Source organism: Phytophthora cinnamomi, assembly GCF_018691715.1.
Source record: "Phytophthora cinnamomi strain GKB4 chromosome Unknown Contig42, whole genome shotgun sequence".
NCBI lineage: Eukaryota > Oomycota > Peronosporomycetes > Peronosporales > Peronosporaceae > Phytophthora > Phytophthora cinnamomi.
The window spans coordinates 368,382-502,062 of NW_027150975.1; the positions used below are offsets into that span (position 1 = coordinate 368,382).

The following is a 133,681-nucleotide window of genomic DNA, read 5'->3' on the forward strand; positions in this document are numbered from 1 at the left end:
TTAAAGTAGCGTCATCGTACCTTGGTCACCGTGACGGCGGATGCGCGGCACAGCCTTGGCTCCCGCCTGCTGTTCCTGCTCCTGGCCCTGTTCCTGACGCTGTGCGAGAGCTTGACGGTCTTCTTGACTCATAAACACGAACGGGGAGCGCGGAGAGCCCAGCGCGTCTAACGAAAGCGAGCCCGGCACAATCGCGTTGCGCCGCCGAGCAGCCAGCGACTGTTGGAAGCCTTCGCGCAGTCCAGCTCTCGACGGCGCCAACGTCGGCTCCGACTGCGTGGCCGCGTCGCTGTGTCCACGCGGCGAGTCCTGGATGCTGAAACCCATGCTTGAGCTTGTCAAAGACGCCACCTAGAGCGTGGTGTTGGGTATTTCACACTCGAGCGATGGCCGCGTGCGAAATCGGGGAGTGACCGACAGCACCAAAGGCTACCAACTCTCTCGCTGGTCGAAAGAGGCGCCGCTCGGAAGAGGCCAACACATTTCTATCCGCGCATGCATGTACAGCGTTTGATTGACAACGGGCTGCGAGACACTTCAACCGATCTTATCCCAGGCTACGTCACCACACCACCAAAACCCGTCTAATCCGATCATCTGTACCCATATCAACCTGAACGTATCCGTTCAGCAGGCAAACTTCCGTCAACCATGGCTCCCCGAGGCGGCGGAGCGCTGGACGCCCGCAAGGCGATCCTGTTGGGCATGGGGCTGCTGTTCGTGGCCTACTTCGTGGTGGTGAACGTGTTCTTCGATCTGTCGGCGCAGAGCCCGCACTTGGCGCAGCAGCGGGACGAGCCCAAGGAGTTCGCGGCCGCAGAGCCGCAGGAGGACAAGACGCTCGAGCAGAAGACGGCCGTTCCCGAGCCCACGCGGGCCTGGGAGCCCAAGCCAAACCGCAAGTACGTGTGGCTGGATGTGGCCATTGACGAAGTCTACGTGGGGCGCGTCACCGCCGAGCTCTACGCCGACGTCGTGCCCAAAACGGCGGAGAACTTCCGCGCGCTGACCACGGGCGAGAAGGGCCCCGACTACTCGTTCAAGGGCAGCACGTGCCACCGCATCCTCAAGGGCTTCATCGTGCAGTGCGGAGACTATACGAAGGGCAATGGCACAGGTGGGCGCAGCATCTACGGCGGCAAATTCGACGACGAGCCCAATGGACTGCGACTCACGCACTCGAAGAGGTACATCTTGCAGATGGCAAATGCGGGCCCCAACACCAACGGCAGCCAATTCTGCTTTATGCTGGGTGCTGCGCCTCACCTGAACGGCAAGCATGTGGTGTTTGGGGAGGTCGTGGAAGGCTTCGACGTCGTGGACAAGATAGAGGAGCAAGCAGGAGTGGAGAGAGATGGCATCCCTCTGCAGCACAAGGTCAGCTTCACGGATGGAGGCGAGATTGTTTTCTAGGTGAAAGAAGAAGGATCACGGAACGAGACAAGTGAGAAGGGAAGCAAGTGAGGAACGCGCAGGTGCATATACTCTATTGCAGTTTGAAAGAAATTGGACGTGTGCTCGTGATGCTGTGTACGTGTAGTAGTTGTTAACCTATGATAGATGCCCCATAGCCTCCGCGAACTCGATGTAGTCACGCATGGATTCCTTGGATGACACCGGTGTAATGCCACAGCGCGCGTCTTCAAAATGCCGTTTGCACACCTTTTCGGCGTCCAGAGACTCGCGCAAAGCAAGCAACGCAGCCTCGCGGCAAAGGTTCTACGGTCAACAACAATACGCGCTCAGGTTAGAAAGTAATAAACCATCTCAAAACACGCAGGTGGTCGCCGTACCTCAAGTTCAGCTCCACTGAAAAATGGTGTGCGCTTTGCCAAATCCACCAAGTCGACATCGTCGTGAAGTTGCATAGGACGCGAGTGAATTCGTAAAATGTCAACACGGTCGGGTGCGGCGGGTAGATCTACGAACTGGATACGATCAAAACGCCCAGGCCGCATGAGTGCTGCATCGATACAATCTGGTCGATTAGTTGCACCGATGACCAAAAGCCCTTCGGCTGACTCGACACCGTCCATTTCATTGAGCATCGTTGAGAGCACGCGCATGGCGGTGGAGGAACCACCCTCACCACCGCCTGACCCATCAAACTCACGCTTCGCAACCATGACATCAATTTCGTCAAAAAAGATGATCGCAGGAAGAGCCGCGCGTGCATCGCGGAAAACTTGACGCACCGCAGCCTCAGCATCACCGAAATACGGTGAAAACACTTGGGCAGCAGATAGCGACAGGAATGTAGCGCCACTGGAGTGGGCTGCTGCGCGCACAATCGAACTCTTACTGCAGCCGGGTGGACCGTATAACAATACACCACGGGGTGGCTTGACTCCTAGCCGCGCAAATGTTTCCGGGAATTTAATGGGCCACTCGAGTGCCTGTTGTAATGCCAACTTGGTTTCTGCTTGACCGCCGATACTGTCCCAACCCTGTCGCTCAAAGTCCTTCCTGCAAAGCGTATTGGCAGCGAACCAAAAACAGTGTCATCACCTCAGATATCTGTAACTACTAGGATGTTGAAAGTAAAAGGTACGTACGTAAATCCGCTGGCGCCTCGAAGAGCTGACGGTACGATGGTCTGCATAGCTTGCTCAAAGTCTGACATTGTCACTTCGAATGTTTGAGTCGTTTTCTCAACGTCCTCGTGGTGGTCGATGCGAAAGAAGCTGCGTTTTTCATCGATCCCTAGTAGAAAACCGAAATATTGCAGATCTGACTGCCGTTGACTCGAGCTATCTTCACTGGCAGGCTGGTTGCTTTGCTTGGCCAGAAACCACAAGGGGATAATTGCAGTTGGATTGGCGTGCCAAGCGTGGCCAGCGACTACAGCACCCAACGTGGATGAAGCATTCTGAAGACTACTAAGAGGTTGTACTCGACGTTTCCAGTCTGCCCACCACTGTTCCAGCTCACGATCCCGCGAAAAGGCCACAAGCTGCCGTGTCGATGCCACCATTGCGGCTTCGCGGCACAGAGCGGCGATATCAGCACCAACATATCCGACAGCTTTTGCAGCTAGTCTGTTAAGAAAGGCATCACGTCGAACCTCAGCATCACCCGGAGACTCGCTGCTCAAAGCGTAGGGTGTTCTGTTCAGATGAACCTGGAAAATCTTTTTTCGCAATTCTGTGTTCGGTGGAGCCACAAAGATTTCGCGGTCGAACCGCCCCGGGCGACGAAGTGCTGGATCAATGGAGTTTGGTAGGTTCGTGGCAGCGACAACGACAACATTCTCACGCGAAATACCACCTTCCACACCATCCAATAGTGTCAACAGTTGAGCAACAATGCGGCTGTGAGCGGACGAGGCACCTCCTCCAGCTGCTTCGCGCTTTGGGCAAAGCGCATCCAGTTCGTCGATAAAAATTACGCTAGCAGCATGGCGGGCACTGCGTGCGTGAACCACCGCTGTCTCGACTGTTGCCCGTAGAGCTTGTTCTGCATCTCCCCGCCCACTAGTCATAATTTCAGACCCGTTAATCACCTGCAGATTCAGATCCAAGGTCGCTCCAGACGCAACCTGCACTTGACGACACTCGTGCACCACTGAACGAACAAGCAGCGTCTTGCCCACACCTGGTGGTCCACAAAGTAGCACGCCTTTAGGGAACTCCACACCCAACTCTGACCGCAGCCGTGGATGGGCAACCGGCAGCAAAATCAGTTCACGCAGTGCAGCACGCTCGTCCTCCATGCCTCCCACATTCACTCCCTTTGTCTGGTGTTCCTCCGATTCTGTCACCGTCAAGTCACTCCCACCCTCTCCTCCAGCTTCATTCGGGTCTGTTAACGTCACACGAGTGGCAGCGGTCACGCGCGCAAACCCTCCAGCGGGATACGTCGACACCACACGGAACTTCATGCTCTGCTCCTGTCCTTCTCCTTCTAAGCCTCTGCTCTCCGCCACAAGGCCGTTCAGCGTCGGGAGCCTCACTCTGGCCCCACCACATAGCACAAAGTTGCGCTGCAGTGTCTGCCGCAGCAAAGAGCGAGTGTCCGGGTCGCGCAGCCGTTGGTGTTCGAGCTGAGACTTGGACGACGGAATCAGCTCCAGCGTCACGGCCACAGCTGTGCGTACGGCTGCACGCGAGATCCACTGCAACTCACTGTCATCTCCAGTATTGTCACCGGTTGCATCGTTGCTGCGGGCAAGTAGAAATGCCTGTAGCTCCTTGAAAGCCCGCGAGTCTCGTCGGAGCGTCACGGATGCGTCCGCCTGGGGCTCTACGGAGGCGGATGATGAGCTCAGCGCAACGCGGCAGACGGCGAAAAGATCCTCGCCAATGCGGCAGAGCGCGTATTGACCAGATCCGCGTGGGCGCGAGCGCAGAAGCGTCGGGGAGACACGACAGCGGCCCGTGAAGCGATCGCCTGTGGCAGCATCTGCCCCACCGCCATCGATTGGCATATTTGGTCGATGGATACAGAAAATACGACGGCCCAAATTTTGGATCGACGGCAAGAATCGATACATTGTCGAATCGGATCGGCATCCGAAATTAGCCATTCGGCTTTGGCTTGGTTTCGGAACTTGATAGTCGTCGAAACCGCATTGAGTGACGTGCGGAATCCGCCGAATTGGGCACAATACGCCAAATTCCAAATTGGACACATTTTTGGTGCCCAATCCACCAAATTTATTTTCGGACCCATTGCAGGAATCGATACATCGTCGAATCGAATGGCGCAACCGAATTTAACGAACAACAAATGGCTCGGCTCGCGGAACTTGATAGTCGTCGAAACCGCAACGGGCGCCCGAGATTAGTAATTAGCAAATGGCTCGGTTTCGAAACTCGAAACTTAAATTCCCGAAAATCAGAAATCCGAAATTTGACCGGGATGAACCCATCCTGCAAGAACGCATACCCAGTCTCTCAAACAGGCGGACTCAAGGCCTCGCCATAGATCCTTATGGATCCGGGAGAAACTGTTCCGCATACTCCCGCCCATATACAAGTTGGTGCGTAGTGAATTTAGCATCTGAGTAGTACATTTGGCCCCGGCACTTGTGAATTTCGAACTTCGATTGCTCGGGCGGGCGTTCACTGGCCGGGCGGGAAGTCACGATCGGGAGGGACCTCGCGGCGAGCGAGAGGCAGCAGCGGAGCAACACAGGCCGCGGAAATACCTTCTTACTTACTTCCAACAATTCGGGAGACAATTTTGATTTACTAAACTGGTTAAAATTACTAATTGGGTGCGTGAAAAATGTAGCATTAGTGAATATAGTTACTAACAGTAAAACCAAATCGCTAAAACGCCATTGCCAAAGATTCCACTCGCATTTCCTCATCCGCTCCATCTCTACGTCGTTATGATGAAGCATTGGCTAGCGCTGGGCTCCCTCATTGCTCGTGCGTGTGCGGAGAGGGCTCAATACAAACGAATCTGCGAGATGCTCGGTCGCACTCGCAGCACTTCGTCTATGTGGAACAGGTAGTAGCGAGATGGTCACACGTGACCGAGCGTCGAGTAGTAGAAACAAGTGTGCAATTCGAGAGAAAACAGATTGTGTTATTGCTGTTTAAGTGTTGTTGTAGGGGAAAGCACCTCGAGCAACACCCCCCCCCGTTGACTACTCTTGACTACACCGGCCGCAGCCTTAGAAGAAGTCTGCACGCATGCAGAAGCAGTTCCCAGAAACCCTCAGGTCTTATCCGGCAGAACACTCTTAATTCTCTCATAGTCACAGGCATCATGGTCAAAGACCTCAACCACCACTCTCTACTTCAACAAGTACACTAGTCGGTACTCAACCAACTTCACCTTTCAAACATGCTGTAGTAACCAAAGTGACCACGGAACGCACTCAACGTCTCGCAAAAAAAAAACTTCTTCAGCATCCGCTCAATGTATGCAGTCTGATATATACACAGAGTCTTGCCGGGCACATAATTTCCATACCAAGTAGATGCTTCACTCGGCCTAAATTCTTCAGCTTAAATTTCTTCCCAAGAACTTCCACCACTTTCTTCTCGTCTCTCGGATCTGCCGCGATCACAGTATCATCGACGTACACTGTTAAGAAAATATTATTATGATATACCATCTTGTAGTACACGCCGGCATCAAATGGGCACTTCTTGAACTCCATGTCTGCTAAATGGGTATGCAGTGTGTTGTTCCACATTCGGGAGGCTTGCTTCAAGCCATACAAGCCTTTCAACAATTTGCAAACCCTCCCAGTTCCGTCGCTGTAGCCCTCGGGCTGCTCCATGTAAATTTCAACACTTTGCAGTACACCGTTCAAGAAGGCTGTCACAAAATCTATGTGCTGACAGTCCAGGCCTAGCAACAACGCTAGAAGCAGGACTAGTCGGACTGACTCGATTCGCACGACTGGAGAATAAGTTTCCCAGTATACTTTTGTCGACAGGCCCATAAACATTTTATCGTCACTATGGGTACTAGCACTAAAACGGAATGAAAGAGGAGAAATTGAGAGGCACAAAGCAAGACTGGTAATCACGGGCATTCGACAAAAGTATACTTGGAAACTTATTCTCCAGTCGTGCGAATCGAGTCAGTCCGACTAGTCCTGCTTCTAGCGTTGTTGTTAGGCCTGGACTGTCAGCACATAGATTTTGTGACAGCCTTCTTGAACGGTGTACTGCAAGGTGTTGAAATTTACATGGAGCAGCCCGAGGGCTACAGCGACGGAACTGGGAGGGTTTGCAAATTGTTGAAAGGCTTGTATGGCTTGAAACAAGCCTCCCAGATGTGGAACAACAACACTTAAACAACAATAACACAATCAGTCTTCTCTCGAATTGCACACTTGTTTCTACTACTCGACGCTCGGTCACGTGTGACCATCTCGCTACTTTCTGTTCCACATAGACGAAGTGCTGCGAGTGCGACCGAGCATCTCGCAGGTTATGATCTGTCGAAAAGACTTTTGAAAAGTTGTTGAGGAGCAACGGGCGTCCCGATCTCGGGAGGGTTTGCTATCAGCCGGAATCCCAACACCAAATTTATGACTCGCTTTTGCTTGAGGACGGTTGTCAAATTCCGTGAGAGTAGCTTCATCCACCTCCGTAGCTTGACTCGACACAGATATCCTTGACTGCTCTCACCGTCCGGTTGATCTTTATTCCTGAAGGTTAGAACGCACCCAGGACTGCAAAAGCTACGCCTAGAGGTGGCCGCGTTAGATGCTAGCAAACTATGGACCCTAGTAGTGCTAGCCGTGCCGTTTGGAAAGATCGGGTTCACCCCAGAGTTCATTGCTGCAGATATGATGAACTGGATGACCGCAGATGCAACCCGGCGCCGTTTTCGTCATATCAGGCAAACAGCAATCGGCCTTGGAGCACCTAATCGGACCCGGTTACGATCTTCATGGAGGAAACGCACAATGAGCGGGAGAATACGACATAACAGCTCGGCAACCGCCCGTTTGCTACCCATGGCGCGCGTCATTGAAGATATTGACCTTGAACTTCATCCTGGATTTTTTTTATTTAGTAGGATGTTTATTTTCTGATCCAAATTTTAAAACGTGACCGGGTTTCTATTTTGTGAAGGGTTTGTAATCGGTGAAATCCGTTAGTACTATCGACATCATATTACGTTACTATTACTACAATTTTAGTACTAGTATCGTCTACTGATTTGAGGCGGCCAAATACAATTATCACCATCTTAAAAAATATCTCGGTGCTGAAGGTTGATTTATGGAAATTCCTCCTCAAGTACATGAATTGAGGCCAGGCAGCAGACATCCGCCCCGCTAAAACAGACGCACTACAAGTAGATCAATGCCGTTCACAGTTGGAACAATTCTACAGTTCCATGCTCCCTAACTGATGTTCGATCATGATCTCCCGTAAACCCGTAGCTGCAAGTAGGCGTCTCCGGGCTCAGCTATTTTTTGCCAGGTCCCAGCAACGCCTCGCCAAAAACCCGCTATACTACCCATGTTTTCTTGCCAGATCCCAACGACGCCAGAATTGCGTAGGTGTGAGCAGGAATTATAAATTTCGGCCACTGATGCCAATTGTCGTTTCGACTTCCGCTAGTCCCATTTTCTATTGCCACAGTACTATGATCGAAGCACTCAACTCCAACTAGCAAAGCGACAAATGCCAAGGGCTCACGGTTGCTATCGGTCCTTTGCGCCATCCAACGCGTCCTAATTCACAAAAGACGTCATTTTATGCCGCGGTGACCCGAGTTAAAAGGCGATGAAAAGAACTGTTTAACCCTTGTCCCCCCAGGAATTTCCAAGAGACCATATGTGGTCTATTCATTTTTAACCAATCACATCACAACCTATCCTGTTTTCCACTGTACTCCTGGCCGCCCTCTCGCAGAACAGAAACAGCAGAAGAGAAAAGAAGTATGGACTACTGCAAATGGTGCCGCAGCGAGGTGTGCGATCGCGACCGCTTTGGCGAAAGGCTCGTTGAAGATCGCGAGGCTATGCATCGTCTTAATCCTCGTTCTCAAGACCCTGACCTCGACAAGGCGCTCTACCAGATCTATTTCTACTTGAGAAATGGTCATTTCCAGAAGAAACCAACTTTCCTGTTTCCTTGGTGTCTCCGCGAGTACCTTCGCGGTGATAAGCCTGCACGTCATCAAGAGGAAACATTTCTTGGAAGGGAAAGTGATTCCTGTCCGTCAAGCCCGGTGTGTGTGGACGCAGTAGTTCCACCTGAAACTAGTTCTATTGCGGATCATCCCAGGACGTTGAGATTGGCTGGTTCCTCTAAAACAAGAGAGTCGCAAAAGAAAAGGAGCCGTAGTGAAGACTCCCTTGAGCAAAGGAGAAAAAAACTAGACATGCAGAAACCACAACGAAAGGCACCAAGAGATCCCGTTGTCGCCAGCTCAGCTATTTCCACTCAGGCAATGCACGTCAACCTACACGTCGCGATGAATCCAGTCCCAAGCAACCCGCTGACAAAAACCTGTCCCAAATGGAGCAGTCATAGCAGCCGTATATCGATGCAGCCGGACGAGGTCAAGACGTATGGCGCGTGGAAGATCGGTAGGCACGGAGACGTTCTGCATCTTGAAGACGTGTGCAAGATGAGGTATGGCGAGTTGGCTGCGCTGCAAGCGGTGCTGGTGCAACGTTACGACTGGTGCTGATGCTGCTCTGCGCTGCTCTGTGCTGGAGCTTTCAGTGGATGCTGTCGGGTGTTGGTTTGGTGCTCGGTGGTGCTGGCACATGTTGTGTGCGGTATGAGCAGTCCGGCTGTGGTAGTGCGTGTGGACGGAGAGGTTCTGCAGCTTGAACGTGTACCAGTGGTGCTGTAGGGTGCAGCAGGTGGGGGAGGACAGTTGGTTGTGTTGAAACTGTGAGGGTATGCTACATTGATGAACATTTGAGAACCGACTGGTTCGCGCTGTTCAGAAGTATTGGAGAGAAGTCGAGAATGGCTAAAGATGATGCTATTTAGCGTTACGACAGCCTCGCTAACCTTTGGAGCTAGATGAAGTTGGGACTAGTCGGTATCGGAAGCTACGTCTTGGGTCGGCAGTATAACGGAGTTCAAGGGGGTTATTGAAGCGTTTAGACGCTTTCGGGTTTTGTAAGCCGAGGTACCTGCCAAGTCCAAAGCGAGGATCCGGATGGCATCTTTGGTCGATTCATTTTCAGGATCCATTCCGGTGGCGGCTGTGATAGACGGCGAAGCAGTTGATGTGAAACCCGAGTTGGCAAGCAGTACATCCACTTGCAGCCTTGATTTTTATACCCCGCATGGAACACAGGCGGCAGAGTAGCCTGCCTTTGTTGACATTTTCTGTAAGAACGTGGTTTGAGAGATTTGTTCCCACAACTGATACGGTGTTCTGGGCTGGACGCTTTGCCTTGCGTCGGCTTGACATTCTTTTTTATCGTGCTGGAGTGATCAAAGAGTCAATTACCTTGAGCTTGAAGTCCCGCAAAGTGCACCCTTTGTCTTGCTTTAAATGTCGTAGCAGCGCAAACGCGTTGTTCAGACACATGTCTAGTGACCACGTGAACAACGTCATTGGAAGGCGGGATTCTTTTCGACGAGTTGGGTTAGTGCTTCGTAGTTGGTCGATGCGGTCAACGGCGTTCATAAATTTGTTGTATCCAGCAATAAACATGGGTACGTTGAAAAAGACGGATCTATGCATTGACTCGTTGCCAGTCCACCTGTTGATAGGGTGTAGACCATGGACGCAACGGACAGCTTCGTCCGAGTCTGACTTGAGGACAGTTTTCGTCATCGTTGCAGCCAAATCGTTCGTGTAAAAAATCACGGTTTTTGAGTCTTTGAAAACTACATATCCAGCGTGAGCAGCAATTGTTACTGGTCCCATGCACGGAGCTCGTTCACCTTTGGTTTTTTGTCTTGTTGTTTTCTGTGCTTCTTTTCGCGTTCTTTCCAACCTTTTGTAGGATCAACAGCATCAACCAATTCCCAATAGCCTCGAGACAATTTTTCTGATCGCTCTTTAGCCTTTTCAAGGTTCACTTTATTCCAACGATCGACTAGATTTAGCCGTACATTTCCAAGCATGCGGATATCTCCATCAGTAAAAATGTCAAGAGCTCTGGCAAGGACATGGCGTGTAGTGGGTCTAACTTGACTCACTACTTTAGCTTACACGTTGCGCAACGTGTATGAGGAAGCGTAAGTACTTAGTAATTACTTAGGTTAATTATATTTGAATACACAAATATAAGTTAACTTAGACAAGACTCCAAGTAGCTAGTTTAAGGTAAAATGAGAACTGTATTGTTTGTAAATTGATCTTCCTCTAAAATCTGCTAAAAACTGTTTATCATCTATGAAAGGGTTGGCAGCGGCTGGCTGTCAGAGCCCCGCTAATATGCATGTCCCTGATTGGTAGAAAGATGCTGCTTTCTACCAATAGGATCTTTGGGTATGTGTGGACCACTCACTGTGGTGGTCCACTTCAATCTATCCATCGGTGTGTCTTACACCAATGTGAGGAAGTATCCAAAACGTTTAACAGATAACCTATCTGTTAAATTCACAAGTGGCTTGCAGCCACTTGTACGTAACCGTTACACCACCCCCATAAGGTTAGACGCGCGGGGTCCCCGCACGTCAATTTTGGAATTGACCATTCGTCAATTCTCCGCGTTTGGAGAAGAAATCCGCGCTCATTCAACGATGAGCGCGCCTCAGAAGAAGTCCGCAAAGTCGATGGGGAGTCATCTCTCCATCGACGACTACTTCGAACGCCAGAAGGCGAAGTACGGTGACGTCGTCGACTTCGACGACGACGATGAAGACATGGAGGGCGAGGAGGACTCGCCCTCAAAGCGTAAAGACTCAGTGTCGAGCGAATCGCTCGACCCTCACGCCAAGAACGTTCGCCCGCGTGAAGGGGACGAATCGGACGCTTCGAGTTCGAAGCGTTCGCGTACTGAGAGCGATACCCCACTCGCTTCCGCTGGGGTTCTCAGTACTCCGCGCGCTGCTGCTGCAACGCGTGATGTTAAAGCTCAAGGCTCTCCGCGCGCTGCGCCTGCAGCGCGCGATCCATGGATGCCGTCCGCGTCCGAGATCGCGGACCGGTTTGGGAACTCGATACCTCCGAATGAGGTGCCGCTGTACGTATGCAGCGCCATCAAAGATGACGCTGTGGCTGCCGAGCTGCACTTTGATGCGGAAACGCATCAAAGGCGCGATTACTACATCGGACTCTTTCATGAGCTCCGATGGTTTCAAAGCAAGAAGACCTCTTCTCGCAGCAAAGTGCCCGAATGGCAGGCACTTTGTCAAAGCTGGAACGCCTTTGTTGAGAACTTCAACAAGAGGCCGAGTGCTACCGTGATCGGATTAAGCAAGCGCGTGATCGCTTCGAGACGTACTCGAAGCGTGGAAAGCTGGAGCAACTTCATGTTGCTGCTGAGGAGGCAAATGTGCCGTGCGCTGTGCCCGAGGGCTTTCAGTGCACGAAGTGCTTTCAGGCGCGGTCCGCTTGAGCGACCGCGACCTGAACGGGTACACGTCGTTCCGTGTGCCCGAGAGTCTCAAGAGCTCCGTGCTAAGTTCTTAGCACGTGAGGGTTCGGGCGCTAGAGATGATCGCAGCGCTCGTGTTACTTCCGCTGCGCCAGCGCGTACTGCTCTTCGTACGCCCTCACCATTTCCGGAACGTCCTCCAGCAAGACGTTCCGCGGCTCTATGTATCTCGATGGGGAGGAAATCCTCTCCAACGAATACGAAAACGAGCCCCTTGAGGGTTCGTTTTCGGGATACTATGGTCGACAATCCGCTCAACAATCCAGCGGGTTGAGCCGCGGGCGTCACGGATCGGCGGTGGCGGGGTGGGAACACGCCCGGGTATGATCAGCCCCGGGCTGATCAGTATGCGCCTCTCCACGACCGGGTGACCGTCGTGGAGCGTCTGAGGCGCTGAGTTCGCCGCCCTGAAACAGGAGCTGGCGAACCAGAAGGCCCAAGTCGCGGCGGTCTCGCAGACCGCCTCGAATATCCAGGTCGAGCTGGGGACCCAGATGAAGGGGTTGCTCCAGCGCGTCCGCGCGCTGGAGGAGAGGTTGCTCGTCGCCGAGGCCAAGTCCTCCGCTTCTGCCTCGGCTCCTGCCGAGGCTTCGGGTCAGCCGAGCTAGATGGCTCGTGCTGCAGGTATGGCTTCAGCCGTCCGACGTAAAAGGTCGGATGGAGGCGCATGCTAGACGGTATGTCTAGCGTGTATGCGTTGCCGTGCCGTGCCAACACAGTGAACGGCCCGATGAAGCGCGGAGCAAGCTTGCTTGCTCCGAAATCCGAAACTGCATGTCTAGGCAGGTTTTGTGTAGCTAACAAACTAATGAACCAACTTTAAATTCATTTGTGTTGCCTCTGCCCGCATTGTCTGCGTTCAGCTTCTGTTGATCAACAGAAGCTGCTATAGTGTCTTGGACAAACCGAATTATGGCTTGTCTTTTGGTGATGAAACTGATTGCATCCGAGCTGAAGTCATTCAGCTCGCTCTCCGCTAGAGGCCCGGCCTCTGCGTGGTTCTTTGCGGTGTCTGCGCCCTGCGCAGACCCGTGGTCGTTGGCCATGTTGTTGGGGGAGTCTGCGCCCTGCGCAGACTTATGTGGTTTGTCCATTGTTGCAGCTGACACTGTGCAAGTGTCAGCGGTTTTCTGCGGCTGCTGTATTGCAGTCGTAGATCCTCCCCCACTTAAAGTGGGAGCCATCACTCCGAGTAAACTCGGTAGACGTGGATGCCGCATGGCATTCACGTAGAACGGTGTATGCCCGGTCGAGGCATGCACTGAGTTGTTGATGGCAAACTCTGCCATCGATAAGCACTCGCTCCAGTATTGGAACGAGTGAGCGTAGCTCTTCAACATATCGACGAGCACGCGATTCACGCGCTCGGTTTGACCGTCCGTCTGCGGATGATCCGCAGTCGACATGGAAAGCTGGCTCCCAAGAAGTGTAAACACTTCTTGCCACAGGTGCGCTGTGAAGCGCGGGTCTCTGTCCGACACGATGTCGGACGGCATGCCATGGTGTTTGAACACCATGTCGACGAGCAGACGGGCCGTCTGCTTCGCGGTCACCTCTGCTGGCACCGCAGCAAGATGTACCATCTTGCTGAAACGGTCTACAAAGACCACAACACCGGTGTTCCCTCCGCTATCCGGGGAAGACCAAAATGAAGTCCAAAGACATGGACTTCCAACACTCGACGGAGTCGGTAGTGATTACAGTGGAGCCTGCGCGAATGGCGCAGGCTTCACGCGTTAGCATACCTCGCAAGCACGGATGTACTTGCGCACCCACTATACTGGTGGTGCCAGTAGAAGTCGCGCGTGAGAAGGACGTAAGTCTTCACGTCCGAGATGTCCCGCAGTCGGGGCATCATGATACTCGTACATGATCCTGAGTCGCAGGTCATGGTCATTTGGCACGACAACGCGATCCGCGTTGTCGTCGACTGCGTTGTAGAGTAGCAGTCCGTCGTGCACACGAAAGCGGTGTGCACGCGCTCGAAGGTGCTTGGGTAGCTTCTGACGGGACTTGTCAGAAGGCGCTGTGCCATAGGCCAGCAAGAGCTTCGCGTCCGCGTCGTGCGCGTACGCGGCCTTCACATCCAACAGAGATGATATGGGTTTGCTCGATCGCATGGCGTCAATGGCATTGACGTCAACAGCTTCTGCATAGTCCGGCCGACGTGATAACGCGTCAACGTTCAATCTTCCGGGTTTGTATTCGACCCGGAAGTTATACTCCGCAAAGAATGAGAGCCATCTCGCCATTCTTTGTGATATGCGTGGCGACTTCACTGCGGTGCGCAGTGAAGCATGGTCGGTGTAGACCACAAATGGTCTACTCCCAAGCAAGTACACTCGGAACTTTGCGAGTGCATACTTCATGGCAAGGAGTTCCTTGTCATGCACCGGATAGTTGCGCTCAGCTGGCTTCAGCTGACGCGATTGGTAGTAGACGACACGATCACGGCCCTCGTGATCGTGCTGCATAACGCGCATCCGATCGCGAAATCGGATGCGTCACACTACGTGAAATGGGCGATCTTGGTCAGCCACTGCCAAGATCGGCGCCTCAGTCAAGCCCCGCTTGACTGCATCGAATGCCTTTTGGCAATCGGGTGTCCAATTCCACACAGCTTCTTTCTTAAGAAGCTGTGACAGCGGGCGGATCTTGCCCGCATAGTCCTCCACGTACTTGTGCAAGTACGTGGATAAGCCAAGGAACTGCCTCAGTTCCTTGACACTTGAAGGCGTTGGCCATTCATTGATCACTCTGACCTTTTCCGGGTCAGGGCGAACACCATTCTTCCCTACGAGACACCCGAGGACGGGTATCTCGCTCGCCCCGAAGATACACTTCTTCAGGTTCGCGTAGAGCTTATGCTTTCGCATAAGCTCAAGTAGCTTCCGGAGATGCACCCTGTGCATCTCTACGTCGGTCTTTCCGTCCACAGCCCGGCTGTGGATGAATACATCATCGAAGTAGCTCGGTGCGAAGTCGCGCACCGAGCGCAACAAGTGCGTCACGCACCTGTTGAAAGTCGCAGGGGCATTCTTAAGCCCCTGTGGCATTCTAGCCATTCCCAGAGCATGCCGCTTGGCGTGCTCACTGCCGTGAGAGGGATATCGCTCTCATGCATTAGGATTTGATAAAATCCATCTCGCAAGTCGAGAGCACTGTAAACGGTGCTTCCGGCCATCGAATCGATGATAACATCTTTTCGCGGTATCGACGTCTGCGCCGGTACCGTCGCATCGATCAGCTTGTTGTAGGCATGAACGATGCGCCATCCGCCCTATGGCTTCTTGACACAGAACGTGGGAGCACTGTGCGGGGACTTTGGTTCCGCATTTGCGACGACTTTCAAAGAAGTCGTCGATCGCCTCCACTTGATCTCGCGGCAGTGGCCACTGCCGCGTAACACAATACTTCGTGCCCGGCACGAGATCAATCTCGTGCTGAATGCCCTTATACTGCGGAAGCTCCGCAGAATGTCTTCCGGAGTACGTCTTTGTACTCCCTCAACAGTTCGTAATAGGGACTCGACTTCAGCTAGTCCCAACCTTATTCCTCGAAGCGCTCTCGCTTCGTCTTCGCACTGAGAGTGTCTTCACTCTCAGTGGTACTTCCCATGAAGAGCTGCCTCATCTCTTCGCTCTCGCTCGCCGTTCTTTCGCTGTCGAGAACGCAGACTGCTCGATGCGTCCATCGTGCAAGTCGCGCTAAGCGCTTCCAGCTCATGGCTGGAAGCGAAGTCAACTCCGACGCCGTCGTCGGAGGACTAGCGAGTTCCATGTCACGATACTGGAATCCAGTATCGGTGCGCGTCAAGACGCTTAGCGTCTTGACATTCGGCGTCACCGCCGCAGTCTGCCCAGCAGACTGCTCTTGTTGCGTCTCGGTCCCGGACCGAGACTTGCGCAGCGTTTTCCGCCTGCGCCGTCTTCTTGTTGTGCGGAGCCCGGCTCCGCACAGTTGTTCTTCTTGTCCAGGCCCGGCCGTGGACAGTCGTTCGCCGGCGGACCCTGTCCGCGGGCGCGCGGTATCAAGCCCGGCTTGACCGCATTTTCCTTCGTGCAGCCCGGCTGCACGGTAATGTGTCCTTCGCCGGCAGACCCTGTCTGCGGGCGCGCGATATCAAGCCCGGCTTGATCGCATAGCGCTTCGTCGTGCAGCCCGGCTGCACGACAGCATGCAAATTGCGTCAGTGCGGTACGTTTGCAACCGTCCGCACTGTTTGCAGCGTCAACTCCGGAGTTGACACGCCTTCGTCACCTCGACGCCATTCATTGGCGGAGCCCTCATGACCGAGGGTGCGTCGGCTCCCGCAGCCGACGCGTCGTTGTCGACCTGACCGCTTCGGGTCAGGGACAGTCCCCACGCTTGAACGTGGGTGTTGGTTCCCGGAACCAACACATCTTTGCTCCGACGTCGGCAGCATTGCCGACGTGGGTCTACTGTGCGCGCCCTCGCGCACTTCTTGACACTCCGGGACAGCAGCATAAAGCGCTGTCTCGACTGGTGAGCCGCGCGCACCTGTTGGTGCGTGCGCTGCGGTAACAGGGCCATCGCTCTCTGTTCCGCTGTCGCGTCCGAAGCGCACGAGCGTGCGCTTCTTCCAGTCTATCACCGGATCATGCCGTGCAAGCCACGGCATGCCCATTACCACGTCGAACTTATCGTCCAGGTCCAGGACGATAAAGTGTTCGACAAACACTTGTTGTTTGTACGAGAAGCGCACGTTCACGACGCGCTTCTCGGTTTTGATGGCACCTGTTGCCAGTCGTACCTCAGAAGACTTCGAGGTGTATCTACCTCCTCGAAGTCAAGTCTCGACAGGCTTCGTAGTCGAACAAAGTTGTTCGACGCGCCTGAATCTACCAAAGCTCGAAGAGAGTCACTCGCTCTCTTCGAGTAAACCTTCAAGATGACTAGGTTCGGCCTGGCATCTTGCTTCTTGCAGTGAGCTGGTCTCACTGGGGCTGCAGTCCTCAGTGTCGCGTGCCCGATGTCGGCACGCGCGACTGCATTACCAGTAGGGCGCCCCGCGCCTACTGGATGTTCGCGTTTTTGTTGGTCCGCGGCGATGCCTAGCATCGCCACGACGGCCACCTCCAGGGGCATAGGAGCTGTGCACTCCGTGCAGTGACCGATCCTTCCGCAACGGAAGCATCGCACGTTACCTCCCTGCTGCTGGTAACCAGCAGTTGTTGCATCGAGAGGTCCATTGGTTCTGGACCTCCGGCCTCGCTACCGGGCGCGGTTGCGGCCTCGGCACGTTCACATGCAGTTTAGCCTGCCGCAGGCTAAACTCTTCTTGCATGGCAAGAGTAATCGCAGCTTCGAGAGTACTCGGGTACTCTCGGAAGAGACAGGTCTTCACAGGCCCATCTCTAAGCCCTTCATGAACGTGACGACCTTGGTCGCCTCGTCAATCGGATTAGTCACGATATTTGATACCAAATATCGTGCGCGCTGCGCGTAAGCATGGACGTCATGCTTACCTGCTGAAGGTCGAGGAACTCCGCCCTCGACCGGAACTCGTTTGCGCGGGCTCAAACGCTTGTTTGAGCTCCTCTTTAACACTTCGTACGTGCTGAAGCACGTAGGATCGGAGAGTCGGCGTCCATACGCCCAACTCCTGCGCGTCCGCCAAGGCAGGACATGGCGAACGCGACCTTCGACAGCGGGTCGACGATGCGTCGAGCCGCTATGGCTGTGTCGAGTTCGACAAGCCATCGGAGAGGCTCTCCCTCTTCCCACGTAATTGCTTACGCTCAACTTTAATGGTTGAGCACGCGGTGTCGTCCCTGACGACGCCGTCACTGAGAAGCAGCGTCACGCTGCCCTTCATGATGAACCCCAGAGCAACACCATGTTGCTCCGTCGGCGATAGCGTACGCAGCATTGTAGCTATCGTCGCTTCTCCAATGACTGTTGACAGTCGTTGGAGGCCTCCACTGGGTCAGACAGGTGGGGCAGTCAGCGCGTGCAACATGCGTTGCAGGCGTGTTGGAGCTCTCCATGGGCACCTCCGTGCTCATGTGGTTCTCGGCTCCGCGTTCGTACACCGCGTACGAACGTCAAGCAGTCGGTCGTTGGACGGACTACAAAGTGCTACCAGGTGTAGTGGGTCTAACTTGACTCACTACTTTAGCTTACACGTTGCGCAACGTGTATGAGGAAGCGTAAGTACTTAGTAATTACTTAGGTTAATTATATTTGAATACACAAATATAAGTTAACTTAGACAAGACTCCAAGTAGCTAGTTTAAGGTAAAATGAGAACTGTATTGTTTGTAAATTGATCTTCCTCTAAAATCTGCTAAAAACTGTTTATCATCTATGAAAGGGTTGGCAGCGGCTGGCTGTCAGAGCCCCGCTAATATGCATGTCCCTGATTGGTAGAAAGATGCTGCTTTCTACCAATAGGATCTTTGGGTATGTGTGGACCACTCACTGTGGTGGTCCACTTCAATCTATCCATCGGTGTGTCTTACACCAATGTGAGGAAGTATCCAAAACGTTTAACAGATAACCTATCTGTTAAATTCACAAGTGGCTTGCAGCCACTTGTACGTGTAACCCCGTTACATGGCGAGTGTAGAAATTATCGCAAACGACGATACGTCTTTGGCCATCAATAGTTTTTACCACCTTAGTCTGGTGCCCTGCCATTGCTACCCACAATGCCGAGGCGGAATGGATATCAAACGGTAAATCCGGTACTTGCCCCAAGCGAATCAAATTTTCGCGTAGCGTTGGAAATAGTTCAGCATACCGTTCTGCCGCTGACAAATCAAACGAAGAACCGGATCCGTTATCTACCAACGTGTGTATGTACAACGAGGACCATCCAGCAATAGCGTAGAACCGTATTACATATTTGTCGGGTTTTATTGGAATGTATGATCGGGCTTTCGTTCGAGCCTTCGTCCGTACGGAGCACTCGTCCAGGGATGACACTCCAGTTGGAACAGCAATATCTGCAAACTTGTTTTGAACATGATTCAGTAGAGCCCTGCAGTGCCACAGAGGATCTTTACTTTTTTCGGCCGGTGATGGTTCTGGACTAGGCGAGAATCGGAGCGCTCCTCGCATGTCTTGGAATCGTGTTCGTGGCATAGTTTCCCCAAACACGGGAACGCCAAGGTAAGGCGACTCACTCCAGTAATCAGAAATTTCATTTAGCCGCACTATACTCATCAAAAACTCCAGCCCTAGATAAGCGTCGAACTCTGTCATGCTGATGTCATCTTTCCCTTTTGCTGTCATAACTGGGTTCGTTCAAAAGAGCAACGTTTTCTTGAACGCCTTCGTGAAAAAAGTGTAAATAGGCCAAACTCTTGCTGTTCATCGTACGCTTTCTCTACTGATTTTGGCCTCAGTAAGTGAAGGTCAGTCTGCATCGCTAGTTGGTCTAGATGCGGGAGATCTTAATCATGCGAGAAAGAGGCCGAAGATCCACTCGCACCACTTCCAACAGTAGTTACTTCATCGTCAACATTTCCCCACAACTTGCTGTTCCAGTCATCATCGTCGGATTTCTCGCTGACGTAGTAGGGATCGAAATCCGAGGTATACTCCAAATCCTCTTCGCTTTCGATGCTGTGTTCGGAGTCTCCACCACCCCGTTCGCCCCCCTTAGTTTCTTCACCTTCCATCTCCACAACGAAAGGAGTCTACCACAGCTGGTTGAGATGTAAGGCCTTCATGATGGTCTCGAAGCAAAAACCAGAATAATCCGAGCCGACGACCGCACTAGCGTCTTGCGCATCTAAACACTTCATCAAAGCATCCCCCATCTTGTGCGCCGTCTGCCAGCACTTGCCAAGAATCTCAAGGATCCTCACATCTCTCAGCTGTCCTTCGTCTCCAGTGGAGACTCCACCACTCTTGGAGTCCGAGTCGGACTTCTCACACCGCCCACAACATGTGCCAGCACCGCCGAGCACCGAACCAACACCCGACAGCATCCACTGAAAGCACCAGCACCAGTCTCAGCGGAGCACCAGCACCAGTCGCATAGCAGCACCAGCACCGCTTTCAGCGCAGCCAACTCGCCACACCTCGTCTTGCACACGTCTTCAAGCTGGAGAACGTCTCCGTGCACACGCACCACCACAGCCGGTCGCATTCTTCTCGAAGGGCTTCCCGCTGCTCAAGACGCAGCAGTACGTGGGGTTGTGACGGCCCGTGGTAGTCAATGCCCTGCCCCCCCAGCACCTGCTAGAGGACCGACGCGAGGTCTACCATGTGCTGCAAGAGCACGGTGTGCCCACGCCCCACCATGTGATCGTGAGCAGGGACGGATACGTGGGCATCGAGCAACCGGAGGTGATCGAGAGCGAGGATTTCATCCACGTGAACGGGGTGCGCATCAACAAGCCTTTTGTGGAGAAGCCGGTGGACGACGAGGACCACAGCATCAGCATCTACTATCCCATGAGCGCCGGCGGAGGCTGCAAGCGACTCTTCCGCAACATCGGAAACCGGTCGAGCGAGTACGACCCGCGAAAGCGGTGCGTCACAGAGGGTCCTTCATCTACGAGGAGTTCCTGTCCACGCAGGGCACAGACGTCAAGGTATACACGGTGGGGCCGCACTACCCACATGCCGAGGCCCGCAAGTCGTCCGTGCTGGATGGACGCGTTGTGCGAGATGCCGATGGCAAGGAAGTGCGCTACCCTGTCACGGAGAAGCATATTGCCTATCGGGTATGCCGAGCGTTCGAGCAGACGATCTGCGGCTTTGACATCTTACGAGTGCGTGACACGTCGTACGTGTGCGATGTGAACGGCTGGAGCTTTGTCAAGAACTCCGAAAAGTACTACGATGACTGCGCGATCCTGCTGACTCGGTATCTGGAGCAGGCGCTAACTGGCGAAAGTCAGGCGAAGCCTTCGGTGCGGACAGCACAGCTTTCGACTCGGGAACCTTCCGCTTTGCACCCGACGCTCCGCCACCAAGTGCTGAGCTCTCCGAGCCTCCAACAGTTCACAGGAAGACCCAGGGTTCGCTCGGAGGGCAGATCTCGTTTGGAGATATGGTGTCAGAGGCAGATGAAGAGGCAAAGGCAAATGGATCGGTCGTAAACACACCGTATCACGAGGAGGAACTTCGCTGTGTGTTGGCTGTTATTCGTCACGGCGACCGTACTCCCAAACAGAAAATGAAGATGAACGTTTGCCACCCTGCCTTTCTCAAATACTACGAGGATCGTCTTCGTCAAGCTGAGCAAGAGAGCGACAAAAGGGACGACAAGGATGGAAAGAAGAAGAAGAAAAAGAAAAAGGTCCTGAAGTTAAAGCTGTGGGCAATCTGGAACGTCTGCTTCAGGTGAGCAACGACCTACTACACAAGTACGACACGCGAGATGAAGCGTTCATGGACTTCTTAGAACAGCGTGAAAACAAATTTGATGAAGACGCTACAGACCGCGTAAAAGGGTATCACACCCTACGTGACGTGCTACAGCGTTGGCAGCTCGTGGGCATTAATCGGAAGGTGCAGTTAAAGCCGAAAGAATTCGTGACAGTGCCAATTGAAGGAGCATTTGATGAAAACGGCGAGCAGCTTGTGACTCGACGGGTGAGTAAGTTGCCACTAATTATCAAGTGGGGAGGAGACTTGACCCACACGGGCGAAGAGCAAGCTGAGCACCTCGGTCAGAAATTCCGATGTACGATGAACCCGGGAGGTGGCGGTGGATTGGCGCGCCTCCACTCGACGTTCCGACATGACTTGAAAATTTACACGAGTGACGAGGGTCGTGTCCACAAAACTGCAGCTTCGTTTGCAAAAGGCTTGCTGGAGCTGGAGGGTGGCATCATCCCAATTCTTGTCGGGGGGCTTGTGCTGAAGTCCAAGGATTCCGACTCGATGCTAGACCAGTCTGGATCATCAGCTCAAGAAATCATCATGTGTGTGAAACAACGACTACACAAGGTTATCCACCGAGAAGATCATCTAACGCGCATGATCCAGGAGAAAGCTCAGTATCGAACAGAGATTGACCGGCGGCAGCAGAAGAAAGCCACCGCTGGACGTCTGCTACCGCTGCCGATGGGACGCTCAGCGAGTGTGAACGAGCTGAGCCAACCTAGAAGCCGCCACGTGCAATCGTACGCTCCTCGAAAAAAGCATATCGAGGGAAGCGGTATCCCGAGTGATGCTGCTAACAGCAGCGTTGGCCTTCAGAAAACACGAGCTCAGGAGCCATTTTCACCAGCTAAAATCAAGTATCTGAAGCCTGTATCGTGACTTCTACGTCAAGAAGCGGGACACGTACGATCTGCCCAAGATTCCAGACATCCACGACTGCATTCGTTACGACGCGGTGCACTACGCGCATCTGAATTTGACGGATGTTCGTGAGCTGCTTGAGATTTCCAGTGCGCTGTCGCATGCCCTTGTGCCGCAGGAGTATGGGATAACGTGGACGAGAAGATCTTCATTGGGTCTGCGATGTGCCGCACGCTGCTGTCCAAGATCAACACAGACTTGGATCTGGGGCGAGACCTGGGTCCTGACGTTCTCAAGCACCACAACACCCATCGGCTGGATGCCTCATACGCCAAGAACGTCAAATCAACGCATCGGTCTGTGCGCTCGCGCCTCTACGTCACAAGCGAGTCTCATCTTCACTCGCTGCTGAACGTACTTCGCTATGGCCGCGAGGAATGCCCGATCAGAAGCCCCATCGGCGAAGAAGCGAAGAAGTGGGAGGAGGATATTCCGGAGCTGTGTTACATGACCCACTTTGCTCTCTGGGTGTTTGAGCGCGTCCGGTTCCCGCTGAATGACCCGCAACGATTCCGAGTCGAGATATCCGTGTCTCTCGGCGCAGACCAAGACCCGCTGACGTCGGATCCAGAGAAGCAGCTCGAAGTCGCGTCGCTCAAGATCATCTCGCGCGAGGGTCTCACCTGAGAAGAGCTGGTGGACTACGTGGCTGACTGCATCGCCTACGCTGAGCAAAACGAAATCAAGGAGATAAGTCGCTCTGTGGTGAGCAGGAGCGGAGGGAGTACCGAGCGGACACCAGCAGATGGCGCCAACGGAAGCGGGTACGTCACGCCGGTGAAGCGCTCGATTTACTCGCTCAGCAACAATAGCAGCGACAGCAACTTCAGTAGAGACAACAACTGAAGGCTTGACGATCATTTTTCCCGTCAATCATAGAGAGAAACTTTATTTTGCATAGGCTGTATCACTCTTGCTGTGTGTTTAGATTTGCGACTGGAGCTGCGTCTATATACGCCGCTGCTTCAGCGTCTGCTTCTGTTGCCTCAGTACTGGCAAACCCGCGCGCTGTACCGGGCGCAGACGGATCGCGTTTGATCGAGGGCGAACTGCTCACACCGCCCACAACATGTGCCAGCACCGCCGAGCACCAAACCATTACCCGAGGACACCCACTGGAAGCAGCAGCAGTATTCGGAACAGGGGACAGTTCTCCTTGCACATTTCGACAAAGTAGCGTACAACAGACGCGAAAGCTTGTAAGATCTATGCGTCTACAATACCGGGTCCGGGTATCCGTCCTCCTGCGGAGCTCCCAGAGCCTCCGACGCTGGCACCACACTGTTTTCCTCAGCCGGCTTCTCCATGCGTTCGTCACGCTGACCCGTCAGTTTGTGCTGGTTCCTATGCAGGAACAGCACCTCTCCGTGCCGCAGAGCGACCCGTTGATATATCGACCGGCCAACGCCGGCAGTGTGTCCATCACGTGGAACAAAGCCTTGAGCTTCATCCACACCAGACGAAACAGGTCCTTGTCGCCGTACACGAGCTTGAGCATCTCGAAGAAGTAGAAGTGTTGACGGCGCGCGTCTTTTTGCAAATGCCATTTTGCAAATGTCATTTTTGAAATGTTATTTTTAAGTAAACTTTTGGGTCGTGTTATTGTGTCTATTAAGGTATTGTGATCCTAGAGATCATATTCGCTGCCTAATATTTGTAAGGAAACAATTTCAGCCGATTGCAGACGATGTTGTGCTCTTCTTACAGAACTTATCTGGCCTTTAACATTACCGTGGTACAAGGGTTAATTTTAATGAAACGACTCACACTGGATTCCCTACAATACTTCACGCCAACACAAGAGACACTGGCAGAAACAGAGAGGTTGTGTAGCTTAGAAGCAGAACTTACTTAATGATAAAATCCAGAGCTTCTGCGTGTTTTGGCACGGCTTGTTAGTATTAGTGTCGAAATTGCTTCTAACGTAACCTACCGAATAGTGGAGCAATAATTGAACACTAATCGGCAGGTTACGTTAGAATTGAACACCCAAGTGGTAGTAGTCACCAGAATAGTATCGTTAGTTGGCATATTAACACTACTATTACTACTAATATAGTATGGGTGAAGAAATAGAGATTCAGATTCGCGAATGTAACATTCGCGAATCTCCCTACTAAAGAATTGTTCGATTTTTGAAGAGGTTTATCGACTATGGCGGGCTTGTCCACGGAGTTGTAAATATGAACTGAGAAATTGGATGTCGAAATGGCGAAGCGTTTGAAGGATACTACCGCGCACTTCGCCTCCGTGGGTGTTTTCTATACAGGCAACGTCACTGAGAGCAACATGGCCTTCATTCACCTATGTAGGCATTACAGGCGCGTGTCCAGACGATGAAGACCGGTATGTCAGAACGTAGTGCTCGAACTAGTGCGCGCGGTGTACACAGCTTACTCAACCTCACTTTCATGTTATACAGGAGATCTTCCGCTAACATGATATTCGTATCTGGTCGTAAAACATCACGATATCAAAAACAATCTTCAAACTAACTTCGACACTAGAACCGTTGGTGCTGTTGTTTCCTTTGTTCTGGCGCGGGTACGTAGCCAGCGCTCGCCCACACATATTAATAGTGTCATATGATATTGTGCTTTGCACGAACTTTGGCATGCGATCAAGGGCTCTAAACCAACGAGCAAATCCTTCGCGATGATCATATATCGCAGCCTAACTTTAAGTTAAAAATAAGCTAATCAACCGCCAGTCCCAAGCACAACGCAGAACAAGAATAGACCGGTTGCCACTGCAAGAATAGATCGGTTGTCGCTGCAAGAATGGCTGCAAGAATAGATCGTTTGCCGCTGGCACCAGCAGCCCCCGCACTACCAGAACTGCAAGGCACTCGATACCCGACCAGACGCTCCATCGTGCAGGTAGATCAACTGATGAGGTCCCCGATAGAATGGCGCCAACTTCTTGTAGTAAGCATCGATCTCGGCGGGGACACTTTCTCTCGCTCTCTTCGTCAGGACCTTGCGCGTTAAACCAAGGTCGGATTTCAGTGCACGGCATATAGTAGCAGTAGAAATGTTTGGTAGTGCAGGAAACGCTGGCTTTAAAGCTGCTTGCAGCTCCTCGATATAAAAACAGGGATGTTCTTCGACAAAGCCCTTCACAAACTTGATAGTCTCTGGAGGCCAGCGCGTCTTCCGTTCGATTCGAGCGTTTGGAATGACGGTACCACGCCGACGGAACAGATAGCCCCAGCGAGAGATGGACCGCGTTGACACTCCCATCACTGAAGCCACAACCGTTACATCAATATCGTAGAGGTAGGTTAGTACGATAAATCGCCAGCGCATGTCAATCGATATCATGATCGACTGAAAAGCAATCAGACGAAGCGAGCGAGTTAGAATGTCAGGGCCATAGTATTGTCGGATTTGCTCCAGCAATTCAACGAAAGTAGGCATAACTCAACGTTAACTCGTTGTCTTAGCAGCTATTCTATCTTAAATCGACGAGTTAGCCTCCTAACTCAATGATGGGCTTATCGCCATGATTTGCTAAAACAACGAATTACGTCGTTGTTTAGACAGAAAGCATGCAAGGCACAATATTATAAGTGGCTAATAAAACCAGTTACTAAAATGCATCATAGCACTCATCATCAGTACTTATTAATACTCTCACAAGTCTCAGTGCTTAAGGTTGATTTATGGAAATTCATCTGTACTTGAGCCCCCCCCCCCCCCTCATGTTACGCGAAAATTAAATTGAATTGGCTACATTAACGAGCTCGTACCCATTTTCCTGGCGGCGTGCTCGTTGCTCGCGTACTTAACTGGAGGAGCACGGATTGCGGCAGTTTCGTGCTCGCGCGATTCTGAAGGAGCACGTTTCCCCTCAAAATCGTGTTCCCCTACCCCGTGGGTGCTCGTCAAAATCTTTTTTTTTTGGCTCCCATGTGCAAACAAGGTTAGGGAAAGGAGTATACTGAAAACAAGTATTGTGAAAACCGGCGATTTTGTCACTCCGTATAGCTCTGTGAATCAGGGCTGTGAGCAAAAACGATACGTGGTAATTTGTACTGGATAAGAAGTTAATGTGGGTACTAATCTGAGTAAGTCGGCTTAAATAGGAGTTGGGAACTGGGCTCTAAAGCCATCTTGTCGGAACAGAGTGGTGAGGGAGAGACAGCGGAGACACGATGTATGCTGCAGAATTTCGATGGAGAGCTGTGGTAACCCCACTGCTGAGTGGCGCCTTGACTTGGCTTAGCGTAGAGATTAGTATCAGGGCGCAACGTTCTAATATCGAAAGCAACTAGCGCGGCTACGATGCGCTCTTCCGCTCTCGCGTAAAGGTCATCAAAGCTGCCCTATGGGTCGAAGCGAAACTCCGCGTCCTCGACACGGACGCTGGTTCTGCTCGTCCTGTTGATTCCTCCTATTTTGACTGATATCTTGGCTAGTGTTTGCATAGCCGCTTGCTCGGTGGATTTATTTGTGCGGACTTCCTCGGAATGCCGAGGTTGGAGCTGACATTTCAGCATATTTAGAGACCAAATCGATTCCGACTCTAAAATAGCTTTGACGTGATGCTGCATAAGACCGAGTATAATTAGGCGTACACAATTCTAAATAAGGGATGGGTCGAAATAAATAAGGGTTCCCGTATCTAAATAAGGCACTAAATCAGCCGATTTACTATCCGATTAGACATTCTGAGTGCTTTTCACAATATCCGCACCGGTATAAAACTGTAACGCACTGCGTTATATATTACTGGTTTCGTAATTTATTACGGAGCCCATAATTTATATTTGTTGTGGTACGTATTACGGGACACTTACGGGATGACTTACGGGACGGCTTCAAAGTGAAGTTTACGGGGCGACCCGTCAACTAACAATTGCATTCAACAAGGAGTGGCCATGAAGTGAGTAGCTAGTCTAGAGTGCAAGAGAGTACGGACTTTAAGTTACAATATCACTTTTCTTTTTGCCCTTTACGAGCCCAAGCTACGACTACATCACAAATACCCTAACAGATTCGTACCGATGCATTATTCTTTTGCCAACTTATAAGTGATTCGTGCATATCTGTTTATATAATATAATTCTTTGTTCCTGCACTCGTATTGCCCCAACAACTCTGGATAAATCCAGAGATTATTTTTATGATATGTTTTAACGGTAATGCTCCTGCTGTATCGGGTTACTTCCTTCCAGCAATCTTACCGGTATTCCTGTTGACCCAGTAGTTAAAGTAGCCGGCCCACTTCTTGTAGACAGGGTTCACCTCCAAGTCAGCTTTCGAAAGGGACTCCACCAACTTGTGTATGTGCAACCGCTTGTAGATAACCGAGGGATCGACTTTGTTCTTGTAGAGCTGCGCGTGCGACGCACCGCTCAAATAGAGCAGTTCCGCCTTCAGTTCCTTGTCCGCCAGCGCCTTGAGTTTCGGGACCAATTTTACGCGCAGCTGCTTAGCTAGTGCTTTCACGGCGTCTTCCGCCCCCCTCTCTTCGCTGCCAGTGCTGTCACCGTCACCTTTCACACTGTTTGTGTTGTGGCTCCTCAGGAATCGCTGATCGTGGTTGGAAACTGTGTTGCGGGAGACCAACTCGGGCTGATCAGCGACCGTCACTACTACCAGGAGGGTGGCAATGGCCACAAGCAGGAGGAATGCGCGCATTCCAATACTCTCAAATAACGTGGTAAGTGCCGCACCGAGCAAATTCTGGAATGAGTTCACGAGATACGTACAATCTCGCGGCACCACACGCCGCGGTGGTCCACCGTCGACCGCCGTGGCCTCCAAACATACGGATCAAGGTAAAAAAAAGCAAGGGATTCGATGGTGGATTTGTCGTTGGTGCTCCATTGCGCCGAATTTCCACCAAGTGAGTAGTATTGGTACCTACATACAAGTAATTCAGTTATACCGTGTAGTATAATAGGTACATGTTCTGCTGCTGCTGATTGCATATGTTCAATACAGTCCTAGTTTTCTCGTGAAGAAACCTTGCACTGTATTGACGGCGGTATTGAGAAGGAAAACTACTGGTATATTCAGAGCGATTTATCCCCCAGAAGGCAATCAACCTCCCTACTGTATCGGTACATGCATCCGCAGTAATGCATTTGCATCATGCAGATTGCATGAGAAGGCTCATCGTCGGTGGTCCGTTCGACGTGGCTCCCATCCTTCCGGAATAGGTGCAGTTTGCGAGCCCGGTTATGTTGTTTCAGCTGCTGTCGTTATGTTATGATCACCGCTATTTAGTAGTACTGTATTGTACTGGCCAAAATATGTCGCCGCAAGCATTAAAACGGCTGTGAATTGGTCGATTTTTGGAATCTTCGGGCAATACAACTCCTTATATCTAGCCACATTCTGGTCCAATGAGTACAATTACCCCTAATTTGCACAAGGGAGATGCTGACGTTCCATACACGATAGTTAGATATCAGGGTATTGTTCACCAATATGTATACAGGCAATCCTCTTTGCTGTGGTATCCCAAATAGTGATACCTTCCCCATGAAATACAAACTCCAGTCAAAATATCCTCTAAACTTCACATCGAGGTTAGTGAGTGATACGAGATTGACGATTAGTACTATCAAGAGGTCGTTCACTATCGGGAGAGCCCGTTTCGTGAACTATGTCCCAAAGCCCAGCGACAGTTTGAGGTGCTTGCTGCATCGGTTTGATTCTATTCCAACGAAATGCACATGGCATCATTACTAGTTAAGTGGTCTGAGGCCTGGCCAAGTATAACCGATGAACCAGCAGAAAGCGGGGGTGATCTTACATTTTGCAGTATGGAACTTGGAATTTGCAATTTTGAAGTTGAAAAGGTGTAGTAGATTTGCTATATAGCTTTAGTGAGTCCTCTATCGTGCGGAGCGTGGAGCTCACCTGGATGGTAGTGCATCTACACAACCAGACCACTTTAATTGAGGGAAATTGGACCGATTTCCCTCATCCCTATTTGAAGGTCGCCACTAGCTGAGGACGTTTTGTGATAGTGTTGATGGGAAGTGAATATGAACGTACGCTGTCGAGTACATGCACGGTCTTCTCGGCTTAGACGCCGCTTAACTAAATGATCCCAGCGCAAATTTGGCTTTTGATTACGAAATTTCACTCTTACCAAAATTCATCAATCTAGTCCCTGTCGATTTAGTGTACGCTGTGAAAGTATTCTTCGTTGAAGATCTCGGGACTTGTAGAATTGTCTTCAAAGTTTGCCATCTAATGAATTGATCGAGTGCGCTCAATCCGTGGTGGGTATGTTTGCAGGGCTGTTTCTAGGTTTTGCGACTATTTGGCAACTCGCAACTCCCAGAAGGAAGGAAGCGACATGGACTTACCTCAGGTTTCGCCGCACACACTAGCGACGCGGGAAGCATTGTTGTATTGTCTAGTTTTGTAGCAGAGGCCCCCCACCGCGAAGGTTCAGGATGGACATCAGAGAGAATTATACAAATAGAGATTGATTACCAAGAGCTTGTTCTCACTGTTCTCACAGTTCGTGACAAAAAATGTGGAGATGCTCTGATGCTAGGACAACATTTGAGTCAGCGTAAGAAGTTAAGTGACAACAATGTACCGCACTGAAAACGAATGAACATTTGAGTCAGTGTGGCTGCTTGTAGGAGAGCGCTTCGAGGTTTTGCGACGCCACAGCTACGACATTTCCTAATACGCCGACAGTGGACAATTGAATCAGGTTAAATGTTTAGGTTGGAGCGAAACGGGTGCCAACATACACCTGTCAGCTTCTCCTTGGAATGCATTCTCAAGGACTTCCGCAATGCGCTGTTACTGTTCTTGGCAGTGCGACCAACGAGCAGCTACCTCTTCGTCTACATGGATCAAATGTCACTTCCAAGACCAATGCAGTTAGTACGAGATGTTCCGAATACTACCAGAACTGGATTCAGTATAAACGCGCTTGCAGTCGTGTCTCCTACGATCATATTGCGCTTTGTATGGTTTTCGAGCCAAACGAAAACTTGTTACTCTAGCAGGTTTACCATGATCAAGAAGTGCATACTTTGCCAGCATTTCCGATTTTCGTCGCCGCTGTCCGCTGTGTACGCAGCGTAGCAGCAGCGCCGTTGACGACGTTGAAGTGGCGGTTCTCCCGTCCACTCCGATTCGCCAAAACCCTGAAGCTCCCCTCCTATTCGCCGAAATCTTCTTCATCTTTTCATCCAATCGCGTACGCGCCTTCTCCGCCGCTCATTTGGCCTGGGGGCCCAGACCAGCGGAACGCTACACCAAAGCCCAGGAGCTCCGACCGAAATGCGCGCCGCCAGTTTCCTCGCTCGACGCATGGCCGCCGCCTCGGGCCGCCGCGCCATGTCCTCGGCGCACGGCCACGGTCACAACTACCCGCACGGCATGCACTTCCACGTGAGCCCCGTGCACAAGAACCTGGCGCTGGCCTACGGCACGATGCTCTGGCTCTGGGTCTTCTGGCGGGCAAAACAGGACGGCCGCGCCGTGCTGGTGCGTGCAACCGCTGCGACTACCTTGTGCAATTAATATATGTAGCTAAATGGTTGCTGTGCGTGTTGTGGTGCAGGGCCTGGAGCACCCGTGGGACCACGGCCACGGCCACCACGAGGCGCACGCGGAGGCGGCGCCCAAGGGCTACGCGCTGGTGGACGGCAAGATCAAGTACGAGCGCTCGGAGATCGGCGCGCTGCCGATGCCCGTGGAAATTGACGGCGAGGAGGAGGAGACCGAGGAGTCCACCGACGACGACGTCATGGACGACCTGCACGACGCGGACGAGGAGTAAACGTGCTTGGATCTCGCTACAGTACACAGCAGAACGGGTTCTTCTTGACAGCGGAGACACGGCGCTTTGAAGCTGCTAGCTGCAGGAATGCTGCTGGGTCTTTTTATTTGCTGGAGAGAAGCCTGGGGACAGACAATAAAGCCCGACAAAAATGAACAGACGGGTGGATTGACAATGTCCGGAAACGCTGCAATGCTGAGAGAAGGCAACAGGGATACAGGCATGACGGAACAGGGGGTTAAACAACATTGCTTCTTTGTGCATACAGGGAAGGGGTCCGTGGAGGATCCTCCGCGGTGGGGTTACATGGTCTGCAATTTGGAGTGGAGCTCTTCCAGATCTTCGGTCGTCCTGTACGTCATTTCAGACGCTCTTGCTGTGAACCGCTTGTGTAGATTCCGGAAGCTGCCGCGAGTAGCTACTTTAGACCGCTTGAACTGACGGGAGTCTTCTTCTAGCGCTGCCTGAATACCGTCCATCTGCAAAAACGCTTCATGAAGAGACGAAATGTGCTCCGCCGTGCGCTTCAACGGGGAGATGGCTCGCTCCGGCATGTCGTCTAGAAATGATACCTGTGATACGAGCTCCTGGAACTGCTGTGTACGCTTGTCCAACGCCTTCTGCTCAAGCTCTAAACGCTGGTTCGACGCTGTCAGTTCCCGCAGTTTCAGCCGAAGTGCCTCCAGCTGGGTATCCAGTCGGCGCTCCTCCCTTTCCTCTTTCGACAGCGAGGGGTCCTCCTCGTCGTTCGGTACTGCAGCCTTCTCTCCTCCGTTCTCCTTGAGCTTTTCCGCTCGAATCTGAGCCACCTCGTCCGCCAGAGCGTCAGGTACCGACACAATGTTGCGCCGTACATACAGCTCAAACTTGTCGAAGTTCTTCTCGAACGCGCGATGCACCTTGGACATGTACTTCCCAGAGCCCTGCAGCAGCCGCAGAAAGAGTTCAGAACCGAGTCCCCAACCGCCTCCCTGCATCAACTTCTCTTCCTCACCTTGGCGACGGCATTCAGCTGCCTGGCCTGCTTCTTCTTGCTACCCGTCGACTCTAATTTCTACGGCACACAAAAGAACATTCAATCAGCAGATTTCTTCAGCGTTAAACCCTACTGGAACCGACGTGTTTCCCACCTGATGCAGCGCATTTTCCACCTCGCCCGTGACTTCCACGACGCTTTCGGAGATCTGTTCGGTCACTGCAATGCACCAAATACAGGCCGACAAGGCGCTGTTAGAGAACGGAAAGAATGTAGATTTCAGTGGCAATAGCGACGAGGGGAGAGGGCCCCTGTGGGGCGACGTACACGCTGGCAGGAAGCCCGCCAAGATGCCAGTCTCCTCCTCGGTCATGCTACTCGGCGCGACTGGAATTTGAAAAATAGTTGGTGTACGAAACACCATGTATGGAATTTTGAACCAATGAGAGATTTTACACTGTTTCGCCCAATGACAGTGCCAGTCGTTACTTTTTCCGCTTGGTTCGTCTATTGTTCGATTGTTGCTTCAGTTTCCACCAGCAGTTGCTCTGATACAGTCTCTGATGCTGTCGGCGGTGCTCAAGCGCGCCGCGCCTCGCGCCGTGGCCGCCAGCCGTTGCTTCTCGTCGCAGCCCACCAAGCTGTGGGAGCTTTTCCCTGCGAGTATGGCCTCGTTCCAATGGACATTCGGTGGCCAGTTGTGTGTGTTTCTGACTCGAGACTTGCCCGGTTGATGTGCAGCCGAACCCGCAGCGGCACAGCCTCAAGCGCCGCAGTACATGATGAACATGCGGGACAACCTCGAGTTCGCTCTGGAGCGCATGCGTCTCACGGAAGGCCCTGTGGCTCTGCAGCTGCTCAATCGCAACGCCCGTCGACCCAGAAAGGTGCGTTCCGGTGTCGAAAGCGATACTGCCGACTTGGAGGCTGATGTAAGTGACGTGTGCAGGCTAACCATGGCAAGCGACCGTGCTCTCACTACCGTAGACGGTTAAAGCGTCTTGGTCGCAAGTAGCTGTCCACGGCTTAGTTAGTTGACGAACGCGCTGGCTGATAGTTCGGTGCAGACCTTATATTGCCAGGTTTACATGGCGACAGGATGCATAATAGACTGGAAAGATAGCTGTGGTTGTTGCCGCAGTTTACGACAGTGCTTGGGACGACAAGATGAGCCCTAACGGAGCGTTCCTACTTAAGGTCGGGAATGGTCTTGACGATGCTGTCGCCCGTCAGTTCGTACATGTGAGCGATCTCAGTCTTGAAGCGCTTCTGCGCGTCGGCGCGACGGAGCTTGAAGGTGGGCGTCAAGAGCTCGTTGTCAACCGTGAAGAGCTCGTGGTGCAGATAGATCTCGCGCACGCGCTCAAATCCTGCCAGTGTTGCCCGCTTCGAAGCCTCTTCGATCTCTTTCTTGACGGTGCTCCTGATCAAGTCGTGATCGCAGAGCTCCCGGAAAGTTGCGTTCAGAAGACCATGCGCCTTTGCGATCAAACGGATAACTGTCTCGTCAGGCACAATGATTCCCACGACGTGCGAATGGAAGCTGTCGCCATCTACGAAGATTTGTGCAATGCTTGGACACGTAACGAGAACGTTTTCAATCTTTTCCGGGGCCACGTACTCTCCTTGGGACAACTTGAAGATGTTCTTCTTGCGATCAATAATACGTAACTGGCCCATCGGTGACCACAGCCCGATGTCACCGGTGTGCAACCAACCGCTAGCGTCCATAGCTTCAGCAGTCTTTTCAGGCTGTTTGTAGTAGCCTTTGAAGATGAGCGGTCCTCGCACACAAATTTCTCCCCGCCCCATGCAAGGAACCGCGGCGGATCCATCACCATGAGAACGATCCGTCACGAGGTATCCCATGTCGGGAACGGACTCGAGACGGATCTCCGCACCAGTGTTTGGGGTGCCAACGAAACCTGTGGACAAGTCGTGGAATGGTGTAGCAGTCACTCCACCGCAAGTTTCGGTTTGCCCGTACCCTTCTATAACAGTGGCCAAGAGGGCGATTCGGCAAAAGTCGAGCACTTCAGGAGCTAGTGGGGCTGACCCAGAAATGATAAAATCACATCGATCAAGCCCAAGTCCAGCACGGATCTTGCGGAAAAGCAAGCGATCCCAGAACGCGTGCCGCGCGATTCCGTGCCGGTGCAATCGACGAATCTTCGTACGCACCCCCATAGTGAACAAGAAAGCCGCCGACTTCTTCCCATTCAACATCTTGGTGGTGATCGAATCGTAAATTCGATTGAGTAGCCGAGGCACGGTGACGAACACGGTCGGCCGCAATGCTCTTATATCGTCCACAAGTTTCAGCGGGTTGTTTTGCGAGAAACCTATCCGACTTCCCGCGCTAAACGAATGCACGTGCGATGTGCGTTCAAGGATATGTGCCAGGGGAAGATATGACAAGTACACACTGTCGGGTGTGAACGAGTGTCCACCTGCAATGCAGAAGTCTTTCACAGCCGAGCACCCTGAGAGAATTCCAGCGTGCGTGAGCATTACACCCTTCGGGTCGCCCGTGGTTCCACTTGTGTACATGATGGTGGCCATATCATCTCCTGTCGGTGGCTCTGCAGCCATAGGGTGCTTCTGTCCTTCGGACTCTACTATCTCCAAATGCAAGATGTTTAGACCGGCCCCGCGCGCATCGCACTCGGCTTCAAATTGTACGTCACCCGTACACCCGCCAGAAATTATGACGGTTTTCAGGTATGGGCAGTTGGAAGAAATCTGTGTAAGCTTGGGCAGTTCAGCTGCAGTGCAGACAATGGTAGTGATCTCTGTCTGGTTCAAAATGTACTGCGTCGAGTCCGCCCCCAACGTGTCATAGAGTGCCACGACAACCGCGCTGAATGAGTACGCAGCATACTCCACGATCACCCAGTCAATCGAGTTTTTCATATAAATTGCCAGCATTCGGCCACCATCATCGTCACTAAGGCGTGGCAGCAGATCCAAGTACATCATGCCGGCGGCGGCGTTGGTCATTCGCGTAGCAACTTGCTCATACGTGAGCCATGCGAACGGTTGCGCAACACCAGCAACAAGCGGCTGTACTCCGAGGCACGGGAGTGTGGGCTCACTCTGGGCAGTACGTATAAAGTTATGATATAGGCTGGGTGCCTCTGGCCTTGTTAGCCCCACGTACGGGTCGTCTGGATTAGCCGGATCTTGAAGGATGGCATCCCGTGGTTGTGCCAGCGAACGATAGATAGGCCCCGCTGTGCTCGTCTCAGTTCCCAGCAACACCTTCGAGTACCCCAAAGGTGTTGGCATATCGTCAGCTTCCCCGCGTTCCTAGACGCAACAAACAGAAAGGAATTTGAATGAAGTTAGCAGCACATAAGGTTCAATCAGTCTCGAGGCAATGGCTGGACAAATATAGCGAGGCAATCAGGACACCATGCCTTAGCATGAGGCATGAAGACCCAACTCGGTCTATATATGTGCATAAGGACAGTCTAATGGCCTCGTCCAGTCCTCTAAATCTTGGCGGGTTTTCGGTCTCTCGAGTTGATCTGCATCGTCACCGGTCCATCGTTCACCTGCATCATTCACCCACAACGTCAGCAAATATTTACGATATGTACGCCACTCAGCAAGCAGTACTGGACGTCGCCAACACAGTCCATCTTTCTCATAGATTTTCTTACAATAGACACTTCCATGTAGGCGCCGAACACGCCCTCCGCCACCTTGTCAGGCGCGTACTCGCGACGCACCCGGGCGCAGAAGGCGTCGTAGAACTCCTTCGCCGGTCCAGGGCCCACTAAACACACACGTATCCACCAAAACTCAATACCCCCACCCAGGTTCAGTATGAAAGCAGGTTGGTGTCGTACTGGCGAGGTGGAAGTCGGGCTTGTTGCCGGCGAACTGGCCGTGCAGCGTGAACTGGCTCACCACCAGCACCTCGTAGTCGTTGGTCTTCAGCGACGTCTTCCAGGCGCGATCCGCCTCGTCAGGCCACAAACGAGCATTCTACAAACATACAGCCACATGGGTGCAATGGATTCATTGCTCTATTAGATGGCGATTGCAGATGCTCTGGGTGGGTGGATGTTGTGACACAGTGCGATATCATTACCAGCAGGCGGCGACAGCACCACTCGGCGTCGTCCTCCGTGTCGTCGTGCCCGATACCCACGAAGCAGAGCAGGCCCTTGCCGATCTCGCCCACGACCTTACCCTCCACGCGCACAGAGGCGCTGGTCACGCGCTGCATCAACACCTTCATCTTCCCTCAGGAGCTCCAAAAAGCCAAAGTGACGTCAGGTCCAATATTTCCGCCAATCACGGTTTTTCTCAGACCGTCGAACCAATCAGCAACGGTCGCCAGTGCGTTTTTCGTCCAATGGTGATTGCTGACTGATGCACCAGCGCGCAATACCACCGAGAATTAGGGCCATGCCGCGCGAGGTGCTGCTCTTCGGGCTGTCGGCCAACCCGCCGACGGGCGCCGCCGGCCACATGGGCGTGGTGCGGCACTGCCGCCCCATGTTCGACGAGGTGTGGCTGCTGCCCGTGTACCAGCACATCTACTCGAGCAAGAGGCAGCTCGCGCCCTTCGAGCACCGCGCGGAGATGTGTCGCTTGGCGCTGGCCTCGCTCCAGCGCGAGAGCGACGCCGGCGCGGCGCTCAAGGTGGTGCAGGAGGAGCGCGAGATGTTCGAGCGCGCGGCCGCAGCCAGCGGCCGCGCGGAGCAGCTCCGCCTGGGCAGCATCGACCTGGTGCTCTACCTGCGGGCCAAGCACCGGGACACGAGCTTCACGATGCTGCTGGGCGGCGACACGTACGCGGATCTATTGGCTGGCAAGTGGAAGCGCGGGGATGAGCTGATGCAACTGGTCAAGCTGCTGGTGGTGGACCGCAAGGGCGTCGAGTCGCCGTGGCGAGAGCAGCAGCAGACCCACGGGCGCGTCCAGTACCTGCACGTGCCCGAGCTCGGCGATGTGTCGTCGACCCAGGTGCGCGCCACCGCAGATCGCGCTGAGTTGGAGCGGCACCTGGATCCGGCCGTGCTGGACTATATGGTCGAGCACAAGCTCTTCGCTTTCGCCGAGGAGGAAACAGAAGCGGCAGACTGATAGAAAGAAGCGAGTGTCGATTTTTGGTTGATCTGGTACATGTAGCTGGCTGTCCCGGGTGCACCCCCCGGCAATGCGATCCTCTTCATCTAACGCCGGCAGCGAGCCGCTTCCTCTCTTATCTGGCAGCGCGTCATATACAGCATCGGCAGCAGGTCAGGACAGCCCAGTCGACACCTCCATACGCAGGCGCGTCTACCTGGTAGCTGTCCGCGTGAAGCACTGGATCCGGGTGCCGCCCTCGTGGAGCGAGCACTGGATGATGTCCCTCTTGAGCCCGCACTTGGCGCTCTGCTCGTCGATCTCCCGCTCTGTGTCCTTGTCGTAGCCGAAGCTCGAGCACATGAGGAACACGCCGCCGGGCGACAGCAACCGGTCCACGGTCCAGAAGAGCAGCGGCACCACCTCGCGCGCGTAGATGACGTCCGAGCCGACGATCAGCTCCGTGGCGCGCTTGCTGCCGGCCGGGCCGGCCTGCAACCGCTCGAGCGCCTCGATCTCCTGCGCGCCGTCGGGCCCCCAGCGCAGACTCTGCGTGAGGCACGTGGCCTGCGCGCGCTCCTGCTGGCCGGCGTTGTGCTCGATGACCTTGAGCACGCCCGGGTCGTGGTCCGTGAAGATGACGGTGGCGTCGGGCCGCAGCTGGGCCACGGCCAGACCCGTGAGCCCGCAGCCCGCGCCCAGCTCCACCACGTTGCCGCTCGGGATGGCGTCGCGGTGCGCGGCCAGGTACTCGCAGAGCGCGGGCGCCGCGGGCCACACGTAGTGGCCGGACTGTAGCGCGCCGGGCTCCTCCTTGGCGTACGTGAGCAGCACCGACACGTCGCTGTTGGCGCCGTAGTCGTAGCGGCACGTGACCTTCTCCAGACACGCGTCGAACATGAAGCCCACGTCCGTGAGCAGCCCCTCCGTGCCGTCCTCCATGTCCAGCGTCTCCATCCTGACGCGCTTTCGATTGTGGGGACCACTGGTGCGGCCGTGCAAGATGATTCAATCACTGATTGTACCCGGCCGCTTGATTGCGTATGTGAAGTCAAATCCGCGTTGCACACCAGAAACCCATCCAACCGCATACTGAATGCTTCAGCATCGTATTTATATGTACCACACACCAACTATTGTTTTTGGCGGGAACGCCATCCAAAAGTTCAGAAAGACCGCGCGCAAATACAAAATACAAAACACTTAACGTCAGTAGCAAGTGGCATGAGCTACGCGCTGCAGCGGCGGCTGCCGCTGGGGCCGCTGGACCGGCGCGTGGCGCGTGCAGGCATGCAGATCTGCCACAAGGTGGTCATGCAGCAGCTGTACATCTCGCGCGCCGACGCGGCCAAGCAGTGGGTCGTGGTGGCCAACCCGTCGGAGCAGAGCGTGGACCTCACGGGCTTCCTGCTCAGCTGCAGCGGCTGCCGCGACGCCTTCCGCTTCCCGACCAGATACACGCTGCTGCCCGGCGACGAGGTGACGGTCTGGTGCGCGCCCGGGGGCCTCAAGCTGGACGAGGACAACCTGCTGCAGCCCTATCTCTTCTGGACCAGGGCGGACGGCTCGCTGCGGCACGAGCCCTTCTTCACGCGAGGGGCTGCTGCCAATGAGGTGCTGCTGCTGGACCCGCTGCTGGTCGAGGCGGCGTCGCTACGCGTTGCAGCAGACGGCAGGAAGGAGTTCCGCGTGCTGCACTGCACGTCGGCGCACCCCAGGACCGTCCGCAGTGAGATCGACACGCGGTTCTGCGTCGGGTGCCTGTCGCCGCCCGAGTTCGAGACGCGGACGTCGCGCCCGAGCCCCGAGAGCGGCAAGATCATGTCGCCAGCGCCCGATGCGCGCGAGGTCTACGTCTTCTCGAGGTACTGGGGGGTGGTGTCGGACAAGTCGCTGTTCGAACACTTCTTGGCCGTGTTCTTGGTGCCGGTGATCGAGTCGTTCCGCGCAGTGCTGATCTACATCATGCTATGCATGTTCCAACCCGTGGGGAAGAGCGGGTTGGGCCCGCAGCTGAGGACCAAGGTGACGACGCTGCTGCTCATGATGCTGGCGTGCGACGTCGTCGCGCGGAGACTCATGCTGTGCATCAAGAGCGGGCTGCTTGTTACGATCGCCAGCTTCACGTCGGTCGTGCTGGATCGAGTGGCGGTAGTGGTGTTGTACCTGTCGCTGCAAAGGCTGTACCCGGCGCTGAGCTCGTCATTCCAGTATATGCTCACCTTCGACTTGGGTGTAGGCTGTGTGAACGCCGCTGCAGTGCACGTGCGGTTTCTACAGGCAAGACGCGACTGGCATCCGCTGTTCAAGCAGTTCGCACGATGGGACCATCGCTCTCGAGGAGTCATTTGTGCTTGTGGCATCGGTCGGGAGCTGCTGCTTCACCTACTGCTGCTGCTCCCGTTCAGTAACCACCCGTCGCCTGCATGGAAAGCTGTGGGATACCTGCTCGTGCCGCTGTTCACGGTTGCCTCGGGTGTCGATTTCTTGCGCGCTGTTGCCACCATTCTACACATCGTCAGATACCCGATTGTACATGTTACATCTCGATGGCGACAACTTCAACGACGACAATCGCAGATATACCACGAAGATGTATACGAATACGAAGAGGAGGAATACGTCTCCGAGGAGGAGGAACCTCAGAAGGAAGCCCCGCCTATGGTCTTCTCCACGCCCAAGACTCTCCGCTTCCGATCTCTTCGCCCATACAGTTAGAAATATTTAGCAAAACTACATTAGAAGTAGCAACAAGTTAATGTTGCCCAGTAGACCGATTCGGAGCGCCTTCGTACAAAACCAACCCACATGACTAACGCCGGCCAGCTTGCCTGCAAGAATCACCAACTATGCAGTACTATCATGCATTAGCATTATTTGAAGTAACAGGAGACAACGCTCGGGAGCGGCCCGCACTCCCGCCTCTCTGCTCTCTCCTGCTCTCCTTCAGCTTCTCTCTTCCCTCATCCCCCCTGCCTGTCACGACACAAGGAGTCTCGCCTCTGGCCTGCGACACGCTTCTAAAAGTTGGTGCCCTCAGGCGGCTGCGGCAGGCGTCGGTTGGTGGGCGACGCCATCTCGGCGCGAATGGCCACCAGCACGTTCTCGATGCCGTTGTTGCGGTGCCAGCTGCCCAGCGCCGCCAGTCGTCGCGGGTCCACGCGGCCCGACTGGGGGTCCACGCAGCTCATGTTGATGCGGCTCGTGAAGTGCACCTCAGGCGGCACGTGGGGGTACTGGTCGCTGCAGTGGATCCGCAGGCTGTAGATGCGGCCGTCGTGGCACGTCTGCAGCAGCAACAGCGTCAGTTACCACCATAATGCACCCCTTCAAGGCCATAAAACTCCGGGAACTCACGCCGGCGGGGCCGAGGATGGTGCCGATCCAGTTTGTGAGGAAAATGTCGTCTGCCTGCTCTAATCCGTACGAGATGCTCATGTCGCCATGGCCCTTCTCGCTGTTCTCCAGCTCCTCCAGCAGCTTAAAGTTGCGCGGCACTGTCCGCAGCAGCAACGAATTAAGCGTCGAATCAGTCTCAATCCTGCGCAAACGGAGCCGTCTGCAGCCCACGCACCGATCACCACCTCTGCGCCGTGCTTCGCCATGGCTCCAAACGCGTCGCTCGCTGCAACAGTCACACGGCAAAGAGCGCGGTTACATTTCAGCATCTAGCGCGGCCCACAGAGCGCCATTCGGGGCCTGGGGCCACTCAGGAGAGAGCGCAGACGCTGCTCAACACGAGGACGGTGCGTATGGCGATGCTGCACGGCTGTGGGCCTCGTTGCAGCGCGCGGTTAATCGTCGTGATCTTACCTGGCTCTCGCGGTGCTTCGGTGAGTTCTCGCTTGGAAAGTGGCTCTCGCCTCCCCCCTCTGGGTGTATTAAAGCGACGCGATTGGAGGAAATTGACACCTGTTTTCGACGAATCAGAGACGAAAGATACTGAAACGGATGCTAGGTGGACGGAATACGTCCTCCAACGTCTACATGAACTCTATTTGTCTTTAATGTCTATCGATCAAGGAGTTCACGGCAGCTGGAACTCCTTCTCGCGCACCAGGACGGCGCGCAGCCGCTCCAGCTCGCTGCGCCAAAGTTGAGCCGGGGTCGTTGCCTGCAACTGCTGCAACTTGTCCTGCTTGGTGTCGTGCTCCTTCTGCAGGCGGTCGGTGAACTCCTTGGTGAAGCTCATGAGCGACGTGTTCAGTAGGTAATCGTAGTCATCACTTCCATCAACTTCGGCCACTGCGTCGTCCTGGACACGGCCCACCGCAGCCAAACCGAGGTCGCCGACGTGGTCAATCGCCTCCTCCTTGAACGCCGACGCCGGAGAGAACCCATGCTCCTTCAACAGCTGCACCAGCTCGGCCTTGGGGATTCGGTCCTTCAGGACCTGCTGCAGACTACCGAAGGACACCTCCTGGATGAAGCGGATGCGGTTGCTCAGGCGAAGAACCTCCTTCGTTTGGTGTTGTTCCAGATGCTGTTTCCGCTTCGAGTACAGCTCGCGTCGGATGCCGTAGAAGTCGCGCAAAATGTCCTCGCTCGTCTCGTACTTGACCAGCTGGCCGTCCGCGTTGAACGCATGCATGTTGCTCGTGCTCAGAGGCGCTTCAAGACGCAGCAACTTGACCAACGCTTCACTGTCGCCGGCGTTTTCGCTGTTCTCCTCCTTCGCTGCGTCCTCCGCGTATTTGGCAAGATCCGAGCGAGCCATCGAGACGTCGAAGCGCACGTCACGCTCCGAGTGGTGTTCGGAGAAAGACCGGATGGCCTTCTTGCCCACAAGGTCCCATAGGAACTTCTTGTAATCCTCCACCCACTTGCCTACAGGCAACTCCGTAACGCGCAGCGTGGAGGTGTTCACTTGCTGGACATTGCCGCGGGACACAAACGAGTGCTTACCAGTCTGGCGAATGTCACCGCTAAAACCCTTGGCCCATGGTGTCATCGACGCCAGCTCTACCTTCGACAGATCATCTCCAGCCTCCTCGGCATCAAGTAGCTTCAGCAGGTTATCGATCACCACAACTGGATGGTGGCAAGGGATAGATGAAGACCAACCCGTACCGATACCCTCCGCGCCATTAATGAGCAGCATTGGGATGATAGGCACGTAGTACACGGGCTCAACTGGGAAACCATCGTCATCAGCATATCGCAGCAGAGCATCATCTTCCTCAGGGAATACCAAACGTGTGTGCTTTTGAAGAATCGTGAAAATATAACGAGGGCTTGCTGCATCCTTGCCTCCCTGCAAACGAGTTCCGAACTGGCCGGACGGATACAGCAGCGGAAGGTTGTTAGAACCCACGAAATCCTGCGCCATGTTTACAATTGTAGAGTGCAATGAAGTCTCGCCGTGGTGGTAGGCCGTATGTTCACTGCAGTAACCAGCAAGCTGCGCCACCTTCACCTCGCTCGTCAGCTTGCGCTTCAGACAAGCAAATAGCACCTTACGCTGTGAGATTTTGAGACCATCGACCACTGACGGCAACGACCGTGCGTTGTCTGCGTGGGAAAACTGGATGAGCTCACGGTTCACGAAATCATGGTATGTCACATCACCCGAGCTTGTGTCGAGGAAAGAGTCGGACGAGTACTCGTTCAGAAGCCAAGCCTTGCGGTCGGCCGCACGTGCTTTGCTGAACACCATGTCCAAAGCATCGCCGTCGCTGTCACCGCTCCAGTGGAAATCCACAAGGTGGCTATCCAAGTCGCTGAAGTATTCGCGTCCTTCAGCGCTCGTGCTTGTTCCCAGACCCTTGTAGTACTTAATGGTGTAGTACTTGAGATCAGCCGGGTCCAGTGCAGCCTTCCACTCGAAGTACTCGGGCAGACTGAAAAAGCGGCGGGTGTCTAGGCCGCGTTCAGTACCCACACGTTTAGAAGTCGGGCTCACTTTAATGATGGGGGTGATGAATTCGCTGATAAAACCACCTTCCTTCAGCAGCTCAGGCCAGAACGTATGAAAAAGATTGAATAGCAAGCCTTTAATGTGCGAACCATCGTGGTCCTGGTCCGTCATGGCAATTACACGACCATAGCGCAGTTTCTGGCGAGCTTCCTCCGTGCCATAGTGCTCATCCATCCGAAGGCCAAGAATCGTGCACAAGTGAGCAAACTCAGCGTTCTTACCTAGCTGTGCAACAGTTGCATCGCGCACATTCAGTAGTTTTCCACGAAGAGGGAAAACGCCATATTGGTCACGTCCGACAACTGCCAGTCCAGCCACTGCAAGTGCCTTAGCTGAATCACCTTCTGTCAGGATAAGTGAACATTCACTTGAACGAGGTCCACCGGCGAGATTGGCATCCTCAAGCTTAGGCACATTCACCGACGTGCTTTTAGCGCGCGTGGACGACACCTTTTTTAACAGGGCAGCACGTTGACGTGCTCGTGCACTTTGCACGACGCGTTCCACAATGCCAGAGTCAGAGGTCACGAGCTTCAATAGCCTCTCAGTGAGTACGCACGTCGAGCCGTACGTCGGCGGTCGTGAGGACATGTACTCTTTCATCTGCGAATCGAACGTCGGGTTTTCAATCTGGCAGTTGATGAAGATCGCCATGTGCGGCTTCACCTGCGCGGTGCTAACCGAGAGCTCTGGGTACTTTTTGTTGACGTGTTCAGCAACACGACGGCAGATCTGGTCGCTCACGTAGCCAACGTGGGACCCACCACGCAGAGCCGACATACCGTTCACAAAACTAACCTGTACAAAGCCCACGTCAGAGGGCAACACGCCAATTTCCCACCGCTTGTTCACGCGGGAATAAATGTAATCCGTGCCTGAAGACGCCCCGTTGTCGCTGTCTTTGGATGCTGCATTTGCTTTTGCAGTCTTTGAAGCAGGAGATGTCGTAGTGGAGTGGCAAAAGGCCTTGATATACGACTCGAACCCTGAAATGGGAACTTCCTCGCCGTTAAGAGTAACTTCCACGTCGGACAAACAGCCCGCCACATCATACACGCGCTTCTTCAGCACACGCGCCATGCTCGCAGTCAGCTTCTCCATCTCAAATCTCTCCAGGTCGGGAGAAAACGAAACCTTCGTGAAATCCTTCGCGTCTTTTCCAGTGAACTCCGTAATCTCTGGTTCTCCACGTGTACGCATATTGTCGTGCCAGATCTGCTTGTATCGCAGACCGGTGGACGTATCCCCCGTCTCCACCACAAACTCCGTACTGAAAATATTCGTCAACTTGGCACCATATCCGTGTCTTCCACCCGTCAGTCTCGCAGCCGTGTCATCGAAATTGGATCCAGTCAGCAAATGCCCCAACACCAGCTCGGGCACATACACTTTCTCGGTCTTGTGGAACTTGACAGGGATGCCCTTGCCGTCGTTGTACACCGAGATCCACGGCCTGTACCCATTGGCCTTGTTGCCAGGCTCGATGACCACATCCAAGTGCCGCATGCTTGGATCGCGAACCTTGTTGTCCACTGCATTGACGATGATCTCGTCAAAGATCTTGTACAGCGCTGGGACGTACTCGACGGCCTGCTGCTTCATCCTGACCTCGCCTGCGTCCTCCTTGGCTGCGCTGTCCGACGGGACCATCCACATCGTGTCCTTCGTGGCCTCCACAGAGCCGATGTACATGCCAGGGCGCAGCAGCACGTGCTCGAGCGGCGTCTTCTTCTGGTATATGCTCTCGACGCTGCTGAAGCTGCGGAGATCGAAGGTGGACAGTCTGTCGCCTGCAAAATGACCATTCTGTCGTTGCAACTGCAGTAACCTATTGGAATTGCTGCTAAAACCGCGGCTAATAGGCCTGGAAGCGGACGTCAGCAGCGCTGCGGCAGTGCGAGACGGACAACGAGCAGTTGCGGCGGCTACACGCGTCACCTGCGGTCCGGAGTTGCACGAAAGCGCAGCACGGACGCTGGAGAACGCCTTGCCAGTTGTAGATCCAACGTTCGACGGCTGCGCAGCGCTGGCGACGCCGCGGAAGGCTCGTCGCCGACCAGCTCCGCAGCGCCACATTGTTGGTCCGACTTGGCTGACGTGTGGAGGAGATCAGTTGAGTACGTACCTAAAAGACTGCTCCAATTGGTCACGTCCTAATTTCCACCAATTAAAACACGGTAACGTATTTCCACCAATCCGCTTTCTCTGCTCTTGTAGGGAGATGTCACTGTTCTCGCCCCCCGCACCAGTCACTTCCCAACAGCTCCGCAAGCGCAATGATGGAGGCCGAGAAGCGTGCGCGGAAGGCTCGCGCCGCGTCGTCCTCGGACACGGAGAGCGAGCCGCCCACGCCGCTGGTGGCCGCTGCCTCTTCTCCGTCTGCGTCTTCTTCTCTGGGCAAGCGCGCGCAGGAGGAGTCGCTCGAGGCCGCAGACGGCAAGAAGCCGCGCGTGCGCAAGAGCAAAGACGACAAGCGCCGCAAGAGCGACGACGCGGAGGCAGAATCAGACGTGCTGGCGGCTGATTCCGAGCCCAGAGATGCGCAAGAGGTGACCACAGCAGTGCCGACGGACGCGGAGCAGGCGGCGGCCGCCGTGCTGGGCGAACCCGCGCAGCCCGTGGACATGGTGATCACGTCGGAGGAGGCCGCGGGCCTCAACGCCGCAGTGGCGGCGGCCGTGGAGCCCCAGCAGGTCCAGGAGCAGGTGCAGACTCAGACTCAGGCGCCGCCGCCCAAGCCGCGCAAGGGGCGGCGCGTCCGCAAGACCAACCTGGAGAAGATGGAGATCCTGGCCTTCGTGGACCAGGGCGGCTCGCAGGGCGCCGCCGCGGAGAAGTTCGGCGTGTCGCGCACGGCCGTGACCAAGATGGTGAAGGAGCGCGCCGCCATCTCGGCGCAGGCGCTCGTGGAGAGCGCCACGAGCAGCCGGAAGGTGCTGCAGTACCAGCACAAGCTGAGCGTGATCGAGGACATGCTGTACAAGTGGCAGATGCAGATCGAGCTGGACGCGCCGGCGCTCAAGATCACGGGCGACCTGCTGCAGTCCAAGGCGATGGAGTTCAGGAACAAGATCCTGGCGGACTACAGCAGCGAGCTGTCGGACGAGGTGGTCATGTCGCTCACGGACTTCAAGGCGTCGAACGGCTGGCTGCACCGGTACATGCAGCGACGCAGCATGCGTTCGCTGCCGAAGCAGCATGGCCAGGCGGGGGTCGCGGCGTTGATGACGGACAGAATGACCTATGACCAGCGGATCCAAAAGATTCGCGACCTGCTCTTGACGGTGTCAGCGAGTTGCATCTGGAATTTGGACGAGCTCGCGCTGCGCCATCGCACGACGTCGGCTAGGTTGGACTCGGTCGTGAACATGGACGTCCGTAGTCTCGAGCGAATTTCGGTTATGATGGCTGTGAGTGCTACGGGGGAGAAATTGCACTTGCAAGTCGTCGGCAAAGACCCGAACCCGGATTCGTTAAAGGATGTGGACACTCTTTCGACCTATGGAATTCACTACCGCGATCACTGTCGTGCCTCGCAAGACGCAAGCACGATCGCGGACTTTATTCAGGCCATGAATCATGAAGCGACTGTGCGGAAAGAGGTTTGGTATTTGGTCCTGGACAGCTGTACGGCCCACGTTGCTGCTGCTCATGCGCTGAATCCATCGGGCTCATTCCGAAATGGTTTTAGTTTCGATTCTATTGTACTCCTCTTCTTGCCGCCTGGCCCCTCGGGGGATGCTCAGCCACTTCATCAGGGTGTCTTTAGATGGTTCAAGTCGCAATTCCGTCGTGAAATGCTACAAACTTTGCTTCATGAGTATGAGCAGTGGGTTGGGGCAAGTAAGAACGAACACCAACAGGGGCAGAGCAACGGAACAACAGCCAATGGAGAGGCTGCGGTGAACGAAGTTTTTGACGTTCACGCGCACACCTATTTGCGAAACACGATGGGTTGGTTACAAAAGGCATGGGAATCGGTGCCTCCTTCTTTGATCCGGCAAGCATGGTCCGCGTGTTTGTTCCTGTCAGCAGCGTTACCTGGCGACGGCGAAGCAATTGATAAAGAAGAAGAAATCAAGGCCTACAGCGAGTTGCTTGAACGATTGACAAAAGTACCAGCGCTTCAAAAGACACTCGGCCTTGATTTCACCGACAACCCTGGCCAATTTATGATGGACATCGTGGATTTTGACAAGTCCGAGGCGAATGGAACGGATGAGCTCGCAAAAGACAACGAGATCGTTGTTGAAAGTTTAGCAGCACAGGGTCTTCTACGTGACACACAGAGAGCGTTGGTGCTGGAAAGTATCAAGAGCGATGATCTACCGATGCTCACAGTGACCGAGGCCAACTCAAGCGTATCTCGGCTCCTGCATTTTATGTCTCAGGACAGCGACAATCTGCTGACTCTTTCAGAGCGGCGAACCGGGCGCGCAAACCTGTTGATTTTGCAGCGACTGCTGATGAAAGCACGTGAGAGAGAGCGCGAGCGGGAAACCACGACGGACTTTACTGTATAGCTACAAGTCAATGATCATGGTGCCTTCCAGTGTCTTCGCTAACGTGTTGATCGGTACTTGGGTGTTCATGAAAACATTGAGGAAGAATACATACGCCTCCACGGCTGCGGTTTTGTGAGGACAACGACGACCAAAGGACTAAATTGACATGATGCTGTCAGCTCTCGGCTGGATCGCCTGCTGCCTGAGCGCCACTACTGCCATCTTTATTCTTGTGAAGTACAGGTGCCGAGCTAATTCGTGTTACTCCCTTCGGCTGCGCGCCGCTGCTGGTGCTCAAGCTGTTTGTGCTCGAAATCGGCGGCAGCTTCTTGCTGTTAGAGGAATGCGACGGACTGGACTCCATTCCACCGGCGCGACCTGCCCACTCAGCCTCTTTGCGTGCCTGGCGCTTTGCCTCTTCCTGGCGCTTTTTGCGCTCGAGGGCAAGTCGCTCGCGCTGCCGCTTCAATGCTGTAGCTGACAACGGACGTCGTGAGAACAACCGATTGCTGCTATCCCGGTCATTTGCTGCGGACGACTTCATGCCACCATCGCCGCCGATACCAGACAGCTTCAGTTTTAACGCGCTGTTCGGCCCAGCTCCCGTCGACGACTGAGTAGCAGCCCCAGAAACACGTGCATCGTCAGCAAAATCGATCATGAGGTTTGTGCTAGCACTGCTAGTGTCTGCCTCAGTCTGCTCTCTTACGTCCACAACGCACACTGTTTCAACACCGATGAGAGATGCATGCGTCGAGCCCGAACTTCCAAGTGTTGCAGCGCTTGAGATCTGAGCGTTCACAATTGCTGCTTGGGAGGATAGAGACGTGGTGCCTAGTGCTTCAATTTTGCCCCCAGCGTGAACATACACGTGCTTGATGCGGTCATTTCGCTCGAGGGCCTCAGCCAGCATTTTGATGCCGTCCTTGCCGATTTGGTTATTCCTCAGATCTACTTGACGCAGCCGACATGTCGAAATGCATAGGACAGCTGCAATAGCACGCGCTCCTTCGCTGGAAATCGAGTTGCCTCGCAGCTGAAGCTCGCGGACATTGGTCGCATTACGAAGAAGTGCTGCGATGGCGTGCACTTCCTCATCACCTACACCGCTTTCTGGAAGTTTGAGGATTCCAGACGAAGTCGAATTGTTATCACCGCTAGGATCAGAGGAGATGATCAATGCACGCGACTTGACCTCGTGCACGTAACGCAGCAGCGTCTTGCGTTTGGCGTCTTCCTCAGTTGTGAGCCTCTCTTGTATCCAGCGCGTTTTGCGGGAAAGGTGCGTTAATTGGTCATCTTTCGCTGTTAGCTGGTCCTTCGCGTCGGCCACCACGTCCTCGCTTGTGATGATGGTGGTAAGCAGCGCAGCAATACGCTCTACAAGTAGCTGTTTGGTGTTCATGCTCTTCTGAGCGCGCTTGAGGAAGGTGTTGATGCCCACTCGTTCCAGAAAGTCAATGGATTGCTGCTGGGCCTTTGGTGTGAAGTTGGTTCGCTTGGCCTTGATAAGCAGCAAACCACCATGCGAAGCGCGGCACTCGACGAAGAATCGGCCATTCGCCGCTGCGGCTGCATCTTCAGGGTGGGTTGGTTCTTGATTCCCACGTTGATGGCCTTCTTGTTGATTGTCCCCATCAACCCCCAAAGTCATCGGCACACCGGACTGCTCCATGGCTAATGTCATCTCGGCCATTTTCTTCTGGGTAGCCTCAAACTTGATCGCTTGCGCGTCGAGTTCATCCTGCTTGCAACGGAGAGCTTCGGTGACGACGCGATTACTTTCAGCTGTCGCGTGAAGTTTATGAGCTAGCTCGGCTCCTTTCTCCTGCAAGGTCGCGAGTTGTGCCTGGAGTTTTTTTGTCTCCTCCTTGGTCACGATTTTGGCCTCCTCGTCGGCTTGCATCTTGTTGAGCAAGAAGGCAACACGAGAGCTCATGGTTTTGATCTTCTCCTCGAGCTGTTTGCGCTCGTCGGCTTCTTTAAGTTTCGCCTTGACCTCATCACTGCATCGCAAGGACAGCTGCGCGTTGTGTTTCTTGAGTGCCTGGAGTTGCTCCAGCAGCACCTTCTTGTCTAGTTCCGACTTGACGCGAGCTTTGCCCTCTTGTGTACCCTCCTTGAGCAGTCGAGCGTTCTTTTTCTTGAGAGCGAGCAGCTCTAGCTCCTTCTGCTTAAGACCATCAATCGCCTTTGTCTTGCCGAGTTCGGCCAGCTTGAGCCGCTCCAACAATTGGAAGACCTTTTCTGCCATCTCGCGAAGTTGATCAGCTGAATCACGGTTCTCTGCTTCCATGCGCGAGCGTTCCTGTTCAGCTTTGTCGAAGCGTGTCTGTAGCTCTTGCTTGTCACGCTGGAGATTTCCATTCTCGATGAAGAAGTTTTTGTTTGCATCAATCTGCGCGCGTTTAGCCTTCGCTTCAAGCTGGACCTGGGTTTCAAGCTCCTGGTTGCGAGCGTGCAACTTCCGCGCCTTCTCTTCAGCCGACGCGAGTTGGTCGTCACTCTGCCGTTTGGCTTCCTCAAGCTGCTGAAGTTTCTCGAGAAGTTGATACTGCTTCTCCTTGCGAACGCGAAGCTGCTCTTGCAGCGCCTCCAGCTCTACCTGTGTTTTCATTTTCAACTCGACGTTGCAAGCACGCAGCTGATCACTTTCATTTCGCAGTAAGCGTACTTCTTCGGCACGCATCTGACCCTCACGCGTGGCCCGCGTAGCTATTTCTTCATGGGTCTTTGCTGACGCCAACAGTGATGCATATCGTGTCTCCAATGCCTCCAAATCCGACTTCAGCGCAGTTGTCCTCGTCGCTAGCGATGCACTTTGCGCTTCTTCATGCTCTAGTAGGCGCAGAAGCTCGGTGTTGTGGTCTGTCAAAACTCGCACTTGAGTCTCGCGCTCCTCAATACCAGTCTGTCACCGCGAGAAGCACCACCACGGGTCAGTTCGAGGCTGCCAGAAACTCTTGAGGCTGTGAAACGTACCTGAGCCTTGACGAGCGTGGTTTCCGCAGCGCGAGCTTTGCTCTGCAGCTCGAAGTTTTGGTCTCGAAGACTCCGATTCTCTTCCTCGAGCCTGAGTTTATGCATCTTCAGCGTGCCGATCTCGTCGTCCATTGCATTGAGCGAGGTCAGCAGCTGTGCGTTTTGGCTACCGAGGATCTTCATCTGTTCGTCCTTCATGGCGAGCGCCTCGGCCGCCCGTGTCTCCTTAGTGCCTTTCTGGGTCATCGTCGACACCATGCCTGCTGCATCGGGCCCTGGACGCTACAGCAATAGACAATTCGCTTGAGTTAGGTTCATCCAAAGTGCACAACAATAGACGGGAGTGAGCAAGCACCTCCATGCTAGCCCGTAGGGACGACTGACTCATGGTTTTGATGCGTGCTAGGAAGATAGCAGCAAGAAGAGCACTTCCTGATGCCCGCGAGCAGCGCGGTGAAGCAAATGCCCAGCTTTCTGCTGATCCTCAGCGCCTAATCATAGCCTCGCCTTTGTCTAATTTGGTCTTCTCCAGCGATCAAAGCACTTCAACGTCGCGTACCAATCAACCAACCTTTTACATGTACCTTATTACATGTACGTGCTTCCTCTGCATGGCTTCAAGCACGACACGGTGTCGGACACAGGCTTCCACTCGGTCTCTGGCGGAAGCTGATCTGGCGGTGGCTTTTTCGTTTGCACAACGTGCACGAAAGAGATACGAGTCGCTGTCCACTAAATCAAGCTGCGTCAGACCTGGCTGCATGCGGCGTCTCTGACAGACGGACTCGCCGGAAGCGCAAGCAAAGCGCGCAAACGGCGTGAAGCAATCACTTGGTGGTGCGTTTTGCTGTTCGAACTGACAAGCAAGGCGTCTGCGGCGTCGGACCAAGGAATTGCTCGCGGTGCAACCGACTTGGTTGCGGCACCAAGGCGTGCTGTTCCCCTTCGAAATGGCTACACCTGCTAGCAAAACCTTTATTACTTTATAACTATATACGTTCCTGAAGGTTGTTGAGCTGATGTCATCAAATCCCACGCCTGTCATCGGTGGACCATTTGTGTCACTGATGGACCATTTCTGTTCCCAGGGGAGCATCATCGCTCGAATCTGTTTATGACTCGCGCAGGTGTGTCGCGCGCAAGACCGTCTCGTGCACGAAGGCTATCCAGCGACCCACGCCCACGTTGAATCAACGGTTGATGTCTAACGGGACCATGGTTTCTGCTGGCGGGAATCCCGCACCAGGTCAGGTCAGGTCGCCCTTTGCCCCGGCACAGCAATTCAAGCGCGAGGCTTGCTGCGTATGACAGCCAGCGAAGCGTAGCCATGACACCCTTCACAGTCTTGAAGATGGTGCTCGCAATCCACTCAGTGTCCGCCGGGCGATTGCTCTTCAATGACGCTGACGATCAGTGAAAGTATCTTGTGGACATCGAATTGAGCAGCGGTACCGTGCTGCTTCATTATCCGACTTACCAGAACCCTCGACAGGTCACCACCATGAGCGACGACGGCCGGCGATTCTATTGCCCCCTCGAGCAGTGCGGCCGCGGGTTCAACCGCAAATACACCCTCACCGAGCACATGAAGACACACACGGGGGACAAGCCCCACGTCTGTCGCGCGCCCGGGTGTGGCCGGAGATTCGCCACTTCCAGCAACCTCGCGCGGCATATGCGTCTGCACGGACCCCTGCCGCTCATACGGTGTCCGCGGGACGGTTGCTCGCGCAGCTTCTTGAGCGACGTGCAGATAGCGAAGCACCTGAAACAGCACGACGCGCCGCGCACGCACCCGTGCAAGGTGGCGGGGTGCACCAAGGTATTCAGCACCACAGGCAACCTGAACCGGCATCTCAAGAAGCACTTGACGGGCGGCAAGCGCGAGCAACTCGCGCGCTCCTCGCTCGCGAGCTGGGGCCTTCCTCGGAGAATGAGTCCCACGGGCGTGGAGCAGGACTACCCGACAGGTGTGAGCGCTGATGCGATGCTTCACGTGACCCCTGCCCCAATTGACAAGCCCTGTGACGAGCCGTGGAGCCCCGAGACGCTCGAAATTCTCGGGCACATGTTGCTAAGCTGAGTCATGGCATGCGTAAGCGTTAAAAGAGATCTAATGTATGTAAATGAATTGGTGTTCGGTCATACGTTTGCTATACATGTAGCAGAGCGGGTTGCGAGGGCTCACAACGACAAAAGCAACCAAATGTGTCGTTTTGCTGTTCGAGACTGAGCATCCCCGAAAGAGAAAAGGGAGCGTCTCAATTGGCTACAGCGATTGCTGCAGGCAACTTGTCTAGCAGCAAGTGAGCAGCGCTAAACCGGTCTTGAGAGGGCTGGCGATCGCCTCTTGGCCGGCAGCGTAGACTCACGGGTCCGCCACCGACTCAGCCGAGCGACACAGGACACGCTTACGCTTTCCAGTGTCGCCTCAGGCGATTCGCCTGTGGCTTGCGCCGCGCCCCAGTGGACATGCTGTGCAGCAGCGTACACTCGACATGGGTCATGGCCCAGCGCGAGCGCATTCGTAAGCGCCGGTGTTTTCATTAGCCGGCCGAGTTGAACTCTGCTTGGATTTTCTGCCTGTGACGGCGCTTGTGACGGGCACAGTCGCCGTGGCAGCGGATACCCGCGCGTCCAAAAGCGGAGCTCGTGCTCGCGGCGTGCGATCTGCTGGTCACACGAGGCAGGAGGTCATGAATGTTGTGTGAGCGGTCATGCGATTTTGAGCCGCGCAAATGGACAGCTGGGATGGCGCGCGCGAGCACGGGCGGCGGGGGCAGACTGGACGACTGTATGGGCTGATGACCTGAGGCGACCGAGCCTCGCATAGCCGCCACGAACGGCGCGTTGACGAGCAGGCAAATCGCCGCCGCAGCTCCGCGTAAGACATCCATCACGCTGCGCTTGTCCAGCGTGCGAAAGGCGGCGGCCTCCTTGATTGCGCGCTGTCTCCGGCTGGGGCGAGCTGGGTTCGGAGGACAGTACCGCACCTCGGCGTTGGCGCATTCGAACAGCCTTTGTTGGTCTCATTCCCCAATTTGCCCAACACTAGTGACCCGCCTGACAGTCAGCGCAGCGGCCTTAGCTACTTTACCACCCCACCACCTACAAACAACATGCAGGCCCTCCAACTCGATCGCATTGTGATCCCAGCGGACTCAACCCCCAAGCAGAACAGCAACAACAGCGGTAGCAGGGCCTTCCAGTGCCCAGACGTGCTCTGCGGACGCCGCTTCAACCGCAAGTACACACTCACGGAGCACATGAAGACCCACACCGGCGAGCGCCCGCACGTGTGCCGCGCCCGCGGCTGCGGCAAGCGCTTCAGCACCTCGGGCAACCTCTCCCGGCATATGCGCCTGCACGGCGCCATCGAGCCCGTGCACTGCCCCGTGAGCGGCTGCTCGTGCAGGTTCATGAGCGACATCAAGCTGGCCAAGCACATGCGCTCGCACTACGTGCCCCGGACACACACGTGCAAGGTGCCCGCGTGCGGCAAGTCGTTCAGCACCACGGGCAACCTCAACCGCCACCTCAAGAACCAGCACACGGAGCAGGAGCGCGAAAAGTACAAGGCGCAGGCCCCGGCGTCGCCCTCACTGAGCTCCGTGTGCAGCACCCCCACCGGCCAGAAGTGCTCCACCCCCTCGCGCGAGAGCCCCACGGGCATCGACCAAGAGTGGACCGGCAACGCGTGGAAGCTCGCCTCCGAGGAGATCGACATGGAGCTGCCGGCTCCGTTCGAGACCGCGTGCACCGCCCCCTGGACGCCCGAGATGCTCGACATTCTGTCGCAAATGCTGCTCGACTAAGCCAGAGTGTAAACGACTACATAGCAGATAGTGTACAGTAATTTAACCCGAATCAACACTTTGGCAACCTCCAAACGCTCGTGTCGATCGATGTCTTGATACTGTAGCTGCGTGCGCATGTACCACAGCATCAGTAGTCCGGCACCACGCCGCGGAGCTATTAATACAAGGTGTTGATGCTGCAAGGGATTGGTGTCGAGCGAGGAAGCTACGTATTACTGCAGCCCAAAGCTCCGGAGCAAGCAAATACTTGCTGCGCATTACAGCATTAGCTCAACAACAGCTGAGGTCGGCCTTTATCGCACAACTGCATTGCTTGACACGCAGCAATGATAAAGAGACCGAGACCTAGGTGTCGTGCGAGTCGATTGTGCTGAATACCTCTGCAAACGGAACTCTCGACTCGACTGGCCCCCGCTGTTTTGAAACCGTGTATTTTTGGTAACATAGTTGCAATGTCGCCACCTTGGATAATAACTTGTCTCTAAGGTTCGCCCCCGCGAGTCGCAGAGGATAGAGCGAGGTCGTGTATTAATGCACTACAGTAAATGAAAGTTCTTGCGACAAGACCGAGGATGCTTGGGCTCCGAAGCCTTGCCGTCTCTATCCAGTGCACTGCTGTAGAGCAGCCTGCAATTACAGCCTACGGCATCGGTTGCAGTACGCGCCGCCTGCCATCAAGCCGCAAGTCTTGTGTCTTGTGACAAGAACATACAGACAATGCTCTTTGCTGTGGTATCCCAAATAGTGAAACCTTCTCTGTCCCGATGACACATGGTATACAAAATCAAGTCAAAATGTCTCTAACCTCCAGATTGAGGTTAGTGATAAGATATTGATGATTATGGCTATCAAGAGGCCATTCACTATCGGGAATCCCGTTTCGTGAGCTATGTAGCAACAGTATTGAACGCTTGCTGCATCGGTTTGATTTTATTCCAACGAAATGCACATGATATCATCACTAGTCAAGTGATCTGAGGCCTGGACAAGTATAGCTAATGAATCAGCAGTAAGCGAGGGTGATGTTAACCCACATTGGTCGCTCACCTAGATCTTCTGAGCCTTTCTGTTACGTAGAGGAAGCTTGGTTTTGAAAAGGGCAGAATGAAAAGTGACAATACCTAGGAGTTCTCACGGATGGTAGGTAGATTTGCAGGTTGCAAGTGCGGACAGTTAGTCAATTGCACGAAACCTACACCTTCTAACCTTGAGGGCTTTAGTAGCACATATCGAAATCATTTTACCCAATGGGAAGCTAGTATAGTGGCATGGACCCGTGCAGCTACAAACTGGCTTCTTGAAGCTCGGATCCTGTCTGCTTCTCTAGGAGACACAAATGATGTGTCTTGGGTGGGTCGATGCAAGTGCAAATAGGGAGTGAGTGGCGTTGTCCTGCTCGGAAGGAGTGGTTTCTGTGTGTTATTGCCCCGTCAGCAACAAAATCATGTTTTAACCAGTAAGATGCGAAATAACAGAGTTAATTAGGCCAATGAACTGTACCCTGCTACCTGCAAGCCAACCTGCACCCGCTATCGGAGCAAGAAAAGCAGCCTCCTGGAAGGTTTGACTTCTCTTTTCTGGTTGGTCGATTTTTCCTCCAACCTACAAACATGCCAAGCGCGAAAACCCCTAAAGTCCATACTCTTTTATATTCTTGTCCAGCTACTCACTTCCTGGCCACTCATTGTTGAATGCAGTTGTTAGTTAACGGGTCGCCCCATCAACTTTTCCCTGCAACCGTCCCGTAAGTCGTCCCGTGATGCGTATCGTAAATTACCACGTAATTAAAAATTACGTGTTCCGTAATAAATTACGAGACCAGTAAAGTATATAATGCAATGCGTAATGGCTATAGTTCTTGTGGTGGTGGCCGGCGATACGATATCATCGCACGCTCGAATTGAGGCACTATCACATCACTGCTACCATAAGTGCTGATTATACTATACCATCACAACGGTACAGCTCCAGATAGTGATTCCTCTCTATTGTAATATAAAGTGCCCATCACTATGGAGAGGCTTTGCTGTACGCACATGTGGTGTACCTCGCCAAGTACATGTACAGTACTTTGGGATAGACGCGAGTGCATCCACCAACGCCTCTAATTGTGAGAGGCAGCGAAGGGTAACGCCATTACAAGAGCCCTGGCGCATACCGTGCATCGATGCAGCAGGTCGCAGTCAACAGCCAACTTGTTGCCTTTGTGTGCGTGAACACCACTTTGGTGCGCGCAAGCCGTCTCCAGAGATGACGCGCCGTGTCCACTTTTTGTTGCAGCGGCTATGTCCTTGCAGGTCTATGCAACCCAACAACTGTAGCGTGAGGAGCACATGAGATATCGGCATAGTGAATCGCAGATGGTTTCGGTGCGACTCGCTGTTCGTGCGCCCTAGCCGACGACGTTGCTCGACGCACGCAAAGCTAGAGCTTCTTCATGGCGTTGCCGAGCCTGCAGCTTGGAGCTTGCTTTCGTCGCCTCCTCGCTACGCTGCTGCGAGTGCTCGCACTCACTGCACCCAACCGAACAACAGCGGCAAGGAGTGACTAAGGGTTTTAGAGCGGCGCATTTCGCTAGTGTGGAACAGATGCCGACGGTGGCATCACCCAGTGAGCAACATGGACACCTTCGGATACAATACATGTACTCGATTAACGGGGACGTATATTTACTACAACATCGAAGCACTTCCGTAGAGGTGGACGGCTGGCCTCCCTAAATACTTTTTAACATCGCACGGTGGGGTCGTGCAGCGCGCTCACGAGGGTGTCGAGCATCTCCGAGTTCCACACGTCCTCGAACAGCTCCGAACACGAACGCGTGGGCGAGTAGATGGCCTGCGACGACACCTGCTGCCCGTACGGCGGCAGCATCGGTTGCTGCTGGGCCAGCATCTGCTGTGGCCAGCACGGCGCCACGCGCGGCTTGAACACGGGCACCGTCACGGGCCACTGCTCGGCGCTCGTGGGGCTGCAGTGCAGGAACTGAGGAGGCATCACTTGGGGCACTGTGATGACCACCTGGGGTGGTGCTGGCGACGTCTGCTGCACTGCCTCGAGCTGACCTGCCGGCAGGTCTGGGTGCTGGTGCTTGAGATGGCGATTCAGGTTGCCCGTCGTGCTGAAGGTCTTGCCGCAGCCCGGCACCAGACACACCTTGGCTGCACCGCCGTAGTGGAACTTCATGTGCTTCTCTAGCTTGTTGTTGCTCGGGAACGTGCAGATGCAGCCCTGTACCGGACACTTGAGCGGCTCGATGTAGCCGTGCAGGCGCTTGTGGCGCGACAGGTTCCCGGACGTGCTGAAGCGCTTGCCGCACGTGCGCACGGGGCACACATGCGGGCGCTCGCCCGTGTGGGTCTTAATGTGCTCGGCGAGCGTGTACTTGCGGTTGAAGCAGCGCGTGCAGCCCGGCTGCGGGCACGCGTGGATGGCGGGCGGGTGCGGCCGCTTCACGCCGGCGCTTGTATGCGTCTTCGCGGCGTCGGGCGACGTCGACTGCTCTTGCGCTTCGCGGTGCGGCACCATGGCTGTTCGAACCTAAAGACTATAGGAAGGGTCTCGGGGTGCCTCGCGCGGTGCGAAAGCGATAATGATGACCGGTTCAATCTGCTGCGGCCGGTCTCTGCTTGAAGCGGGTCAAGTCGCGGCCGCGCTCACCTCGATGGGGCGTGTGACTCGCTCGCGGAGCCATCACGTGGCCTGAGATCTTAGGACGCGCGGGCCACTGTCATCTACAAGCTCGCCAGCTGTAGATCACACTCACCGCGCAATGGCCATTGCCGAGGACTCGGTCCCACCTCGGTGATTGACTGAGCCCCCTCCGGTCGTCCGGCGAGCGTTCGAACACACGACGGCCTCAAATGCTCGCGGCGACCATCTTATCCTCGGCGGCAACGCGCTCTGATCCGTTCTGGACGCTGCTCGACAACCTCCGGACGCTCCGTGAGGCGGGCATCCTGTTGGGATCGGCAGCAGTGCAACTTGGCTACCTGCCACCGCGGACACGGAAGCCATCAATGCCACGCAGGACACGAATGCCTTCGGTGCAGACAGCGCGAAGCCTGCCCTGGTCGGTGCATTCTGGTCTCGTACTATACACCCTTGGATACCTACCGACAGCAGTTTTCACGCGCGTCGAGCCGCGCTCCTACACGAGGCTTGAAGCGAGCCGTTTGACAGGTTTGCAGAGCCACGAACTCGCAGCGATGATCCCCATGCCTGCCGGTGCATTCGACGCAGTGGTCACCGCTGTCGCAAGGAGTCTGGCGCCGATCCAGCGTGGACTGCCGCGCAGGTGTCCATTAATCCGCGTAGTGAACTTCGAGTTCAAATCCCCATCCGTGGAGATCTTCAACGACTGCAGCTTGGCGCCGCACCGAAGGCGGATCACCAAGGTGCCGTCAGCGGCGCTGCTTATGCAGCGAAAATCCGCGGGGCATTTTTCGGTGCTGGTTATCGTGAATCGAGCTCTCCGAGCACATCAATTTCAGCTCTTGCGATGCAACAGCAATGGATTCTACTCTCACTCAATGCGTGTAAGTGAATAGGTAGGTATATTTTTTTCGCGTCGTCATTAGCACTGCTGTGGTTGTTGCTGCTTCACCGGCTCGGCACCGTCGTCCAAGATGGATGCGAGAGTGGCGAGCAGGTCGTCGCTCCACACGCAGTCGAACGTAGCTGCACTCGTGCCTGGCGTTGAGGGGGACGACCACCACTGCTCGGTGGAGGCGTCGCTGTCGGCGTCGGACTCGCCGCTCGTCGAGCACATGGTCCAGCTCTTGGCGCTCGACTTGACATCGTCCTCTTGGGTCGGGGTTGTTGTCACGGAGGATACTGCGCTCGGCGAGCCCACTCCGCCGTGGTGCTTTTTGATGTGGCGGTTTAAGTTCCCAGTGGTGCTGAATGTCCGGCCGCACGCTTCAACGTGGCAGACCTTGACGTCTCCGCCGTAATGGAACTTGAGGTGTCGCTCCAGCTTGTTGGTGCTCGGGAACGCGCAGATGCACCCGTCAATAGGGCAGCTCAGAGGGTCGATCTTGCCGTGCAGCCTCTTGTGCCGGGACAGGTTGCCTGATGTCGTGAAGCACTTTCCGCACGAGCGCACAGGGCACACGTGAAGTCGCTTCCGGGCGAGCGGCTTGCGAGGCTTGGCGCATGGTGTATTTTGGCTGAACTGCTGTTGCCGAAGCGCGGGCATCGGTAAGAAGCTCTGGCAGGGCAGCGGCATCGGCTGCACCGGAAAGCTGCAAAATGCAGAGTTCATGTACATCATGGGCTGAGAGTTCATTGCGAGGTGGACTGCAGCCTGGAAAATCGGAAGTGACAATGCCTGACGTGTTCCAGCAGCAGGCTGCGCCCTCAGATACAGCAGCAATAGTTGGCATGTGTGCCAGCTAGGGGGAGAGATTCCAGAGACAGGAAGCATGTGGAGCCCACGCGCGAGATATTGCAAGCGATAACCATGGCATCAACCGGTTGGACTTGCGAAATGCGCCAGCCTCGCAGTTGAAGCAAGATGCACACGTGTACGCAAGACTCTCTTGGATTTTCCACTAGCCAGGGTGAAGTCTGTCCAAGTACCTGACTTGCAAAGGACTTGCTGCATTGCTTCGAGCCGTTCACCACCAGGAACAACCGGCAAATGTGTCTGAGACACCTTCGCCAATGGCTCTCGCGGCGATGCGTGGAGGGCAAGGTTATCATGAGTTAGCTGCTGTTTTGGCAATGTAATGCAAGCTGGGGGTTATAATGGGCCGCTCCCCCATGTGTATTCGTGTTTATCAAACAAATTCGGCTTAGTCTATCTCCTCCGGCGAGCATTCAGAAGGCTTGACATTGCTGAAGTGACACCGTACAAAATCTCAGCCAAGTTTCAAAGACGCCAAGCCACCCGGCTGCTGGCAGTCACAACGTTTGCTAGTGGTGCCGAGTATGACTGCAATCAGAGATATATCCCGGATAATGCTAGGGCAGAGCTTTTGGGGCTCTGTAGCAAGAAAAGCCGACCACGTTGCCCTTGCAGCGAACAATTAACACTTACAACGGTGACGCACGCTTGAGTGGATTGCTCGGGCGGTCGTCACGGTTGCAGCACCACCACGGACCCTCTGGTACCCGCCCGCGCTCGCTGAATTTCGCTGAGAGGTTGATGTAGCACATGGCGAGATGCCCCCAACTGATTTCTACTTAGTTGAGTGCAACGAGTCGCACCATCACATTGGTACTCAAAAGGTGTCAAGTTTAACTTAAGTGGTTCCAGACTGTCTATACTGCGTGCTCTGCGGGGTCTGTTCTCATGCCTAACACGAAAAAGTGGTTTGGTCGTCGAAGATGTTGACGAGCGTGTCCAGCAACACCGGGTTCCACACGTCTTCGAACAGCTCTGTGGACGATGACGACGTCCACATAGGTGCTTCCTCGCCCCAGAGAGAGTTGACGGCTGTTGTCGGGAGAGGGAACCATTGCTCTGTGCTCGTGGGGCTGCTGGCTCCGTGGCTGAGTGTCGGAGAGCTCGTTGAGACCGTCACCTCCTCCTGCTTGTGGCCGTGCTGGTTCTTCAGATGGCGGTTCAAGTTGCCCGTCGTGCTGAAGGTCTTGCCACACCCGGGCACACTGCAGATTTTGTTGGCAGTACCGTAGTGAAACTTCATGTGCTTCTCCAGCTTGTTGTTGCTCGGGAACGTGCAGATGCAGCCCTGCGCGGGGCACTTAAGCGGCTCGATGTAGCCGTGCAGGCGCTTGTGGCGCGACAGGTTGCCCGACGTGCTGAAGCGCTTGCCACACGTCTTGACGGGGCAAATGTGCGGGCGCTCGCCCGTGTGGGTTTTGGCGTGCTCCACGAGCGTGTACTTGCGCGTGAACTGCCGCTTGCAGCCCGGCTCGACGCACGAGTGAGCGGCTGACGAGTCGGACAGTTGGCGCTTGAGACCGCACGCCTTGGTGGTCGATTCGGTGGGCGATGACATCGTGGTGGTTCTTGCCGACTGTGGGGATCGGCTGGTGGATGTTTTGCTAAGCTGAGCAACAATTGCAGAATGGGCCCCTCCTGCCGGCGGCGGCGTCTCTTTTGGCGTCCACAAAGCACTGCGAGCTGATCCCGGTGTCGCGATTTTGAGCCGGCCTCGTGGCGGGAGCTCGGCGTGGACACGGACATGGTCGCGGATTTGGCCGACGTGCGCAATGCCCGCGTGTGTGACACCGATGTGCAGTTTGACGGAGACCAGCACAGGAACCTTCGCGTGCGTGGCGAGCTGTCACGACTCGCCTGCGCGTGCCACAAACCGCGCGAGCCAGCTGGCGACGCAAAGTGTCCGCAAGTCACGGCTGCTGTCCACCTCGTGCACCTAGGCATGTGGCGCACTGTCGACAGTGGCCCCGGCGCATAGACCGCAGCGAGGATGTCTGCTTGGGTCGCCGCTGCAGCTCGACGGACGGAGCCCCCAGCAGCGCCAGCCTCATGCAGGAAGCTGCTGGTCCGTCCGGTGCGAGCCCTGGCTGGCTACGCTCCGCAGGATTCTTCAGCGCGGATTGTTGAGTGGCGTTCACCTTGTCACTCGTGGCGGGCATAATCGTCCGCTTCAATATGATGCCCCCACACGGACGCAAAGCTGACAGGCGTCGCCACCTGGCTGGAGTAATGCCGCTGTCCGCTAATCGATCGGGCAAGGGCAGTGCAAGTGTCTAGGAAATGGTGTTTGGAATGATTTGGAGGCGCTGCATTGATGCTGGCTTAACTTACAGTCGTACTACTCAAATAAAATAGGGTGTCGCCGTCGCGGCGTCGAACCGCATCGCGAGCTCTCTACATGCAGAACTCGACCGGCTCGTCCTCGTCTAGCAAGGACTCGAGCGCGTCGAGCAGGTCCTGGCTGGTGGCCGTTTCTGTGAGGACCATTTCGGCGCTGAGCGTCTCGGACCAGAGCGCGAAGTCGTCGAGCGGGGCGCTCGGGATCCACTGCTCGGCCGCGGTAGGGCTGCCAGCGGCGATAACCTTGGAGGACGCCGTCGGGCTCATGCACATTGCGGCCTCGCCGCCGTGGTGGTTCTTGAGGTGGCGGTTCAAGTTGCCTGTCGTGCTGAAGGTCTTGCCGCAGCCCGGAACCAGACACACCTTGACGTCGCTGCCGAAGTGGAACTTCATGTGCTTCTCTAGCTTGTTGTTGCTCGGGAACGTGCAGATACAGCCCTGTACCGGACACTTGAGCGGCTCGATGTAGCCGTGCAGGCGCTTGTGACGCGACAGGTTGCCCGACGTGCTGAAGCGCTTGCCGCACGTCGGGACGGGGCACAGGTGCGGGCGCTCGCCCGTGTGGGTCTTGACGTGCTCGGCGAGCGTGTACTTGCGGTTGAACTCGCGGTGGCATCCGGCCTCGGCGCAGCGGTAGATGCCCGACTCGCTGTGCTGGCGCCGGAGCTCGGGGCTCATGTTGGCCTGGAACTCAGGGGCGGGGGTCATGGTGTTCATGCTGTGGTGCAGTGCAGTGCAGGAAGGAGGCAAATTTGAAAGTGAGCTGAGCTGAGGACAGCGCGCGCGATCTGCACGGGGCGGACCAAGCCAACTGTCGATCGCCTGAGCTGTCCATCGAAACCGTCGCGCCTGTTTCTGTCGGCACATAGTGAGACCAAGTCAAGTCTGACTACCTCCCAATCGAGTCGGAACGCCACACTGACGTCTAGCCGAACGGCGTGTGACAGCGCTCACTGTTCGTAGAGGAAGAGCCAAGGCCAGCCACAGCGAGTGTAACTCGCCAGCCTGAGATATTGCCTCGCTGCTGTCTCCGCCGAGCCGAGCCAGGGCAGGGCCCTCCATGTCCACTTTTGCCGTTGTGAGCTTTTGCTTGACGCCGAGTTGCCGTTACTTCGCTCTTGCGAGATAAGCCAGTCAAGCCGAGTCGAGTCGATCGCGCGTGGAGCACCTGGAGCTCACGTGAATTGAAGCCTGTGGACAGCGAGGGACCGGTTGTGTGCATGGTCCGACGCGCAGCGAAAAGGACGATCCCCCTGAGATCCAAGGGCGAAGATCCACCGCGGGCTTTGCCGCCTCGAGGGCGGACTATAAGAGACCGAGCGCGGGAGACCACCTCGATCCGGAGGAGAAATCTAGCGCTGTGTACTGTAGTTGCATCGCTTGGGCACTGCTGGTGCCGAGACGACGGCGTAGTGTTGTCATGCTCATGTATGGAGCAAGCATGTACTCACGCCACTAATGTAAGCTGGGAGAAGTTCTCGGAGAACAGGTTGCTTCTACAGTGCAAGATCGATGCTGGGAAATCTAGTTGTACTGTAGTTCGACGCATGCCATTTCTTGGTGTTTAAGTACTTATCTACTATGTGCAACGATTTTGAGCTCTTTGCTAGTCCGAGTCTACGAGTCTAATGGGTAGCCGAGCTCCTGCACGTGGAAGCGGACGATGTCGTCCACGAGGCAGCTCTGCCTGTCGCCGCCACACGTGGGGCCATCGAGCCCCGTTTCAACCAGCAGCGCCGACAGGTTGTCCAGCGTTTCGTCCAGTGCGGCGAGGTGTTCGTCGCTATTCCGGTTAAAATTCGTCGCCGATTCCTGCGGTAGCGGGTTCGTGCCCGTCGACCACGCCCGCTTCAGCCGGCACTGCGGGGCCGAAAATTGCGTCTGTGGACGCCATGCGTCGGCCGTCGTGGGGCTCCATGCGTCGAGAGTGCGCAGCGAGCCAGCCGCCATCTCATCGAAGTGCTGGTTCTTGAGGTGGCGGTTGAGGTTGCCCGTTGTGGTGAAGGTCTTGCCGCAGCCCGGCACCTCGCACAGATGCACGGGTCCGCCGTAGTGGAACTTCATGTGCTTCTGGAGTTTGAGGTCGCTGGGGAAGCTGCAGATGCAGCCCTCCACGGGGCACTTGAGCGGCTCGATGTAGCCGTGCAGGCGCTTGTGTCTCGCGAGGTTGCCCGACGTCGTGAACCGCTTGGCGCAGGAGCGCACGGGGCACACGTGCGGCCGCTCACCCGTGTGCGTCTTCATGTGCTCGCTCAGCGAGTACTTGCGGCTGAACTGGCGGCGGCAGCTGGGGTCGGGGCAGCGGTGGAACTGCGGGTCCTCGGGCGGATGTGCTTCGGTCGTGTCCGCCATCGGCGATGTGTGATTAATAAATGGGCAGCCGGTGGGCTCGAGTCAAGACTGCTGCTTGGCGGTGCCAGCTGGATGGCTGCGAGACTGCAACTGGTAAAGTGAGCGTCCGCCTGCCGCGTGCACGCGTTGCCGTGATGATGGCGTGGTGTGTGCAGCCCTGCAGCAGATTTGCTCGATCCCAGTTGACCCGAAATCGAAGCCGACGGCGATCCTGGCTGTCCACCCGCGGCGAGCGAAGCAAGGTTAGACTCTTGATGTGTAGCGGAGGACCATTGTTGTCGCCTCGCCGCGGCGATGCCAGTGGTGGCCATGCCGTCGCCAGGCTGTCCTTTGACTCGGTCCGGCGCTCCAGCGGACGACGGGCGACGGACGCTCACTAGCGCGATTACACTTGACACTCACATCAACGCTTCAACTCCGCGCCGTATGACACACGGGCCAGAGTGGCACTCGGCGAGTACTGTGGCGAGCCGGCTCTCCTGCGGACAGCGAAAGCTCCGCGGTGGACCCATCGTCCGTAGAGGGCGGACCGAGCCGAGCCCCATCGTCGAGGAGAAGCGTCTTCGCCCCTGCGTCGTGCAAGCAAGCACACGCAAGTCTCCATCGTCATGATAGCGCCCCGAGATCGGCCAGTCCGCCTCGTGTGGAAGGTGCGGGGCGGTCTACTCTCCTGCTCCGCTAGAGAGCTGCAGGGTGGGGATCCTCGCTCGCTTTGACATGTTGACGCTCCGCCAGCCTGGGCTGGCGCGGGCTACCGTCATCCTTCTCCTCCTCCCCTCCTCTTCCTCCTCCTCTGCACTGCAGCCCAACGGTCTGGCGCCGCACGCCAGTCAGCGCGCATTGAAAGCCTCGGGCACGAGCAATCTGCACGGGCCCATTGCCGTTCGCGCGACTGCGATGAACGGAGCCCACCGCCGCTGTGTGCACCCGTCTCACCGGCGGCCACCACGAGGGCTTTCAATCAAGTTGCCGTCTCCGGCTGTAACGCGCGCCGTCGACCGCCTGAAAAGTGGACACGACGGGGGCATAATCGTAAAACGCGGCGTTGACGCCCTCTTGCAACGGGCGACAAGCACGCGACCAGCAGGCAGCAAGATGTCTGCGTCTGGCGCGTGACAGTGTCCGCTGGACAAGCCGACTGCAGCATGGTCATCGCTGGCGCGCGATCCGTATCGCCGCTCGCGATGCCGCCGCTTTCCGAGTGGATTCCCTCGTTGCACATAACAAACATGCGTGCGTAGCGCGGCTTTCTCTAGTTGCAAGCTGCAGGCATTTCGCTGGTGGCGCCCATGTCACACGTACGTGCATGCATCTCAGGGCCCAGCTGGCCGCGACTGGAGAGTCCTCGTCCTCTTCGAGGTCCCACCTCGCCTCGCCTCGACGAGACCAACACACTCCGAGCGTCGTCAGGCCGCTTGCCGCCGCCCGCGCGCTGTCCGTCGTTCCACCTCCTCCCTCGCATTAGTCGCCGCCATCTCCCCACTTCTGCATTCCCCTACTGGGACCGTGGCTCATACACACCCACACTCGCGCCATGGAAGTATCCGCTGCCACTTGCCAAAACCCTCTCGCGCTCCAACGCCGGGCGTCAGCGCCGCTGCCTCAGACCGACAGCTCTGCCATCGGCGCAGCTCGAGCCAAACCGTCGACCCCCACTTCGCACCGCTGCACGGAGCCCGGCTGCGACCGCCTCTTCAACCGCAAGTACACGCTGATCGAGCACATGAAGACTCACACGGGCGAGAAGCCCCACGTGTGCCCCGTCAAGACGTGCGCCAAGCGCTTCAGCACGTCTGGGAACCTGTCGCGCCACAAGCGCCTGCACGGCTACATCGAGCCGCTCGAGTGCCCCGTGGAGGGCTGTCTGAGCTCCTTCCCGAGCAACAACAAGCTCGAGAAGCACATGAAGTTCCACCTCGGCAGCGCTGTCCAGGTGTGCACCATCAACCACTGCGGCAAGACCTTCAGCACCACAGGCAACCTGAACCGCCATATCAAGCACCAGCACCTGGACGAAGTCCCCAGTGGCGCCTTGTCGCCGTCCCAGGTCAGCGCGCCGAGCCCCACCAGCGCCGAGCAGCAGTCCACAGCCTCGTACACTGCACTTCTGCTGGAGAGCAGCATGGAGGTGTCTCAACCGCCCGCCATCGACGTCTCTATGCTACCGCAGCTCACCCCTGAGCAGTGCGAGAGCTTCCGGATGCCGCCGCCCAAGGTGCCAACGACCTGGCACTCGGACGAGATGGTCGACGCGCTCACCGAGATTTTCGATGAGGCTGTGGCACAACCCGATGAGCAGCCTGAGGACGGCACGATCAGCATCCTCGACGACATGATCAACTTTCACGTTTCCCACATGTCCTAAACCAAGCGTCCAGCGTAGATGTACCAAGTAAATAACTTAAAGAGTGAATGAATGGGGCTGCTTGCCACCCGCAGCTTCTTGATGTTTGTCACCGCGTTTTCACTGCTCGAGCTCCCATTCATTCCGTGCTGCGGCACCACTGCTCCCAAATGCATGGCATATACTGTGATACTAGCCTTGCCGAAACGCTCTTGAGAGATCATTTTGTACGTCTTCTCAGGGGCTTCAAAGGCTTTGTTTTTTCGCGACGACACCACCCTCTCGCATTCTTACAGATGACAGGCAAGTTGATACAGTAACACCATTGTGGATATCCACAATCAGAGCAACGTCATTAACTTATTACGAGTAGAGTGTCCTCCTTATAGCTCGATGTGGGCGACGTGGAAGCTCACCATGTCGTCCAGCAGGTTCTGTGGCTGCGGCTGAAGCGGCGGAGCAGGCAGCGGCTTCTCCGGGTCTGCAGCACCGTACTCCATCTCGTCGAAGATGGAGGACAGCACGTCGGCGATACCTGGGTTCCGAGTGCCTCGCGGCGTCACCCCGACGGGCGACGGCAGCTGAGACGGCATCACCTGCGCCAGGCTTGGTCGAGTGTAGTCTCCACTCCATCGACTGCTGCTGTTGCCGTAGTACTGTTGGGCGACACCAGGGGCGAAAGACGGCGGCACCACGTCCATCACGCGCTTCATGGGCGGGTTGACGACCCGAGGGCTCGGGAACTGGTAGCCCATGTCCACGGGGTATTGCACCTGCGGGACCTGAACCTGGAGCTGCAGCGGCTGCGGGTGGATCAGCAGCGGCGCGTTGGGCTGCGGAGGCGGCAGCGGACGCAGCGTCTCGTTCGGGTGGTGGTGCTTCACGTGGCGGTTGAGGTTGCCCGTGGTGCTGAAGGTCTTGCCGCAGTTGCCGATGGTGCACACGTGCACGGGGCTGCCGAGGTGGAACTGCATGTGCTTGTCGAGCTTGTTGTCGCTCGGGAAGGTGCAGTAGCAGCCCTCGACGGGGCACTCGAGCGGCTTGATGACGCCGTGCAGGCGCTTGTGGCGCGACAGGTTGCCCGACGTGCTGAAGCGCTTGCTGCACGAGCGCACGGGGCACACGTGCGGCTTCTCGCCCGTGTGGGTCTTCATGTGCTCCACGAGTGTGTACTTGCGGTTGAACTGCCGGCCGCAGCCGCGCTGCGGGCACTTGTGGGGTTTGTCCACGGGCAGAGGCACCGGCGGCGGCGTTGACGCCGTAGAGGAGGGCGACGTGGCGCCAGCGTCCGAGCTGTACGAGTACTTGGTGACGGACTCGACGTGCATCATGGTCAGCGACTGGCAAACTCGAGGATTTGCAGGCGGGAGATCCTATCTAGCCACGATGTCGATCGCTGGTTCTCGCGGTGGAAATGGCGCAATGACGGGAACGCGGCCGCCGCGCTTTCGCGATGATAGCTTGGAGTCGGGTGGAGGCGCGTGATGACGCTCGGGGGATCCCTGCGGCAGATGCCACTGTGCGAGGTGCTCGAGCCATTTCTCAGGGCCGGCGACAGCGTGTGACAGCGCTGGGGGCGATAGCCTGACGTCCGGCTGGGCTTCAGCGAAGAGGGTGGAAAAGGAGCGCGGCGACTGGCAAAACAGGGCTGCAACACTGCAGCGAAGACAGGAGAAGACGGCAAGCGGTGTCGACGAAGACACACGCAGCGACGGCGAAGGTGCATACACCAGCAGCAGGACGCAATGGCGGTCTGCGTGTGCGCCCCTCTCAGGACCGCGTTGACAGGTTGCAGTGTCCACCGAGACAGTGGGGGCATAATCGCAGCCGCGCGGTCGATGATCAGACCTGAAAATCCACCGCAGCAGCACCGCTTCAAGTGGTCCCTTCTCGCTTGAGCAACACGGCGGCGTCTAGATGCGCCGGTTCTGCCACGAGCGCGCTGCAATACCGATCCGCGGTGTGTACACGTACACGACCACCGGGTGGGTGTGGGAATGCCACTTGCAGCTCCAACCTGGATGCGTTTTGATGTGACTCAAGGAAGGTCATTGATCTCGAGCTCTGCAGCGATTGCACCTATAACGTCACACTCATGACATGAGTGAATACAGATAGAACACCTGCTTTGCTTTCCGTCCTCCGCGCTGATCAAACGACTTAGAAAATTTCAGGAGGTGATTAACCAAGCAACCCAAAAAGAAAGAAACTTTTCTTCCCCCCCCCCCCAGATATATCTTCGCGTCCTACGATATCGCTTATTTTATGTTTCTGAACACAAAACATGCTGCTTAGTGGTGGATCCCATCGCCAAAAGTGCCCAGTAGCGGACAAGCATGGGCGTGAGCAAGGAGATCCTCGCGGAGGGCAACGGGCCGACGCCCACCAAGGGCGCGTCCGTGACGGTGCACTGCACGGGATACGGCAAGGACCGCGACCTGCAGCAGAAGTTCTGGAGCACCAAGGACCCGGGCCAGAAGCCCTTCACGTTCAGCGTGGGCCTGGGCCAGGTGATCAAGGGCTGGGACGAGGGCGTGCTCGGCATGAAGCTCGGCGAGACGGCGCGACTCACCTGCACGCCTGATTACGCGTACGGCGCCGGCGGCTTTCCGGCCTGGGGATATCCTTTTCCACCAAACCACCTATCGTAGTTGTTCTGATTAGTTGCATGTTTACTATCACTTGAGGGCTCTTTGGCTTCCTTAACTGTGATATTGTGTACAATTCAGCCCAATTCGACGCTGATTTTCGAGATCGAAGTGCTCAAGATCAACTAGGAGGAAGGGGGTGCAAGCCTTGTGCTGTAAAGAAACTGTTTTCAAACTTCAGAGACGCCAAGACGAACGACGGGGATAAAATGTTCGCGAGGAGAATAATGCACGGCATTCTTTGCAATGCAATCGCGTCTATTTGCTTGGCTTACGTGTGACTTATCGTAGATACTCATGACGATGCAATACAGACGCAATTACGAATGGATTCTTTGATTGCCGGCTGCTTGGTTCCTGCCAGGAACTTCCTGGGCAGCCTTACCACCACCATTTGCGACGGTGCCTGGCCGTCTCACGATGCGCAGAGGCAGCATTACCTCTCGCAACACGATCGCAAGATCGGTGCTCTCTCATCACACCTAGCTCCTCCGTGTCTTCATCGCTGGATTCTCGAACGGCACGTCGACCATTGCGGCGCTCGCTGTTATCTCCGCGAATCCCAACGATATCCGCGTCACGGCGTGCCCTGTGGGCTACAAACACCAATCCAATTCTGTTAGTAAAAGCACCACCGGTGTACAAAGTTTTTGCTGATGTACAAACCTAGGTCACCAGCACCGTGACTGCTACGAGTTCTGCCGTACACCTTCCACAGCTCCAACACAATGGCGGCAACCGAAGTCGCCACCTTCATGAACTCAACGATCCCCAATCTTTCTGCATTGCAAGCCCTTCCCCCTCCTTGACGAATGCTCCCGGGTGCAGGCAGGAGGATCACGACGATGCAAGCAAGCGTGACGCCCAAGAAGAAGGCATCCAACTTTGATAGTGAGAGTTCCATACGTCTTCGAGAGAGGGGTGAAAAGTGAGACGTGGACTGTTGTCCATCAGCTTTTTGGCGTATGATGCTTTTTTACATGTATTAATAATGCCATCGGTAATGCGATGATGCTAGTACACCAGACCAACTAACGCACTTCGTTGCCGAAAGGCAGCTACATTCATTTGATTGCTTTCTTTACTCACGATATGACTAAACCAAAAGAGAAGGCTAGATAAAGGCGGCGGTGAGTCCATTTCCACGCCCTGCTACTTCACTTCGCCACTGCCATCTTCGTTTAGTGCTTCAATAAAACGGACCGCGGTACCCCGGTCGAGCAACAGCAACTCCACCGCGCACAACACGTCCACCAGCGACAACGACCTCGTCGTTATCGTACATCTCAGCAGTGCCCTCCTGCTCATCGCCGAGGCCCCGCAGCGCTACAATAAAATGATAGCGTTAACGTCGATAGCACCTACTTTACCACAGCATAACAGGACCTACCTCGAGCCCCACCAGCACCACCAAGATCACCTGCACCGCCCATGCCTCCAAGGTCACCTCCGCCGGCACCAAGGCCACCTCCACCACCACCAAGAAGTGTGCTAAGATCGATGTCTCCACCCTGCTCATGGACATCCTGATCACTTGCCAAAACACGTTTGCCACCAGATTTCTTCGCGTGCTTTGGGTGCTTCCCATGCCCGGGCAAGTGGAACGCCATCGCTGATGCAAACAGAAGCGGCACGAACACCAGGAAAACGGCCTTCATACTTGGCTCTTGGAGAGGTACTGCGCGCTTCGGGTGATATTTGCGAGTGGGGCTATCCAGACCGAAGGCCGCCGTTGCTGGTTGTGAACTGGCAGTTGAACATGGCAATTGAAGCCACTCCCTCTCTCACTTGGCCCGTTCGTCTAAATGCCCAAAGACCAACCGCATTGAACTCCGAGAATTGCTCTCAAGGTAAATGAAAGGAATGATGCTTGAGCGTTGTTGAATGCAAAGAAGCTAAAGACTGCGAAGCTTTCGCTCCACCTGTTTGATCTACATCAATCAACTCCAGTGAGCCGAGTTATCCTCCCTCGCTTGACACATCCATAAGCACAGTACCTTCTCGTCCCAGGTGGCGACTTCGGTTTGGAACTTGGACTCTTCTTGCGCACATTGCTGCTGTAAACTAAACTCCTGACGACGGAGTTCAAACTCGATGCGGTTCTGTTTGTCTTCACTGGCACTTGATTCACCGAGTTGGCTTGCGTACTCCGTTCCGTGCTAGAAGCGTACGAAAACGTTCAGTTATCTCAACCGCATTAGCACCGAATGAACATCTTCTACGAACCTTGAGGCCTTCGCCTAAAAGGTTGCTCACGTTTTCAACTTCACGTAGTTCTATGGCCATTGCTTTTTCTTGATCGAGTAGCGAATCCTTTTCGCGGCGAAGTTTCGTTTGAATCTTGATGGTATTCTTGATCTTCCCTTGGTGTTCCTTGTATTCATCACTAAGAACAGCGTTCTTCTTCTTCGCATTACTCACCGCTGCGCGTAAACCCCTGAGTTTCTCTTCTTGCTTCTCAATATCTTGCGCCAGTGAGGCGATCTCACTATCCAGCCCCTCCGTCGTGTCTTTTGCCATGACAACCTGAGCGCTAAGACCCTTCAATGTTGCATTCAGCTGCAGGGGTGGTTAGCTCATCGACAGGAGAAGTCAACGCACAATCAGTGATGAACTTACTTGAGTGTGGTCTTCTTCCAAAAGTTTGAGAAGAGTCTGTGCCACATTCCATGCTTTCTTAGGTTGTACGGTAAACTTCAGTGTAGTTAATAATCTGACCGTACCTGTTTGTCATCTAACTTTTTCTGAGCTGATCGAGCATCTTCACGCTTCGAACCCAACTCTTGTTGAAGACCTGTTGTATCAAAGTTTTCTTCACCGCGGCGAGCAGTGGAAATTGAGCCCGATAGCTCTGCAATTGTGCTCTAAACGCAACATGGGTCAAAGGCGGCGCCAAGCCACTCACACAAGCTGGGAATACTAACCTCAGCAGCAGCCAGTTGTTCATTCCTCTCGCATAGCCTAGTCAAGAGAAGTCGTGAGCGATAAAACGGAAACACAAGGAAGATTGTGGATATATACACCTCTCTTCCAGTGCCTCACGCTTCGCACTAAGAGCGTCGATACCAGAAAGCGCGTCCTCATTCGTCATTTGGCCCCGTTCAAGCTCTGAAACAATCGTACGGTCTCAAAAACGTCGAAACTTCGTGGTTAAAGTGCAATCTGCAGACATACCAGAAGTGATGAAGGAGATTCTGCGTTTAAGTGAGCTGATCTCATTTTTTGTCTTCAGGCGGAACTTCCTACGCTTGGCCTTCAACTTGCCTTCGATCTTTCCTGTACAGGACGACGATGCACACTGTTTGGGGTATAATGACAAGATACTTTACCGGAAGTCTAGACGTACCATTTTCTCGGATAACACGGAGTGTGTCTTCGCGCAAGCGACTAAACAAGACCCCGGTTTCCTTTTCTTTGTAGAAAACCGACTCTCGTAGTTTGTGAGCCTCCTGCTCGCACTTCAGAACTTCGGCTTCGAGCTTGGTTCGGCTCTCAATGAGTTGACTTGACTCCTCCTCCATTTGAGTGATGAACTGCCGTGTGTACTTAATCTTCGCACGGAGCTTCTGGCGAGCAACGCGTTGTTCCGTTGGCTCAGTGCACTCGTCCAATGCGGCATGAACTGGGATCAACACAAATCAGTAGCACAATCCGTCGTTTGACATGCCTGACTACAGCCATGCCATCCATTTCCACATACCCGCGTGTGCCTCTTTCTCTACAGCCTCGTTAGACAGCGACAACTTTTCCAGCTGAGCAGTGGCGTCTATGATCTGTTGTCTCAAGCCGAGCATGGCGGAGCGCTGCTGCTGAAAGCGCGAGCGCAGCTCTTGCACTTCACTCTCGCGCTGCGTCACAGCGTCTACAATGATAATTAGACAGGTGCAAAGGTGTCCTCATTAGATACGTCCTTACCTCGGAACTGTCGATGCTTGGCTTCAGCAACTGTTTAATCCACAGCGAACGAATCTTCAGCCAAGCTCGAATGTACCTCAGACAGAGAGCTCTACTCGTACCAACTTGCTTCTCCTCAAGGCTCTGGAGTTCGTTAGCGTCCTCCGCCAACGCGCTCTTTAGCGCCTGGTAGCGCGCGCGCTCTTGTGCGATCAACTCCTGCAGGCTACAGTGTTAGTCTGGTTGTCCGCGCTGGGATATCCGACTCGCTAGCGCACCTTGAAGCGCTTGATGCGGGCGTTCGCCGTCCCCACGTTGCGCTCGTTCAGCTTGATGCTCTCCATGAGCTCCATCTCCGCCTGCATCATCTCCACTGCAAGGGCGAACAGAGTCGTCAGCACGGGCCACGAGGCCGCACAAGGAGTTCTGAGGGGTGCGCAGACGTACCTATGTACTTGCGCAGCTCGCCGATGTCGTCCCCCAGGAGCATCGCCCTGGCACTCGTCTCATCTGCACGCGGTTGCTCCATCTTCACTTCACTTGCGCGCCAGAGTGCGGAATGCGAGATGGACGCGGAATCCAAGGGAAACCCGGTGACCATCACTCTGACCCGCCAAGTTGAAGTTGCACATCAACTGGCGGCAACTCGGCTATTGCGCGCATTGCTGCTGATGCTACTGCCACGTTCGAGTCCACGCACTCCGTTAAATGGGATGTGGTGGCGTCTGATGCATGACATCCGTCATGCAAGTGCTATTTTGACGTGCGAGCAACTGACGTTGCGTCTCAGCGGGTCTGTTTAGTGGGAAGAGTCACTTTAGTAGCAGTAGCAACACTAGGCACCATGGTCTCGGCTTCTACGGTCGGCGTGACGACAGATGTGTGCGCTCTGTCAGACCAGGTGAAGAAGTACCGCGCCCGTGTCGTTCAGAGCGGCCAGGGGGCAGACAGCGACGGCAAGCATGCTGCGTCGGCGTCGGCCATTCCGTCGCTGCTGCTCATGTGCCTCAAGATCATCTCCGATCGCTTCCGTCTGCAGCCCAAGGCGCAAAATGTGCCGCGCCAGTTCCTGCCGGAGGTCATGGCGCGGCTGCCATTGGACCTCGACGTGTGCGTGACGGCGCCGAATGTGACGGACGAGAACTACTGGAAGCGCTGCTGCCTGAGCAAGACGCAGTGGAAGAACATCCAGATCGCAGATCACGGGCTCACCTGGAAGCAGCTCTTCCTAGAGAAATATCTGCAAGATCTACTCGAGGACTTTGATCCGACGTTGGATGATCACGACCACTTGATGGCAGTCGTTAAGGCCTCCAGCGACTACATTTTCACTCTGGAGATCGACCAACTGCTGTCGCATTTGGACTTGAACGAGATCTGCGCACAGCTGCGCAACTTGACCAGGCTCCGCGTGACCTACGGCGTCAAGCAGATAGGGATGAAGTACGAGCGCATGCTATTCGGGATGAAGATCTCCGACGCGACCAACCTCTCGCATATTATCAAGTCGTCGAGCTCACTGACGACACTGTGGCTTCCGAGCAATCTGCTGGACGACGACCTGCTACGAATGCTCATGACAGGTCTCGTGAAGAACACCAGTATTACGTCCCTCGATCTCTCACACAATAAGCTGACTAACCACGGAGCGAGATTGCTGTCCAAACTTCTCGGCCCCGAAAGCGTGATCACCACGCTGAAATTGTGTGACAACCAGATCCACGCAGAAGGCGGTCGGTACCTCAGCCGCGGGCTCAAGTACAATACCAGTCTAGTGGAGCTCGATCTTCGGCTGAACCGCCTAACCGACGATGGCGGGCGTATGCTGCTTGAAGGCCTCGTTGAGCACGCCTCGCTGACCAACCTGAACTTGAGCAGTAATATGCTGGGCAAGGAAAGCGCAGAGGCGCTGGCTGAAATTCTTAGCGACTCGCTAACAGCACTCCGATCTCTCGATCTGAGTAGCAACGCACTGACTGAAAGCGATGGAGACGTGCTGCTCCAGGGTTTGCAGCAAAACAGCACACTCGTCGCACTCGACCTGCGCCAAAACACGCAGATCCCCGCTGATGCTGATTGCCTTGTGAAGATCGCACAAAAAATCCGGCAGAATGAAGTGAACATGAAGACTCCATCTTCTACCGAAGGTGGTGGAAACAGCACGTAAGTCACTTGGATCTTCTTGGTAGCTTGTTGTGCGTTGTATTGCCAGGTAGTTAGAGATCATGCAATTCTTCAGCACTCTTCCTGCCGTGACACCAATAGCGCGTGCGTTAATGAAATGTACACAACGCTACCAGCAGCCACTTCTATCTCCTCGTTCTCGTCACCCTCTCCCTTCTCCTCTGCATCGCTCCTCTTGTCTTCGCCATTATCCCGCACACACGCGAACAGGAGCTGCTTCTTCACCATTTTGGCCACACGACAGAAGCTCACGACGTCCACCCGAGCGAATTCTTCCTCGTAGTTTTTCACCACAACCAGTGCAACTGCGTGAGCATGTTTGGGGTTATCTGAGCAACACAACACGACACTGTCAGCAGCATGCCCACTTTTCACAAGTTCTAGCGGATACAAACGGGTTCTGACCTTTGTAAATGAGGAAATCAGCACCAAACTTGGAGCCGAACGTCACGACGTAGCCTCGCTCCCACAGATCTCGGAAAACTCGCAATCGAGCACGGCGTCGCGATGCTGCATCCCAGCGCAACGCAATGACGTCAAGTTAGCGCACCGACACGTTGGCTAACTACACAGCAAGTCTTACATAACCTCCACGTGACGCCAGCACCATCCTCTCTTTGCAAAGTATTGCCTCTCAATTCCTCAGTAATTTCCTTCACTACCTTCTGCGCTTCACTCTCCACAGCTTCACCACCGGTGGATCCCGCTAGTGGCGCCTCTAGGCGGAGAAACCCTTTCACCACCCCGAGCGCCATCTCTTCCAGAGCCAATCGCAGCCGCAGTGGAGCCGCGGCAGCAGCCAAAGCCGTCCCCTCCGGAGATCCATACACCCGACATTCTTGCTGCAAAAAGGCGACGTGCTGCGGCTCGGCAACCAGCGCGTAGGTCGCGTCGGCGTCGGCCGCCGCCACCACCGTCGCTACCGACACATTCATACTGCAGGAAGAGACCTGAAATCCCATCCACCAATCAGATGCTCGACTTGAACCTACACTTCGGGCGGATCCTATAAATCGTTTAGTCAACAACTGCACGTTGCCGTTCGAGCAGCGGTCCGACCAACCCCCGGGATCTCCTGCGCCTTACCACAAGCGGATCGAACATGGCGGACGAGAGCAAGAACACGACGCTGGAGACGGGCGTGACGACGGAGGGCGACTCCACCAAGACTGTCACGCGTGCCACGACGCCGGCGGCCTCCCCCTCGATGCTGTCCAAGACCTCGTCGCTCCTCGGTGCCTACGAGGCGTGGGTGGGCAGCCACTCGGGCCTGGCGCGCAATGTGGAGACCACGCTCTATGTGGCGCCGCAGCTGGTGCCGGTGCGTGGGCTCTTCGACCGTCGAGATATCTTGAAAGAGGTTATAGTTCAGTTAATTTATCTTTTTTAATGGCTTTTATGGCGCTGCAGAAGCGCGTGATGGAGCCGGAGGTGGCGACGCAGTTCGGCTACTCGCTGGTGGGGCTGCTGCATCTCTACCACGACTACGTGCTGTGGAAGAAGGACAACGCCGAGAAGGAGTCGCCGACCGGCAGTCAGAAGTGCGTTCGCCGGCTGGAGTTGAAGTTGCTGTTGCTGCTGCTGTGAAGAGGCTGACAACGAGTTGGTGTTGCTGCTGTGCAGACTGACGCGGTTGGTGCGCGTGCCGCTGTCGCTGGTCTCGCATGTGCAAGTGCTGGCGGAGGTCGTCGCCCGCAGAGTCGGCGGGGACGTGGGCAAGTGGCGCCTGATTGTGTGGGTGGAGGTCGTGAAGGGTGTGCTGCGTCTCGTGCTGCTTGCGCAGCGCCGTCGCGCCATGATGATCCGTGGCGGAAAGGTGAGTTTGTGTGCTATGGAGCTGGTGGGGGGAATGTAGACTCATGACTTGTTGTTGCAATGATACAGTACAAGGGCGTGGAATCCGCTCCTCGGCCGTCAGCGTTTGCGCGCTTCAAGAAGCCCAAGCAACCTGGCGCCCGCACGGGCAAGACCTTTGGAAAGCGTGAGTGATCGAATGATTGAGGCGGAGGACTGGTTGTGCAAGCGCTAAACCGTTGATTGTGATCTCACTTGTGTCTGCAATTTTGTAGCGGCAGCGTCGGAGCCTGAGCCGAAGACGGAGAAGAGTGAGGAAGCCCCCAACAAACTCACGTTTGAAGTAAGTCGAGACAAGCGTAGTACTTTTACGGAGGTTAACATTGCATCGTGTTCGTATTGCTCGTAGGACGCGACGATTGAAGTCGCGGAAGGTTCGCGGGAGGACCTTCTTGTGGCGGGAGAGGTCTGCCATATTTTACGGCCCGTCGTGTATGCACTGCTGCGTCGTCGCCGCCCGGAGACCTCATGGACTCCTGTTGTTGCATCACTTCTCGTGGAACTCTCTGGGTATGTCTTCGCCAGACGGCCATTTTCAGCAACGGTGGATCGCATTGCTAACATTGTTTTATTTGTGCATGTAGTTTGGCGTTGTCTGCTGCCGCTGTTAAACCGGTGGAGCCAAAGAAGCGTGTATCCGGTGATAAGGCGAAGGATGAAATTGCAGCTCGAAAGGTGCGTTTGAGAGCGTAGTGTTTTACATCCATAGTGTTTACACCGCGACACGGTTTGTTTGCGTGTCATAGATGGCTCTCCTTCTCTACTTGCTTCGCGACCCCGTGTTCGCGACTGTCACGAAGCCTGCTACTGGAAAGGTAAGTTTTTAGCTTTTGACGTTTTGAAAGAATCACTAATGTGTACTCACGGATCGCTTCGTGCAATACATACAGGCTGCGGACGTGCTGGACTACGTGCCCGTCGTGGGCAAATTGTTCCGCTTCGGCACAACGGCCGTGCTGGACTACTACCACCAGTTCCATTTCTACATCTCGGCGTCGTAGAGGCCTTTTCTTCGAAATCGTTTGTATAAGCTCCACACACTTGTGTTTTCTCGTTCTGACGCCATAACGTTGAAAGTTTGCATAAAAGGATTGTGCATTTCGCTGGAAATTCTTGCTCGGTTATTCGTGCAATTTCGAGGATATACTCTGGAGGCTTTTGTCCAAGATTGGTGCTTTTAGAAGCTCACTTCTGAAGTCGCGCCAACAGGAGCAGCCACGGACGAAAGAAAGACTCACCTCTGTGCATCATGAAAATTGTAGCAAGCTTGGTGGTATTAGTGGCCGTCGTGTCTCTGGTGAACGGGCTCACTACTGAAGGAGGTATGGTATCTCCAGTTCGCACGAATGCCGCCTCCAGGTATTAACCAATCTTATTCTTTGCAGGGCACCCGACTGGAGCTATTACGGACCTGTCGAACTTGCGCAGTGAATATGATGGAAGCAGCAGCGAGTCTGGTTCGGATGACACCAACCGTGGCCACACCCGCCGCGATTTGGCTGAGGGCACTGAATACGACGAAAGCAGCAGCGAGTCTGGTTCGGATGACACCAACCGTGGCCACACCCGCCGCGATTTGGCTGAGGGCACTGAATACAACGGAAGCAGCAGCGAATCTGGTTCGGATGACACCAACCGTGGCCACACTCGCCGTGGTTTGGCTGAGGGCACTGAATACGACGGAAGTAGCAGCGAGTCTGGTTCGGACGATACTGGTCGCCATACCCGCCGTGGTTTGGCTGAAGATAGCGATGTGAACGCTTACTGTCGTCCTGGCGCCATTGATTGGCCTGCGTGCCGTGCCATTGGGTACCCAGGATGCAAGCCAGGTATGGTCCGCTGGCCGCAATGTCGCAATGATGCTACAACGCGTCGCTAAGCCAAGGGTCGATACTTACCAGCGCCAGTGACAGGCTGCAAATGGCGAAGCTGTCAAGCACTTACAGTAGCTATATCTATCAGCTACTAACGACAAGGAATGTGACGTTTCCAAAGGCGCGAGACTCATTATCGTCACCATTTGCTTAGTCCTTCGTCCTCGACTATTATTATGAGTCTTCTTTGCGATCTAGTGTAGTTTGAAAATTGCATATTAGCACGATCTAACTTTCTCTTCAGCAGAGCACCTTCGTTACTAGTTTAGACAGTAGGTAACTCTGGCAGACCAAGTGTCTTTAGGATGTCATCGAAGGCAGTTTAAAATCTTGACAACAAAACGGTTTTATTCGTGAGCTACCTGGTGACTTGAGTATAGAAAAGAAGGTAGGCAGACCTTAGCGTCTCTCTTCGAAACGTTGTCTTGTCAACCACCGAGACCACGTCATCGTCGATCCGAAGCCACTGGGCGGAGGATGAATCATCTTGCCGTGAATGGTGATGCCGCACATACGCGACGTAGTGACCAGAGTCAATAGAGTTACCGAGGTGAGCGCACACCGCCACCAGCTCGAACGTGACGCGCTTCTCTTCGTCTCTGAAAAATGCATTCATGGTGATGTCCAGCACTTCGTCACCTCTACATGGAAAGCTCACCGGGGTATCCACCTTCTCAGTGTGTCCTCTCGTCGACGTATGCTTGAACCGCTGCAGCTGAAGAATAAGCACAGGTGGCACACGCTGTAGTAAGATTTGTGTGAGGCGGGTGGTCTTGGCACGGCAGTAACCATCGCAGTACACACGATTCTCGCCGGTGAGCTGTTCAGGGTGACGGAAGTGCTCCAGACACTCGGCAAGCGTTTGGTCGCCCTTCCCCGAGGCGATCGAAAGTGAAATAATTCTGAATGCAATCAACAAGCGACCAACACGATAAGTCAGTCTGCCAAACCAAATACATCAGAGCAACAATACGCACCGTTGCTCTTCGTGAAGACACGTGAGGTTAGCACAGCTGCAGCATTGCGAGCCTCGCACAGTTTGGCCCGAAAACAGATCGGTAATCACCGAGGCGTTCTGTCGGAGAAAGTGCCCCCATCGCGCCTCGCCCAGGTTCGCTTCATCCAACACAAAATGCAACAACACCTAATTGTGAGCTCATCTCACCTGCCACCGTCTTCGCCACACCCCCAATTCAAAACGTACCGACTGCATGTGTGTACGACCTGGGGTCGTTCGGGTCGTAGCTCTTCAGTTGCTTCAGGCACCACTTCTCCGCCTGCAAGAACTGCTGCCTCTCCTCCTCCTCCTGTCGTTGCGGCTGCGCCGGCGCGCGCAGCAGGTCGTGCAGCAGTTCCAGCAAGAACGACAAAAACTCCTCCGCGTCCTGCTGTTCCTGCCTCGACGCGGCGCTGGACACCAAGTAGCTGCAGCGGCTGGCGGCCGACCTGAAGCGCCGCATCCTCTGCTGGTTGTCCTCCCGCGCGTTCCTGCGTCTGTCGTGCTGTGCTCCTCTGCGTCTCAGCACTCCCGCCTCCATTTCCACCTCCACCTCCAGCTCCTCCTCGTCCACCGGCGAGATGCCTCTCAGCAGACTCACGAGCGTCTCGGCCACCAGCAGCTTCTGCGCTTGGGCGTCGTCGGGCCGCCGCACCACGTGCAGCTGCGAGCGCGTGCGCAGCGCCCGGTCCACGCTCTCCAGGAACACGGGCACGGCGGCCAGGCACTGCAGCACGGCGTTGGCGAAGCACAGGTTGCCGTTGTTGGGCAGGCCGCAGGGCAGCGCCGCGTCCTGCAGCGGCGCAGCAGCAGGAGCAGCAGCAGCAGCAGAGGAGGAGGAGGCGTCCGCGTCGTCTTCGTCCACGGCGTCGATGTCTTCGCCGTCGTCCAGGGAACCGATCCCGAGCCGCATGAGCGGCCGCTGCAGCCAGCGACGCAGCCAGAGCGTCACGCGCGTCCACCAGAGCAGCAGCAGCCACGGCAGGCGCGAGGTCTTGACGCGGGTCGACGCGCCGTGCCACGGACCAGGCATGGTAATTTATTCTCCTCCGCGTAAGGAACATAATACATGGTACTGTGAAAGTTTGTGGGATGGATCGAGAGCGACGTCTGATTGGTGGGGCGAAAGCAAATAATACGCGGGCCACACAGTCGACAATTGACAATTGAATTGGACTGGACGATGCTGGGGCGAGTGACGCTCCGCCGCTCACTGGCGCTGGCCTCGCAGACGCAGACACGATGCTTTGCCGCCAGGCCCAAGATCCAGTACGTGGCTCGTGGGGGTGGTTCTGCCGTTCTACTGTAGTCTGACTGGGGACGTTGTGGTAGAGTGCCCGTGGACAAGTCCAAGGTGCATGAGACGCCCATCGTGCAGGACTGCGGCGGCGACCTGATGCGCTGGATGGGCCCCGGCAGCCGCTTCCAGATGTACTGCGCCTTGCTGCTGTCCGGCAGCCTCGTGTACCAGGCCGACGCCAGCGCCAACATGCTCGAGGTGCGAAGAGCTCTTTTAAGACGTGGGAGGGGTTGCGACTGACGCCATGGGTGGGGACGTAGGTGCTTGCGACCAGCGGAGCCATCTGCAGTGCGTCCATGACGGCGTTCTTTGGCGCCAAGAGGCTGTGCGATAGGGTGGTGACGGACATTGTATCGTGCCGGAGGGTGGGCGACCCCGACGAGTTCGTGCGGGTGTCGGTCCTGGGCGTCGGGGTGAAGGAGGTGCTGGAGGCCTCGCCGAAAGGTAACTGGAGGGATGTTGGTGGTGGCGGCTGTGAGGGTGTCGGGACTGACGGTTGCTTGGCATTGCGTTTGGGCAGACTTGAAGTTGCTGGGACACGACGGCAAGGACACGTACAGTTTTGCGCTCGGTGGACGACGACTTCAGCTGGACACGTCCACCGGTGAGTGCTTGAACCGCAAGGCGCTGGATATTCTGATGCAGGGCAGGCCACTAGTGACGAGGAAGGTCAAGCAGGGCAAGAAGGGGTCGCGGAGATAGAGTGGCAGGAATGAGGCTTCAAGAGCATTTTGAATAGATCTCGCCATTTTGGCATTCTGTAGGCTGCGGATGTCCTCGATCGAGTGATGTAGGTAGGTACCGTACTGTGAATCGCATGCATACACGAACCCGAATGCCGAATTAATTTCACCGTGTCAGCGGAATTACTTGACAAAGACCCTCGCCAGACAGGAAAGCAAGTACTTGAAGTGACAAGATTACCTACACTTTGTCTTTCTGATCGATGCAATGTCGATCGCTGTAATTGTGCACTATGAGCCTAGATCGCCATTCCGTTGGTAAAGCTAACGAAAGCTGACTGACTAAAGTAAACTTGCCGAAGAGCAGGAACGGCTGCAAATGAAAGAACTTTGCACACAGCGTGTTTCGCCATTTGATGACCGGGCGAGAGGGATCGCGAACCAACTCGTTTTCTCTTAGATTCCGCTTCCGTTGGTGCTGTTCCGAAACCCAAAACGCTTAGGAACGCAAGTTTGCACTTCATGGAAACGGGTGCGAGGGATATCTGAATTGGATTGTGATGGTACGCCCTGAACCTGTCGCAATATTTGTCGTTGCCAGGAGGTACAACTAGCTCGAGATACTGCAGTTTTCGGTTTGCTGCTAGCATCTGGAGGAGGGCCTTCATATTAGTTTCAATAACCCCATCACCACATGACTGCGGTTGTCGAATTCGAAGCAATCAGCGAGCGGGTCATTTGGGTTACTCAATACCTCACACAAGTCCGGTATGTTCTCCCGAGAAAAGGTCAGCACGGGTAAACGTAGACTTTGGCGATGATAATCTCCAAAATCAAACTTCGCGTCTACACACCCACCCCAAAGTGATAGCTCTTCTAGATTCGGGCAGCTCTGCAGAACTGTGTTGATATCCACAGATCTATCAAGTGTAAGAGATTTGAGTGAATCTCCGGCTGCCCTCAGGAGAAGTAGCAACCCACCCGATCTTGGAGGGTTACTGCTGTACACCTGGCCGAAGCTTATACGAAGAGATCTCAATCCACCAGGTTCACCGTCAGCTTTGCTCAACGAATTGAACTCTAGTTCATCACGCATCACTTGGCATCTGCCGAACCCAAGAACTAAGACGTCTACCCACAAGCTGCTCCCGTCGTCACTGAACGTCCAAAGATTGGGTAGAGATGATGGAAATGCTAGTACCCTAGCACTCTCCACAGGCTGGCCCTGAACATCAAACTTCCATCGTATTGGAGCACTACATTGCCTCTCGTTCGTTAGCAATAGCTCGAGCAGTACCGAATAACTCTTCTTCGGGATGGTCGGACGCTAATACAGCTGCGAAGCCTTCCATTTCACTAACGGTCAGACTGCTAATCTCCATTATCGGAAGTTTTAGGGAGACGCGGTCCCCACCTCGTCTCCACCCCGTCCCTCGCCCGTCACTCTGATATGTCAACTATCTGAAGTTTGGACTTCCGGATAACAGCACATATCTACGTACTCAATACACAAAAAAACACATTTGCACAACACACATTTAAACAAAATCCATTTGACAGAACGCAGCGGCTCCAGCTCACTGGGCGGGGCACCACACGGACGTCGACCGCGCCGGCGCCCGAGGGAGTGATGGCCTGAAGGGCAGCGCGGCGAAGCAGAGCAGCAGGGGCCAGCGCTGCTACGACTAGCGCGCCGACGACGGCCGCGCCGGCGCCGGAGGGAGTGATGCCCTGAAGGGCGGCGCGGTGAAACAGAGCAGCAGAGTCAGCGCCAGCGCTAAAGAGCGGCAGTCAAATCTGTACGTACAACAAGAGGGAGGGGGCTGAGCATGGATTGAGCTACTAACTGGTTTTGAAATTGGTTTTAAAGGTGAACTAGGAACTGCATTTGAGACTGTCGCTCAGTGCATTGAGTGTAAGCTTGCTCTGTGTACGGTGTGCTTCGACAGTACAGACGGATTGCTCGCGTTCATGTTAAACAGAGGATTTGCTCACAACTTATGGGATGGATGCATTTCACGCAGCAGCACAGCATCTTGTAGGACGACTACCCAGAGGTACAGTAGCAATTCCAAAAATCCTCCAGTTGATATGTGCGGTGTTGACTGTTTTACCTGTGTTGTCATGTAGTTAAATGGAAACACTTCGCGTTGCAGACTATCAGGAGGTGTAAGAGCAGCTCGATCTAAAAGAACGAGCGGCGGTCCGGGGAACCCCAGCAAGGGAGCGCACGGCGTCCCGAGGCAAAGCCGCCAGGTAATATCCATCCACAGCGCCAGCATTCCAGCGCCCCAACCTTCTAATCTGTGACTCTGTTGCTCCAGCTAGTTCAGCCATTCGAGATCCAGATCCTCGGGTAGCGTAGGTCTTAGCTTTTGAGTGCATACTGAGGGCAGAGAAGGCTTTACGGTAGCGCCGTAATGTGCTCGGTATGTCATTGCTTTTGTTGATTTTGTCCTGCCTTGAGAACTTAAAATTATACGACAGTGCAGGCTTTAGAAAATTAGAAACAGCTTCCTTAGGCGCGTATGCGCGGGTCGTGTCGGCAGACCTTGCCTCGCGACAGCGATCTAGCGTTGCGTTACCGTCCTCTTCGAGCTCAACTTGCAACCCTGGTGGCTCCATTGCACCCCAAACACAATTTACGATATGAACTATTTTTTGCTATCACCGAAGAGCTGTCTGCAGGGAGGGACGCCGTCCCCATTCTATAGTGCATTCAAGTACAGCTACACCTAACCCTAGGGAGATAACCTCTCATTATCGGAAGTTTTAGGGAGACGCGGTCCCCACCTCGTCTCCACCCCGTCCCTCGCCCGTCACTCTGATATGTCAACTATCTGAAGTTTGGACTTCCGGATAACAGCACATATCCACGTACTCAAAACACAAAAAAAACATTTGCACAACACACATTTAAACAAAATCCATTTGACAGAACGCAGCGGCACCAGCGCACTGGGCGGGGCACCACACGGACGTCGACCGCGCCGGCGCCCGAGGGAGTGATGGCCTGAAGGGCAGCGCGGCGAAGCAGAGCAGCAGGGGCCAGCGCTGCTACGACTAGCGCGCCGACGACGGCCGCGCCGGCGCCGGAGGGAGTGATGCCCTGAAGGGCGGCGCGGTGAAACAGAGCAGCAGAGTCAGCGCCAGCGCTAAAGAGCGGCAGTCAAATCTGTACGTACAACAAGAGGGAGGGGGCTGAGCATGGATTGAGCTACTAACTGGTTTTGAAATTGGTTTTAAAGGTGAACTAGGAACTGCATTTGAGACTGTCGCTCAGTGCATTGAGTGTAAGCTTGCTCTGTGTACGGTGTGCTTCGACAGTACAGACGGATTGCTCGCGTTCATGTTAAACAGAGGATTTGCTCACAACTTATGGGATGGATGCATTTCACGCAGCAGCACAGCATCTTGTAGGACGACTACCCAGAGGTACAGTAGCAATTCCAAAAATCCTCCAGTTGATATGTGCGGTGTTGACTGTTTTACCTGTGTTGTCATGTAGTTAAATGGAAACACTTCGCGTTGCAGACTATCAGGAGGTGTAAGAGCAGCTCGATCTAAAAGAACGAGCGGCGGTCCGGGGAACCCCAGCAAGGAGCGCACGGCGTCCCGAGGCAAAGCCGCCAGGTAATATCCATCCACAGCGCCAGCATTCCAGCGCCCCAACCTTCTAATCTGTGACTCTGTTGCTCCAGCTAGTTCAGCCATTCGAGATCCAGATCCTCGGGTAGCGTAGGTCTTAGCTTTTGAGTGCATACTGAGGGCAGAGAAGGCTTTACGGTAGCGCCGTAATGTGCTCGGTATGTCATTGCTTTTGTTGATTTTTGTCCTGCCTTGAGAACTTAAAATTATACGACAGTGCAGGCTTTAGAAAATTAGAAACAGCTTCCTTAGGCGCGTATGCGCGGGTCGTGTCGGCAGGCCTTGCCTCGCGACAGCGATCTAGCGTTGCGTTACCGTCCTCTTCGAGCTCAACTTGCAACCCTGGTGGCTCCATTGCACCCCAAACACAATTTACGATATGAACTATTTTTTGCTATCACCGAAGAGCTGTCTGCAGGGAGGGACGCCGTCCCCATTCTATAGTGCATTCAAGTACAGCTACACCTAACCCTAGGGAGATAACCTCTCATTATCGGAAGTTTTAGGGAGACGCGGTCCCCACCTCGTCTCCACCCCGTCCCTCGCCCGTCACTCTGATATGTCAACTATCTGAAGTTTGGACTTCCGGATAACAGCACATATCCACGTACTCAAAACACAAAAAAAACATTTGCACAACACACATTTAAACAAAATCCATTTGACAGAACGCAGCGGCACCAGCGCACTGGGCGGGGCACCACACGGACGTCGACCGCGCCGGCGCCCGAGGGAGTGATGGCCTGAAGGGCAGCGCGGCGAAGCAGAGCAGCAGGGGCCAGCGCTGCTACGACTAGCGCGCCGACGACGGCCGCGCCGGCGCCGGAGGGAGTGATGCCCTGAAGGGCGGCGCGGTGAAACAGAGCAGCAGAGTCAGCGCCAGCGCTAAAGAGCGGCAGTCAAATCTGTACGTACAACAAGAGGGAGGGGGCTGAGCATGGATTGAGCTACTAACTGGTTTTGAAATTGGTTTTAAAGGTGAACTAGGAACTGCATTTGAGACTGTCGCTCAGTGCATTGAGTGTAAGCTTGCTCTGTGTACGGTGTGCTTCGACAGTACAGACGGATTGCTCGCGTTCATGTTAAACAGAGGATTTGCTCACAACTTATGGGATGGATGCATTTCACGCAGCAGCACAGCATCTTGTAGGACGACTACCCAGAGGTACAGTAGCAATTCCAAAATCCTCCAGTTGATATGTGCGGTGTTGACTGTTTTACCTGTGTTGTCATGTAGTTAAATGGAAACACTTCGCGTTGCAGACTATCAGGAGGTGTAAGAGCAGCTCGATCTAAAAGAACGAGCGGCGGTCCGGGGAACCCCAGCAAGGGAGCGCACGGCGTCCCGAGGCAAAGCCGCCAGGTAATATCCATCCACAGCGCCAGCATTCCAGCGCCCCAACCTTCTAATCTGTGACTCTGTTGCTCCAGCTAGTTCAGCCATTCGAGATCCAGATCCTCGGATAGCGTAGGTCTTAGCTTTTGAGTGCATACTGAGGGCAGAGAAGGCTTTACGGTAGCGCCGTAATGTGCTCGGTATGTCATTGCTTTTGTTGATTTTTGTCCTGCCTTGAGAACTTAAAATTATACGACAGTGCAGGCTTTAGAAAATTAGAAACAGCTTCCTTAGGCGCGTATGCGCGGGTCGTGTCGGCAGGCCTTGCCTCGCGACAGCGATCTAGCGTTGCGTTACCGTCCTCTTCGAGCTCAACTTGCAACCCTGGTGGCTCCATTGCACCCCAAACACAATTTACGATATGAACTATTTTTTGCTATCACCGAAGAGCTGTCTGCAGGGAGGGACGCCGTCCCCATTCTATAGTGCATTCAAGTACAGCTACACCTAACCCTAGGGAGATAACCTCTCATTATCATCACTGGCGTCCGGTCCGGGACTGGGTGGTACCCTGTGGATTCAGGACAAATCACTTCAGTTATTTCCGGTTTTGAAGTAGGATAATTGGTTATTTGAGCGCCAGGACTTGTGGTTGTTGGTTGGCCAAAATTATGGCTGCCAGAGGCTAGACGCGCTCAATCACAAAAAACAATGGCCGAGGAAGCACGCATGCGCGTCGAGCTGAAGGAGTCGGTGCAGCGGACCTATAGCAGAACAATCAACCTTAGACCAAAAAATACAGTGAGGGCGTACAGCAAGCGCCAGGAGGAGTTTTTGGACTGGTGCAGGTCGAAGGGAAGCTCGTTTAATGAACTCACGCGCTTCACTGTGACAGGGGAGAAGCTCCATCTCTTCCTGGAAGAGTGCGTGATTGGGAGGGTAAAGCGTCACAAAGGATCCAAGAACACCAGCGAAAGGAAAACCACAATAGGGAGATCAAGTGTGAATGCATATGTTGCAGCGATGGTAGATCTTTGGAAGCAGCAAGCGCGAGCAAACATTAACAGCAATCCCTCACCTCGCGACGACGCCGTAACAGCACTGTTGAAGCTCACTCAGTTTGAAGAAGACGACAGAAAGCGGAAAAACTTTGCGGATCGCGGTGCTGACACCCTTCTTGACGGGTATACTACGATGGAGCAGCTTCAGCAGATATCTCATTTTTTTTGGACACCAGGACGCGATTCTGGTAAACGCTTGAGGAATCTCCTCGCGTTTTTGCTAAGTCATTACGCCTTAATGCGCGGAGAGTCCGCGCGTATGCTGGAGTTAGCAGCTTTACACGCCATTCTTCTTGAAAATGAGGGGTACAGTCCGTGCAGAGCACTGGTGATGGTGATGAGGCAGGGAAAAACCAACCAGGTTGGCCGCATTGAGTTTGGCGCTTGCATGCGCAGCAAATACGTTGAAATTTGCCCTCATGGATTGCTAGGGTTTTACTTGTTTTGGCGTTGGCATATCGATGGCGAGCCTTTCCCAGACTTTACATCTTCGGAAAGCTGGTACCCAACCAAGCTATTGAAAACGGGAAAGGATACTACCAAGGCAATGTCATACAAAACCCATAACGAGGCTATCACAGTGGCATTAAAATTCGTCGGTGTTCATAGTACAGCCAAGACACATGTTGACCGTGGCTCTGGGTCGCGCATGGCGGACTTAGCTGGTGCAAGCGAATCCCAAATTCGACGCCTTGGCAGGTGGAACAATCAAGCCATGCAGAAATGCTACCTCACATCGCTTCCTAGGGAGGCAATGCGCACATTGGCAGGTTTTGAGCCCGCGCGAGGGAGTTTTTTGTTGTCCGCGCATCTGTTGATCCACCTGTGGCACTGGAAAGACAAGTTTTCCCACAGGTAGAAGGATGGCAAGAAGCTATCAACACCGGGGGGGCGGAGCAGTCAATTGCGTCAGGTGGCTTTCTTGAACTATTACAATATCTGCGGAAGGTTGTGCTGCAAGATGCTGTTTTGCTGCAGGATATAGTACCAAACCACCCGATTTAGAAGCACAGCATATTTGCATCACAGCAGTTCAAAATCTTCAAGCAAAAGGCAAAGCAGCATTTGAGCACCCTGGAAGATCCTGCTGAACAGCGCTTACAGAAAGCTGTACCTGTTCTGAATGCGAAAATCGATGGCGTACATAATGATCTCAAAAGTGCGATATGTCAGGCGCGTTCAACGTTAGAAGCTGTTGAAGGCAGCCTTACCGATGTCCTGAAAGTGCTGGCTCCCCTTCAGGATGGTAAGGCAATCCTCCAAGTGCAGATTCTATCAGGAGACCAACCAAGTGCTCAGCTAGCAACCCCAGTTCAAGCGGCCTCGGTTTCTCCACTAACTCAGCGCAGCTCTAACGAGAGGCAACAGTACAAAATGCGCCGAGGATTGAAGACTGTACAACAATTGTGGAATGAATGGTCTCTTGGTATAGATGGTGACATCGCTGTACGTGATCTCGAGTCGCAGTATGGAACTAAATGGTGTGATTCCGAGGAACGCCGGTTTTTTAATCGTCGGCGTCGTGTTTTGGATCTTGTAATTGCTGTTGCAAACACTGTACAAAGCTCATCTTCAATACCAGAACAAGTTGCGATTCAAATATCTGTGGCTGCTATTGAAAAGTGCCGTCGATCGCGGAAGAAGTCGTTGAACTGGGTCTCTCAAAATACAGAAATGATTAAAGATGAAGTTGAGGCCGATGCAATCGCATGCCTCTAGCGTCCCAAATATTGCTGTGCAAGATGGCGTGAGGTTCAGATTTACTCGACCCCTAATTCAGATTAACTCGACCTCGTGTCAAATTAACTCGACCGCCAATTCAGACTAACTCGACCTCGTTTCATATTAACTCGACCAATTCCAAATAAGTCGACCATGAAGTCAAAATAAGTCGACCAGGGAGTCAGAATAAGTCGAATATTCTCAGCCTTCCATTACAGCTTTTCTTCGGGAACAAGGAGCACGAGAGATGGTTCGTTCCTGCGTAAATCTACCGTTGAAGGAGAAGCTTGTGCGACTGAGAAAGTGGAGACAGCACCCCGAATGGAGTACTGAGGTAGCTGGAAAGATGTTAAAAGTATCCAAAGGCACTCTTTCTGGCTGGCGTAAGCGGTACTGGGACGATCTGGACCGAGACCTCGATGCGAAAGTCGGCGATCGAATGCGTGCAAAAGGAGGGGGGGCGCGTCCATAAGCTCGCCCCATTTGAATTAAGAGTGTTGGAATATTACGACAAATGCTTATTAGAGGATGGACGCTGCACGCCAAGTGACCTGCTGGCATACTGCAGCAGAATTGAGGAATTTGCTCGTTGGAAGGAAAACACACAGAAGACATGGGTGCGGCGATTCATTGATCGATACCGAGAGCAGAAGCAGAGTAATGGGAGTTCCTCAGCGGAGATACGTGAAGGCAATGCTCGTGAGACTGGAAAGGGTATCAGCACTGTTGATCAAGAAGTCGCAGTCAACAACGCGGCAAATATCAGTGGTGACGTCGATTTATTGGGCACTCGTGTTGCAGATGATGAAAGTGACGAAAGTGATGAATGTGATAGCGATGTGGATATGGTGGCTGCTAGCGAAGCCAGTGGTGACTTAGTTACTAATGATGCAGTTGATGATAGCATGGCTCGTGATGCACAGCTCGAAGACGATGCGATCGCAAAAGAAATGTGTGGTGCCTGTCGTGAAGGCAAAGAACGTGCTCCCGAGATTGGTGAAGATGCAGGTGCCAGCCACTCTAGACAGGATGCTGCAGAACCTATAGTTCTAGATGGAAGCAAAAATGAAAACGACGCAAATGTGTCTGGTGGTGGAGTTGCTGCAGCTATCTCTGCAAAGGGTACTGGCAGTGCTCATCCTTCAAGTCATTTTTTCAGGAAGCGGTATGCTAAAAGTGTTCCCTTGGTGACGTGGACGGATTCACAGCGTGCGCTTACAATCCATGTTTTCTCCGACGACTTGGACAGCTTATTGCAGGGTGCAACAACAACTGAATCATCGTTAGATTATTTCATCTTTCGATATATGGCACAAAAGAATAACATCGTATGCCCTTGTGGATCTGGCTTGTTTGGTGAGATCGAATTAGCGTACAATATGGGCAACCCCGTCAAGAAACGACGGGGAATTCGTGCTGCTATTAGTGCTTTTGACTGGAAATCGTATCGCTATGTGCTACTCCCAATATCTGGTGGGAACCACTGGAATTTTGTGATCATTGAGAATGCTACGCAACAAGGCCAAGCAAAAGCATATCACATCAACTCATTAAAGGGCGCCCACAGTACCGAGTATGTATTCGTGATTCTGCAGTGGTTTTTCGCTCACGCTCTCACCATCAATGACACCTCATCTCTAGTGTTCGAATGGAGTACATATGCGTATAAGACGAAGCCTCAGCAGTCGAATTGCTTGGACTGCGGAATATACATGCTTTTCTACATGGATGTGATTGCAAGCATGATTTCGAGGTTTGAGCCAACTTCTATTACTGATGAGATCGAGAAATGGACGCGTGGTGGGTTGAATACAACGAAGGCAGAAAACTTTCGAGCGCTTCTACACAAAAAGATCCTCGACGATATGCATTAGGTCTCTTCTCCTGTGTAGCTTGTTTGCTTTAGTCTTAGTTAATATGAATTTCGTCGTGTTAATGTGAATTTTGTTCGAGTAAATGTGAACCTCGTCCGACTTATAGTGAATCTCGTCCGACTTATAGTGAATCTTGTCCGAGTTAATGTGAATCCAGTTCGAGTTAATGTGAATCTGCTTCGGATTGGGAGATATTCACGTCAGGTCCTCCGCTCCATAGAAACCCTCTTAGGACCGGGACCGAGACCCTGTTTGTGGAAGGGATGATAATCCCTCATTAGTGCAAGGGATCGAAGCGCTGAATGTTGGTTTGACCGTTTAGAAAAGAAAGCATATGCGATCCACTTCCAGCATTGTGCTCTGCAATCCGGGTCGTTCGGGTGCATCGTTAGAATCATCGAAGCCTTCTCGGATGTCTGATTAAGCACCATAGCCGAAGCCATAGCCTCGTAGTCGCGACTTGTGAGCTGAGGCTCACAATTCAAATTAATCTCTCCAATTTGATGTTGTGGTGACTCCAGACTGGACGAATTGATCTCCGTTCCATCTAGTTGAACGCGTCGACGAGTACGATCGAAAACACTTCCCACCAGGTTTCCAAACGATCTAATGTACTCGCGCTTGTCATCTACCACTCGAGAGCCTTCCATCGTGAGTGCTACGCGAGAGAACCACACGTTTTCTCGAATTAACTTTTGTACCTTCTTCGATGTCCGCGATATATCCATCATGATGCCGATGTCTGCATTCATGGGCTCCAGCACGAACACGCATCGGATTGATCCAGCGGCCACACTCTTCAGGTCTTGTGGCCGGCTTAACTTGTGCCAACCCTTCCGGATGATCTTTTCAGCTTTCTGCACTTCAAGTAGCATCTCCAAATGATCATTTTGCGAGCAACCCGGATACGTCACTTGGACTGGGATTTTAATATCGAGAGGCGGCTGGCCCATACCAATATTTCCCACATCTGTAATTTTCTTCAGTGCATGCACATACGCTGGAGTAGGATGCTCGAGCTGTTGAGCGCCGCAAAACTCCACTAAGTCGAAGCGACCTGATATTGGATTTCTCTTGAGGTTGAGGATTAGAGAAAATTGAGCAGGAATGACCTCCTCATACTGGGCATCCCCCTCTTCACCCAGACTAAGGTCGCAATAGCGCTCCAGTATGAACCTCCAGCCAGCGTAGTCGACGTGAGCCACCGTTGCGAGCAGCGCCAAGGCCTCGCGCATATCTTGGATTTTCTTCTCTCTGTTGAGCTTGTCGTCGCTCATATACAGGTACAGCTGCAGATTTGGCTGGTTGAAGACACCGATGTTGGGCAATCGGCCGTAACTAAAGTTCCCCCTCAACGCCGAGCACCATGGGGCTAAAAAGCCCCAACGTCGCTAGTTTTGTCAAAGATTCCTTGACAATTCTGACCAATGAAAAAGTTCTCGGACCAGTCACGGGGTCTTGCAATCTGCAAGAACACTTCAGCTGGCACAGCAATGGAGTTGTCAGAACTATAGTATGTAAGGTTAATTTAAGGGTAATTCAAATGAGGTTATGAATGACCTATGCTGCAGAATTATTTTTTTTTGCATTTGGCATCAAGTGGATCTACCTCTCAAGTGGGACTACATGGTTGCTAGAATCCGGCATCTACTCGCTGTCGTCAAGGTAATTTATGCACCTTCGTGTTCATTCACCAGCGCGGTGCTGCGGTTAAATTTTGGGGATAAGAGTCGACCCCTACCAGTCGAGTGAAGGCGAGTTCAGCTGCAGTCTAGTCTGCCATGTGCCAAGGGGACAATTTTTCGGCCTCTCTTCAGTTGTCAGGCGTGGTGAAGTGTGCGTGTAGCAAACGAGGTTCTGTCGGCGATTGCCAAGCCGTTCAGAGGCCAGGACACTATGTAGCTGATTTCAGGCCAGAAGTAAATGTGTTTGCACGGTGCTCCTCAAGGACAAGTTTTTGAGCATACAACCCATCGTGTTGACAGGGCCCAAACAATGCTGCCCACCCACCAACATGATTGTCCTGTGGACGGGGCTCCTGTCCTACGCTGTGCGGGACTCTGAATTGCCTAGGTCGCCGTAGGCGGTGCGTCACACCAAGTTGACCATGATACATCTGTATCCGAGTTCGGAACTGTTATCAGATCCACCAGACGCAGAGACGCTGGTCGCTGCCAGCGTTTTGGTGTGCAATGTGTGCTGCTTGTGGAGTTGTTGCGAGCGCTCAAACTCTATAGCGGCGCATGCCGTGCGAGCACCATTTGAAATGGTAAGAGAAACGATCCATTTGTCGTGCTCTATTAAACCCGCCACCACCTACGTGTAGACTGCGCACGCAGATCGATTGCAGCTGCACCAAGCTGGCAAAGCTCGGTCGCGGCGTCAGTAAACCCTTGCCATACGGCGGCAGGATAGAGCTCGCCTTCGAAGCGTGGTTTGCAGTGGATGATGCAAACCGCTGCCCACAGGGGCGCTGGACTCCCGCCAGGAGATGCAAGGCGTGCGTTGGTAACCTTCCGCCCGAGACCAACGACCGACGCGCGCACATCCCGTGACTGTAGCCATGTTCCGACTACTTGAGTCGGTAGCCGGTTTCCGCAGCTTCAACCAAAAATTCTAAGATCGCATCTCGAGGACATCCCACGGTGTCCACCCGTTCGCCACCTTGCTCGAACGTCGGAGCAAAGCACTTGCACGCCTTGCAGTTTTGCTCGCTCGAGAGCTCGATTATGCAGGGCGGACGACCTGCCGCTGCCCCCGCACCGAATTGCCGAGAGATTTTATTCGGCGGCCATGCGGTGGTGCCGAAGGGATGGAGCCGCTCCGGATGACCGGCGGCAAAATTGAGAGAACGTCCTCGAGGTCTCGGCACCTTCGACAGCTCCATAACGTGGTGGTGCTCGCTGATATCTTTCTGTAAGCGGGCCGAAATTTTCTGACGAACCACGGCCAGCAAGCGCGACTCACCTCAGCCCAAATAGATCGGCCAAGAAAGAGCCGTGCGCCAGGATGACGAGCCCGGCCTAGTCGCATCGCTGCAGCTTGCTGGGCGCTATTGATAGCTGCTCGTCTGGCACGTCCAGGCAGCGGGCGACGGTGGTCAGCGCTATTGAAGACTCTGCGAGCGGCGACAACCTGCATGCGTCGCGTTGCAAAAATTAGCCGCCGAGGACGAGAGCCCGCCGGCTGGCCTCGCCTTGCGCGGGGCCGTTATTCAGCGTCGCTTCCTCGCTCGTGAGGTGGCTTCGGCGGCATTTTCCACGTAGCGCCGCTGCCTCCGCTTGCACACTGCGTTCAGGCGGGCAAGACGCAAGCGCACCGCGATCAAATCAGATACAGTCGCGGATTTTGCTTGAGAAAAAGTGCCTGCGCGCTTGTGAAAAAGTTTCCCGATGCGACAGCACTTTTGCTGTTGAAGCGAAGGCGCGCCGTCTCCAATATTTACATAAACTTTCCCCCAGATGGTCACCCCGCATCCGGCGGGTGACACTCGCTCAGATGGCAGCCTCTGCGCTGTCAAGGGCGAAGAGAGTCCCCACCGAGCCATACAAACAGAAATTTTACTTACACCTGTGCGGCTCACGGTCCCAAAATAGCGTCGCCAACTTCTAAAAAAGTCCGACAGTGGGATCCACCTCGTATACTGAGCCCAAGTGGTTCCGGCGCCTTACCCAGACCAAGCCAACTTTTAATCCCAGCACGTCCCTTTTATCGACCCAGAATCGCATTTCGGACGCCAATTTTTCGTCGACACACAGTCGGTCGCCACCCGGCCAAAAATTTGATCGCTCAGCGCCGAAACCAGCAGCTCATTTACCAAAGCGCCAGGCCGAGTGCAAGCCAAAGTTGCTCGCACCTGGCAGATAACTAGATCCCACACAGCCTCGAGCCACCCCCATCAGCAACCATAGCGGTCAGCCAGCGCTCGCTGTTCCAGCCCGTGAGCTTCGACGCCCCCAACATGCTGCTCGTGGACAAGCGCCCGCCGCCGAGCCTGCCCAGCCGCAAGCGCAAGATGGTCGTGCTGGGCGACGACTGCAGGGAGAAGCGCGCGCGCTGCAGCGGCGCCTGGACCGAGCTCGAGTACGAGATGGTGATGGAGGAGGCCACGCTGCTGCGCGAGGAGCTGGAGCTGCTGCTCTTTGTGGCCGCCGACCTCTGCCGAGACCTGCGCTGCGACGACGCGCCCGTGCGCAGCTTCGCCGCCACGCTGGAGCAGGTCGGCGAGCTCCTGGCCGCGCCGCAGCCGCTCACCGTGCCGCAGATCCGCGAGATGTGCCAGCAGATGCTCGCCATGATGCAGTACCTGTGCCGCGTGCACTACAGCCACTTCGCGCTCGTGGATATGCAGGACCAGCTCCGCGAGTGCCGCAACCGCTTCATGCTCTTCATCTGCAAGAACGCCGCCATGATCGGGCTCTAGACACGCCCAGCAACCACGCCCACCCACAACCTAACTTATGGGCGTCCGTCAGTCACCTCGACGCCCTGTATCAGTAATTTGCCACACTAGGGGCTAGCGACCTCACGTAATATATCGCTCCGTTTCAGTCGACGTTTTGCCTTGCGTTTCTGACGCCAGGTGCAGCTCTTGTCAACGGCGCTGCAATTTGTGGGAAGTGCTCTTGAGCCTAGGGGCCAGTCCAGAAGCTGTTGTTGTAGACCTTCATAGCGGATAAAGGGAAAACCTACACAACTCAGGTAGTTGCAGTAGCTCAATTGTTTGGCTGTAGAACGCTTGGGCAACGGTAAAACGATACAACTTTAAGGACCAAAGGTGCGGCTACATGCGCGACACTGGTCGCTGAACTGTGGTGGCTCTGGCCTTGAACTCGGACACGAAGCGAGCAATCGTGCTGAAGTTCTGCTCGAGCGGAGAATCCTGGTTCTCCTCGTACTTGCATCTGAACCGCTGTTTCTGATAGAGAGGAACATACGCGTTAGTACCGAGGTGGCGGGCTACCTTGTGGTGGAAGAAATGATAAGCACTTACGCTGATTTCCATCTTGTCGAGGAGTTCTTGCCCTGCGCCCAGCTCGCTGTCAACTTCATCGGCAAACCGAGCAAAGGCTGTCCGCGACCGCGCTGCGCTCTCGGCTGCCTCTCGAGAAGCACTTGTCGATAAAGCCGCTTCAGCAAGCGATGTTGCGAGTCGGTGACCCTCGCGGAGTTGCTTCATTTCGGCTTTCATAGCGCTCACAGACACTCTCGAGCTCAATAGGACCTGGTTGATTTCCTCGTAGAACTCCAAGAGGTAGTTGTCTTCGTCAGTCGTGTCCCCGTAATCTTGCTGTAAGCACGCACCGATTAGAACTTGCGTCGCGTCCACATTCACCGATAACATGATCATTGAGGACTCGTACCTCAATGAACTCCACAAACGAATCAAACAGCGTTTTCGTTGGCTCGATGAACGATTTCGTTGTCGTAAGCGAAAGCAGCGACTCCAGCGAAAAGCTTCGAGAGTACATCGTCTCTGCATCTTGTCCGTTGACGAAATTGCCGAAGTCCCGCAGCGCCCACATCATTCTCAGGAATTTGTTGCTCGAATGGAGCTGGTTCAGAGCCCTCGTCACAAGTTGTGCCATTTGCCTTCAGTCAAACAATATGTGGTGAGATCACTACAAGTAAAGCATGCTCGTGAACAAGACCTACTTCAGTTCGTGCGCGCGCGAAGCAAACTCCAATTTGAACAGGAGACACTCCAGTTTTTCCTTCACCATGGGAACTGCACGGATTGCTACGAAGAATCGCTCGCTCTGCACGGAATTCAAATATACAAACAGGATCATTAGAATCAAGTCGTTAGTTGTTCAGCCTTTTAAACACTTACAATCCCCAGACCAGCGTTCTCCTCCAACAACTCATTTAGCACGAGCTGCTCGGTCATGCTTGGCCACATTGCAAGGATCGTCTTAAGATCCGCGTTCTTGAGGTAGACAGCAGTCAGATCGTTCAGGTCTTCGGCCACTTTCGCGAATGGTGTCTTGATGCGCCGCACGGCCAGCTCGAAAGTCAGGCCTTTTCGGCCCTTCATCATTCGCACACATCCTCGTGTCACCGTTCGAGAGCGTTTCTGGGCCGCCGAAGTCAGATTTGCATGCCGACCAGCTGAGACACAAGCAGCGTTACTGGAGCCGAGGTTGACCATGCTGGTATAATGCATAAGAAGATCTGACTTTATCGCGTCCGAGATCCGCCGCGTAGCTCCCTTTTCAGTGCGCTGAGTCCAAGCTGACACTTCTAGAAGAAGAAGTGGGGCTCGTTTCTCGTCTGGAACTTGTGCCCAATGCCATCTCTTCCGCGATATATGCGGCGTCCGTGGAGCTGATGGTGCTGGCTTTGGAGTGGATTTCATGTAGACTTGTCCTTTAGGTACAGGACCGTTGAGACCAGCCGGGTTAATGCCATCCTTTCGCATTCTGTCCTCCACAGCCACACGAGGGATACCGAATTTGAGCATTTTCTTGAAGCGCTCAAATGGGTCTTCCTGCGCAGGGGCTTTTTCGTCCAGCGATGGTGTCGGACTGTCACCGTCGGTGCGATTTGCTTGTGATGCATCATTCTGGGAACTCAAATACATTAGACACTTCAGCCTGGAGTGTTATCTGAGCAGGTCTGTACCTCGTGCTCCACATCCTCCTCACTCGCATCTCTGGAGTCATCCTTTCTTACGTCGCAAGTAATAACATGGATCATTTAGTATAAGAAATCGAGAACGGGAATCAGACACGTACCCCGATCCATCTGCGAATACTATCTCGGTATGACTGTCGCTCGGCTTCTTGGGCACGTAACTCTGCGAGGAACATGATGCCTCAGTTCGGGTAGCTATCGATCTTTTGCGAAGCCGGTGAACTGAAGAATGAGGGCATTTGCGCAGCGGTGAGCTGCACAAAAACGTAGAGAACCAACGCCACTGCCTTTCTCGAAATTGACAGCGAAAGCGGGAACCAGCCGTGGGCCTACCTTTCAGTGCAGCCTTTCTTGATCCTTCAGCTCTTGATCTCCACCGCCTTGTAGAGCTCTAGCTTGACTTGCCTGAAGCGGCTGTGTAGTATAATATACTCATATTATGAGCTTCATAGAAATCATTTCCGATTGTCATGGTCTAAAAAGCATAGTCAAATTTTTGGGGGTTATGTGGCTTGAGTACGCACTTCCTTGCACTCTTTGCCTTCGACTGTGCAGCCTGATAATCTGGACTTCCTTGCAGAGCTTTGGTCGTATCTAGCGCTCATTGCAGTCCCTCAATCTAGGAGTAATACTGACGCTGCACGTTTTCAAGCACATCCCGACACGGTACAACAGCGCGAAGCTTGATGCACATCAGGAATGCCCCTGCAAGTTTACGGTGGAGAGAATACACCTCTTGCGGCGGAGGTGTCAAACGGCCGTGCATGAAGACTTCAGTGTGCTGGCCGAGTCGAGTCGTGAGCTTGCTCTTCTGGAAATCAAACGGTTCATGCGACCGGAAAGGTTCGCCAACAACCATTCCTGCGGCAACGTGGGCGCGCATCATTGCAGGAGACTCGTCGCCCGTGAGGAAGTGCATCTTGATCGAATAGTCTACCAGCGTCTTCTCATCTTCATTTGCGGCAGACCACACGATGTTGAAGTAGTCATCGACGAACGACTTTGGATACTCGCGAGCGGCGCCGAAGTCTACAAGTCCAATCGTATCCGTCGACGCGTTATACATGAAATTGCTCCAGTTCGGGTCTGTTTGCATGAAGCGCCAGTTGAACAGCTCGTGGATTGTGAGCTCGAGAATGCGACGAGCAATGCTGTTGCGCACGTCTTGCGAAAGGTGTACGGCCTTGTCGACCGCAACTCCGGAGATCAGCTGCGTCGTCAGAATGCGCGAAGTAGATAGCTCACGGTACACTCGTGGCACGACGTACTTCTCGCCCATTCCGCTCTGCTCGATTAGCTCCCTAAATCGCTCTTGGTTCTCAGCCTCGGTAAGGTAGTCACACTCGGCCGTGAGCTCCTCCTTGCCCACACGGATGATCTCATCAATGTACAGTCCGCGCGGCAGAATGTTGGTGTACGTCACCAATCTCTTCAAATTCGACAGGTCGCTACCAATAGACTCGGCCACACCAGGGTACTGGATCTTGATCGCCACGCGCTCACCGTTCAACAGTGTAGCGCGGTGCACCTACACAACATTCAGCCAAACAACCCAAAGCAACACGAAATCACGACGTCGTTCGCCAAGCAAAAGCATCACGACCACGCAAGCGGGTACCTGCCCGATGGACGCAGCGGCGATAGGGACGTCGTCGAACTCCTGGAATTTGCTGCGCCAGTCCTCTCCAAGTTCCGTCTCGAGCTGGTGGTGCAGCTGGTCCTTCGGCATCACGTGAGCACTAGCAACAAAACACATCCAATAAATCACGGACTCAACAACCACCCAAATCACCGACACAACTCACTTTTCACGGACGCGATCGAGCGCGACCGCGAGCTTGGACGGGATCATGGCCTCGTCCTGGATGCTCAGCATCTGCCCGAGCTTGAGCGCCGCGCCTCTCATGGTGCACAGCGTCTCCGCCAGCTTCTCCGCGTTCGAGTCCGACACGAGCGCGTTGTACGTCCCGTTCTTGCCGCCGCTGCGGACGATCTCGGCCGCCGTGCCCACCGCCAGCCTGGCCGCGAGGCCTCCGAAGCCCAGGATGCGGGACAGCGGCGACGACGGCACGTGCTTCTCCTCCCACACGCGGCGCGGCGGCTCCTCGTCCAGCGCAGGCGGAGTGACGGTCTTCTGCACGGGCTCGGGGGTCTTCAGCACGGGCTCGGGGGTCTTCAGCAGGGGCTCGGGGGCATGGATCTTCTCCGCTTGCGCCTTGATCTTGGGCTCCCGCGGCGCGGGCGTCTGCACCTGCTGCTTCAGCACTGGAGCCGCCTCCTGCGTCTTCTGCTCGGGCTGCGACGGCGCGGCGCCGTCGCCGTTGAGGAAGTAGGGCACGAGGCGCGCCAGCTCCGACGCGTGCTTGGACAGCTGCGCGCTCTTGGCCGCCACCTCGGGGCCCTGGGCGCGCGCCAGCTGCTCCGCCACCTTGCCGGCGCCCTGCAGCACGCGCGCGAAGTCCTGCGTCCACATCGTCGTGTGCGGCTGCGGATCGAGTGCTGCTTGGAGTGTTGGTCTCTGCGCGTGTCAAATAGCGAGTAACGGGTGTGGTGTGCGCCACACGAAAGTCAACGGTACTCGACTAAGTGCGACTGGATCATCCCCCCCATCGAGCTTCAACACAACAACAAGCAGCAGCAAGCAGCAACGACGATGGCCGGTGCGTCTGCTGAGGCGCTCGAGGCTCGGCTGGCCGTGGATCTAACGCTGCGTTTGTGTGTTGCGACGACGTAGAGCAAGTCCGAGCGTCTCACCTGCTGATCAAGCACAGCGGCTCGCGTCGCCCTGGTACGCACAGGGCGTCAGATAAGTTCTACTGGGGCGAGGAGTGGCCTGCTGACCTTTGTGCCTGTCGTGTGCAGCGTCGCGCCTGTCGAACAACATCACGCGCTCCAAGGAGGAGGCCATCGCCCAGCTGCTCCGTACGGCGGACTGCACCTGGTTGAGAACTGTAGAGAGGAGGAAGAGCTGACTGATTCCGCTGTTGTGACGCGCAGAGCTGCGCGCGCAGATCGTGTCGGGCCAGGCCAAGTTCGAGGACCTGGCGGTGCAGTACAGCGACTGCAACAGGTCCGACCCCTGTGCAACTATCTTAGACTGACGGTAGTTTGAGGGACTCATGGTGTATTGTTGTTGTACACAGCGGCACTCGCGGCGGCGACCTGGGACCGTTCGGCCGCGGCATGATGCAGAAGCCCTTCGAGGACGCCACGTGAGTGGCTCCCACCTGGTCTGGGGTGGCAATTGCTCGTGGGGATCTGACGATGTGTTCTTGGTCTGGCTGTGACTGCAAAGGTTTGCGCTGAACGTGGGCGAGCTGAGCGACGTCGTGGACACGGACAGCGGTGTGCACATCATCCTGCGCACGGCGTAAATGGGACTACATGTTGTGGCCCACCTGCATCAAGTGTGAAGACGTCTTTGACGGCGGTGGTGCAAGTAGGGCTCTGCAGTATAACAGCTTTTCAAACACGAAGTGGTTAAATCGATTCACGGGATGAAACTCCGTTGGTGATGATTCTCAATACTGTACTGTGATAAATGGGCCAGATACATGTATGCGGTCCCACGACGACACCTTCAGCTTGCTTGGGCCATCTTGCGCTCGTAGAGCATCACGTCACTACGTCTACGTTGCCGCTGCACAATGGACTTCAGCGGGAACAGCTTGGAGACGGATGCCAGAGGACTGGCGGAGGACTGCAGATCCTGCTCGTATGCCGGCGAAGCATCCTTCACTTGGAGCTTGCAATCGAAAGTGTCGTCGTCAATTCGAACAATCCATTGGAGACTGCTGTCCTTGATGATTTTCTTGAAAAAGGCATGCAATTTCGCTGTCTCCTGCTGGATATGTTTCGAGAAGCTGCCGAATGGCTCCTCTTTGGGAAGTGTTGGGATTTTGACGCCCGGGTTCTCTCGTTGAGTGGTTTCCGCCCATTCATACAAAGCCTTGTAGCTGAACCACACGAGCAGAGTGTTGTGAACGTGTGTCCTTATCTGAAGCTGGAACTCGGTGTACCTTTGCTGCCGAATTTGACTGCCCACGACTCGCACTGATACAACGTCTGCGTAGTCCAGCGCGTTACAGTTCCTGGTGGGAATACTCCACGCTTTCGTTCGCAAAGCTAGCATCGGGAGACTTCGCGATTTATTGCGACGCTTGTAGACACACGTGTCATCGTCTACACGGATGCCCCATTGAAGGTGGTGAGCATTGGCCGCCGCTTCCAGGAACTGGTTCAGCTTGATGATTCGCTCTTGAATGATCTTCTCTGAGAAGTTGCCGAATATCTGCTTGCTGGGCAACTCGGGCACGCTCTTTCGTGGGTGGCCTTGCTGAGTTTGCAGCGTTTCAGCTAACTTCCTGAATGTGCTGTAGCGGTGCCACACGAACAATGTGCCACGGTTGTCAGTCTCGAGCTGCATTTTGTACTCGACAAACTGCTGGTTGTCACGGTAGGCGATGCGACTCTCGATGATTTTTGCCGACAGCAGAGCGATCTCCTTCTTCTTCTCCAGTTTGTTCTCCAGCTCCAACACCTGTTGCCGCAGGTGTTCGTTCTCGATTCTCAACTGTTCGTCTAGGGCTGCCTTCTTGCTCTCGATGCTTTCGCTCTTGGCCAAGTCGGCGGTCAGTTGCTCTCGGAGCCAAATGTTTTGAGCCACCAGCTCCCGGTTCAGCTCCAGTACCGCCTCGGCCACTTGAGGCACGCAGTTCGCTGCAGGATTCGCCCGAGGAGGCGACGGGGGAGGCATCCGATGATCATTACAGCTTCGTCCCCCAAGGTGGCTAGCACGTGCTTGTTTCTTCATGACCTCGTAGCGTCTCGAGATCGTCGCCGTCTGCAACTTGTGCGCTACCTGGCAAAAAAGCGACTGAACCGCATCTCATGGAGCTCCGAGCGGCGTCTCGTGCGGGAAAATTCCGACTGAAACCACTTGCGCTGGTAAGTGAGAGGTGAGGCCTTCACCGACGGCTGTCAAGCGTTATAACACTTGCTCCGGAGTGATGGTCAGTTAGTTGAAGTGGCTTCAGTTGAACTTGAAGAGAACTTCAACTAACTGACCATCACTCCGAATGTGCATCGCAGTAAGCTATCGACGTAGGCGAGCATCAGCCTCGGCGAGCGCCCAAGCGTCACTACCATCCAGTAGGCGCTGTCCAGAGCTCTCTGAACCTGTGCGATCCCGTCGGAGACTGTACACCAAGTGCGACGCACGCCAAAGAAACCGTCCGCGACGGGGCCACGTAGCGCCGGAAACGGTGGGCTGAGCCACCAAGGCGTTCGTGCGATGATCCATTCTGACCCCCTCCCCCCTCACAAGTCAGCTCCTTCCGGGATTTGGCGGGGCGACGTCCAATTCCTAAGTCGGCATGAAGTTGCACGGCTCTTCTCGACTTGACGCACAACAACTACACTTTCGCTGGATGCGACGCTTAGATGCGCGCGGAGATCGCAAGGAGATCGAACGAGGTCAACACAATGTTGAGTCACGCGCTGAGCTGTCAACTGCTGACGAAAGTGCCATGGAAGACAGAGCCCGCCGTGGACGATCGAGAACGGCTGAATGCAAAGCTCCGGCCGCAGGGAGTCCGGCGTCGACATGAGTTCGCTAGCACTTAAAGCCGTCGACGGTTTTGATGTGTGGTAACAGAGAGGGCTGGAACTGAGGGCAAGCACTTGCGCAGCTCCAGGAAAATGACTGCGCCTTTCATCGTGTGCGTGCTCTTCTAGGGCGCCCGTCAGCCTCGCGATATGATTCCGATGGGAAAATGCATATCTCTGCTCGCGTGCGAGTTCATCACCAGTTCTTAGACAATACAAGCCAAAGCAAGCAAGCAAGCAAATGCATGAAGCACACTGCACGAAGGAGCGAATAAAAGCATTACGCAGAACTTCCATCTAATGTGCCTTTCTTGCTGTTCCTACTGGTTAGCCTCAACGCTTTAGCTTCTGAATTCTCTCGCCGCGTCGCGGGGCGAGAGCTGTACGCGATACTGCACTCCGTTCCTTGACTCGCTCGCTAATCGGGCCGTCCGTTGGTCGGGATTGATGCTGCCACGCACAGACATCAGAACAATTGCTGCGCTCTTTTTAGTCCACTCGCGCTTCTGCACGATACACTTACACCTTTAAGCAGTCTAATTTCCAGCCGTACTGCCGCGACGGAAGCTGAACGACTTCATCGACAGGCGTGATGATGAACGCGGCGACGACGAGTGCATGCTGGCAGTAGAAATACTCTCGCGCGAGGCGTTCTTCACACGGCGCTTGTACACGCACGTGTCCTGGTCCACACGGATACCCCACTGGAGATACTCGGCGTTGGTGGCAGCCTCCAAGAACTGGTTCAGCTTAGCCACGCGGTCCTGGATGATCTTCTCAGAGAAGTTGCCGAAAAGCTGTTTGTTAGGCAGTTCCGGGATCTCCTTGCGCTTGTATCCGTTCTTGGTCTGCAGAGTAGCAGCCAGGTTACGGAACGTGCTGTAACGGTGCCACACGTACAGCGTGCCGCGCGTGTTGGTCTCGATCTGCAGCTTGTACTCAACGAATTGCCGGCCTTCGCGGTATGTGATCCGGCTGTCCACCACCTTGGCGGAAATCAGGGAGACCTCCTGAGAGCGCACCAGCTTCGTCTGCAGCTGCAGAACCTGCTGCTTCAGACGCTCGTTCTCACGCAGCAGTTCGGCGTCGGCGTACTCAGCCACATTAGACGACAGAGTCGAGCGCAGGCGGTCGTTCTGAGCAACAAGCTCGCGGTTCAGCTCCAGGGCAGCCTCTGCAGCCGACTTGGCATCGCGGGCAGCCGACTCGGCCTCGGCAACCTTGGACGCTGCCTCGGTCAGGGCACGCAGGGTGCGCGGAGACACGGGGCCAGACGGGCTCTCCTCAATCTCGTCCTCCTTGTCGCTCTCGTCACTCCAATCATCTTCCACAGGCTCCTGTCACACAAGCATACCCTTAGTAAATTTGCCACAATACAAGTCGCAACACTATCCATGCTTACCGGCTGGGGGTCGCTGTGTTCACGCTCCTCCATCGCCTTCTGGCGCAGACGTTCAGCCGCTTCCTCCTGAGCAATCTTGCGAAGACGCTCCTGCTCGCGCTCACGCTCCTTCCTGACACGTTCGAGGAGCAAAGAATACAGGAAACGCTGCTTGCGACCACGCTCCAGAGCCTGCAGCTTGATCATGCCAGCACGCAGTTTCCGGTAACGGTTCGCCTGAAGCCCGCCGCGAGTGACTGCCTGAATCTTCACCACGGCCGAGCGCTGGCGCAGGAAGCGCTTGCGGTGCACGTAGCCGTGCATCGTCTTTTGAATGAGGATGGCGTGGTCCTTGAGAATCACGTTACGGCGATCCTCGAGTCTCTGCAGAAGACCCGAACTGAAGTACACCTTCGACTTACCCACAGCGAACTTCGTGTTCTGCATGGTGGTAGCCATGTCGGGGATCAACTCCTTCAGCAGACCAGCAACCATTTCCGAAGGCTCTGCATCGCGGAGAGCCGATGGGCAGATGATCTGGAAACGTTGCTGGAACTCCACGAGTGGCAGACGGTTGGGGAAGGCAGCACGACTGATGCGAATGGCAGCAATCACACCGGCGCATCGAAGCTGCTCCACAATCATGACGCGGTTGAACTCCACAGCGCTCTTGTTGGCGTTCGGCTTGATACAACGAACGTACTGTGACGAAGTCTTGTTGATGGTCTCCATCAGCTCCGACAGTTGCTTGCGGAAAGCGCCCGCAATAGTGTTACCCACAAGAAAACCCTTTTGGCGGCCCTCCTTGCCGTTCTTGCCGCGGCTATTGCGCTTGTTTTTCTGCGTGGGGGTGAAAATGCCCGAGATCACACCGTTCTGGCTGCCAGACAGCAGCTGCACCATGTCGGTAGGCAACGTGTCCTTGTTTTTTTCCAAAAATCCCGTGCCGTTGTACGTCACGTCACCGGCGTAGTGGTGGATGGTGAACTCCAGCGGATTAATCCTGTTCTTCTCGATGCTCGGGTGGTCGCTGCAAGCGTCCAGCACCTTGCTGACGAACGTGTTGTCTGTGGCCTGAGGGCGCAAGACTTCCTCGTTCAGCATGCTGACGATGCCCATGCGGCCTTCAATCAGATCCAGAATCGGCTGGTTGTCCTCGAAAGTCACGAGCGTAAGAGGGATGCCTTCGTCTACGTACTCCTGCTGCACGTCCTTGAAGACATCGCTGTTAAACTTCTGCTGCAGCTTCTCGTTAGCGTAGTTGATGCACAGCTGCTCGAAGCCGTTCTGGTCGAAGCTCTCGAAACCGAAGATATCCAGCAAGCCGATGTGCGTCTTGACGTTCTTCGTGGAGCAGATAGCCTTGTTAATACGGTGCACCAGCCAGTCGAATAGCTGGGTGTACATGCCCTTCGCCAAAGCGTCGCGCAGGTCCGAGGCCTGCTCGGCGTTCAGCGGGATCGTGTACGACTCGGAACCGGCCGTGATCGAGCGCTCCAGCAGCGTCGAGTGCAGGGCAGCGCTCTCAGTGCGCAGCAAAGCGCCGACGTTGTCCACGATGTCCTCGTTGCTCACGTGGCACTTTTCACTGTCGTTTCCGTTCTGCTCAAACTCCACCTCGCCCAGGTTCAGAATGGCCGCCACAATCTCGAAAATGGCGTTCTGCTCGTCCGTGGAGATGCCGATGGTATCCAGAGCGTCCTGGGTCTCCTTCAGACACTGCACGTCGTCGATACCTGTGAGCTCGGTCTCGGCACCCTCCGCCACGTACTTGTAGTTGGTGGCGTCGCCGCTCAGCTTGAGCTCGGCCTTGCGCTCCTCCGGCAGGCAGAAGATCTGGTGGAACACGTGGTAGTTGCGCTCGCCCTCGGTCTGCCCCACCACGCGGCTCTTCTCGAGCAGGTACGTCTCGCACAGACAGCCCACGAGCGAGCCGAGGTTGTCGAACTGCAGCTGGGCGAACTTGCCGAAGCGACTCGAGTTGTCGTTGCGCTTGGTCTTGGCATTGCCGAAGGACTCGAGCAGCGGGTTGGACTTGAGCACCTGGTCGATGACCTTCGTGCCGTGGTTGCCGCCTCCGGAGATGGAGGCCAGGTGGTTCATCATGATCTTGACCGTCTCCGTCTTGCCGGCGCCCGACTCTCCGCTCACCAGGATGCTCTGGTCCACTTGCGTGCGCTTCATGTCCATGTAGGCGGTGGCCGACAGCGCGAACGGGTGCGGCGGCAGCGAGTCGCGGGGCTGCTCCAGGTACTGCAGGTACAGCTCGCGGCCGTACAGGTCCAGCCACTGGTACGGGTTCACGGCAATGCAGATGGCGCCCGTGTACGTGTAGGGCATCTTCTTGGCGAAGCGCAGCTCCAGGTTCTTGAGCACGGCGGGCTCGTGCAGGTGGTTGAGCGTGCACATGTCGTTGGCGCCGTCGGCCTCGAACACGTTGCAGATGGGCATGGCTTCGTCCGAGACCTCGCCTGCATGATTATATGCACGAGATATCAGGTCAGGAATTTTAAGACAAGTGCTAACCAACTTAAAGCCAGTGCTAACCGGGGGCGTTTAGCACTGGGTTAAAGTTGTAGGGGGGAGAAGTTTGTAAGGGGAGGAAAAGCTATCGGACGCACCAGCGAGCCGCGCGATGTCGCGGATGTTGACGACCTTCTGCAGGCCGTCGTCCTTGTCCCACTCGCCGTCCTCGCTGGGCTGCAGGCGCACCTCGGCGCTCACGCCGTCCTCCATGCGGCGCACGACCACGGCCTTCTTCCACACCTGCTCGTCGTGCGGCACCCAGACCATGGCGCCGTTGTCCAGCATGCCGCCGGCGGCAGCAGCGTCCTCCGCCATGTTGCTGGCTCGGTTGGGGGGCGAGCGGTTAGGTGGTGTTAACCTCGGCGGCTTGGTGCCTGGGCGCGGGCGAGTCTCCGTGTGCCTCGACTTGGCTGCTGCCTGACGCGGCGGTCGTGCAGTCGCTCCGGGTGTTTCCCTTGTGGCGCTGACTCGATAGGCGAGTCTCTCCCTCCTCCCTCGTCCGTAACCGCCCGCCCAGCCAATCAGCAGCTGCGACTGATTTGCAGTAGCCCGCCCGGAAAAACAGCAGCCCGAGGCATACGGGTCGGGGCAAGCGCAGCGTCGCGTCGAGGTGCCTTCCCATCGACAACCGCGCGATGGTGAGGGCGATGCAACTGCTACACGGCAAGCGGCGAGGTTTGCCCCAGGCGGCGCCGATGGCGGCGTCAGATAGCCTGACTCCGTTTGATGCTGCGTGGCATGCTCATGTTCATGCTCATGTACAGGGCCTAGGCACTGTGGCCAAGTTGGCTTTGTAACGACTGGACGCTCAACCACGCTCGCAGGCAGGATGCGCCGTGCACTGTGGATGGCAGATCGTGCCCACTGGCCCGCTTTTCGATGATGGCCTTTTACGCAGTAGAAGTCCGTCATTGACGCGACCAGGAGACGCGCAGAATTTGTTTCGGTCTAATAAGACACCGCGGTGGCGCGCTCTCTATCCGCGAGGTAACCTCTGCTGTGGCGAGCGGCTTTCGCTCGATTTGACAGTGGCGCAATTGCGGAGGAAGCCATCTTCGTTGTCGTCGTCTTCTCGGTGCGCGGGCCGCTCAGATGCGCTCAAATCCCGGCCGAAAACGTTTTCCAGTTGTATCCTTAAAATGGCAAAAAAATCCGCTCTGGCTCCTTCTCGGCGCGTCGCCAGCGTACCCATCTGACCGCGAAGGGTGCTGGTAATGCTGCGACGCCGTCGCCAACGCCGCCGGCCGACGACTTCTGGTCCTGCGCAGTGCCGACACGCAGCATTAGCATTAGCCCCGACAGCGCCCTAGTGGATGGCGCCACGAATATTGGCGAGGGCGTTACGAGGTGTTCGACAAATACCCAGCGCCAGCGAGGGCACGCACGCGCGCCCTTCCTTTTAGGAAATCGGCTCTTTCGGCCAAAACAACTGGAGGCTGCCGCCTTCCCGGCGGTTGTTCATTGATGCTAAAGGCCTCGACGGGATCAACTTACTGTCGTCCTGCAACCTGCAGGCTGCAGGCTTCCGACGGTTGATCTTTAGCAGGCGCACGCGCGATCAGCGGCGGAAGGGTCCTTCAAGTAGCGCCGTTGCGTGGTCACAGTGTTGCTCGTTGCAGATATACTTACTATCCCTTCCCAACGTCCTTTTATCGTGCAATTTGTGCGGGCCATGTGCTTCGTTTTGGCGGAGATAGAGTCGATACGAAGTACAGTGCCCTCCGCTGGCAGCAGTGACAGCACCAGTTGAGCCCTGATCTACCACACGTGATAACAGACTATCCGCGGTCTTCTCCGTCGTCTTCATTGCGAGCTCTGGCAAGATGACGAGGTGGTGGAAGTTGTAGCCTTCTGGGTCGACTACAGTATCAATACGCATCCTATTTTATAGCGGTTGCGTGTCTGAGCTTGCGGTTTGATGTCACGAAACGAAGCTGCGGTGATCACTTCCAAGAGTGTCACTTTGAATAGAGAAATCTACTATCGTGTCCGTCGAACAGGCAGTGAAAAAAGAAGAAGAAGTTCTGACGAACGTTGTGAAGTGGACTGAAAACCCAGATGATGATGATGATGATGATGATGATGATTTACGTGTTCGCGTAGATAGATTCGTGTATTCAAGCGATGTTCGTCGCGAGTGACGTACGGTAGTTGCGGTAGGAGGCAAGTCTTTCTCGGAAACGAGCCTACGGGCAAGGGCTTCGAACGTACAACTGGACGAGCAACACTGGTCGAAGGATAAACCACCGATCTTCTGGCAGCAGGCGGTGATTGTAGGCCCGCACGAGCAGGATGGGGCAGCGTTAGCGAAGGTGGCGGCCACGGCAACGAGGACGACGGCGAGGCAGGTCTTGAAATTCATCGTCGGTGCTTGGTTTCTTGGTTTTACGTCGGTTTGCAGCAGGTGCGGATGTCTTGGACTTTGCAAAATGAGGCGGTGAGGCGTTGCTGGCTTCAGTACATGTACTGCACCAAACCCGTCCTGTGCCAAACCATCTCGTCAACTCAAAAAGCGTATTTAAGCTTCTTTTTTCTGGTACGTTTTTACTTAGTACTTTTATTATGCTTTGCAATGCGTTTGTCGTTTTCACCTAGTGATTTGCCCGAGTTATAATATCTGGCGCCCGATATAAAAACAGATGGCCATTAAATCCTCCAAGTTATAATCGCCAGCGTCGATATCGATATCGATTTACGCTATCTGTGGTCGAACTGCCGATCCAAAACGAAATTCGGGCCGATTTATTTTAAATCGTGATGGCTGTGTACGGATTATAATGCCGCGCTTTATATATACATAATATGCAATTGGACACTTACATCTGGACACTTGACGAGTGGTCGGCAGATCGCGCTACTGATCTGTCGAAGCACCGCAGTTTTAGAAAACCCTCATCGTGCACAAGTGCAGAATGTACTCTCTCGACTACCGTTGGCGAGCCGTTTTTCTTATGCATGTGTGTGGAATCTGTATGCAGTATGTAAGGGATACATTTGGGCTAACGTGCGAACACTGCAGCCTTGGTACAAGTTGTTTTGACCGATGGTATGGTAGATGAAGGAAATCGAACTAACCGCTCGTCGCGTTGGCCGAACGACGTGGTAACCCGTGTTCGAAAGTACGTGAAAGCCCACCCTACATTTTATTTAGAGGAGCTACAGCAGTTCATACGAAACGCTTTTCCTAAAGTAAAATGGTAGCGTAGTATCAACATGTGGTCTTACATGGCGGAGTGCAGCTCGCGCGACAGACAAGCAGAAAGCCCAGCGATACAGGAGCCGCTAGTGCACTCACAGACGAAGCTAACGAGCCGTTAAACACGTCCAACAGAGCCGTACCGGAGTAGCAGTGGCCGGCGACGTTACCTCGGTGTCCTGAGAACCAACGATGCGCCCGTTATGTTAAGTAGGAAGAGGTGGTGCGACTTACCTACGCCTCGAGGTCGATTTACTACAGTCTCGCATTTTTATGTCTTCGAATTATTTTATCTCAGAGATCGATCTAAGCCCTACATCCGAGCGACAAAATATCTGCAAACCACAATAAGTACAGTCGATAACGTTCCCTGTGCGATTCGATAACGTTTTTGGTGTTGATTCAACAATGTGGCACCCGTTGCTGCTGCACCAAACAGAAGAATGCACCCAGCCATGCCCAACTAAGCACCAAATATGCAGGCGAAATTGGTCCTTTTTGGAGATTAGGTTGTTTATAACACCAATGGTTGCCATAAAATGTTGGCCTGGTTTCGCCTCTGATCGAAGTCAATGACAATGAGAATTCTCCTGGTGTGCTACGCAGTGGCTCGTTTTGTGACATATGGCGCGCCCAAAGCCATACCATAGCTTTGATGAAGAGTACAAGGTTGTACTCTACATCGTTGCCTTTGGTATTTTGTATTTATCGTGGCATTTTAGTAAATATGGGTGGCATTTTTCTAAGTTAAAATTATTTTCCATATATTTTAATCTTAATTGCCTGCTCGACTGAAACAATAGTTAAGAACAAGCGATAGCGGGTAGCCGACGAAACATCAAGGCCGAGGCTAAAAAAAAATTGATGCAACTTGAAATTATGGTCTGCCAACATGGGTCAATCCAGATGTAAGTGGACCGACCTTCCTGCTTCGCGATTGATAAACAAGTATGTTTGATGAAAAAGTTGGCACAACTCAGTATTGAGGGTCCCAACGGAGATCTAGTTTCGATCTTGGCGGGTCGGTGCAGTGCATGTACTGAAGCCGACACGCCTCTCAGTTGTTCAAGACATCCACACCTGCTGCAAACCGAAAATCCAAGTACCGACGATGAACTTCCTTGGTCAGCGCCGCAAAGCGCAGCAAAACTGACCTTCCATTGTTATCCAGGACGTTGATATTCACCTTTCGAGTGAGACGAATGCTGTTCGTCCAGTTGCTCGTTCGGTGATCCTTGCCAGTAGCCGAGAACAACTGCCTTTTTGTTCTCTGGATTTTATCCAGAGTCCTTAGGCGGATGCCGCTCAGGTGCCATTATTCTCCAATCGAAATACCTACTGAATACTATTCAATTGATTCTGTTCAACAGGCGCTTGAGGGAACTGTGATGTTGAATTACCTGTGCTCTTGTCAATTTATGCTGGTATGTTGACCTATCCAGTTAATATTAAGTAAAAAAACTATTATTTCAAATAACTTGTACTCCAGTATAATACCTGTGACAGGTAATTATCTGATCACTCGAGCGACATCCGCGGATTTTTTCCGCGTACATGCAACATGCAGTCCTCGTGAAGATGAGGGGTGGTCGCCTTCGTTCATTAAGACAAAGTCGTGTGCCGCACGAAGCGAATCTCTGAAATTTCGTGGCCTAAGTTTGAAGCAGATGAAACAAAGCTACGCCCTGCCTCGATTTGTATTGGTCGACAAACCAGTGCAAACGTACGCCGGATATATTTCACCGCAAATTTTATTAATGTAAAATACGGTGGATTATTATCAGTTAATAAATATCGACGTGCGGCCGAGATCGACTTGACGCGGTGACCGGGGTGGTGCACAGCGTGAAGTCGGGGACGAAGTTGTACGACAGCGAACGGTCGGTGGTCGGGGCGAGCCAGCTGACTACGGGTACTAGCGACGGGAGCAGGTCGCAGTTGAAGATCGGCAGCCGCAGAAGATCGCCGGGAGGAGCGACGCGTGAGCAGTGAAGCGGTAAGTATCGGAGAGCGGAGGGGCGACGTGTGACGTGAGGCCAGGAGGCCACGAGCACGGAGATGAGAGCGAAGAGGGAGAGGTCCAAGTATGAGTAGGAAGGCGCCGTGTGATAGTTTAGGTAGCTAGGCGATGGGGAGTAGGCTAAGTGGGGCAACGAGCGGCGGTCTGGCCGTTCGACCCTCAGTTGCGATTTATCACTGGCTAGTGGTGAGTCAAGACTAAAGGAATACACGAAGTTGCATGAAGCACAGGTTCCCGCGTGTGGTTCTGCGACTCGAGGGTAGTCGGCCAATGCCTGGAGTAACAACGAAGGTAGACGAAAGTGGCGGACAGTGCACATGAGGGCGACGTACCAAGTAGGGTGGTCGGGACCGTGAAGAGAGACCACGGGGCACGAGGTGCACTCCAGAACGCACCTTGGCCGTGAGAGGGCGACGCCTCCGAGCACCATCAGCCGTGTCGGGGCATCACCTCGCCCGATTTGCATATCCGGTGGGAGCCGCCTGTGGCTTGCCGGGGACCAGGTGTCTATGTAGCTCCCTCCCGCCGTCCCTATTCCCGAGGCCCGCCGTGTCGTTGAAGGGTCGGCCGTCAGCCGTCTGGTCGTCGTAAGCCTCGCACTTGTTGGCAGTCGGCGTTGAACCGTTGACCTAGGTGTGGACGCGGCAACTCGTGTATACTCATGCACCGGGGCGTAATGAGAAGGAGTTGGGCTTCGGGTTAAGTCGAGTAATCTACATGGTGGTCATGACAGGCGCTTTCCGGGCTAGGTCGTGACGGGAGGCCCTTAGCGGGCTTAGCGTCAGCGGGCAACGGACTGGAAACGAGTGAGAAAAGACAAGAGTGAGAACGAGAAAGCTAACCGAGGGTTTATTTGTGCTTATAGAGGAGCTAACGAACGGACATGACCACGCAACGTGATCAACGAGCTGAGCGACGAGCTGCGTCGCAAGAACGAGCGGAAACAGCGGCTCGCGAGGCGGCAAAGCAACGGCAGCCGCAGCTGACGGCATCAGCGACGCTGGAAACGGAAGACGGAGGAGTACTGGTCGAGTCGGAGATGATCCGACCGACAACGGGCGACACGCCAACGAACGCCGGGTCGGGAGGCTCGAACCCTGGCGGCAGCGCGACGGCTGGAGCTGGAATACCGGGAAGCAGCGCTGGCGCAATGCGGCGTGCGACAGACCCGAGCGACGACGACCTCGAGTACGGCGGCGACCTCGAGGACGGCGGTAACGTCGAGCGCGGCAGAGACTGCGAGTACTGCGGCTACCACGGGCATGGCGACGAGCCCGAGCGCAGCAACCAACACGACGATGAGCAACTTGGCGGCGGGTGGCGGTGGCGACCAGGAGGTGAAGACCCTGGGCGCGTATCACTGGCCACGGGCATGCCACCAACGACGAGGTACTGGGGATCCTGGGCGGACGACCAGACCCACCACGCCAGGTGATCGTGCGCGAGAAAGCCAGAGCACTGAAGCTCACCAAGTTCAAAGGGCTGGACGACGGCATGCCGGTCACGATGTGGCTGAAGACGGTCCGCGCTGAGGTCCGTCGGCAGGCTTCGACGATGGGCGTAGAGTGGAGCGACGGGCAGCTCTATCACGAAGTGGCGTCACACCTTGACGGAGAGGCGAAGCGGTGGTTTGCCACCGTCATGGAATCCGTGCCACCCAGCGAGGAGAACATCAACACCTTGGCGGGCATGCTGAGGGCTAAGTACCTGACCCAACGCACGACCCCGGAGGTGGTTGACCTCTTGAACGCAAGACGACAGATGCGGGGCGAGCGCCTCGTGGAGTACGCGCAGTCCTTGAGAGAGATTGGGGAGCGTGGCGACGTCGGCGAGAGCTGGCTTGTGAACGCGTTCCTCAAGGGAATGAACAGCGTCGAAGGCGCGACGCACGTGCGAGGACACCGGCCGCAGACACTTGACGAGACTGTGCGGCTGGCGATCCCACACGTCGGCGAATACGGAGAAGGGTACGGCGTCGGACTTGATGGCGCGCTGGGACGACCGGGAGACCCAGCGAGGGCGCTGGCCCTTGGCGACGACCGGAGCGATGAGCAGTCAGGAGCAATCGGGACTTCGGGACAACTTGACGAATGTAGCAACTGGGTACGGCCCCATGTGGGGGGCGACACAGAACCCACCCCGGTACGATACCGAAGGCAGACCGGTATCGACGGGAGGAGCCAGTTCAACTGAATGGTGGAAGGCAATTCCACCGGGATTTTCACTGGTACCTACTGGTAGGCAAGCTACTCTGGGTGAAGGTTGGAATTTTCAAACGGCTGGCGGTGACCAGTCTGGGGCACGCGGAAAACGGCAAAGCGGCGACCAGCATGGAAGACGGCCAGCGAAGGCCTTGAAGGTGGAAGCTAACGACGGCGACTCGGCAGGAGCGAGAAGCGCGACCAATCCCACGCTAGGGACGCGTGAGGGTCGGCTACGCAACCTGGACCGATACCAGGAGCGCGTCCAAGCGCAACGGGCGCCAGGAGGAAGCACGCCGACCGTTCACAGGCCGGGCGTCGACTGTTTCTACTGTGGGCGGAGCGGACACTACGCGCGAGAATGCGACCTGAAGCGGTCTGACCTGGCCTCTAGGGACGCAGACGCAAGGCAAGACGGCGGAAAAGACAACGGACCGACGACGGGAAACGGCCCGCGAGCGTAAGGTCCCCGGCCTTACTGCTCGCAGGACCTGACCCGGGAAGACTACGAGGACGAGGGGCCCCGCACACGCGAGGAAGGGTTCGCGATGCTGGCGTCCGAGGGCGGCAACGTGGGACAGCCCACAGAGTTAGAGAAGAGCACGGCCGGGCACTAGCGCGGACGACAAGTGGCAGTGAGCGCCGCGTCGTGGTCTACGCTGGGGATGGCGAGACGCCCCACGAGCGTACGCCACGCAGCAACGCAGCAACGGAGGCTCTGGTGAGCGCTACCGCGACGCGAGGCAAGTCCACGGTCCCAAGCACGACGGCAGCGGTGGTGTCGACTGGGGATGGCGCAGACCAGCTGAAGGGTGTCCCGAGCAAGCAGGAACTTGACGCAGCAGTGACTGCACAGCTGCAGGCGGTGTACAAGCTGTACGAAGACGAGAGGGCCTCCGCGACTCCTGGAGAAGGCGGCAACACGCAGCAGACGCGGGCAGTAGCGTCCGCAATGCGTGAGGAAGGTGACGACGGAGACGCGCTACCTACGAGTGGTGCTGGAACGAGAGCTACGGGCCCGTGACCAGCCCAAGGCTAAGGTGCTACTCGTGCAGGCGCGCGACCAACAGCGAAGACTGGCAGCAGAGTCCGAAGCGTCCGGATGGGCGCCCAGGCACTCAAATCGAGCGGTACACGTGCGGGCTCGACGAGAGCGTCGTGCCGAACGACAACGCTGTGCGGCCAGCGTCGACGCAGCTAAGGAAGACGCCGACGCGGAAGCCAAGACGGTGCTGGACGAGAAGATGCCGCTCACCGTCGGCGACGGCAAGTCGTTGGCGGAGGCGACGTCTCTGCAGCGTTCCAGAACCCGACGGAGATACAAGAAACTCGTGCGCAAAGCCCGTGACAAGGCGAATCGCCACCTGCGGGCGCTGATCGAGGAGGCAGAGCACCTCGAGGGTGCGTACTACGCGCTCGACGCGCTTCACCGGCGCGGAAGCCGCCAAGAAGCGGGAACAATGGACTACGATGCGGCAATGGCGGCGGGGTTCGAGCAGCCCCGAGTGACGAAGGTGTTGACGGCATCGAAGCTTTGCGGGCAACGGAAGCGCTACGCGTACACCAGCGGCAACGTGTATGCACACACGAATGTCACGAAGATGGACGGCGAGCCGCGGCCAATGCGGGTTGGGCGACTGCGTGCCGTACGAGCCCCAGTTGTTGACTCATTGCCGACGGCGAGCGTGGCAGTGATGGGAGAGCAGAGAGAGATCAAACTGGACACGGGGGCCCAGTTCAGCGTGGCGGGTGAGGATTGGCGGTCACTTGGCGAGCGCCTGCCGACACTGCCACCCGTGGACTACGTCGAGGGCTTCACTGGGGCGGTCTCGAAGGTGCTGGGCGTATGGCGCTTTCGGTTCCGTACTCAGTACGACCAGATCATGGTCGTCGATGCACTGGTGGTGAAGGGTGCAACCTCGGAGTTCCTCGTCGGAGAAGATTGGATGCTACAGCAAGGAGTCAAGATCGACTTTGTCTCCTGCGAGATGAAGAGGTATGCGGACGACGTGCGGAAGGTGGTGCCATTCTGGTGCATGATCGGCCAGCGTCAAGCACGGCCGGCGAAGGTACGAGTAGTGCGACGCGCACGAGTGCGCACGGCGACCTGCCAGAACATCGAGTTGGCGGTGGCAGCCCCGACGGCACTGAGGGCTTGTTCACGCCGAAGGCTCATGGAGAATCGCACACACTGCTGGGACCGACGCTGACGACGGCTCGCGGTGGTCGAATCGTCGTACCAGTGATGAACTTGTACGGGAGAAGCGTCAAGCTGCCGTCGAGGAGAAGTTGGGGACGTGGACTCCCAGCAGCGACGAGATCAAGGTACTTGCCGACGAAGGAGAGCTGGACCGTGCGCGAGTACGTCAGTGGCTGGCCGGACTGCAGGACGACACCAGACCATTGAGCAACGAGGAGGACCTAAACATGGGAGACATGAGTAAGGAGGATCGTGAGCTGTTATTGCAATTACTGCGCACCTACCCCAAGCTACTGGAGCCGAGAGAAGGCTGTCCTCCAGCAACGACGCTCGGCGTGGAGCACGAAATCCTCACCGGTGCCGAAGCGCCGATCAAAGTTCGTGCTAGGCGGCACGCGAATAGCAGAACATCGACGACAACGTGGACGAGATGCTGCGCGGCGGTGTGATCGAGGAGGGCCACGGGGCGTGGGGCTTCCCAGCGGTCCTGGTGAAGAAGAAGGACGGGTCCGTGCGCTTCTGCATAGACTCCCGTCAGCTGAACGAGATCACGAAGAAGGACGTCTATCCTTTGCCGAGGATAGACGACACTCTGGACCACCTGCACGGTGCCAGGAGGTTTACTACGCTGGACTTGCACTCAGGGTACTGGCAGGTACCCGTCGCGCAGAAGGATCGCGACAAGACCGGGTTCGTGACCCGACGGGGACTCTTTCGATTCGTGCGAATGCCCTTCGGGCTCGCAAACGCACCTGGAACGTTTCAGAGGATGATGGACGCCGTCCTCCGAGGTCTCACATGGCAGACATGTCTTGTGTACCTGGACGACGTCATCATCTTCACCAAGGGCGACGTGGCCCAGCACGTGGTCGAGCGGTTAGCACGGGCGGGACTGTCACTGAAAGCAACGAAGTGTACGTTTGCGGCCGAGAGGTTGGAGTACCTCGGCCATGAACTCGACGCCGGTGGCGTGAGGCCAGTGGAGAGCAACGTCAGCAGTATGACGAACTTCCCCACGCCTCAAGACACAGACGCAGTGAGACGATTCGTGGCCATGGCTGGCTACTACAGACGCTTTGTACCGGAGTTCGCCAGCAGGGCGGCTCCTATGACGAAACTACTACGCAAAGGAGTAGTCTGGAGGTGGGGCGTGTCGCAGCAGACCGACTTTGACGACCTGAAGGAGGAGTTGAGCAAGCGACCGATCTTGGCCTACCCCGACTTCTCGAGACCTTTCAGACTCATCACCGACGCATCGGCTGTAGGGCTCGGAGCGACTCTGACGCAGGACCAAGGCAAGGGGGAGCAGCCCATAGCATACGCTTCGAAGGTGAACTCGGAGACGATGGCCAGGTATGGCATCTCTGAGCTGGAATGCGCGGCCGTAATCTGGGCTGTGAAGTTGTTCAGGCCGTATTTGTACGGGCGGAGGTTCCATTTGGTCACGGACCACTCTGCGCTGAAGTGGTTGATGACATCGACGACGTTGAACCCGAAGCTACATAGGTGGGCACTGCAACTTCAAGAATACGACTTCGGGATAGAATACAGGCCGGGCAACGACAACGTAGTCGCTGACGCACTATCGCGAGCGCCAACCGGTGTCGTGGCTGCTGTGAGAGCGACCAACGAGGCAGAAGAGCAGGGACGTGGCGGAGGAAAACGTCACGGAGCGAGGCAGCCACCTAGGGGCGAGAGTCTACGAGTAGTAGTGGAGCAGCAAGCCGCTGGTGATGGACAGCAGAACGGCAACCGCCGCCGCGGCAGTGAGAGCATTACAGTTGGGAGTGACGGCCAGCTGACGGACGCAGTGCTGCGTGAAGAGCAAGGCCGCGACAGGACAGTGCAGAATCTGAAGAAGAAGGGCAAGTACGGCGCGAGGCTGATTGTGGAAGTTGACGGCGTGGTGTGCATCAAGGACGCCGACGGCAGCAACCGAGCAGTGCTGCTCACGGCTCTGTGGGCTACTGTGCTGCGTGAGAACCATGACTCGGTATACACATGTCATCTGCGTACGCCGCAGACACTCGCGAGAATCGCGACTAGCTACTGGTGGCCCGACATGAGGGTTCACGTACGACGTTGGGTGCAGTCTTGTCGTGACTGCGGCTCGCGCAAAGCGAAAGCGAAGGAAGTGATACCCCCGCTGCGGAGCCAAGGTGTGGGTGAACCAGGAGATCGGTGGGCACTGGACGTAGCGGGTCCGCTGCCCGTTGCGCCCCAGGGCAATCGGTATGTCATTGCGGCCGTCGACTACGCGACGCGGTACGCCGTCGTGGCAGCGACGCCCGCGCACACGGCGAAGGACGTGGCCAGGTTCATGGTCGAGAAGTTGGTCTTCGTGTATGGACCGATGCGGGAGATAGCGATGGACGGCGCGCCAGAGCTGAACGGATAAATCGTGGAGGCGCTGGTGAATGAGTTGCAGGCCAAGCAACTCACGCCAGTGCCGTATCGACCAGCGCTGCTGGGCTTAGTCGAAAGATTTCACCGCACGTGGAAGGACATGGTGTCCATATACGTGTCGGCGGCGCAGGACGACTGGGACCACTGGCTGCCATGCGCGGCATACGCATACAACGGGGCGAGGCACACGAGCACGGGCTTCAGCCCAAACGAGCTAATGATGGGGCGCAAGCTACGCGCGCCAAACGAACTACTGCGGACGAAGACAAACCGGGCGGCGAGGACCGGTGCCTTCGCCGAACAGTACAAGGCGCTGGTTGACCAGCTGACACGAGCTTCGGAGGTAGCGCGAGCGGCGCTCGCAAAGGACCAGTTGCGCAGAGAGAAGTATTACAACAAGAGGGTGCGCGAGACCACGCGATTCGGCGTGAGAGACTTCGTCTGGGTACTGAGGCCACCATGAGGCAAGGGCATCACTAAGCTAGCCCACCAGTGGGTGGGGACTGCTAAGATCGTTCAGGACGCTGGCTACGACAACTGGGAAGTGGCCCGTGAGGACAATGGTGAACGGCTGACCGTGCACTGCAGCTTTCTCGTGTCGAGCCACTGCCCAAGTGGTTCGCTCGGGTCCGCCGCGGAAAGCATACTTCAGGAATTGCAGTCAGAGGGGAACAGCGAGTCGGAAGAGGCAGAGGCGGACGCCAACACCAACGAGGGAGGCGACAGTGATCTCCGGCATGAAATCCAGCCGACGGACAGCAGGACGGAGAACGGAGAACGGAACCACCGGTCCGGTGGATCAGAACCGACGGCGACCCGCCGACAAGAAGGCATGGGGCCGGCAGCAGCGAAGAAGACAGCGACGGCGGAGAGGCCGGTGGTGGTGAGACCGCCAGGACTAGCAATAAGAGGGGCAGTCAGCAATCACCTCCGTCAGGGAGAACGCAAGGAGCAGCAAGTGAGGCACCGGCATCACTCTCGAAGAAGCGGCGACAGAAGACGAGCAATGACAAAGAGCAGTCGGCGCTGCAGCGACAACGACGTGAAGTAGTTGACGCCGCGCAGGCAAGTTATGCGTGACGAGCAGGAAGCCGCAGCCGCGGCGGAGACTAGTACAAACCGTGATCGTCGGATTCACGGTGGTCGCAATGCCGAAAACGAAGACGGAGACGGAAACGAGAGGCACCTAGACCTCAACGCGGCGGCGGGATTGACGATGGAACAGCAGCTGTCACTGGTGATGGTCGAGGCGGACATCAAGGAGCTGCAGTGGGACTGCTGCAAGGCCGAGGACGGCCGCGACGGCCCGCTCCGATGCCGGAGCTACTGCAAGTACCAACAGCAGGGTTCATCATCGAGAGGGCGCGGCGACGAGTGCGGAATCGGGCAGGCAGATACGTACTGGAGCACGAAGTGCAGTACGGCGTACGACGTGGAGGGCCGATGGGCCGGCGCTGGCTGTCGGCCGAGGAGTTCGAGGCGCTCGACGATGCCCACAAGATCGAGGACGATCTTGATGCCGGGGATGACGTGTAGTAGGGAGCCCTGTCACTGGGCTGCCGGACGTGTGCAAAAGCGGCTGGACGGAACGTGTGTCGAGATCGACTTGACGCAGTGACCGGGGTGGTGCACAGCGTGAAGTCGGGGACGAAGTTGTACGACAGCGAACGGTCGGTGGTCGGGGCGAGCCAGCTGACTACGGGTACTAGCGACGGGAGCAGGTCGCAGTTGAAGATCGGCAGCCGCAGAAGATCGCCGGGAGGAGCGACGCGTGAGCAGTGAGAAGCGGTAAGTATCGGAGAGCGGAGGGGCGACGTGTGAGCCCACGACGTGAGGCCAGGAGGCCACGAGCACGGAGATGAGAGCGAAGAGGGAGAGGTCCAAGTATGAGTAGGAAGGCGCCGTGTGATAGCTTAGGGTAGCTAGGCGATGGGGGAGTAGGCTAAGTGGGGGCAACGAGCGGCGGTCTGGCCGTTCGACCCTCAGTTGCGATTTATCACTGGCTAGTGGTGAGTCAAGACTAAAGGAATACACGAAGTTGCGCTGAAGCACAGGTTCCCGCGTGTGGTTCTGCGACTCGAGGGTAGTCGGCCAATGCCTGGAGTAACAACGAAGGTAGGCGAAAGTGGTGGACTGTGCACATGAGGGCGACGTACCAAGTAGGGTGGCCGGGACCGTGGAGAGAGACCACGGGGGCACGAGGTGCACTCCAGAACGCACCTTGGCCGTGAGAGGACGACGCCTCCGAGCACCATCAGCCGTGACGGGGCGTCACCTCGCCCGATTTGCATATCCGGTGGGAGCCGCCTGTGGCTTGCCGGGGCCCAGGTGTCTATGTAGCTCCCTCCCCGCCGTCCCTATTCCCGAGGCCCGCCGTGTCGTTGAAGGGTCGGCCGTCAGCCGTCTGGTCGTCGTAAGCCTCGCACTTGTTGGCAGTCGGCGTTGAACCGTTGACCTAGGTGTGGACGCGGCAACTCGTGTATACTCATGCACCGGGGGCGTGTAATGAGAAGGGAGTTGGGCTTCGGGTTAAGTCCAGTAACCTACATTTCAATACTAAGTGGGATATTCGCCTTCACTTTTTACCAGTCACACTTCGAGAGAGCACTGCTGGAAACTGATACTCTATTAGTAGATAAGACTGGACATGCGTATGGTCTGCACAAGGAACTATGCCAGTAATACGGACGTGTTAGCTCACGCGTACCCTACGATGAACCAAAATTGTCGGGGTTATTTGTCAGATCATGTTATTCTACACCCAATTCGTTGCACTTTCGCGACCTAAGTCTCACATTTTGATCGAGAAATATTGGCATTCCATGAATCTTGAGAAATGCCCTCAAGTCACCTATGTTGTAAAGTTTCGTACTACCAAGAAGCAGTCGAGGTCTAGTTCAATTCACTCGTGGACCATGACATGCATTCTCTTATTTTTCATTTTATTTTCCGCGGATAATGCCGTTTGCGCCCAGGGTGCACTCTAATTCTCCTCCGTACCTGCAGTTACGGCCGTATTATTTTTTTTTCTCTTTTAGTGGAATATGATATAGTATCTGTTTACAGAGCTACTGCTGACACTCCCAGATTGAAACTCATGGGCATGTAGTTCTCAAATTTCCAAGTCAGCCTAACCCGTCCTGTCATCCGAAGAGCCAAGCCATGACGTTCCATCGTCGTTATCCTTGCTGTCGCTGCTGCCGTGCCCAGCTCTGCCACGCCGGACCTGAGAGAACAAGCTGCTCCGCGTTCCAAATTTGTGAGACCATGCGACGTGGATGCCTGTGGCCCAGCCAACTCCGACAAAACAGAAAATACTGCGGCTCTCTCAGTGATCATCCTGTCTACAAAATCTTTAAGCTGTGCTGTGTTCAAAGCTGCTCAACTCCCCGTGCATTGTGAAGTAGATATCAAGTGGGCGGCTGAACAAGCAAAGCAAATCAAGGCATACACTTCGTTGAAGCAACCAATTTGAGATTCTTGTCAGCACAAACAATACAAGCAATCGACTACTCAGTGAACCATCAAAATGAACGTGTCAGACAAATATATTGAAGCGGTGTAACGGGTTACACGTACAAGTGGCTGCAAGCCACTTGTGGATTTAACAGATAGGTTATCTGTTAAAGTTTTGGATACTTCCTCACCTTGGTGTAAGACACACCAATGGATACATTGAAGTGGACCACCACAGTGAGTGGTCCACATACCCAAATATCCTATTGGTAGAAAGCAGCATCTTTCTACCAATCAGAGACATGCATAGCGGGGGCTCTGACAGCCAGCCGCTGTCAACCCCTTTCATAGATGATAAACAGTTTTAGCAGATTTTAGAGGAAGATCAATTTACAAGCAATACAGTTCTCATTTTACCTTAAACTAGCTACTTGGAGTCTTGTCTAAGTTAACTTATATTTGTGTATTCAAATATAATTAACCTAAGTAATTACTAAGTACTTACGCTTCCTCATACACGTTGCGAAACGTGTAAGCTAAAGTAGTGAGTCAAGTTAGACCCACTACACCTGGTAGCACTTTGTAGTCCGTCCAACGACCGACTGCTTGACGTTCGTACGCGGTGTACGAACGCGGAGCCGAAACCACATGAGCACGGAGGTGCCCGGAAACTCCAACACGCCTGCAACGCATGTTGCGCGCTGACTGCCCCCTGTCTGACCCAGGTGGAGGCCCTCAACGACTGTCAACAGTCATTGGATAAGCGGCGATAGCTACAATGCTGCGTACGCTATCGCCGACGGAGCAACATGGTGTTGCTCTGGGGTTCATCATGAAGGAGCAGCGTGACGCTGCTTCCTCAGTGACGGCGTCGTCAGGGACGACACCGCGTGCTCAACCATTAAAGTTGAGCGTAAGCAATACGATGGGAAGAGAGGCGAGCCTCTCCTCCGATGGCTTGTCGAACTCGACACAGCCATAGCGGCTCGACGCATCGTCGACCCGCTGTCGAAGGTCGCGTTCGCCATGTCCTGCCTTGGCGGACGCGCAGGAGTTGGGCGTATGGACGCCGACTCTCCGATCCTACGTGCTTCAGCACGTACGAAGTATTCAAGGAGGCTCAAACAAGCGTTTGAGCCCCGCAAACGAGTTCCGGTCGAGGGCGGAGTTCCTCGACCTTCAGCAGGGTAAGCATGACGTCCATGCTTACGCGCAGCGCGCACGATATTTGGTATCAAATATCGTGACCAATCCATTGACGAGGCGACCAAGGTCGTCACGTTCATGAAAGGACTTAGAGATGGGCCCGTGAAGACCTATCTCTTCCGAGTACCAAGTACTCTCGAAGCTGCAATCACCCTTGCCATGCAAGAAGAGTTTAGCCTGCGGCAGGCTAAACTCCATGTAAAATGTAACGAGGCCGCAACCGCGCCCGGTGGCGAGGACAGAGTCCGGAGCCAATGGACCTCTCGAACGCAACAACTGCTGGTTACCAGCAGCGGGGAGCAATGCGATGCTTCCGTTGCGGAAGGATCGGTCACTTTGTACGGAGTGCACAGCTCCCATGCCCCCTGGAGGTGGCCGCCGTGGCGATGCTAGGCATCGCCGCGGATAAAAAACGCGAACATCCAGTAGGCGCGGGGCGCCCTACTGGTAATGCAGTCGCGCGTGCCGACATCGGGCACGCGACACTGAGAACTGCAGCCCCAGTGAGACCAGCTCTGCAAGAAACAAGATGGCAGGCCAAACCTAGTCATATTGAAGGTTTACTCGAAGAGCGAGTGACTCTCTTCGAGCTTTGGTAGATTCAGGCGCGTCGAACAACTTTGCTCGACTACGAAGCCTGCCGAGACTTGACTTCGAGGAGTAAACGTACCTCGAAGTCTTCTGGGTACGACTGGCACAGGTGCCATCGTAAGACCGAGAAGCGCGTCGTGAACGTGCGCTCCTCGTACAAACAACGAGTGTTTGTCGAACACTTTATCGTCCTGGACCTGGACGATAAGTTCGACGTGGTAATGGGCATGCCGTGCAAGCCACGGCATGATCCGGTGATAGACTGGATGAAACACGCTCGTGCGCTTCGGCCGCGGCATGCAACAGAGAGCGATGGCCTGTTACCGCAGCGCACGCACCAGAAGGCGGCGCAAGCGGAGAACGCTGCACAAGTCTCGGTCGAGACCGAGACGCATCAAGAGCAGTCTGCTGGGCAGACTGAGGCGGTGACGCCGGATGTCGAGACGCTACGCGTCTTGACGCGCACCGATACTGGATTCCAGTATCGTGACATGGAACTCGCTAATCCTCCGACATCGGCGTCGGGTTAACTTCGCTTCCAGCCATGAGCTGGAAGCGCTTCTACGACTTGCACGATGGACGCATCGCGCAGGTCTGCGTTCTTTCGGCAGCGAAAGAACGGAAAGCGGAGAGCGAGCTGAGGCAGCTCTTGATGGGACGTACCACTGAGGTGAAGACACTCTCAGTGCGGGCTAAGCGGGAGCGCTGAGGAACAAGGTTGGGACTCGCTGAAGTCGAGTCCTATTACGAATTATTGAGGGAGTACAAAGACGTACTCCCGGAAGATTCTGCGGAGCTCCGCAGGATAAGGGCATTCAGCACGAGATTGATCTCGTGCCGGGCACGAAATACTGTGTCACGCGGCAGTGGCCACTGCCGCGAGAGCAAGCGATCGACGACTTCTTTGAAAGTCGTCGTAAAGCAGGACAAGTGCGAATCAAAGTCCCCGCACAGTGCTCCGACGTTCTGTGTCAAAAGCCACAGGGCGGATGGCGCATCGTTCATGCGTATAGCAAGCTGAACGACGCGACGGTACCAGCGCAGACGCCGATACCGCGAAAAGATGTTATCATCGATTCGATGGCCGGGAGCACCGTTTACAGTGCTCTCGACTTGCGAGATGGATTCTATCAAATCCTAATGCGTGAGAGCGATATCCCTCACGGCAGTGAGCACGCCAAGCGGCATGCTCTGGGAATGGCTGGTAATGCCGCAGGGGCTTAAGAACGCCCCTGCGACCTTCAACAGGTGCGTGACTTGTTGGGCTCGGTGCGCGACTTCGCACCGAGCTACTTCGACGATGTGTTCATCCACAGCCGGGCTGTGGACGGGAAGACCGACGTAGAGATGCAGGGTGCATCTCCGGAAACCGCAGGCTTATGCGAAGCATAAGCTCTACGCGAACCTGAAGAAGTGTATCTTCGGGGCGAGCGAGATACCCGTCCTCGGGTGTCTCGTAGGGAAGAATGGCGTTCGCCCTGACCGGAAAGGTCAGAGTGATCAATGAATGGCCAACGCCTTCAAGTGTCAAGGAACTGAGGCAGTTCCTTGGCAACCACATGCGTGCAAGTACGTGGAGGACTATACGGGCAAGATCCGCCCGCTGTCACAGCTTCTTAAGAAAGAAGCTGTGTGGAATTGGACATCCGATTACCAAAAGGCATTCGATGCAGTCAAGCGGGGCTTGACTGAGGCGCCGACCTTGGCAGTGGCTGACCAAGATCGCCCATTTCACGTAGTGTGTGACGCATCCGATTTCGCGATCGGATGCGCGTTGATGCAGCACGATCACGAGGGCCGTGATCGTGTCGTCTACCAATCGCGTCAGCTGAAGCCAGCTGAGCGCAATTATCCGATGTATGACAAGGAACTCCTTGCAATAAAATACGCACTCGCGAAATTCCGGGTGTATTTACTCCGAAGTAGACCGTTCGAGGTCTACACCGACCATGCATCACTGCGCACCGCAGTGAAGTCGCCACACATATCACAAAGAATGGCGAGATGGCTCTCATTCTTTGCGGAGTATAACTTCCGGGTCGAATACAAACCCGGAAGATTGAATGTAGTGGCCGACGCGTTATCACGTCGGCCGGACTACGCAGAAGCTGCTGACGTCAATGCTATTGACGCCATGCGATCAAGCAAAACCACATCGTCTCTGTTGGACGATGTGAAGGCCGCGTACGCGCACGACGCGGACGCGAAGCTCTTGCTGGCCTATGGCACAGCGCCGTCTGACAAGTCCCGTCAGAAGCTGCCCAAGCACCTTCGTGCGCGTGCACACCGCTTTCGTGTGCACGACGGACTACTGCTTTACAATGAGTCGACGACAACGCGGATCGCGTTGTCGTGCCGAACGACCATGACCTGCGACTCAGGATCATGTACGAGTATCACGATGCCCCGACTGCGGGACATCTCGGACGTGAGAAGACTTACGTCCTTCTCACGCGCGACTTCTACTGGCATCACCAGGATAAGTGGGTGCGCAAGTACATCCGTGCTTGCGAGGTATGCCAACGCGTAAAGCCTGCGCCATCTGCGCAGGCTCCGTTACAATCACTACCGACTCCGTCGGAGTTTGGAAGTCCATGTCTTTGGACTTCATCTTTGGTCTTCCCCGGACAGCGGAGAATACCGGTGTTGTGGTATTCGTCGACCGCTTCAGCAAGATGGTACATCTTGCTGCGGTGCCAACAGAAGTGACCGCGAAGCAGACGGCCCGTCTGTTCGTCGACATGGTGTTCAAACACCATGGCATGCCGACCGACATCGTGTCGGACAGAGACCCGCTGTAACGGGTTACATGTACAAGTGGCTGCAAGCCACTTGTGAATTTAACAGATAGGTTATCTGTTAAAAGTTTTGGATGCTTCCTCACATTGGTGTAAGACACACCAATGGATACATTGAAGTGGACCACCACAGTGAGTGGTCCACACATACCAAAGATCCTATTGGTAGAAAGCAGCATCTTTCTACCAATTAGAGACATGCATATTGGCGGGGCTCTGACAGCCAGCCGCTGCCAACCCCTTTCATAGATGATAAACAGTTTTAGCAGATTTTAGAGGAAGATCAATTTACAAGCAATACAGTTCTCATTTTACCTTAAACTAGCTACTTGGAGTCTTGTCTAAGTTACTTAACTTATATTTGTGTATTCAAATATAATTAACCTAAATAATTACTAAGTACTTACGCTTCCTCATACACGTTGCGAAACGTAAAGCTAAAATAGTGAGTCAAGTTAGACCCACTACACCTGGTAGCACTTTGTAGTCCGTCCAACGACCGACTGCTTGACGTTCGTACGCGGTGTACGAACGCGGAGCCGAGAACCACATGAGCACGGAGGTGCCCATGGAGAGCTCCAATACGCCTGCAACGCATGTTGCACGCGCTGACTGCCCCACCTGTCTGACCCAGGTGGGAGGCCCTCAACGACTGTCAACAGTCATTGGGATAAGCGGCGATAGCTACGATGCTGCGTACGCTATCGCCGACGGAGCAACATGGTGTTGCTCTGGGGTTCATCATGAAGGAGCAGCGTGACGCTGCTTCCTCAGTGACGGCGTCGTCAGGGACGACACCGCGTGCTCAACCATTAAAGTTGAGCGTAAGCAATTACGATGGGGAGAGAGGGCGAGCCTCTCCTCCGATGGCTTGTTGAACTCGACACAGCCATAGCGGCTCGACGCATCGTCGACCCGCTGTCGAAGGTCGCGTTCGCCATGTCCTGCCTTGGCGGACGCGCAAGGAGTTCGGGCGTATGGACGCCGACTCTCCGATCCTACGTGCTTCAGCACGTACGAAATATTCAAGGAGGAGCTCAAACAAGCGTTTGAGCCCCCGCAAACGAGTTCCGGTCGAGGGCGGAGTTCCTCGACGTCCAGCAGGGTAAACATGACGTCCATGCTTACGCGCAGCGCGCACGATACTTGGTATCAAATATCGTGACTAATACAATTGACGAGGCGACTAACGTCGCCACGTTCATGAAAGGACTTAGAGATGGGCCCGTGAAGAACTATCTCTTCCGAGAGCCACCCGAGGCATACTCGAAGCTGCAATCACCCTTGCCATGCAAGAAGAGTTTAGCCTGCGGCAGGCTAGACTCCATGCAAACGTGCCGAGGCCGCAACCGCGCCCGGTAGCGAGGCCGGGAGGTCCAGAACCAATGGACCTCTCGAGCGCAACAACTGCTGGTTACCAGCAGCAGGGAGGCAACGTGCGATGCTTCCGTTGCGGAAGGATCGGTCACTTTGCACGGGAGTGCACAGCTCCCATGCCCCCTGGAGGTGGCCGTCGTGGCGATGCTAGGCATCGCCGCGGATCAACAAAAAACCGCGAACATCCAGTAGGCGCGGGGCGCCCTACTGGTAATGCAGTCGCGCGTGCCGACATCGGGCACGCGACACTGAGACTACAGCCCCAGTGAGACCAGCTCACTGCAAGAAACAAGATGACAGGCCAAACCTAGTCCTCTTGAAGGTTTACTCGAAGAGAGCGAGTGACTCTTCGAGCTTTGGTAGATTCAGGCGCGTCGAACAGCTTTGCTCGACTACGAAGCCTGCCGAGACTTGACTTCGAGGAGGTAAACGTACCTCGAAGTCTTCTGGAGAGTACGACTGGCAACAGGTGCCATCGTGAAGACCGAGAAGCGCGTCGTGAACGTGCGCTTCTCGTACAAACAACGAGTGTTTGTCGAACACTTTATCGTCCTGGACCTGGACGATAAGTTCGACGTAATGGGCATGCCGTGCAAGCCACGGCATGATCCGGTGATAGACTGGATGGCGCACGCTCGCGCTTCGGCCGCGAACACAGAGAGCGATGACCCGTACCGCAGCACGCACCAACAGGTGCGCGCGGCTCACCAGTCGGCCGCTTAACGGCTGTCCCGGAGCCAGGAGTGCGCGAGGGCGCGCACAGAGTGAACCCACGTCGGCATGGCCGACGTGGAAGAAAAGATTTGGTTCCGGCACCAACACCCACGCAGCGTAAGGGACACCCTGCCCGAAGAGGTCAGGTCACAACGACGCGTCGGCTCCGGGAGGCGCACCCTCGCGAGGGCTCCGCCAATGAATGGCGTCGAGGTGACGAAGACGTGTCAACTCCGGGAGTTGACACTGCAAACAGTGCGGACGGTTGCAAACGTACCGCGCGATACTTATGCTGTCGTGCAGACGACGAAGCGCCATCAAGCCGGGCTTGATATCGCGCCCGCGGACAGTCCACGGCCGGGCCTGGACCAGACGAACAACCGTGGGCAGACAACAAGAAGACGGCGCAAGCGGAGAACTGAGGCGGGACCGAGACGCAACAAGAACGATGACGCCGGACGTCGAGACGCTAAGCGTCTTGACGCGCACCGATACTGGATTCCAGTATCGCGAGATGGGACTCGCTAGTCCTCCGACGACGACGTCGGAGTTGACTTCGCTTCAGCCATGAGCTGGAAGCGCTTCACTACCCGACTTGCACGATGGACGCATCGAGTCTGCGTTCTTCGAACAGCGAAAGAACGGAAAGCGAGAGCGAAGAGCTGAGGCAGCTCTTCATGGAAGTACCACTGAGAGTGAAGACACTCATTGCGAAGACGAAGCGAGCGCTTCGAGGAACAAGGTTGGGACTCGTTAAAGTCGAGTCCCTATTACGAACTTATTGAGGGGTACAAAGACGTACTCCCGGAAGAGATTCCTGCGGAGCTTCCGCAGGATAAGGGTATTCAGCACGAGATTGATCTCGTGCCGGGCACGAAGTACTGTTGTCACTCGGCAGTGGCCACTGCTGCGAGAGCAAGTAAAAGCGATCGACGACTTCTTTGAAAGTCGTCGTAAAGCAGGACAAATGCGGGAATCGAAGTCCCCATATAGTGCTCCGACGTTCTGTGTCAAAAAGCCACAGGGCGGATGGCGCATCGTTCATGCGTATAACAAGCTGAACGATGCGACGGTACAGGCGCAGACGCCGATACCGCGAAAAGATGTTATCATCGATTCGATGGCCGGGAGCACCGTTTACAGGGCTCTCGACTTGCGAGACGGATTCTATCAGATCCTAATGCGTGAGAGGGATATCCCCTCACGGCAGTGAGCACGCCAAGCGGCATGCTCTGGGAATGGCTAGTAATGCCACAGGGGCTCAAGAACGCCCCTGCGACCTTCAACAGGTGCGTGACGCACTTGTTGCGCTCGGTGCGCGACTTCGCGCCGAGCTACTTCGATGATGTGTTCATCCACAGCCGGGCTGTGGACGGGATGACCGACGTAGAGATGCACAGGGTGCATCTCCGGAAGCTACTTGAGCTTATGCGACAGCATAAGCTCTACGCGAACCTGAAGAAGTGTATCTTCGGGGCGAGCGAGATTCCCGTCCTCGGGTGTCTCGTAGGGAAAAATGGCGTTCGCCCTGACCCAGAAAAGGTCAGAGTGATAAATGAATGGCCAATGCCTTCAAGTGTCAAGGAACTGAGGCAGTTCCTTGGCTTGGCCACGTACTTGTGCAAGTACGTGGAGGATTACGTGGGCAAGATCCGCCCGCTGTCACAACTTCTTAAGAAAGAAGCTGTGTGGAAGTGGACACCCGATTGCCAGAAGGCATTCGATGCAGTCAAGCGGGGCTTGACTGAGGCACCGATCTTGGCAGTGGCTGACCAAGATCGCCCATTTCACGTAGTGTGTGACGCATCCGACTTCGCGATCGGATGCGCGTTGATGCAGCACGATCACGAGGGCCGTGGTCTTGTCGTCTACTACCAATCGCGTCAGCTGAAGCCAGCTGAGCGCAACTATCCTGTACATGACAAGGAACTCCTTGCCATGAAATACGCACTCGCAAAGGTCCGAGTGTATTTGCTTGGAAGTAGACCGTTTGTGGTCTACACCGACCATGCATCACTGTGCACTGCAGTGAAGTCTCCACACATATCACAAAGAATAGCGAGATGGCTCTCATTCTTTACGGAGTATAACTTCCGGGTCGAATACAAACCCGGAAGATTGAATGTAGTGGCCGACGCGTTATCACGTCGGCCGGACTACGCAGAAGCTGCTGACGTCAATGCCATTGACGCCATCCGATCGAGCAAACCCACATCGTCTCTGTTGGACGACGTGAAGGCCGCGTACGCGCACGACGCGGACACGAAGCTCTTGCTGGCCTATGGCACAGCGCCTTCTGACAGGTCCCGTCAGAAGTTGCCCAAGCACCTTCGTGCGCGTGCACACCGCTTTCGAGTACACGACGGATTACTGCTTTACAATGCAGTCGACGGCAACGCGGATCGCGTTGTCGTGCCGAATGACCATGACCTGCGACTCAGGATCATGTACGAATATCATGATGCCCCGACTGCGGGACATCTCGGACGTGAGAAGACATACGTCCTTCTCACGCGCGACTTCTACTGGCACCACCAGTACAAGTGGGTACGCGAGTACATCCGTGCTTGCGAGGTATGCCAACGCGTAAAGCCTGCGCCATTCGCGCAGGCTCCGTTACAATCACTACCGACTCCGTCGGAGTGTTGGAAGTCCATGTCGTTGGACTTCATCTTTGGTCTTCTCCCGGACAGCGGAGGGAATACCGGTGTTGTGGTCTTCGTCGACCGCTTCAGCAAGATGGTACATCTTGCTGCGGTGCTGGCAGAAGTGACCGCGAAGCAGACGGCCCGTCTGTTCGTCGACATGGTGTTCAAACACCATGGCATGCCGTCCGATATCGTGTCGGACAGAGACCCGCGCTTCACAGCGCATCTGTGGCAAGAAGTGTTTACACTTCTTGGGAGCCAGCTTTCCATGTCGACTGCGGATCATCCGCAGACGGACGGTCAAACCGAGCGCGTGAATCGCGTGCTCGTCGATATGTTGAAGAGTTACGCTCACTCGTTCCAATACTGGAGCGAGTGCTTATCGATGGCAGAGTTTGCCATCAACAACTCAGTGCATGCCTCGACCGGGCATACACCGTTCTACGTGAATGCCATGCGGCATCCACGCCTACCGAGTTTACTCGGAGTGATGGCTCCCACTTTAAGTGGGGAGGATCTACGACTGCAATACAGCAGCCGTAGAAACCGCTGACACTTGCACAGTGTCAGCTGCAACAATGGACAAACCATATGAGTCTGCGCAGGGCGCAGACTCCCCAACAACAAGGTTAACGACCACGGGTCTGCGCAGGGCGCTGACACCGCAAAGAACCACGCAGAGGCCGGGCCTCTAGCGGAGAGCGAGCTGAATGACTTCAGCTCGGATGCAATCAGTTTCATCACCAAAAGACAAGCCGTAATTCGGTTTGTCCAAGACACAATAGCAGCTTCTGTTGATCAACAGAAGTTGAACGCAGACAATGTGGGCAGAGGCAACACAAATGAATTTAAAGTTG

General features: G+C 55.1%; 42 protein-coding genes across 44 annotated transcripts in view; 16 read left to right on the top strand and 26 right to left on the bottom strand.

Annotated features, from left to right (window-relative positions):
- The window catches only part of IUM83_14221 (uncharacterized protein), a gene marked incomplete at both ends in the record, with an annotated part of 435 nt that extends 108 nt beyond the window's left edge, over nt 1-327 (bottom strand). The window contains one exon of the mRNA XM_067938947.1: nt 21-327. Within this exon, the coding sequence (XP_067791080.1) occupies nt 21-327 (307 nt within the window). The remainder of the gene's footprint in view (nt 1-20) is intronic.
- Nucleotides 328-651: 324 nt separating this feature from the next.
- IUM83_14222 (Peptidyl-prolyl cis-trans isomerase C) lies at nt 652-1,413 on the top strand (the record flags this gene model as incomplete). Its single annotated transcript, XM_067938948.1, has 1 exon — nt 652-1,413. The coding sequence occupies one exon, from the start codon at nt 652-654 to the stop codon at nt 1,411-1,413; it is 762 nt and encodes a 253-aa protein (XP_067791047.1).
- Nucleotides 1,414-1,551: 138 nt separating this feature from the next.
- On the bottom strand, nt 1,552-4,426 carry IUM83_14223 (aaa family cdc48 subfamily; the record flags this gene model as incomplete). The annotated part of the gene is made up of 3 exons (XM_067938949.1): nt 1,552-1,719; nt 1,794-2,466; nt 2,556-4,426. The coding sequence occupies 3 exons, from the start codon at nt 4,424-4,426 to the stop codon at nt 1,552-1,554; spliced, it is 2,712 nt and encodes a 903-aa protein (XP_067790980.1).
- Nucleotides 4,427-20,212: 15,786 nt separating this feature from the next.
- On the top strand, nt 20,213-22,918 carry IUM83_14224 (Inositol hexakisphosphate and diphosphoinositol-pentakisphosphate kinase 1; the record flags this gene model as incomplete). The annotated part of the gene is made up of 4 exons (XM_067938950.1): nt 20,213-20,359; nt 20,542-20,892; nt 21,326-22,145; nt 22,410-22,918. 4 exons carry the CDS (start codon nt 20,213-20,215, stop codon nt 22,916-22,918), a joined length of 1,827 nt encoding a protein of 608 aa, XP_067790981.1.
- A 587-nt stretch (nt 22,919-23,505) lies between these two features.
- On the bottom strand, nt 23,506-23,789 carry IUM83_14225 (Tryptophan--tRNA ligase; the record flags this gene model as incomplete). Its single annotated transcript, XM_067938951.1, has 2 exons — nt 23,506-23,572; nt 23,653-23,789. 2 exons carry the CDS (start codon nt 23,787-23,789, stop codon nt 23,506-23,508), a joined length of 204 nt encoding a protein of 67 aa, XP_067791081.1.
- A 3,667-nt stretch (nt 23,790-27,456) lies between these two features.
- Nucleotides 27,457-27,936, bottom strand: IUM83_14226 (putative secreted RxLR effector protein; the record flags this gene model as incomplete). The annotated part of the gene is made up of 1 exon (XM_067938952.1): nt 27,457-27,936. The coding sequence occupies one exon, from the start codon at nt 27,934-27,936 to the stop codon at nt 27,457-27,459; it is 480 nt and encodes a 159-aa protein (XP_067791050.1).
- Nucleotides 27,937-30,558: 2,622 nt separating this feature from the next.
- IUM83_14227 (uncharacterized protein) lies at nt 30,559-31,060 on the top strand (the record flags this gene model as incomplete). The annotated part of the gene is made up of 2 exons (XM_067938953.1): nt 30,559-30,765; nt 30,842-31,060. 2 exons carry the CDS (start codon nt 30,559-30,561, stop codon nt 31,058-31,060), a joined length of 426 nt encoding a protein of 141 aa, XP_067791049.1.
- A 302-nt stretch (nt 31,061-31,362) lies between these two features.
- Nucleotides 31,363-32,409, bottom strand: IUM83_14228 (uncharacterized protein; the record flags this gene model as incomplete). Its single annotated transcript, XM_067938954.1, has 4 exons — nt 31,363-31,983; nt 32,055-32,114; nt 32,191-32,255; nt 32,364-32,409. 4 exons carry the CDS (start codon nt 32,407-32,409, stop codon nt 31,363-31,365), a joined length of 792 nt encoding a protein of 263 aa, XP_067791079.1.
- A 190-nt stretch (nt 32,410-32,599) lies between these two features.
- Nucleotides 32,600-33,051, top strand: IUM83_14229 (uncharacterized protein; the record flags this gene model as incomplete). Its single annotated transcript, XM_067938955.1, has 3 exons — nt 32,600-32,699; nt 32,778-32,923; nt 32,986-33,051. 3 exons carry the CDS (start codon nt 32,600-32,602, stop codon nt 33,049-33,051), a joined length of 312 nt encoding a protein of 103 aa, XP_067791046.1.
- Nucleotides 33,052-33,224: 173 nt separating this feature from the next.
- On the bottom strand, nt 33,225-33,905 carry IUM83_14230 (putative long-chain-fatty-acid-CoA ligase; the record flags this gene model as incomplete). The annotated part of the gene is made up of 1 exon (XM_067938956.1): nt 33,225-33,905. One exon carries the CDS (start codon nt 33,903-33,905, stop codon nt 33,225-33,227), a length of 681 nt encoding a protein of 226 aa, XP_067790966.1.
- A 1,127-nt stretch (nt 33,906-35,032) lies between these two features.
- IUM83_14231 (putative long-chain-fatty-acid-CoA ligase) lies at nt 35,033-35,470 on the bottom strand (the record flags this gene model as incomplete). The annotated part of the gene is made up of 3 exons (XM_067938957.1): nt 35,033-35,132; nt 35,197-35,345; nt 35,456-35,470. The coding sequence occupies 3 exons, from the start codon at nt 35,468-35,470 to the stop codon at nt 35,033-35,035; spliced, it is 264 nt and encodes an 87-aa protein (XP_067791001.1).
- Nucleotides 35,471-35,530: 60 nt separating this feature from the next.
- Nucleotides 35,531-36,285, bottom strand: IUM83_14232 (D-tyrosyl-tRNA(Tyr) deacylase; the record flags this gene model as incomplete). The annotated part of the gene is made up of 4 exons (XM_067938958.1): nt 35,531-35,593; nt 35,702-35,817; nt 35,891-36,029; nt 36,136-36,285. 4 exons carry the CDS (start codon nt 36,283-36,285, stop codon nt 35,531-35,533), a joined length of 468 nt encoding a protein of 155 aa, XP_067791005.1.
- Nucleotides 36,286-36,455: 170 nt separating this feature from the next.
- On the top strand, nt 36,456-37,136 carry IUM83_14233 (nicotinate (nicotinamide) nucleotide adenylyltransferase; the record flags this gene model as incomplete). Its single annotated transcript, XM_067938959.1, has 1 exon — nt 36,456-37,136. One exon carries the CDS (start codon nt 36,456-36,458, stop codon nt 37,134-37,136), a length of 681 nt encoding a protein of 226 aa, XP_067791006.1.
- A 118-nt stretch (nt 37,137-37,254) lies between these two features.
- Nucleotides 37,255-38,075, bottom strand: IUM83_14234 (putative methyltransferase; the record flags this gene model as incomplete). The annotated part of the gene is made up of 2 exons (XM_067938960.1): nt 37,255-37,258; nt 37,336-38,075. The coding sequence occupies 2 exons, from the start codon at nt 38,073-38,075 to the stop codon at nt 37,255-37,257; spliced, it is 744 nt and encodes a 247-aa protein (XP_067791002.1).
- Nucleotides 38,076-38,342: 267 nt separating this feature from the next.
- Nucleotides 38,343-39,836, top strand: IUM83_14235 (Lamin Tail Domain; the record flags this gene model as incomplete). Its single annotated transcript, XM_067938961.1, has 1 exon — nt 38,343-39,836. One exon carries the CDS (start codon nt 38,343-38,345, stop codon nt 39,834-39,836), a length of 1,494 nt encoding a protein of 497 aa, XP_067791078.1.
- A 302-nt stretch (nt 39,837-40,138) lies between these two features.
- IUM83_14236 (DNA topoisomerase 2 DNA gyrase B) lies at nt 40,139-40,723 on the bottom strand (the record flags this gene model as incomplete). Its single annotated transcript, XM_067938962.1, has 3 exons — nt 40,139-40,405; nt 40,476-40,615; nt 40,693-40,723. The coding sequence occupies 3 exons, from the start codon at nt 40,721-40,723 to the stop codon at nt 40,139-40,141; spliced, it is 438 nt and encodes a 145-aa protein (XP_067791007.1).
- Nucleotides 40,724-41,145: 422 nt separating this feature from the next.
- IUM83_14237 (DNA topoisomerase 2 DNA gyrase B) lies at nt 41,146-45,148 on the bottom strand (the record flags this gene model as incomplete). Of its 2 annotated transcripts, XM_067938963.1 has the most annotated exons (3): nt 41,146-44,841; nt 44,918-45,010; nt 45,070-45,111. In XM_067938963.1, 3 exons carry the CDS (start codon nt 45,109-45,111, stop codon nt 41,146-41,148), a joined length of 3,831 nt encoding a protein of 1,276 aa, XP_067790967.1. The 2 variants fall into 2 exon arrangements, with proteins under 2 accessions (XP_067790967.1, XP_067790968.1); XM_067938964.1 differs by having other exon boundaries at nt 44,918-45,148.
- Nucleotides 45,149-45,311: 163 nt separating this feature from the next.
- On the top strand, nt 45,312-47,558 carry IUM83_14238 (tigger transposable element-derived protein 6-like; the record flags this gene model as incomplete). Its single annotated transcript, XM_067938965.1, has 1 exon — nt 45,312-47,558. The coding sequence occupies one exon, from the start codon at nt 45,312-45,314 to the stop codon at nt 47,556-47,558; it is 2,247 nt and encodes a 748-aa protein (XP_067790963.1).
- Nucleotides 47,559-47,715: 157 nt separating this feature from the next.
- On the bottom strand, nt 47,716-50,910 carry IUM83_14239 (Leucine-rich repeat, ribonuclease inhibitor subtype; the record flags this gene model as incomplete). 2 transcript variants are annotated; one of them, XM_067938966.1, is made up of 4 exons in its annotated part: nt 47,716-48,078; nt 48,175-50,451; nt 50,523-50,804; nt 50,878-50,910. In XM_067938966.1, the coding sequence occupies 4 exons, from the start codon at nt 50,908-50,910 to the stop codon at nt 47,716-47,718; spliced, it is 2,955 nt and encodes a 984-aa protein (XP_067790965.1). The 2 variants fall into 2 exon arrangements, with proteins under 2 accessions (XP_067790965.1, XP_067790964.1); XM_067938967.1 differs by having other exon boundaries at nt 47,716-50,451.
- Nucleotides 50,911-53,878: 2,968 nt separating this feature from the next.
- On the top strand, nt 53,879-54,337 carry IUM83_14240 (Zinc finger protein; the record flags this gene model as incomplete). The annotated part of the gene is made up of 1 exon (XM_067938968.1): nt 53,879-54,337. One exon carries the CDS (start codon nt 53,879-53,881, stop codon nt 54,335-54,337), a length of 459 nt encoding a protein of 152 aa, XP_067791075.1.
- Nucleotides 54,338-57,067: 2,730 nt separating this feature from the next.
- On the bottom strand, nt 57,068-57,526 carry IUM83_14241 (Zinc finger protein; the record flags this gene model as incomplete). The annotated part of the gene is made up of 1 exon (XM_067938969.1): nt 57,068-57,526. One exon carries the CDS (start codon nt 57,524-57,526, stop codon nt 57,068-57,070), a length of 459 nt encoding a protein of 152 aa, XP_067791074.1.
- Nucleotides 57,527-58,916: 1,390 nt separating this feature from the next.
- Nucleotides 58,917-59,570, bottom strand: IUM83_14242 (Zinc finger protein; the record flags this gene model as incomplete). Its single annotated transcript, XM_067938970.1, has 1 exon — nt 58,917-59,570. One exon carries the CDS (start codon nt 59,568-59,570, stop codon nt 58,917-58,919), a length of 654 nt encoding a protein of 217 aa, XP_067791076.1.
- A 1,072-nt stretch (nt 59,571-60,642) lies between these two features.
- IUM83_14243 (Zinc finger protein) lies at nt 60,643-61,308 on the bottom strand (the record flags this gene model as incomplete). The annotated part of the gene is made up of 1 exon (XM_067938971.1): nt 60,643-61,308. One exon carries the CDS (start codon nt 61,306-61,308, stop codon nt 60,643-60,645), a length of 666 nt encoding a protein of 221 aa, XP_067791059.1.
- A 533-nt stretch (nt 61,309-61,841) lies between these two features.
- IUM83_14244 (Zinc finger protein) lies at nt 61,842-62,768 on the bottom strand (the record flags this gene model as incomplete). Its single annotated transcript, XM_067938972.1, has 2 exons — nt 61,842-61,846; nt 62,378-62,768. The coding sequence occupies 2 exons, from the start codon at nt 62,766-62,768 to the stop codon at nt 61,842-61,844; spliced, it is 396 nt and encodes a 131-aa protein (XP_067791077.1).
- Nucleotides 62,769-63,707: 939 nt separating this feature from the next.
- Nucleotides 63,708-64,442, bottom strand: IUM83_14245 (Zinc finger protein; the record flags this gene model as incomplete). The annotated part of the gene is made up of 1 exon (XM_067938973.1): nt 63,708-64,442. One exon carries the CDS (start codon nt 64,440-64,442, stop codon nt 63,708-63,710), a length of 735 nt encoding a protein of 244 aa, XP_067790969.1.
- Nucleotides 64,443-66,564: 2,122 nt separating this feature from the next.
- Nucleotides 66,565-66,807, top strand: IUM83_14246 (Zinc finger protein; the record flags this gene model as incomplete). The annotated part of the gene is made up of 1 exon (XM_067938974.1): nt 66,565-66,807. One exon carries the CDS (start codon nt 66,565-66,567, stop codon nt 66,805-66,807), a length of 243 nt encoding a protein of 80 aa, XP_067791089.1.
- A 362-nt stretch (nt 66,808-67,169) lies between these two features.
- IUM83_14247 (Zinc finger protein) lies at nt 67,170-68,117 on the bottom strand (the record flags this gene model as incomplete). The annotated part of the gene is made up of 1 exon (XM_067938975.1): nt 67,170-68,117. One exon carries the CDS (start codon nt 68,115-68,117, stop codon nt 67,170-67,172), a length of 948 nt encoding a protein of 315 aa, XP_067791060.1.
- A 1,005-nt stretch (nt 68,118-69,122) lies between these two features.
- Nucleotides 69,123-69,563, top strand: IUM83_14248 (peptidyl-prolyl isomerase FKBP12; the record flags this gene model as incomplete). The annotated part of the gene is made up of 2 exons (XM_067938976.1): nt 69,123-69,406; nt 69,509-69,563. 2 exons carry the CDS (start codon nt 69,123-69,125, stop codon nt 69,561-69,563), a joined length of 339 nt encoding a protein of 112 aa, XP_067791073.1.
- A 1,060-nt stretch (nt 69,564-70,623) lies between these two features.
- Nucleotides 70,624-71,092, bottom strand: IUM83_14249 (uncharacterized protein; the record flags this gene model as incomplete). Its single annotated transcript, XM_067938977.1, has 2 exons — nt 70,624-70,760; nt 70,825-71,092. 2 exons carry the CDS (start codon nt 71,090-71,092, stop codon nt 70,624-70,626), a joined length of 405 nt encoding a protein of 134 aa, XP_067791136.1.
- A 237-nt stretch (nt 71,093-71,329) lies between these two features.
- On the bottom strand, nt 71,330-73,818 carry IUM83_14250 (uncharacterized protein; the record flags this gene model as incomplete). The annotated part of the gene is made up of 14 exons (XM_067938978.1): nt 71,330-71,365; nt 71,432-71,593; nt 71,661-71,993; nt 72,054-72,089; nt 72,158-72,298; nt 72,359-72,395; nt 72,458-72,542; nt 72,609-72,710; nt 72,781-73,056; nt 73,135-73,296; nt 73,350-73,379; nt 73,451-73,547; nt 73,607-73,701; nt 73,776-73,818. 14 exons carry the CDS (start codon nt 73,816-73,818, stop codon nt 71,330-71,332), a joined length of 1,635 nt encoding a protein of 544 aa, XP_067790999.1.
- A 354-nt stretch (nt 73,819-74,172) lies between these two features.
- Nucleotides 74,173-75,495, top strand: IUM83_14251 (Leucine rich repeat protein; the record flags this gene model as incomplete). Its single annotated transcript, XM_067938979.1, has 1 exon — nt 74,173-75,495. One exon carries the CDS (start codon nt 74,173-74,175, stop codon nt 75,493-75,495), a length of 1,323 nt encoding a protein of 440 aa, XP_067791000.1.
- Nucleotides 75,496-75,563: 68 nt separating this feature from the next.
- On the bottom strand, nt 75,564-76,447 carry IUM83_14252 (tRNA-intron endonuclease; the record flags this gene model as incomplete). The annotated part of the gene is made up of 3 exons (XM_067938980.1): nt 75,564-75,841; nt 75,918-76,022; nt 76,096-76,447. The coding sequence occupies 3 exons, from the start codon at nt 76,445-76,447 to the stop codon at nt 75,564-75,566; spliced, it is 735 nt and encodes a 244-aa protein (XP_067791134.1).
- Nucleotides 76,448-76,614: 167 nt separating this feature from the next.
- On the top strand, nt 76,615-78,367 carry IUM83_14253 (Peroxisomal membrane protein PEX16; the record flags this gene model as incomplete). The annotated part of the gene is made up of 9 exons (XM_067938981.1): nt 76,615-76,833; nt 76,923-77,053; nt 77,136-77,328; nt 77,397-77,493; nt 77,582-77,649; nt 77,716-77,876; nt 77,951-78,041; nt 78,113-78,181; nt 78,257-78,367. 9 exons carry the CDS (start codon nt 76,615-76,617, stop codon nt 78,365-78,367), a joined length of 1,140 nt encoding a protein of 379 aa, XP_067791135.1.
- A 248-nt stretch (nt 78,368-78,615) lies between these two features.
- Nucleotides 78,616-79,245, top strand: IUM83_14254 (Peroxisome biogenesis protein 16; the record flags this gene model as incomplete). Its single annotated transcript, XM_067938982.1, has 2 exons — nt 78,616-78,688; nt 78,752-79,245. The coding sequence occupies 2 exons, from the start codon at nt 78,616-78,618 to the stop codon at nt 79,243-79,245; spliced, it is 567 nt and encodes a 188-aa protein (XP_067790997.1).
- Nucleotides 79,246-79,562: 317 nt separating this feature from the next.
- Nucleotides 79,563-81,270, bottom strand: IUM83_14255 (Ubiquitin-specific protease; the record flags this gene model as incomplete). The annotated part of the gene is made up of 4 exons (XM_067938983.1): nt 79,563-79,569; nt 79,639-80,142; nt 80,218-80,356; nt 80,445-81,270. The coding sequence occupies 4 exons, from the start codon at nt 81,268-81,270 to the stop codon at nt 79,563-79,565; spliced, it is 1,476 nt and encodes a 491-aa protein (XP_067790998.1).
- Nucleotides 81,271-81,420: 150 nt separating this feature from the next.
- On the top strand, nt 81,421-82,239 carry IUM83_14256 (uncharacterized protein; the record flags this gene model as incomplete). Its single annotated transcript, XM_067938984.1, has 4 exons — nt 81,421-81,506; nt 81,570-81,735; nt 81,798-81,981; nt 82,058-82,239. The coding sequence occupies 4 exons, from the start codon at nt 81,421-81,423 to the stop codon at nt 82,237-82,239; spliced, it is 618 nt and encodes a 205-aa protein (XP_067790996.1).
- A 13,583-nt stretch (nt 82,240-95,822) lies between these two features.
- Nucleotides 95,823-96,284, top strand: IUM83_14257 (uncharacterized protein; the record flags this gene model as incomplete). The annotated part of the gene is made up of 1 exon (XM_067938985.1): nt 95,823-96,284. One exon carries the CDS (start codon nt 95,823-95,825, stop codon nt 96,282-96,284), a length of 462 nt encoding a protein of 153 aa, XP_067790962.1.
- A 360-nt stretch (nt 96,285-96,644) lies between these two features.
- On the bottom strand, nt 96,645-97,901 carry IUM83_14258 (forminhomology 2 domaincontaining protein; the record flags this gene model as incomplete). The annotated part of the gene is made up of 5 exons (XM_067938986.1): nt 96,645-96,779; nt 96,855-97,151; nt 97,225-97,453; nt 97,517-97,620; nt 97,695-97,901. The coding sequence occupies 5 exons, from the start codon at nt 97,899-97,901 to the stop codon at nt 96,645-96,647; spliced, it is 972 nt and encodes a 323-aa protein (XP_067790961.1).
- A 1,215-nt stretch (nt 97,902-99,116) lies between these two features.
- Nucleotides 99,117-100,970, bottom strand: IUM83_14259 (Atypical/ABC1/ABC1-A protein kinase; the record flags this gene model as incomplete). The annotated part of the gene is made up of 2 exons (XM_067938987.1): nt 99,117-100,025; nt 100,314-100,970. 2 exons carry the CDS (start codon nt 100,968-100,970, stop codon nt 99,117-99,119), a joined length of 1,566 nt encoding a protein of 521 aa, XP_067791133.1.
- A 180-nt stretch (nt 100,971-101,150) lies between these two features.
- Nucleotides 101,151-101,871, top strand: IUM83_14260 (Peptidyl-prolyl cis-trans isomerase pin1; the record flags this gene model as incomplete). The annotated part of the gene is made up of 6 exons (XM_067938988.1): nt 101,151-101,157; nt 101,232-101,285; nt 101,360-101,419; nt 101,495-101,567; nt 101,641-101,709; nt 101,793-101,871. 6 exons carry the CDS (start codon nt 101,151-101,153, stop codon nt 101,869-101,871), a joined length of 342 nt encoding a protein of 113 aa, XP_067791056.1.
- A 206-nt stretch (nt 101,872-102,077) lies between these two features.
- Nucleotides 102,078-103,253, bottom strand: IUM83_14261 (Myosin-like protein; the record flags this gene model as incomplete). Its single annotated transcript, XM_067938989.1, has 1 exon — nt 102,078-103,253. The coding sequence occupies one exon, from the start codon at nt 103,251-103,253 to the stop codon at nt 102,078-102,080; it is 1,176 nt and encodes a 391-aa protein (XP_067791055.1).
- A 1,387-nt stretch (nt 103,254-104,640) lies between these two features.
- On the bottom strand, nt 104,641-108,326 carry IUM83_14262 (myosin-like protein; the record flags this gene model as incomplete). The annotated part of the gene is made up of 3 exons (XM_067938990.1): nt 104,641-105,441; nt 105,507-107,956; nt 108,107-108,326. 3 exons carry the CDS (start codon nt 108,324-108,326, stop codon nt 104,641-104,643), a joined length of 3,471 nt encoding a protein of 1,156 aa, XP_067791054.1.
- Nucleotides 108,327-133,681: the final 25,355 nt, after the last annotated feature.